General features: G+C 46.1%; 4 protein-coding genes and 1 non-coding gene across 7 annotated transcripts in view; 1 reads left to right on the top strand and 4 right to left on the bottom strand.

The window, feature by feature from the left end:
- Window positions 1–8,400, top strand: part of Lep (leptin) — a 12,892-nt gene extending 4,492 nt beyond the window's left edge. The window contains exons 2-3 of the mRNA XM_059257460.1: window positions 4,098–4,266; window positions 5,421–8,400. Coding sequence (XP_059113443.1) covers window positions 4,123–4,266; window positions 5,421–5,780 — 504 coding nt within the window. The 5' untranslated portion in view covers window positions 4,098–4,122 and the 3' untranslated portion in view covers window positions 5,781–8,400. The remainder of the gene's footprint in view (window positions 1–4,097; window positions 4,267–5,420) is intronic.
- Window positions 8,401–26,726: 18,326 nt separating this feature from the next.
- Window positions 26,727–27,475, bottom strand: LOC131905723 (high mobility group protein B1-like). The gene has a single exon (XM_059256540.1). The coding sequence runs from the start codon at window positions 27,466–27,468 to the stop codon at window positions 26,821–26,823; it is 648 nt and encodes a 215-aa protein (XP_059112523.1). The 5' UTR covers window positions 27,469–27,475; the 3' UTR covers window positions 26,727–26,820.
- Window positions 27,476–45,774: 18,299 nt separating this feature from the next.
- LOC131907579 (U1 spliceosomal RNA) lies at window positions 45,775–45,937 on the bottom strand. Its single transcript, XR_009378480.1, has one exon. It is a non-coding gene; the product is annotated as a U1 spliceosomal RNA (small nuclear RNA).
- A 9,252-nt stretch (window positions 45,938–55,189) lies between these two features.
- Window positions 55,190–91,420, bottom strand: Rbm28 (RNA binding motif protein 28). Its single transcript, XM_059257461.1, has 19 exons — window positions 90,876–91,420; window positions 85,046–85,204; window positions 84,694–84,788; window positions 83,426–83,501; window positions 82,928–83,020; window positions 81,168–81,239; window positions 79,364–79,571; window positions 79,060–79,202; window positions 76,516–76,588; window positions 74,338–74,447; window positions 69,524–69,597; window positions 68,708–68,843; window positions 67,734–67,798; window positions 65,588–65,746; window positions 62,852–63,001; window positions 62,504–62,578; window positions 58,766–59,019; window positions 57,887–57,989; window positions 55,190–55,603 (listed from the first exon to the last, which is right to left on the bottom strand). The coding sequence occupies exons 1-19, from the start codon at window positions 90,991–90,993 to the stop codon at window positions 55,469–55,471; spliced, it is 2,298 nt and encodes a 765-aa protein (XP_059113444.1). The 5' UTR covers window positions 90,994–91,420; the 3' UTR covers window positions 55,190–55,468.
- A 4,497-nt stretch (window positions 91,421–95,917) lies between these two features.
- Window positions 95,918–104,726, bottom strand: Prrt4 (proline rich transmembrane protein 4). Of its 3 annotated transcripts, XM_059256544.1 has the most exons (5): window positions 104,075–104,726; window positions 103,865–103,969; window positions 103,389–103,514; window positions 97,520–97,746; window positions 96,315–96,482 (listed from the first exon to the last, which is right to left on the bottom strand). In XM_059256544.1, the coding sequence occupies exons 1-5, from the start codon at window positions 104,724–104,726 to the stop codon at window positions 96,411–96,413; spliced, it is 1,182 nt and encodes a 393-aa protein (XP_059112527.1). In that variant the 3' UTR covers window positions 96,315–96,410. The 3 variants fall into 3 exon arrangements, with proteins under 3 accessions (XP_059112524.1, XP_059112526.1, XP_059112527.1); XM_059256541.1 differs by having other exon boundaries at window positions 95,918–97,746; XM_059256543.1 differs by lacking the exon at window positions 97,520–97,746 and having other exon boundaries at window positions 95,947–96,485.
- Between the last annotated feature and the right edge of the window lie 21,569 nt (window positions 104,727–126,295).

Raw genomic sequence — 126,295 nt, forward strand, 5'->3', positions numbered from 1 at the left:
CGGGGGAAGCTAGACTGAGGCCAAGGACGGCAGCCTTGGTCAGCAGATGCCTCTGTCACCCAGTGCTCCCCCAATTGCCATTTCCCCCATTGCTGCATAACTGACCTGGGCTTTTGCACCTTCCAGTCTGGATCTGAAGAAGCAGCATCAGTTGTGTCCATCCCTACCCATCTTGTCCTGAAGGGTTAGCCCTGTCCCCTGGACGGAAGGAAGGAGAGGATGTTCATATCCAAGGCTACCATTATCTTGGGGTAATTAGGACGCTCTTGTTTGCAGGGAAGGGCGAGGTGGACGGTGGGAGCATAGAATTGCCCTGTAGGGATGTTGTTGAAGAATCACCCAACTGGGGAGGGGGAGTCTATCCAGGACCCAGGTGAGATCAGAAAGGGGAAACTGGTGGGCCAATGGTGCAGCCCACTGTTTTCTGAAGACATGTGTCACTGCCTGGAGCTGCCTCTGGGCCTTCCCCCCTCTGTTCTTTTACCTTTCCTGTGTGCCCCACCGGGGAGTCACAATGGAGAAGGCATGGCCTAGATGGCAGGGGAAGGCAGGCAGCCCGCAGAAGAGCTGGCAAGTGAGATATCCTGCGTGTAAAACAGAAGTAGGCGGGAAGGTAGCCCAGCAGTGCCCATCCTGTCCTTCTGCACGGTCCCTCTTCTTTCCAGGCTCTGCTGCAACAGTCCCCAGAAGTGAGGGACACAGTGTACTGCACCAGCATCTCAGCAATTTCTCTGGCAGATCTTAGACTATAACAACTCTTAAGTATTTAACCCACTTAAGAAACTTCTAGAAAGAAAAGCCTTTGTGGCCTCAGCTCCCTGGAACTACATCCATGGCCCCTTTCCCCTGAGCTCCAACCAACCCCCAGATCTAACTGATCACCAGATAGTGTCCCCACTGTCCTTAGAGTTAATCGAGGCATTGGCTCTGTTTAAATTGCCCCTTTCGTCGCAATTAATGATGTGCATTCTTACAACAGAGGGGCATTTTTGCTCTTTATTTTTATTAGCACTATTTACTTATTTTGGGTTATTGTTTTTCTGAGACCAGGTCTTGCTCTGAGCCCAGGCTGGCCAGGGGTTTACAAGAAACTCTCCTGCCTCAGCCTCACAAATGCTAAAGTCACAGGTATGCATGCCACCATAAACAATGCCAAGAGCTGCCACATAGCATTTCTGCTTCTATTTAATTGGTCACATTTGGCTGCATGACTGCACCTAATGGTAGAAGCTGGCAAGTATCCAGTTGTTTTTCATGGCCGCATACTTCCCTTAGGACTCTGGAGTGTCTTCAACTGGGAAAGAAAGAAAAATAAGACACTGGGAGCAACTAACAGTCTCCACAACATGGCTATGTATGTTGATTTTGTGTGTGTGTGTGTGTGTGTGTGTGTGTGTGTGTGTGTGTGTGTGTTGCACAAGCATGTTATGTGCTGTCGGGGCAATCGGTTCTCACCATGGCTTTGATCTCAGATGGACCTGTGACCACTTCTCTCTGCAACACCCCCCACCCCCCCACATGCGTGTCCTAGAAGCCTGGCCTCTCATCTTAGGCATACTTACTCAGCAACAGCATCTCAATTCCATGTTTTCAAAGCACTGCAATTTATTGCCAGAATCCACTGGGGCATATTATCCATGCCGAGAGAGGGCTTGTAAACCTGTTTGTCCATTCCAATAGTTCGGGGTGGCCATTATGTGAAAATAGCTATGATATGACCATAGTTAATCTGGTAGTAAATTTTGTAAGGAAGGAGGGTGTCGTCAACACATAAATCTTAGAAATGAATGCCACACACTCTTGTGCTGCAGGGGGGAACCCATAAGCACCAGGTACCCCACTGGGATGCTTGTGGGAGGCAGCGGGCCAAGTGTGTGGCTCGGTCAGCTGCAGGTGCTGTTGCCCAGAGCGTTTCAAGCTCTGCCCGGTAATTACAATAATTTTTAAGTGGCTGGCATTTACTCCCTCAACCCTGAGCCAGACACAAGCCAAGATAGGCAGGGATATCAAAAATTCATCTCATTTTTACCCTTTAGTGGCTCCATTGTACAGGTAGGACCAGATACTTTGGGAAGTTATCTCTCCTGCCCAGAGACACATAGAAACAAACAACAAAAACAGAGCCTGCAGTTAAACCCTGGGGCTGAACTATTACACTTGGCTCCCCCATTGGAGTTTCAAGGGACTGAAGGGGGATATCAGCTAGCAACCCTGCTGATCTGTGGAGAATACATTCCATGACTTCCAGTGGACACCTGAAACTTGTGAGGGGACTAAGCCGCTTATATCCATGTATTCTTCATATGCCTTGGAGCACAGACCCATAGAACTCGAATTCCTCACTCCTTGAATGTGTATGCCTCCTTTAAACACAGTTCTTGCTTTAGGACCATCATTAAATTAAATAAAGGTTAACAGGAACACACAGTGATTCCATGACAATTGATCTGATAACCAAGCTGCTAACCAACTAAGTAGCTCACAGATGGGTAATGTATACAGTGTGGATACCCTGGATGAGGGATGATTCACATCCCAAGAGGGGCAGGATGAGACAGTACAAGACTTCACAATACTACTCAGCATGGCACAATTGAGAATTGATGAAGTATTCATTTCTGGAATTTTCCATTTAATATTTTTGGATCACAAATGACCAAGGATAACTAAAACCTTGGAAAGTTGTGGATGGGGGTCGGGACTGCTGTATTTCAATCTGTCCTTCACACATCCCAGCCTGCTGTTTATCTTGTTGACTTTGGAAAAGTTGGCTCATCTTTCTGAGGCTCATTTGTTTTCTCTTCTGTAAAACTCAGATTAAAAAGAGCGTACCTTTAAGCAAGCACTATAAATAATAGATAAGCAGTGTGCTCATTTTTGCTGTACTGCCACAAGGTGAGTTATACTAATATTACCACCAATGGATGGCAATGCATCACCTGTTCCCACCACGACCCAGATGAGGAAGAACGCAAAAAGGAAAAGTCAGTTTTTCTACCATCTCCACACTCTTCATCCTAATACTTATGAATATCTTTATTATTCAAGCTCATATATACACCCTTAGCATGGATCACTGGCTACAGACTTGCATACATTTAACTTTATTACCTTTTTGCCTCATGCATCTCATCAAACTTGTGTTTTCTTAATCAAGCATCCGCATAGTGTTAATTTAAAAACCCAGGGTTCCATGACTGAAATTTCCAGCATTCTAAGTGAATGTGCTGTGTTCACTCCTGCCTCCACACCTTTGCACTTCTGACGTCTTGGCCACATGTGGCGACCGTGTTCTGCTCTCCCAGCCCCTTCTTGGTCTTCAACACCAGCCACGGCAATCTCCTCTGGGCTTCTGCGATGTCTCACACTTGTCTTCTTGTGAAGCTCCATCTTCCTGCATTGAAACAGCCTTCTTGCTTGTCTGCCCCTCCTGTTACACTGAGGTGCTGGAGGGTAGGAAGTATCTTCCATCCTTGGTGCACCGCGTCTAATGGGGGAAACGCTGCTTGCATTCAGGTTCCCCCTGAGAGAGGAAGGAAGTTATAAATCAGAAATGAAGGTGGTAGCATAGAGTAACAGGAAGGGCCGGGCAGCACTGGGTCCCTAGTAATAGAGTAGCGAGAGGAACACTTCCAACTCCTCCAACTCTCTCACGTGCATTGGCTAATTTCATCTTCATAAAAGCCCAGAGATAGGTAGATTGTAGGGAGAAAGGTAAAGTTTTGAGTGGTTATGTGATACACCTAAAGTTAGGCAGTGAGTAAACAACTATGTTCAACTAGACCTTAAGAGTTGGTTCTCTTTCCCTTGAAGTATGCAATAAAGCCCCCATCATCATCACACCCATCAGACAAATACTGCCCTATGATCGACAGGACACATCACTGTGGCTTTATTGACCTGCTAAAAATCTTTCTAAGGGGATGCATTTCATTAACCCAGGTTCCGTAACAAATTGTCTTTGACTTTGAGAGGATGGTAGCTAGCTAGGGAGGAAAGCAAATCTTATCTATCCACATCTGATGGCAAGTTGGCAGCAGGGCCGACAGGTGGATTTATACTGGGCTCTTGAAAAGTGTTGTTCCTTCTGTTTGCAGGCCCAAGAAGATCCCAGGAAGGAAAATGTGCTGGAGACCGCTGTGCCGCTTCCTGTGGCTTTGGTCCTATCTGTCCTATGTTCAAGCTGTGCCTATCCAGAAAGTCCAGGATGACACCAAAACCCTCATCAAGACCATTGTCACCAGGATCAATGACATTTCGCACACGGTAGGGAGACTCTGAGAGACAAAGGAAAAGTGGGGCTGGAATCGGAGTCGGAATGCCAGGCACGACCTGGAGGCTGGGGATTTATAAGCCTAGGGTATCCATTCTCTCTGGTTATGGCTCTTGACGCCTCCACCTGCTGGAATCCAGAGCTGAGTGGTTCCAGTTCTAAACCCAGCACCGACTGCTCAACTGTGGTTCTAATTCTAAGCCATTTTAAGGAATTTGACTTTGTCATACTCTCCCGTTAAGAAACCATAGATTCTGTGATAAGGCCACTTGTGTTCACTTTCCCTCTGCCACAGGAAACCCTGCCCTCATGGAAGCTGAGCGTGTAAGGCACACATCAGGGAGAACTGTGGTCCCTCCCTGCTCTGCAGCCGATCTCCCCTTCTCCTCAGTCCTTTGTTTCTGTCTCTCTCATTCTCCTTCCCACCAGAATCTACTTCCTTGACTCCTAGTTTCCAGGACCACAGGAACCTCTAAAGGTTATGGTGTCCCATTGACAGGTGGCCAGACTCCCAACAGTGTCTCCACTTGTCAGTCTACACAGGAGGATCCTTAGGCTTCTAACCGGTTTAGCTACAGCTTTTCCTGCCTGTGGCTCACCCTCCTTTCAAACTCACAAAGAAGAGCAATCGTCATCATCTTTTAAAAGTAGTCACCAGGGCTGTACATGGGAGACCCAACTACCCAAATATGGGTAGCAATGAGAGAATGTCACCCAGGAGGGAAGAGCTCTTCCTGGAAACCAGATTCACTAGAGTGGGGAGGGGCCCGACTTTGACCCTAATGAGGGAGAACCATGTAAGGATAGGACTGGGAGGGAGAGATCTGAAAAGGGAGGGAGGCTAGAGTGAGTATAAGGAACAGAGAGCCATGGCCAGTCCCTCACAGATGTCATTTGGAGAAAGGAATTACCCAAGAAGATTAGTTAGAAGTTAAGGGGGGGGGGGGGCTCAGAACGATAGCCGTCTGGGAGACCAGCTCAGTGGCTCAGCCATCAGCTGAGCACAGGAGATCAGGGCCTGGACCAGGAAGGTGAGAAAGGGAGGAGGCAGCCCAGGCTGGCAGATGTGCTGGAGGGCTTTGGAGACTGATTCCCCCCCCCGCCATTTGCTGAGTGTCTGCTGCTCCTCTTCCTCCTTCCTGTACAGCAGTCGGTATCCGCCAAGCAGAGGGTCACCGGTTTGGACTTCATTCCCGGGCTCCACCCCATCCTGAGTTTGTCTCAGATGGAGCAGACTCTGGCAGTCTACCAACAGATCCTCTCCAGCCTGCCTTCCCGAAATGTGGTGCAAATATCCAACGACCTGGAGAACCTCCGAGACCTTCTCCATCTGCTGGCCTCCTCCAAGAGCTGTTCCCTGCCCCAGACCAGTGACCTGCAGAAGCCAGAGAGCCTGGACGGCGTCCTGGAAGCCTCGCTCTACTCCACAGAGGTGGTGGCTCTGAGCAGGCTGCAGGGCTCTCTGCAGGACATTCTGCGACAATTGGACCTCAGCCCCGAATGCTGAGGTTTCAAGGACCACCAGTCTCCCAAGGATTGTGTTGAGGGAAGAAGCCTTGGCTTCCAGGGGTCTCTGGGAGAGGAGAGCCGTGTGTGCACACCCCTCATCCAGGACTCTGCCCATTTCTCTCACTCCTCTAGGCCACTCTTCCGAAGGCATGACTCCACAACGCTTGACCAAAGATAGACACACGATTCCACGAGCACTAGGAGGGGGGCCAGTCTGCAGAGCTGATTCTCACCCAGTTCTTCAGCAAGTATAGTTAAGAGCCATCCTGTCCCCTCCCTGTTCCACCCGCCTGTCAGTACATGCTTTACTGTGACCCAGGGGATATGAAGAAGGGGTGGGTAGAGCCTTTGGATTGTCTCAGAGTCTCCGGGGAGCACCATGAAGGCTGCAGCCACACACAGCTGGAAACTCCCAAGCAGCGCATGTTGGAAGCGCTTATTTATTTATTCTGCATTTTACTTTGGGTGGATTTGAAGCAAAGTATTGTTTTTTTTTTTTTTTTCAGGCTTTGGGGTCAGTCAGGGCTAGGGAGGCTCCTAGGGTGCTGTTTTCAATCCCATTGACGGTCAGCCTGAGGCAAACCTGTTTTGAGTGACTGGAAGGTTGGGCTCTCTTGAGCAAGAGGCAGCCGAGGTGGCTCTCAAGTCTGTCCTCTGGTGACGGGCTTTGTTTCTATTGTGACTGATTTCATGCAAACACTTTTGCAGTGGCATTGCCTGGAGCATAGGCTAGGTTATTATCAAAAGAAGATGAATTTTGTCAAGTGTAATATGTGTCTCTGTGCACCTGGGGATAGGGGATGTGTTAGGGGGAGGGAGGAGGATTCACAATGTGTTTTTTGAATAACACATATGTGTTGGGCTTTTCTGAAAGGGGGAGGCAACTCCCTCAGCTTCTGCAACCACCTAGTGTGGTTTTGGTGAAAAGAACAGTTTAGAGTGTACCAGGCACCCTTGGAGGGGGCTAAAGCTACAGGCCGTTTTATTGGCATATTGCTGAGCTCAGGGAGTGAGGGTACCACAGTTGAGACAGTGATCCCCAAGCAAAGGGTGCCTGGTGTGGCCCTCCAAGTTGTCCAGGGTTGATCCCCACAATGGGTTTCTTAACCTGGCGGCGACCCTAGTAGGTATTTGCACGTCAATCTGATTGGTTCATCCAAAGTAAAACCACGTTTCCCACCCACCCATTCTGTGGGGAGTTTTGTTCCAGTGGGAATGAGAAATCATTCAGCTGATGGTCCTGAGGCCTGGGCCAGCACTGCTGAGGAAGTGCCAGGGCCCCAGGCCAGGCTGCCAGAAGTGCCCTTCAGGCTGGAGGTCATGTTCAAGAGGATGGACAAAGGGGCTTGGGTTTTTCCACCACCCTGCACCCTAATGTCGCCATCACACTGTGGGTGGCAGATCAATGCAAGAAGACTCGATGGAAAGCAATACACTTCAAGACTGAGCACCGCTGCGTGCTCAGCCCTGACTGGTGCTGTGGGCTAGAGAAGCTCACCAAAGAAACACAAAAATCGGGGCCTCACGTCCCTGCGGTAAAACCCTAGTCACCGGTGGATACTTCACCATGGCAGCACCGCACAGCTGAGAGCACAGTGCTGTCCTCCAAGGGTGGGAAGCAGCCTGAGCTGTGGCAGTGCCCAGGGTAAGCCCGCTTGCACTCTATAGCATTTGCATACTTTTCAGGGCACACTAGCATGCACCGCTGTTGTAGCGCACCCGTTGACACAGGAGGACTGGGGTCGTAAGCATAAGCAAACACAGGTTGAGGATCCCTTATCCAAAGTGCTTGGAACTAGAAAGTTTTGGATTTTAGTCTTTTCAGGCTTAGGTATCTTTGAGTACATATAATGAGGTATCTTGGGGGTGGGACCCAAGTATAAACCTGAAATTTATTTCTATTTCATAATACCGTATGTACACAGCTTGAAGGTAATTTTCTACAGTGTTCTTAAATAATGTTATGTGCACGAAATGAGATTTCACGGTGTGGGATTTTCTACTCGTGGCAACATATCATCACTCAGAAACCACTGGGTTCCGAAGCAGTTTGGATCTTGGATTTTCTGTTAAGAGTTACTTAGACTATACTTAAAACTATAACGGCAAACAGGTGACAGGCCCAGACTAGGGACCAGTTCCTCAGCCCTGAAGGGTGTTCCTCCAGCCAGCTAGTGCACTCTGGAGGTGAACTGGATCAGGTTTTGGGGTGCTGGCTAGAAGAGAGGAACTTGAGGTAGGTTTTGGAGGAGGTGAGGGATGTGTTTCCTACTAGGAGGATGTTGTCTTATTGGAAGTCGGTATGTGGAGGGGTTAATGGATGACCAGGAAGTGAAGGGGAAGTGACAGGGGAGGACGGAATAGGAAGGGACATGGTGGAAGGACTTTATGGGCCACAAAAGTGAACATTGAAAGAGTCCCAAGTGCCACAGTCTGGAGCAGAGGCCTGTGGTGGCTGGTGTCAAACTGCTCTGGGGTCTATGATATGTCACCTTGGCCACCTCAGCCAGCTGAAACGTCCTGAGCCTTTTGCTCAGAAAACCCGGCACTATGGTTCACTCCCAGATTGTGAAACTTCCCATATGCAAAAATGCTTGGTTTTTTTTTTTTTTTTGGTTTTGTTTTTTGTTTGTTTTTTTATATGATAACAAACTTCTGTTTTATTTTGTATAAACTTAAATAAATTAATTATGCTTCCCTGCTTTGTTTTCTGTCTCCTTCTGTGGAGGGCTTCAGGAGAGCTGTTTATGTGTGACAGAGCAAGGCCTGGCTGGCGTCCAGCCATCACCCGGGTCAGCTCCACCCGGGCTTGGCCACAGCCAGCCGCCAGTTATTCAGGCGAAAGGATTCCCCTAAAGCCCAGGGCTGGTCAAGGAGCACATTCTACACCAGAGGCTGTGAAGTTCTACAAACCAGCCTTGAGAAGCACCAGGTTATTTTAAAAACCAAAGTCAGAAGTATCAACAACAAAAGCCCAAGCAAACAATCAAACAAAAACCACCCAAACTAGCAACAGACCAGCCAAGCTCACAGGGCAGAAGAGATGAACCTGGCTCATGGTAGCCACAGAAGAGTCATCCCTTCAGCCCATGCAGGACCTGACCTCCTCAACTCCTGTCCAGAGGGACTGGGGGCTGGCTATTAAAGCCACATCATTTCCATGGCAACTAAAAAGACCATTTCCCCAAAAAGGTCACCGGTGTCTCTGGAGAGAAAATGCTAGGAAGGATCCCACAAAATCTCAGGTTAAGCAAACTTTCCTCCCTCACCATCGAAATTAGCAACAGGCTTGGTTTCCAGTCTCTGCTGGGGAGCACGGGGGTGCTGCTTACCTACCAGCTGCTACAACAGAAGACCATGGGCTGGGAGGTGTGAACAGCAGATATTTTCATTCTATAATTCTGGGCACTGGATGCCAAAGATCCAACACGGCCAGGTCAAGTGAGGTCTATCTTACAAACTGTGGCTGTTATCTTTTGTTGTTGTGTTCTTCGAGACAGGCTTTCTCTGTGTAGAGCTCTGGCTGCCTCGGACCTGTTACTCTGTAGACCAGGCTGGCCTCGAACTCACAGAGATCCACGTACCTCTGCCTCCCGAGTGCTGGGATTAAAGGTGTGGGCCACCACTGCCTGGCTGCGGCTGCCATCTTAATGTGGTACCCTCACACGGTAGAGAGGAGAGGGCCTCTAAGGAAGGTCCTTTTATAACAGTGCTAGTCCCCACTCACAGAGCTCTCATGAACTAATCACTCTCTCAGACCTCACCTTCTAATGCCATCAGCTTGAGGGTTAGGATTTCAATATATGAATTTGGGGAGACACACCATTCAGTCCATGCACTTGTATACAACTTAAGGGAGCGGATGGGATCCCAATCTCCTGAATGAAGACAGACCACAGAGGGTGGCACAGATGTGACTTAAGCCTCTTAGGGTTGCTTGAGAGTTCAGGGGCGTGGCTACCAATTTGGAATCCTTTATCTACCGGTGTCAAAAACCCAAGATAAACCACCCTAATGAAAGAGACACCGCATCTCGGCCCACAAAGATAAGAACTCCAGGCCCAAGTCTGTCTCAACGTTTCCCCCTGCACTTCTGTCTTCCTCCGGTAGCCTTACTCTCCTCCAGGGAGTAGCGAAGATGGCCTGCAACATCTCCAGGCTCGTGGGGTCCTTGGTGCTCATCATGGCAGGAAATGGACATCTTTCTCATTCAGTGGTGCCAGTGAACAGTCTAAGAAGGGCTCTTTAGCCAGGCTTGAGTCACATGGTCACCTTGTTACTAAGGACAGGGAAGCCCCATGTGAACAGCAACTTCTGAGAATGAGCGAGCATAGGTCCCAGGATGTAATTCACAGAAAAACAGATGAATGGATAAATGAAACAACCCGGTTAAAAAGAAAGACAAAGCAGAAAACATACCTGCCATAGCATTTCAAACTCTTTAGAGTTCCATTGTGCGTATGACTTGGCTAGGGGAGTCCTGGATCCAAGCCGGTCACCCCTGGGAGCTCCTACTACATCCACCCGTCATTTTATACCCCAGGACCCACACCTGGTAGCTTGGATTCAGCAACCAGACCTAAAGCCATCGCCGCACACCAACTCTCTTGGAAGAAAAGGCGATTGAAGACTCTAGTTCTCCATCCTGTGGATCCTGGAGGTGACATCTCAGGAGGGAGAGAGTCTGGAGGACAGAACGACAAAGTTCAGTGGCATTGCCTGAGGGGGTAAAGCTAAGCTAGTATTCCCAGAAGCCTAGAAAGGTTCGGGTATCCCCTGCCAGCCTGGGGTAGGTACAGGGACATGGAGTTGATACATTGGGTCCTTGGTGACTATGACAGGTTAAGGCCATCTTGTTTCTGTGCAGCCATGAGCCTAAAAGGCCCAACTGAGGGGGATTAGGAAAACTATTTACACTAAAGGATCTGGAGGTGTTCTGCCCCACGTGATTGCACTGCCCATTCCCGGGAGGCCAGGTTACCCTTTGAATTCTCCTCTCTGATTCTTTTCTACCCGTGGGCATTGTGGTTGAATGAGAAGTTGAGAAGTGCCCCACACAATCTCAGGCATTCGAACACTTCATCCCCAGCTGGTGGTACTGCTTGGGGAGATTTATGTGGTGCAGCCCTGTTGGAGAAAATATGTCGGTGGAGGCAGGATTTGAAAGCATAAAGCTTTACCATTTCCAGCTGGGGCAGTTCCAGCTGTAAGCCCTCAGCTTTTTCCTATGCCGTGTCCATTGTTGCTGCCATGCCTCCACACTTCCATCGTGAACTCTTATCCCCTTAAAAATACTCTTAAAGGATAAGCCAGAATAAACTCCCTTCCTTAAATTGTCTTTGGTTGTGGTATTTTTTTTTTAATTGTAGCAACAGAAAAGTAAGAAACACAGGCATTCTTGAGTCTCCCCCAAGGCAATAGCTCACATCTGCCAAACATGTGGCAGAGACTGCACACAACACTGGCCACAAAGAACCTCCAGAGTTAGGCCTTTGCCCTTGCCACGTCTAGTGAGAAAAGGCCGTACTGACTGATCAGCACCTTGCAGAAGATCCTATGCTGAAAGTTCTCCAGTTTTTCTGCATAGAAGAAAGCAACCACCTTCCAAAAGAAGTTTAGGACAATTCACTTCAAGCTTTTTGTTTGTTTGGTTTGGCTTTATGATATGGAGTCTCTCTATATAGCCCTGGTTGTCCTAGAACTGGTCTGTAGACCAGGTTGGCCTGGAACTCACAGAGCTCTACCTGCCTCTGCCTCCTGAGTGCTGAGATTTGAGGCGTGCACCACCACACCCAGCTTGACTCCAGACTTGTTACCATCTGCATCCAAGTCTACTGGTGTCCATTTATACAAATCCACTGGGGTTGCCAACATTGTCGTTCTCAGCCCCACAGGGTCTCTTCCCTGGGAAATGGCCCTCTCAGACTAGGGAGGGCAGAAGCAGCTGAAAAGACAGAGGAAATAGGACCTCTGGTGCAGTCCTCGCTTCCCCCGCTCTCCAGCTCTCACCAGAGATACTCATGCTTGGGCCAGTTGTCATCTGCACAAGAAGACCAGTCTTCAGGTGATGAGATGCCCGGGAAGCCACAGGTCAGTGGCTGAGTATAGGAAGTGACCAATATCTCACGTTGTCATTAGTGTTAACAAGTCAGAGCTACAAGAGGAGTGAAATTGCTGTCAGGCGGTGGCACATGCCTTTAATCCCAATACTTGGGAGGCAGAGGCAGGCAGATCTCTGAGTTCGAGGACAGTCTGGTCTATAGAGCGAGATCCAGGACAGCCAGGGCTACATGGAGAAACCCTGTCTCAAAACAAACAAAAAACCAAAAAATCAAAACAAAACAAAAACCACACACACACACACACAGAGAGAGAGAGAGAGAGAGAGAGAGAGAGAGAGAGAGAGAGAGAGAGAGATTGCTGCTGCAGCAGATGCTCTCAGAGCCCTGGTGCAGCTGTGTTGCCACAGCTGGGGTCAGCAGCTCCTCTGTACAGTGCTCTCCACAGCATAGCAACACTGCCCTACCCCGAGGAGCCCTCTCAGGCCCCACAGCCTGAAATCCAGAGTATGTCTCCATGTATGGGAAATGGGGGTCTGTGGGTAAACACTCAGCTTTATTCTCTCCCCAGAACAACCATGGGGTACTGTCTGCATAGAACTGAGCTACCCAATTAATAATAAAAGTCACCAGATTAATAAATAAGGTATTGACTTCCTGGCCCCACTTAGGGACACTTGCGTAATCCACTTCCTATATCAGAATTTTCTCTGACTCTGTCTCTGTGTGTGTTTGTGTATGTCTCTCTCTCTCTCTCTCTCTCTCTCTCTCTCTCTCTCTCTCTCTCTCTCTCACACACACACACACACACACACACACACACACACACACTGCCTCCAGCTCTGTTACTGAGTAACCCAAAGTCAGAGAACTGCGAGGAAAGTGGGGTGGGGGTGCAGACAGAACTAGGAAGCCAAGAGTCCAGAGTGGTGCAAGGAGCACACCCCAGCACTAAGGGAAAGGCCTTTCTTAACCCTGAAGGAAGGGGCTAAGAGAAAAGGAGGGTCCTGGGGAAGGAGGGAGCCTACCACGGCAAAAAAGTGCCCAGGACACGGAAAAGATCAAAGAGAAGACAGAGCGGCCGCAGAGAAGGGCAGGAAGTCGTGTTTATAAGGAAAAGGGAAGAAGAAAGGAGAAAAGGGGAGAGACACCTGCAGAAAGTCACACCACAGAGTCACGGCAGCCGATTGTGTACTTAGTCCATCACAGCACAAGCCCTCTATCCTCACGGTGGCCTAGAGAACTGAGGTTCACCTAAGAAGCCGACAAGCACGTTCCGCAAGGCGCCTGAGTGCAAAGGCTCAGCTTTGTATCAAATTCTACTCCTCCTTTTCTTAGCAACCTCCGAGTTCCCAGATACTAGTCAAGCCAGCTGTAGAAGGCAGTTTTGAGAGGAGGGGCATCTGAATATGGATTCCATTTTGTACGGTGATCAGGTGTGAGGATAGCACGGTGGCCAGCGATCGTCAGGTGATGCCTTAGGCGTTAGTGACCCCAACTGAAGTAGTTCAGGTTGAACTGGCATGAAGTCTAGGGCTGTGGTGGTTTGGACGAGAATGGCCCCCATAGGCTAATATATTTTAAAGTTTGGTTTCCAGAGAGTGGACTTCTTAGGAAGAATTAGGAGGTGTGTCCTTCTTGGAGGAGGTGTGTCACTGGGAGCGGGCTTTGGAGTTTCAAAATCCCATGCTAGGCTCAGTCTCCCCCACCACCCCTTCTCTGCCTCCACCTTGCAGATCAGACATAAGCACTCAGCTACGGCTCCAGCACCATGGCTGCCTGCTGCCATGCTCCTCACCGTGACGATCATGGACTCAACTTCTGAAACTGTGAGCAAGCCCCACAATTAAATGCCTTAGTTCATAAGTTGCCTTGGTTACTGTGCTTTCTCACAGCAATAGAACAGTGACCAAGACAAGGGCTTACCTCAGAAAAATACATACTCGGGTTCAGATAAATAAGATCAGCACAATGCTGGCCACTGTTAGAGCTCAGCTGCAGATCCAAGACTGTACTTTGGGGTAGGATTCCCAGATAAACATTTTCTAGAGAGGTTCCTGGCTGCCTGAGCATCCTGCGTTTCTGAGGAGGCTAGAGCAGCCGGGAGAGGGCAGAGACAATGGGAATATGATGAGGATCTGAGTTGTGTTTAACTGCACATCTGATTTCACTGTCTGGCAGCTGTCCCAGGGCCTTGAGGGGGGCAGCAGGCTGTCAGAGTGGGTGTGAAACAGTGAACCAAAACAGAGACTTAGCAAAGCAAACAGGAGGGAGCGGTAAGAGCCAGCTGCCAGAGGCTGCCGAAGGGAGGCCTGAAGCCGTAGGAAGAGTCTAAGGAGCAGCCCACAGGGCCTCAAGCTCTGCCCCTGAGCCCACTGTGCCCTGGGTGCCAACAGAAGCCAGCTCCCCCTGCCCAAGAGGGGTCGTGATGACCACTTGGCAGCAGCCACCCCATCATATTAAAACTGTACAGGAAGAAAAGCCCTCAGACCTGTCCCACTTAGATCATCTGTGGAACGAGGCATTTCACCCTCTTTTCAGACCTTACCCATAGTGATGTGGCTGAAGTCTGGGACAAGCTCCTCCCCACCCCCATCTCGTATGCTTTGGCCTTTCTCAGTGCCAGAGCAGGCCATTACTCACCCTACCCTAGAGGGAATTCTCTGGAACTTGGGAGCTGTGCAGACTGTGGGACAGGGCAGCCAAAGACCTGATGAGGAGGTGCATGAGGCATCCATCTTTGGGCTTCCCCTTGGTCCTGACAGCTGCTAAACCGCAGATAGAACTCCCCTTACAAAGGCCAGTGTGCCTCATCAGTTTCACAGCTCCAGGAAATATTACAGATCAGATAACCTCCCCTCTCCTCATCACCTCACCACCACACAGACACACAGACACACAGACACACACACACACACACACACAGACACACCATGACATATACACATACTCCAAACATATACCACCCATATACATACCACACACACACATAACACACACACACACCACATATACCACACACACACACCATGACACATACACATACTCCAAACATATACCACCCATATACATACCACACACACACACATAACACACACACACACACACACCATGACACATACACATACTCCAAACATATATATACCACACATAACACACACACATACACACACACACACACACACACCATGACACATACACATACTCCAAACATATATATACCACACATAACACACACACACACATACACACACACACACACACACACACACCATGACACATACACATACTCCAAACATATATATACCACACATAACACACACACACACACATACACACACACACACACACACCTACACCATACATACACTTACCACACACACACTCAGGGATTGCTGAGGAGACACTTGCCCCCAGAGCCTCACTTTTCCGTGTATAAAATGTATGCATTTCTCTGAGGAAAACAAGCCATAGGCACAGGAAGCATAGCCTTCCCACATAGGCCTGTGGTAGTCAAGCCCCCGGCTCCCTTCCTCTTATAGGATTAGACTGTGACATAAAATATTTGAAATGGATCTGCACACTAGGTCCTCCCCTCCATACTTCAGGAAGGCAGGGTTTGTGATCCTTGCCACCCTTGGCAGAGCATGGCAGGGTGTCTTAGCGTTCATCCCAGTTATTGGATAATAGAAGCCTAGAGGCCTCACAAGGCTTGCTCCATAATTCACATCTGAGGATTTGAACGTGAGCCCTCTGTCCTATGTTCAAGCCAAAATGGATCCATGTACATCTGACCTAAACCCACACCATTCCCGCCCCAAACACACATCCACATTTCCATTAGTTTTCCATTGGCCAGCTGCTGGGGATGCTGTGAATGTGTTGCTCTGATTGATCGATAAATAAAACACTGAGTGTCCAGTAACCAGGCAGGAAGTATAGTACAGGCAGGATAAGGAGAGAAGAAAATTCTGGGAACAGGAAGACTGAGTCAGGAGATACTGCCAGCCTCCCCTGCCATGAGAAGCAAGTTGTAAGGATACCGGTAAGCCACGAGCCACGTGGCAAGGTATAGATTTATAGAAATGGGTTAATTTAAGATGTAAGAACTAGATAGTAAGAAGCCTGCCACAGCCATACAGTTTATAAGTAATATAAGTCTCTGTGGGTTTACTTGGGTCTGAGTGGCTGCGGGGCCCCATGGGACTGGAAAAAACTCCAACTACAGCCAGCCATCCTCTGCTCCCATCAGGAAAAGCATGTGCTGGCCACATCATCATCCTCAGGTTAAGGTCTAGGGTACATACTCACAGTGGGTCTATGCTTGTACTGTGGTCTCCAGGTTCATGCCTAGGGATATCAACTAAGCATCATCATCATCCTCAGGTTAAGGTCTAGGGTACATACTCACAGTAGGTCAATGCTTGTACTGTGGTCTCCAGGTGCATGCCTAGGGATATCACCTTCCCCGTTGGCCTCAGAGTCCCTCTAGCTGTCCCTGCCCAAGGCTGCAGCCCTTGGGTGAAGAGCTCTTTAATTATTCTTTAATTTTTTTATTTATTACCATGTATGTTTATCATTTGTTTGGGGGGCAGTGCACATGACACAGCATGCATATGGAGGTCAGAGGACCAGGCGATTCTCTCCTCCCACCTGTTGTCAGGCTCACACTGGAAGTCCTTCACCTGCTGGACCGTCTTGCCAGCCCTGAAGAGCTCTTTAAACTTGGCAACTGATCCCCTCCTTCCCTGTCCATTCTCTGCCACATTCATATATTTTGTTAATTGATCATCCTTCATAAACATGTAGGCTCCCAGAAGTCAGGGTTGTCTTTTTGACCTGTTTTTTTCTTTTTTTTCTTTTTTTCCCCTTTCATAACCCCAGCATCTTGGACAGGTCTTGGCACACAGTAGGTACAAAACAAATATTTGTGGTTGAAATGGGTGTCTGGCTTCAAGAACTGAACTCCCATGTACCCCTTTGCATGCAGGCTGTTAAGCTTAGAAGCAAAGAAAAAGGCATGGGAGGAGGCAGAATTTTGGACAGTTTGTCCACTTAGACGATCCCAAGGCAGATGTGGTTTCCAAATCCCTGTCATGTGGACAAAATTGGGGGAATTCTAGCAACAGGAGAATTCAGCAGGAGGCAAACTTTGCTTCATCTCACACTTGGAGCAGCCCCGAGATGGAAAGCTGTGGGTACAAGGCAGGGCAGAAAGACAGAGAAAATGAAGGTGGCCTGGGAAGAGAGAGGAGTCCTTGCCCCAGACTCTCAATTCCACTTCTCCCTGGCTGAGAGTCAAGCGTATCAGCACAACTGACCAATCACAGAAGAGGGCCTGCAGGGATAAAGCCTTTCTCTGAGAAAGATGTCAAACAAGAATTTATAAAGAGCCACACTTGCTTAAGGCCAGACTGTGTGCGAGCGCCGATTTTACTTTATCAGCACTTGTCTGCCACCTTCTAAACCGGAACCAAGCACTATATAAAACACCCCGCAATGTTTAAAGATGAGAGAAATCAATGCACCCACATTTTGAGACAGGGTTTCATATGTCTCAGGCTGGCCTCAAAGTTGCTCCATAGACAAGAATGATCTTGAACTTCTGATCCTCCTGCCTCTATCTGTGGAGGGCTGAGGTTACAGACGTGTGTTATCACCTGGTTTGTACAGTGCTGGTGGTAGAATCCCGGGCTTCAAATCCTGGGCTTCATGCACATTAAACAAGCACCCCACTAATTGACCTACATCTCCAGCCCTTCTTTTTTTTTTTCTTTTCTTTTTATTAAGAGATTTTCTATTTGTTTTACATATCAACCACGGATTCCCCTGTCCTCCCTCCTCCTACCCCCAGCCTTCCCCCACAACCCACCTTTTTAAAAAAATTTTTTTAAACTTTTCTTTATCTTTAAACCTAGTTTAAAATCTTGTTCTTTATTCTATCTTCGAAATCCATACAATCATATATAGAGATGTTGGTTAGCCATTCAGAGTCACTCAAGAAAGCAGAATCTTTGGGTGTATAGTATCATGCTTTTTTTTAAATTTTGTTTACTTATTTAGAGACAGGATCTTGCTATATAGCCTAGGCTGACCTTGAATTTATAATTTTCCTGCCTCGATTTCACAAATGCTGGGATCATAGACAGGTGTCACAATGTCTGACTATTATCTGCATTTGCTCACCCTCCTTGACTCCATTTAAATCTAATTTTTTACTCTCTTTCATACTCATCTTTATTTAATAAACACAACTCTGCTTCATACTGATCCATCCTGAAATTCTTTTCTGCACTGTAGTCAAGGTCACAGAGTGGAAGTCCCTAAGTGGAGAGACAGATGTCCTCAGGCTGCAGCCAGCACCAGGGACTGCACCTCTCCAATGGGCTAACAGGTGGGTTTCTGCAGTGAGGGGTTCCAGGCAAAGGACCTTGGAGTTAGACTCCAGTCCCCACTGTGTAGTCCCTTCCCACCCTGACTTTGTACTTGGACATGTGACCTGCTTTGTCCCACAGGACATTGGCCAACAATACACAACAGAAGCCAGGAAAATTTTTATACCCAGAGGCTTGTCCTCTCTTGCAGCTGGGAATCTCCACTGCTACCCTGTGAACAAGCCCACACTGGCCTCCAAGAGGATGAGCAGCCGTCCTGGATGCGTTAAACATGATTTTTATTTTCTGAGGCTTTGACACCTTGAACAACTGATTCTCTTAGAGAGCAAACAGCTCAAACAAAAACCAACCGATCCAGAACACACTCCTCTAACCACCTCCTCTATTGGGTTCTTCCCCAAATGCCCAGGGCTTCACACACGCTGATCAAATTCTGCCACACTGAGCTACATCTCCAGCTCTCTTTTGACTTTTTATTTTGAGTCAGAGTCTCATTAAATTCCCTAGGTTAATCTTAAATTCACTCTGTAACCCCAAGAAGTCCTTAAACTTGGAATCTTCCTATCTCAGCTACCTGGGTAGGTGGGATTTTAAGCCTGAGCCACCAGGTTGTGCTTCCCTGCAGGGCCCTTACCCTCAGGGCCACCTTCCTGCCATAATCTCAGGGCTCAGTACCAGATAACCAGCTAGGTAATTCTGGTGCACTATGGCCCACTGAAATGACTCAAGCTAGCCAATCCTAAACCTGATTATTCTATATGATGATTAATATTGTCAACCTGGGAGACAGACCCTGGGCATTTGGGGGAGGGCTTATCTAGATAAGGTTAGCCTCTTGGGAATTATCTAGATCACGTCAATGGAGGTAAGAAGACCCACCCATCATAACAGTAGGTGGCACCAAGCCATGGGTAGCGGTCTGGGACTAAACAGAAAGGGGGCTGAGGACCAGCATTCATCCCTCTCTGCTTCCTGAGTGCAGATGCAACATCACCAGATACCATGAGCTCCTGCTGCTGTGATGGATCACACCCTCGAACTGTGAGGCCAAATAAACCATTTCTTCCTAAGACAGCAAAGTAACTAAGACACCTGGCTTGCCTCAACTTTTCTCCCCTGGCTCTCACGCCTCATCAGTGGGAGTCACTCCCTCTCTCAGCCTTGCTTCTTTCAACTTTAGTTACACTTTTAGGAAGTGTCAAAAAAAAAAAATCTCTAAACATTTACTGTCCGCCTTGACAACTTTCCAGAAGAGAGAGAACTTGTCATTCCTAACTGTGCTGGCCAAATCCATCGGATTGGCTCTCATTGGTCTGTCTGGACTTCCTTTCCACTGCTGGAACCAATCACCCTGCCCAGAAGAGTGTGACACTCTGATTGGTCAAACCAGAGTCAATCCCAATTGAAATGAAAAAGAAACAGAAGATTCTTGTTCCGAAGCTTGAGGGGGAGATGGTCCCTTCCTGAGTGTCTTCCTGAGATTGTGGAGGGAGGAGACTCACTCTGACCCATTACTTTCACACCGACTCGGAAAACAACTCTCCAGCTAGACCGTATCAAATAAGTGATGTTTGAAGCTGGGCGTGGTCACGCAAGCTACAGGCTCAGCGCTTGAGAGTGGGGAGACAGGAAGATCAGGGACCTGGGCGCCAGGAGACCCTTTCTCAGAAAATAAAATCATGTTTGATCCTAGAGTTAAGAAAGGGTGGAACAATTGTTCTTGATTCTGACAACTATTTCTAATAAGAATGAAGAGCAATTGAAAATTTCCGTCACGTGTGCATGCGCACGCGCGCCATGTGCTCGCTCGCGCATTCTGTGTGTGTGTGTGTGTGTGTGTGTGTGTGTGCGCGCGCGCGTGCGCGCTCCAGCACATTCACATGTGGAGATGAGAGGAGAACTTGAGGAAGTCAGTCCCTTCCTTCCAGCATGGTTGGGCTCGGTAGCAAGCGCCCTTACCCACTGAGCCATTTTGCTGTCCCTGAAGAGCATTTTTGTTATTGACTGTACCTGAGTGGGCCTAAATATTAAATCATTCACATTGTTCTCATTTGGGGTTATTTATTGATCTTCCTGTTTTGTCTGGGGTCGCTCTTCCACTGGGAAGATGGGCTCTTCATTCATCACAATAGAGTTCATGTTGCTACAGTCTTACTAAGAAATAGCTATTCATGTCCTTCTACAATAGACAGGATGATTATAATGATTCCCTTACAGCAGAACAGCACCTTGTTATCTATGAAGGACTTTAATACACATCATTAGTTTTGATCCCCTACAATAACCTGGGTGGAGGAAAGCAACTTGTATTATATTCATTTTCTATAGCTATGAGCACAGATTCAGAGAGGCTAAGCACCTGACTAAAGGTCACAGAGCTGTGTAGCCTTGGGCAGTGGGAAAGTATTGGCAAGGAGTAAGTTATTCAAGGCTTTATTTGTTTAACAAGATTAGATTTTAGTGCCACAAAGCTGGTCAGGGCCAACTCCCCATCTCTAGTTCTTAATGCAGTTCACAGACTCACTATAGCTCAGAAGGATAAAAACCCAAACACTGAACCAACCAGAGCCATGAGAAGGGGTCAGCACTTGAGCTCAGCCACGGCACGTGCAGGAGCTTCGACGCCAGACCCCTGGACTGGAGTAGGCACCAGGAACACCACTGGTTCAGCCTGCTGTGGAACTCTTCTCCTATCCCCAACTCCAACTCCCGCTATCTTCTAAAGGTAGGATAGCCAGGAGCCATAGCTAGGACTAGGATTTTGTCACCATCCAAAAAGGACAAGCCAGAAAAGTCCTAGAGGGAGGGGAGAGCTCTGGTTTGGAGTAGAAACCCCAGGAGGACACACAGGAGCCACCCTTGTTGAGGACTATCCTCTAGTCCCTCTCTTCTCACCCTCTGTATCCAACCTGGACCCCACTGTTACCTTCCAGCATTGTCCTGGGCACACAGGACAGCCCCACCTCCCTGGACCTAGGAGAAGAGCTCAGTGGATGGTCAGATGTGTACTGCTTGGAGGCTTCTACTCTGCAAGGCCCTCCAGGCAGTGGAGAGAAACAGGAACGACAAAAACTCATCTATCTGTTAATTCTGTTTTCCCACCCCGAGGAGAAAAGCCCAACCATGCCTCTCCCAGCTGGAGTCACTGCAATTACTCCCTCATACCCTGAAGTGGGAAAAGACTGTCACGGCCAATCAGATGACATCAGCCTGGGAACCCAGTGCATCCCAGCACCAATCTTTTCATAAAACCCCGTATGGGAAGCTACAAATTCAATTTGTCTTGTCTAGGGGGGAAAATGAGGTTTAAATATGTTGAATCAAGAATGATATCTCATGTACCAGACATTAGTGATCTGGAACAAATGCCTTGGGAGAAAAAATTACCCTGAAAATGTCAAGTATTTAGGTTACCAAAGAACTGGACATTTCGGCAGTGACCCAAGCACACAGAGTCCACACCGGACACTGCATGTTCCTCACTTGGCCCTGGAGGCCTGGGTGCCTCTGACAGAGCCCTGGTTTCTGAGGTTTCTGGCCTCAGCAGCTTCCCTTAGGGATGCTGCCTGCCTGACTCCTGGGGAACTTCAGCCTTGATGCCTTCCTGCTGGGTTGGGCTGCCACGGTCAGCAGGAAGGCACTCAAGTGTGCCCAACATAGCCAGCCTTACCATGTGAGTGTAGGGCTTCTGAGCAAGAGCAGAGGTCCAGCTCTCGCCTAAGCCAGCGGAAATCAGCTTCCTGGAGGGATGAGCATCCGAGGCTGGACATCAGGAGGTGTGGGTTCTAGCCCTCGCCTCTGATGCTCTCATTGAACTGGTGCCAAGGGTCTTCTCGCTAGACCTTAGTTGACAAAAACTGGGAATAGGATTTGAGTGATGTCCACTAAGCATTTCAGTTTTATGACTTACAAGTTGTTCTTTTTGCTCTCTCTTTCGAGAGCCTACAGAGCACAGTGAACAGGAATAGAGTCATTTAAGTCACCCTGCCTGGGTTTGAATCCACTTCAGACTCTGATGTTGAGCCGTCCTGTACCTTCTTCATGTTTTAACTTTCTCTTTTTCAGCATGGAGATCACAATATTCCTCCTCTAGCCTGTGAAAGAATAAGGACCAGAATAACATAATAATAGTGCCTGGCTATTCTTTGAGCAAGTATTGCACCAAGCTCTATACTAGACACCATGGATACAGAGGTGATCTAGTCTCAGAGACTTGAGAGGCCAGGGTGGGAAGATATCTCTCGTACAAGAATTCAAGGCCAGCCTAAGCAACACAGCAAATGTTCGTCAACTGGCGGTAACAACCAGATGGAGGGCTGGGGAGAGTTCCAGCTGGTAAACCAAGCCTGACATCATTAACTCAATCCCTATAACCTAGGGGATGGAGGGAAACAGAAAACCAATGGCTTTAAGATGACCTCTGACCTCTACAAGTGTGCTGTCCCACAGCCCCCGCCTCCCCCATACAAACAAAACAAACAGAAATGGTCTGTAGAGCATGTCCCTGCCCTGCAGAATGTTGTTGTCTCTTAGTAAGATGTTGTCCAGAAAGTCCCTCCCTGACAGTCATGAGCTTGCATCCCCCAGGGTGTAGCGATCCTGGCACCCAGTCTCTGGCATGGAGTTGGGCATGGTGCCTCTGATGTTTTTTCTCTCCTGCTTTCCCCCTCTGGATACCACTTGAAGTCTAACTTCAAAGAGAATTAGGAAAAAACAAAATCTCTCCAAGAAATGTTCTCCTCCAGAACCCTCCTCCCTCTAAATTTCATCTATCACTGTTTATTCACATTGCATCACTCAGTCTCACAGCCCCACCCCAACTGCCCAGTTTAGGGAGCTGTGAGATCCCTCAGTGCCTCCCTGCTCGCCTAAGAATACATTCTGGCCTCGCTCTTCCTAGAACCAGACCCAGCCATGATCTCCTTGGCCAGGAAGGACTCTGGCTGCAGGAACATTCAATTATATTCCCCCGGGGCTGGCTGGGGAAATAGCTCAGTTCCTGTACAGTCAGCAGGGAAGGCAATCAGGAATTATCTGGCCGCTGCCACAAGCAGATGTGTCCCCAACCCAGAAGGGAGAACAAGCAGCTGCTGCCTCTGGAGTCAGCTGCGGCTGTAGAGGAGGCCTAGGTAGAGGAATGAGGCCCTGGCACAAAACAGGCAGCCACAAAGGGTTACAGACAACATTCTGGAGGTGTGGGGCTGCTCCATCCAGGCTGGCCAGGAGGCCAACTGGTGGATGCTTTTTACAGACATAGTAGAGAGCTGGTCAACCAAGTGTTTCACCCAAATCCACACTAGCTGTTTAAGGAATTTCCAGATCCTTCCCTTGAGCCCAGATTATGAAAATCAAACAAAACAAAATAAACACCTCTAGAGGAATCCTGAGGCCTTCCTTGCCACTGTGCACATCCCAGAGGATAAGGGAGAGAGAGAGAGAGAGAGAGAGAGAGAGAGAGAGAGAGAGAGAGAGAGAGAGAGAGAGAGAGAGAGTGAGAGAGAGAGGAGGGGGGAGAGAAGGGAGAGGAAGGACACCCATGTCAGTCAGCTCACAACCACCTGTAAACTACGGTTCCAAGGGATCTGAAGCCCTCTTCTGGACTCCATGGGTAGCTGCACTCACATGCACATGCCTATGCATAAACGTACATGTATACACCACACAAATTTTAAGAAATAATAACATAAGTTAAAAAATAATTACTTTTCTCCAGGTGGTGGTGGCGCACACCTTTAATCCCAGCACTCAGGAGGCAGAGCCAGGCGGATCTCTGAGTTCGGGGACAGCCTGGTCTACAGAGCGAGATCCAGGACAGCCACCAAAACAACACAGAGAAACCCTGTCTCCAAAAAACCAAAAGAACAAAAAAAGTTACTTTTTGTGTTTTATGAGGAAATTCACAAAACCCTTAAATCTTCACTTAGCAAAATTTAAGGTGGTCAGTAAAATACCTGTTGTACTGAAACCAAGATGCTAAGAGCTGGGGCAAGTAGTAGGTTCTCCAGTGCTCCAAGCGTGGTGTTTCAGTACCAATATGGCATGAAAGAGCTGAGGGGAGCCAGGACAAGTAGACATGGTGGGACCTAGTTACTTCTATCCTGCCCACTCATGGGACTGTGCCCCCCCCATCCTCCTCCTCATATACCTAAAAAAAATGCTTGCTACATAGTTTGATATGGTCCCTCTTCACATTCATTAACATGTTAAAATAAGTCTAAGTCAATGTTTCATGAGACTAAACAAAAGACATACTTGTGTATTGTGAATAGTGGTGGGTGGGGGTCTTTGTAGCTCCCATATTTCTTGATTATGTCCCCCATGGGGCCAAGAAACTGCAAAAGCAGATTCAGGGTCATCCAAAGTCAGCAAATCAAAAACTAAGTGTCCTCGGAACCCAACAGGAGAGGCCATGACATGAGGCAGCAAATCCTTGAGGCTGATCTCATCTCGGTTTGGGCTCAGTGTCTGGTGGCTTCCCAAACAACTGGGACCCATCTTTCTCTCCAGGGGCTGAGGAGGCATATAACGCAGGACCAAAGCACTGCCTCTGCCTTCTTCCTCTTTCAGGCAGTGCCCAGCAAAGAAACCTACCCCGTAAGATCAACAAAACCTGACAACAAACACTGGCTAAGTTATGGAGAAATAGAAATCCTCACCCACAGATGGTGGAAACCAGTACATCCTCAAAACAACTAAAATTAAATGTACCAAGTGACCCAGCTTACCATTACCTGGATCCCACTCCACAGATACTTGCTCACAATGCTATCGACACCTTATTCAAAATATCCAGGAAATGAAAACAAATTAAATGCCCTTCAACAGATGAATAGACAATGAAAACGTGGTACATATACTTCATGAAATATGATTCAGCTATAAAGAAAATCATGGGATTTGCGGGTAAATGAATAGGCCTAGAAAAGATTACATTGAGTGAGCTGGAAAGACAAACATCACGTGTCCTCTCTCGTCTGGAGTTCCTCTCTCCATGTCCTCAGAATTAAGTGTAGCTACCATTCCTCATCACGGAAGCCTTTTTGTAGCAAATTGAGACCGTCACAGAAAACCACAACTGGACAGAATGCAAGTATCAACATATCAACAGATGATGGAGGCCCAGCCTCAAGGGATGCATCAACATCAGAGCTCCTGAAAAGGGTGTGAAAAGATCCTAAGACTCTATCAGTTCGAGGGGGCATGGGAGGGGTTCGAGGGATGATATCTGGGAGGGGCTGGAGCAAGAGGGAACGGGACGTAATTCTATTTCGATTAAAAACATTTAAGAAAGAAACAAACAAAGGAGGGAGGGAGGGAGAGAGAGGGGGAATGAACGCGCGCATCTCCCTCCCATCTGATTCCAACCTACTGACGCAGAACGTTGGCGCAGCCGCGCGGTGTTTCAGAAGCAATTCCATCGCTCAACAAACATATACTTTTTAGTTTCTAGTGTTGATGTTCTGAGGCTTTCTTTTCCTTCTTCCACTTAGCCGGCAATATGAGCCGAGAGAAGCAGAGAAGGCAAAGAGAGTTAATTCATGCCTGAAGCCACTTTGCACTGTGGTTCAGTCCTCAGTGACCCAGCCACTGTCCTGCCCAAGCATTACACTCTGGTCCCGGGGCAACTGAGGCTATGTACCCACTGGGTGGCGCGCTTGATGACATTTGAGGCCATGTCTCTTTGCCAATGGTGCCTTTTTGCTTCTAAAATCCCAGCGCAGACAAAGGATAACTTTGTCCCTTTCAAGAGGGACAATGGTGTTTTGTTTTATTTTGTTTTCCATTTCATTTTTTAAATTTATTTCATGTTTACTTCTTTTCGGCGAGCTGGTCCTGCCATGAACTCAATGTTATTATCAGTAGCCAGACCAAACAATATAAATAAAAGTATAACAAAGAAGGGATGGTTCAGAGCCCTGTAGCTCTTCCAGAAGACTCTGGTTCGATTCCCAGCACCTTCAATGGACACAACTCACAACCCACGTTAATTCCAGCTCCAAGAGATCAAACAGTGGAGCCTTGCTGGGTACACACGTGCACATACACATGCATAATTATTTTTTAAAAGTATAGCAAATTCAGCTGTTTTTTTAAATAAAAAAATTGTATTTACTTAGAAGCATTCAGAATGTCAACAAAACAGCTGCAATTTTTTTTTTTTTTTGCAATTACAGAGTGGTATTCAGTTAACAGAACAACAATTATCTTCGTAATAAGCTGCATCAGAGACAACTGAAGATGAAAAAAATAAAACAAAAATAAAAACAAAAACAAAACCCTACCGTCCCCATATATAACTAATTTGTGCTGTGCACCAACAAGAAGCTGCTTTAAATTTCCATGCCAATTTACAACCCCCAGACTGTACCAGGCAAGGTTAGTGGCTATTGAGAATACCACCAGGACAGGGCTATCTAAAGACACATTCGGTAGTGTGGTAACTATACAAAAAAAGACACTGTACAGTTTAAAAACAAATCTTACATAGCCTTACATTTCAATTTTTTTCTTTAAAAGGAGTGAGTTGTGTACAGGGGGGTTAAATGCTTTATAGACAAGAAAAAAAAACTGCGCTAGAACCAACTTATTCATCATCATCATCTTCTTCTTCATCTTCATCTTCCTCTTCTTCCTCCTCTTCCTCATCCTCTTCATCCTCCTCCTCATCTTCCTCTTCCTTCTTTTTCTTGCTCTTTTCAGCCTTGACGACCCCCTTCTTCGCCGCATCGGGTTTTCCTTTAGCTCTGAAGGCAGCGATATCCTTCTCGTACTTCTCCTTCAGCTCAGCAGCCTTCCTCTCGCAGGGCTGCTCGTCGTCCCCAGCGGTGGTGTTCCACATCTCCCCCAGCTTCTTCGCCACGTCCCCGATGGACAAGCCGGGGTGCTCTCCTTTGATTTTGGGGCGATACTCAGAACAGAACAAGAAAAAGGCTGAAGGAGGCTTCTTGGGCGCATTGGGGTCCTTGAACTTCTCTTTGGTCTCCCCTTTGGGGGGGATGTAGGTTTTCATTTCTCTCTCATAACGAGCCTTGTCAGCCTTTGCCATGTCTTCAAATTTCCCCTTTTCTTTAGCAGACATGGTCTTCCACCTTTCTGAGCACCTCTTCGAGAACTCTGAGACGTTGACAGCAGCATCCGGGTGCTTCTTCTTGTGTTGCTCCCAGCAAGTTTGCACAAAGAATGCGTATGAGGACATTTTGCGTCTCGGCTTCTTAGGATCTCCTTTGCCCATGTTTAGTTGATTTTCCTCCACGAGGCACAGAGTTGCCCAGTGCCCATCCGGCTCGCGCTTGCCCCGGTGCTGTCTCTATGGAGCTCAACGTACTGCAAAGGCTGTCTCCAGCTGGTTTTTTTTTTTTTTTTTTTTTTAAGAGCATTGAGATTTGAAGAGGAAATTTGGAAGGCTTTTGACCACAAAAATATTACCCAAAAATAAACACCGACTAAACACCGACTGTTTGATTCCTAAGTTTGAATTCATTGCTATCCTTCCTGTTGGGCTTGGGAAACAAGCCCAACTGCCTGGAGATTATATCAGTGGAAATATATCCCATGCAACATTAGGGATATACTTAAATTGAGAGAACCCAATGTTTATCTGACTGCTGGATGATCATTAACACACTATTCCCAGCACTGGGAAGGCAGAGAGACAGGCAGACCTCTGAGTCTGAGGCTAGCCTAGTCTACAGAGTGAGTTCTAGGACTGACAGGACTAGACAGAAAAAAGGGGGGAAAAAGATTATGTTTAAGACAGCCTGAAAGCCTGGGACTATATTCTGTTGGGGCAGAATCCGGGTTTCTCGACTTCTTGTCCTTTTCACTGCATGTCAAGTCACCCCCATCCCCTGTTGGCTAGGAGGTGAATGCTGAACTTTTGACCCTTGTCTCCTGGGGAAGCAGGAGTGTCAGGCATACTCTGTTTCTTTGTAAAGTAACCCCAGCCTGCCTCATTATAGTGAGAGTCAGGTAAAAGAGCAGAAATGTTCCGAGTGCATTATGGGTAACACATACAGATCTTTCACATGTCTGCTTCTGTCATCCCCTGTGGCTAGTTGAGGGACTTCATAAGCAGTTTTTTCACTTCGTGAGAGACATTCCTCAGAAATCACTTGATAGAGGCTTACATGACAGCACTTGATGTCCAAGTGCCCCCCCCCCCCCCCACACACACACGGAACTCTCTAGGAAGAAGGCCACCACCTTGCTTTCTGACTCACTGCTAACCGAGAGAGTAGACATCTCACCTTCTAGGAGAGTTATGGGGTTTGTTTACATCCTCAAGATGACAGCCGTCTTTCTGATAGAGGGCTTGGGGGGTTCTTAGCCAAGCCTCTAGTGTGCCCATGTCTGTCCTTGTGCCCCAGCTCCTCCTGGATACAACCACAAGGCCCCTCACCGCTAGCCCAGAGCAGAGGGGAAATCATGTGCTCCCAGATGAAAATCCCAGTGCTAAGGCTGACCTGTCTGCACTGAGTTCTTCACCAGGCCCATAGGACGCTTCCTTCTCCACCAGTGCCAGGGACGGAGTGACTAGGGCCAGGTGGCCTTCAGGAACTCAGGGCTCAGCCTGTATTTCCTGAACCTCTTTCCATAAAAACCCTGCAACCCCAGCTGTTCAGAAACTCTGAAACACAAAATTGTGTTCAAATCCCTTTGCTACCCATTGCTAAGTGCAACCTAATGTCACAGAAGGCAAAGAACAACTGGTCACACAGCAAGACTTCAAGGTGTCACACAGCAAGACTTCAAGGTACTAGTGCTGAATTAGCAGAGGACTCTGCCCACAAGCCAGTGACCCAATGTAATTTTTGTTGTTTTGGTTTGTTAGTCTGTTAAGCTAAACTGTCTCTGTGTAGCTCAGTGTATACCTCCAACTCTTGATCCTCCTGCCTCTGCCTTCCTGAAGCCGAGATTATGGCCATGTGTTACCACATCTCATAAACCAATAAATATTAATGTGGTTTTTTTTCCACATAGCATGTATTTACTGAGGGGCTTTTTCACACCAGACATGGAGAAGGCTCCAGGAAGTAGAAGTGAATAGAATGGCAAATTCTTTTCCTGCTGGGAAGCAAGCTAAGTGAGAAACAGTGATATAATTTGATGAGACTTATGCTGGGGAAAGTGGGGCTGCCGTGGCCTAAGTCAGGGTCCCATTCCGGTATAGGAGGCAGAGATCTGGGTCAGAAAAAGGCTCTTTTAAAAATGGGTAAGACCTGAGAGCTGAGACTCTCTTGAGCAGAGAGGGTCATGGGTGATACCGAGGGGCGGAGGCAATGAGGTTTTTGAAACTTGCATAGGAAAGGCAAGAAGCATGCTGAGAAAAAGAAACCAGATCAAAGAGCCACATGCAATATGACTCCATATATCCAGAGTCCAGAATCTGTGGGAAGAGAAAAAGAGATGAATGGTTACCCGCGCTGAACAGGAGGATGTGCAGGGACTGTTAGGAGCCCAGGTGTCTTTTGAGGGGCAATAGCAGTGTTGTGGAATTAGGTGCTACAGATGGCCGCAAGTCTAGTGATGATACTAGAGTAGAAAAAACCAACCCGATGACACTGAGATTTTCAAAGGGTGAGCTGGGGGCTAGAGAGATGGCTCAGCGGGTAAGAACACCTACTGTGTAAGGGTGAGGACCCGTCTGAGTTTGCTTCTCTGCTGCTGTGATAAAACTCTAACCAAAACCAAGTTGGAGAGTCAAGGGCTTGTTTGGCTTACACTCCTGGGCGACAGTCCATCACTGAGTGGAGGAAGGGCAGGAACTCAGGCAGGAATGTGGAGGCAGGAACAGAATCACAGAGGAACGCTGCTGACTGGCTTATTCTCCGTGGCTCACTCAACTTGCTTGCTTACACCACTGAGGACCATTTGCCAGGGATGGCACCACCCGCAGTGGGCTGGGCCCTCCCACACCAATCGTTAATCAAGACAATTCCACACAGATATGCCCACAGGCCAATCTGATGGAAGCAAATCCTCAATTGAGGGTCTCTCTTTCCAGGTGACGCTACTTGATGTCAAGTCGACAGAAACTAAGCAGCCTAGGACTGGAGCTTGAATCTCCAACACTAACATAAAAATCCACGCATGGCCACATATGCCTGTAACCCCTGACTAGGGAGGTAGAAACAGCGGGATCCCAGGAGCTTGCTGGCTAGCCAAGCCTAGCTAAAATGACAAGCTTCAGGTTCAGAGAGGGATCCTATCTCAAGGGAATAAGGTAGAGAGTGATTGAGGAAGACGTCCAATACCCTCCTCTGGCTCTCACATATACTTGCACATACAGGTACACATGCCACACACACAAAGTGGTGAATTACATGCAGGTTCATCGTTCATATAGTTCAGTGTTGTAAAAGAGAGTGTGGCTCTGAGGTCCACCAAACAACTGAATTGCCTTCACTTGGCATGGAAGGGCAGGTTGCCTTCTGACAGGCCTGATCCCGAGAGCCATGAAAACCAGTGGGTGTTAATTCAGAGCGACAGGATCCGACTTTCCCTCTAGGAAGCTGACATGGCTGTCACCAGGAGGCTACATTACAGGGGGAACCAGTGGGAAGGCTGATGCTGTTCCCCAGATGAGAACCAGGGTCAACAGTGAGGACAAAGCAGGATTCAGAGAGAGCTCAGAGCTCAGGGACTGTAGGGAGGGGGGAGGGAGAAGAGGGAGGAGCCTAGGCTGGTTGAGGTGAGTGGGGCTGGGGTGAGGATGATTGAGATGAATGGGGCTGGGGCAAGGGTGCCAGAAGAAATGGGATGAGGAGCCACTTACCAGGATGGAGAGCTTGGGGTGAGGGGGCCACCTGAGTTTGAGTCACCTACATAAAAAACAAGGAACCCATATCTAGGAGAAACCACTGGACTTATGATCACCAGTGCTTTGGGAGCGGGCAAGCTGCCCTGAGTGTGGAAGGCAAGAAGAGAGAGCCAGGTTGTGGCCTGAAAACCTCCAGCACATGAGAGACAAGAAGCCAGGAGCCAACCTGAAGAAAAGAAGGGACACGCGGATTCTCAGGAGGGAATGTCTTAAGAGCATGGTGGAGTGAGCTGGGTGATCAAGGAAGCTGAGAAAGGACTTAGGGAGAGATCAGGTGCTGGAGAATCTTTGGGATGGGGGTCCCCAGTGCAGTGCTAAAGGGAGATGGGACAGACTGAGGAAAGAGCCAGGGGTGGAAGAGAGAGATTCTTGGAACGAGTCTGTGCAGGAAAGAAGGGAGGTGGAGGGCAGGGTCCAGGCAGGAGGGAAACAAACTGGTTTGAATTCTGAGGGCCTGGAGAGAAGGGCCACCAGCTGAGTGGAAGTTTCTAAAGAAATGGGTAAAGTCAGAATTCACAGTACCGAGTACCCTGGCCTTAGATGCCAGGTGAGGAGGCCTTCCTCTGTAGATGAAGGACAAAAGACGGGGCAGGACTGAGATGTGTTGGGGTGGGGGTTTAATAAACCAAGAGATGAGGAAAAGGCATTTTCCTACGCCTTGTAGTTTGATACGGAGGCAGGAGACAAGACCAAATGCCGAGGCTGAAGGCACAGGGATTTGACAAAGCGTATGTCAAAAGCTGCTCCGAGAGGCAGCTGTTACATTTCCAAGAGTCTGAAGATCAAGTTGTTAAACACAGCTACTGAAAATCAAATTAGAATAGCTCCACACCAACATCCCCAACTCCTTTGTGAAGATGGCGATACCGGGGCTGCAGCTCTTAAGGCTCGGACATGGTCAAAATGAGAGCAAGTCACACATGACAGACAGGCTGAGCAAGACTCCTCTGCCCGGGCTTCAGGCTGAGCTAGCCAACTGAAGCTCCGGGCAAAGGAATTCAGCAGCAGTGGAGAGGGATCAGGGCTGCTGTGTTCAACACAATAGACCAGCCAGCTCTTATTGATTGTCCGGGCCAGGCTAAAGTCTAGTAATTGTCCCTTGGTCATGGGCATGGTTTCAAAAGATGTTTTTCCTTCTTGTGGGTAAACATTCTGACCTTGAGGTTTGTGGGCTAATGGACAGTGGCTTAACCCCATAACTGCTGAATTGCTCCTGTGGCTGGGAATCACTGTCTCTTATGAAAGTTCCATCTTAGGTGGGGTAGAAGAAACACACTCCAGCTCCAGCAGGCAACAGGCCAAGTTAATCCTTTATTGTTATGGTTTTGCATCAACCATTTCTCAAATATTCAACATGTCCCCCTGCAGAGCTCAGTGGAACCGGATCCTGAGGGTGGGGACATCAGAGGGGACAGACACAATATGAAGGCAGAGATGTCAGACACTTTAGTCTCCTATCAGATGTCTGTGGGTTTAAGCAAAGAGTCGGTGCTTTTAGAGAAAGCACGCTTCAAGTTGCTGCAGAGTAACCAAGGCGACTGTTATCAGAACCCACACATCGGAGGTGAGGTTTTATCTCTGGCAAGCTCGTGGGAGGCTAATGATGCATTGCTCAGCTGTGACCTCCAAAATTAGTGATCTTTAAGTCAACCAAGAGTGAATGCTGTGCTTTGGCTCTGATAGATGAGCTGACATCTGAGCTGACTTCGGGGCTTACCAAGGGCTTTTGGTGGGATAAGATTTGTCCTCAGTCACACATCCCCTTTGTCACTTGGATGTCCATCTCAAAGGCCACTGGTTTTAGCTTAGTCTAGTCACAAAGGCTCCTTGTCTGTAAACATCTTAGCCTTGAGACCATTTAATCTGGACTTTTATGACAAAGCGATTTAAGGCACACCTTTAATAGATAACAGGTCAAGAGCCCAGAGTCTACCTGCTTTTGGGGCCCTGTCAATTCCTCTCAATGGTTCAAAATGGCTGGATGAAAGGACAGTCTTTTTGCAAATGGTGTAGCGCTTGGACCTCACCCAAACTGAAAACTTCCGTTCTCAAAAGACTTGGTGAGAATGAGAACATATTTATTATACGTTTAACAAAGGACTAGTTTACCAGTGTTTATGAGGAACCCATAAAATCTAACAGTGAGGAAACAAACCAATTAGAAAAAGGACAAAAGATGTGAACTGATATAGATGGCATGTAGCACATGGAAAATACTCAGCATCATGAGTCTACAGGGAAATACACAATGACACATCACCGCACATGCACTGGTCAAACTGAAGCAAAACATAGTGTAAACACCAAATGCCAGGGAGGGTTCAGAAAAACTGCCTCACTCATATACATGGCCATTAAAAACGCAAACTGGCAAGTCACTTTGCATGAGAGTGTCAGTGACCCAGCACCTGCACTCTGAGACATTAGTCCAAAAGAACGAAAATGAATGCTCATGCAAAACCCCACACTTCCGTGTTCGGGGGCTCTTTACTTGTAAGTCAGAAAGTAGAAATGACTCAATGTCCTTAACAAGTTAACCGTTAAGTGACCTGTGATCTTAACCTCATCCACACCTTAGAACACTGCTCAACAAGAACAGGTTGGTAGAGGCACCAACTTGATGATCAAAAAGCCAATCCCAAAAGATTATATTCATCTAATATTACGGAACCAGCATGACTAAAGAAATGGAGAACAAGCCGGGCAGTGGTGGTGCACACCTTTAATCCCAGCACCCTGGAGGCAGAGGCAAGTGGACCCCTGAATTTGAGGCCAGCCTGGTCTACAGAGTGAGTTCCAGGACAGCCAGAGCCATTATACAGAAAAACCCTGTCTCAAAAAAAAAAAAAAAAAAAAAAGGAAGAGAAAATGGAGGAGAGATTCATGGTTGCCAGGTATTAGGGATGAAAGGAGAAAAGAAGGGGGGGGGGTGTCTCTGAAGGCACAACCGGAGGAATCCCAATGGTGACAAGTTCTGTGTCCTCCCTGTGTTGGACGGAGTCAATGTCCTGATTGTTGTCAGAGTTCCACCTGACGTCACTGTAGAGGAAAAGCTGTGTAAAGGCATAAGGTCTCTCTTTGCTTATTATTATATCTTTTCAGAGATGGTCTCACACTGTACTCTAGGATTGCCTGCAACTCACTCTATCTAACCCAGGCTGACTTCAAACTCATGGCAACCTCCTAACTCCAGCTTCCTCCGAGAGGCATAGAGGCAGCAAGGATGAAGGCTGAGAAAAGCGTGGTGGTGACCTCAGGCTGGAGGCCCCAAGGAGCCTGGGCACCATGGGTGCTAAGCTAGAAAGAAAAGGGCAGGGATGGTGGTCCAATGCATATTCTCTAGGAAATTGCCAGCATGGCCCTGGGAATGTGCAGAAGCAGAGGTGAGGATGAATTGTAGAAGATGATCCCTAAGCGTGAGGTTAGTGACATCAATCAGGATCCAGGACCCACTCGGTTTATTTCCAGGGAGCCTGATGCCTCCGCTGGTTGAGGCAGGATTTGGGATAGAAGAGACACTGGAAAAGGGAAATGGAGAGTAGAAGAGGCAAAAGAGAGAACGAGAAAGAAAAAAAACTAAGAAAAAAACATTCATTCTGAGCACAGGCAAGAAAGGAAATTAATGTAGAAAGCTAAAGGGAGTTTGGGACACCCTGGTGATATTAAATGTCTCTATTTTAATCAAAAAGGCTAAAGGTCTTAACTGAGAGTCTAAATCACCCCAGAGGCCAGACTAAATTGCAGCCTTTGTAATTCTTAAATTGTCATAAGAGTCTGAAATTATCAAACTTTTCAGAACATGTCCCAAGTTACAAGACAAAGGTCACTGACAAAAATGAAGAGCGGCCAGGATGCTCTTCTCAATTCATGGGGAGCAGCCCCGGTGACATCCCTCCAGAGCTCCCTGTCCTCAGTGGCTGGGTCAGAGCAGTGGGGGCAGGGCTGGGGACACAGCTCCATGTTGCTACCTGTAGCATCTGAGTTCCTTTCGGAGACTTCTGTTCAGGTGAAGCCAGGGTCGTGGAAAGAGTTGCCGGATGAGCCAGAAAGAGGCAGAGCTGGAATGAATTAGAGGAGATCTGGGCTGAGCATGGCGGGCTTCCCAAGACAGTCACATTTAAGTGTCCCTACAGTAGCCGTATATATGATTTGGGTGGCTTCTGAAATCACATCTAAAAGGGTTCTTGAGAAACTTTTTCTATCTTTTTCTTGTTAAAGAAACTATAAAATGCTTCTTGGGGTGCACTGAATGGGATTGTAACTGATAGCGTAAAACCCTGGCTCACAAGGGATGCATGGAAGTGAAAGTGTTTCTACTTTGAACAAAATTTAATAGTCATATTTGTGGAGAGTTCCAGAAAAATAACTGGGAAGAGAGTAAAGCCATCATACTAAGATTGATAGCTACTTTAACATTCTTATTTGAAATTCTCTCTCTATAAAATGAATACTGTCTCTCTGTAGGCAATATTTACAGCGCAATTTGGTAATTATGCTGAAATTCTGATTCTCAGCAAGCCAGAAGCTTCAACCAGACTCCAGAGTGAGGGGGCTCCCTTCCTCTCCCATGTGCCTTTAACGTCCCATTTTTCAGTTGCTCCTGGACAGACTAGTGGGGAGGAGGAAGCTTCCCAGGCGAAGGGGGTTTGAACTAGAAGGCAGGAGGCTGAATTGAATCTCAGAGAAGTCTGACTCCTGGGGAGACGCAAATATGGACCCAAGAATTGGATTGACTTGTACCTAAGGAGTGAAAGAATCATGGCAGTCCCTTCAAGGCACGGAAGCTGTGCCTTTCTTCCTCAAATAAGGATTGTGCATTGTCTCACATCGTCAGTGCTTAGTCGATGTTTCCAGACTAAAATGCTTAGGGAATGTTTATAGAATTAAATGGAATATAAAGAGGAGGAAAAGGGGATGGAGGGATTTAACCAATCCATCAGGACTGTGGTGGGTACCCCATGAGGCAGAGACTAAACTCAAGATGGAGAAAGGAGGATCCTCTTGGGGGAGCACAGGTGAGGACAGCTTTCCTCTCCTCAGGGACCCCAGCACTGCCACCCCACCCTGCCTGGCAGGTCACAGCAGCCAGCCATGCAGATGGCCATCACTAGTTACCACATGAGCACCAGGACCACTCAAGTATGTTCCCACTAGATGGCCGCCTCCCTTGGAGGAGAGACTTCTGTTATGTCCAGTGTAAAAGTCAGCACTTTGGAGTTCAGAGAGGCCCTTAGGGTGCACTACGGCTTTGGCCCATCACCTTCCGGCTGTCTACCACATACATACCCTAGCTGAAGTCACAAAGAGTCACTCCCCTCCTCGCGCGCACTTACTCGGTGTTTGTGCCCACTGATCCTTTTAGACAAACACTGCCCTATCTGCTCACAAAGCTTGTCCCAAATCACTGTCTTGTTCTGTAGGTAGAGATGGAGCATGGAAAATTCCACAGTTCCCATTGTGAAAAGCGCTCCATTTTGGGAACGAAGGAGGGGCGGAGGGAAGAGATGTGGAGAGGAGATGATTCAGAAACAGCTGAACTTTGAAAAAACGGAAGAAAAATCTCTCGCGCACTGCAGAAAAGCGCCTTTTTAAATGAAGCTGTGCCAGGGGACTGAAAAATTGCTTATGAACAGAGGACATCAGCTGAGGGAGCAGCACACTGACAGGCAGACTGAAGAACTGCTGGGAGCATGCTTTCTTCAGAGACAGCAAAGGAGACGCAGAACACGTGAGCGATCACCGACTTGCGAGGGGCCACCGAGTCCTGTAGCCTCTGGATAATGTGGCCACTAAAGAGGAATATTACAGACGCTAAGTGCCATGGCCACTGAATGCTTAGAGACTAAATATTGTGTCTCCGAAATACTAAGATAGCAAATGTTAGGGGCCCTGTTTAACACTGATGCTAAATAGTATAGGCAATAAAGAACACTGAAATTAAGCACTTCTGATAATAAATATTGTAAGCTCTACATAACACTGGAGCTAAAGACTCCAGGTATGGAATACTATGTAATACTCTAAATACTACAGCCACTAACACCGTAGCAATGGAACCTACATAACAGACATCAATACTAGTGTTAGTTAGTACTTTAGTATGCCAGGCCTATGGAAAATCAAGAATATTTGTGAACAGAATAACAGACTTAAGCCCCTGAATTCTCTTCTTAGGCCCATTGTCTGAATTCAAAGTACAAAGTCAGAAGCTGGTGAGCACTTGGTGCTGGAGGAGAGTGGGAAGAAAAGGGCAAAATTGACTTTCTTGAGAGGGGGCCCTTATGTGGAGATTAAGGTTTCCTTCCAGTATGAGTGCTATGAACTGGCAATCAGTTCATAATCCCCCAGACCTAAGGCTGGGACTGTGCCAAGCAAAGACTCTCTAGGTAGGGATGGTGGCACATCCCAGCACTTAGGGGACTGAGACCGGAGGATCACAAGTTCAAGGACAGCATAGGACTACATAATGAGACTCTGTCAAAAAGCCAAGGACTGGGATACTGCTTAGTGGTACAGTGCTTGCCTATCATTCAAGGGGTGTGGAGAAACCCTAGATGAAATATGACTTCCAATTATTCATTTCTTCTGATTGTACAGATCAAGAAACGACAGGGTTCTTGTCTATACAGCTTTGCTAAGGGCTCATTTGCTTAGCTGCATTCAGCCATTGGCCAGGCTAAAAGGCTTTCTTCCCATGCCTGCTGCCTTGTTACTTTCCCACGTGGTCCTCTCCATGTGGCTACCTCAGGCTGGTCTGAGGATAGCTAACCCTCTTTCTTAGACTGGACTCCAAGAATGTTGGCCAAAGAGTCAAAGGCAGATAACACTGTCCAACGGCGAAGATCCATCCTCAGAAATTATACAAAGGCACTTCTGCCACATTCTGTTGGCTAAAGGAAGTCACAGAACTCTCACCATTTTAACAAAAGGAGGGCTGGATATGGTGGCACAGGCCTTGAATCCCAGCACTCAGGAGGCAGAGGCAAGTGGATCTCTGAGTTTAAGGTCAGTCTAATTTACATACGGAGTTCCAAGACAGCTAAAGCTACATCCTGCCAAAAAAGAAGAAAAAAAAGAAATAAAATGAAAGTTAGGCTCCATTTTTTACTTGAAAGAAGGGGTGGCAAAAATCTGTGGCCGTCTTTAATCCAAGGCGTAGGTACAGTGAGTGCTGGGGCAACTCACCCAGTATTCTCTTCAGGATGGAAGCATTTGCTTCTCTGAGGGAGTATTGGCCGCTTACCGCTGGATCTTTGCCCAGTAATGGTTTCCCTTTTAAGGGAGGACATTTCCTGAGAGAGCAGAGCCCAGCTCCCTTAAGTCAATTTATGACCATTTATAATAACTCTAAAATGTCATGCCACCTCTGGAGTCCCCTAGATCAGTCACATTTGATAGGTGCATTGCAGCTCAAACTTCTGCTTCTTCAACTTCCCCTAGAATGTGTTCCCAAGGATCTTCCACAGCCACTTCCCACACTTTGGATCTCTGCCCCTAAGTGTTTCCCAGGTGCCGGACCTCAGCCATAGGCCCGAGCCGTAGTAGAACACAGAGTGGGTAGGACAGCATACAAAATAGGACTGGACCTCCAGCAGGCAACAGAACATAAAAAGATAGAGCTCAACCAAGAGGAGTGGACCTTGATGGATGGGTAGAGTGAGAGGCAGCTGAGGTTCCATCCAGACAAACACTTACTCACCCAACCTGCTACAGTCTGCAACTGGCATCATTATAAATACAAAGCATTGCAATGCATGTCTTGAGACTTTCTTTTACTCACAGCTCTGGTTGCTTATTTCAGGATGGATTTCGAGCAGCAAAATGATGAATTAAAGAATGTGACCATACTTACGGCTATGGGAATACTCCAAGCTCCCCTCCCCCTGCTCCCAGTTTACACCGCATTTACATGGTATTCTCCATCAGCCAAATTCCTTCCATTTATGAGAGACCTGATTTAGGTGAGGTCATTGATTCAGCTGGAGAGTTAATTATTCATTTGAATTGGTTTGTGCAAAAGGCTCCAGAGAGCCCACAAGAATAAATTGAAAAGCTATTAGAACTAACAGGAGAATTTAATAAAGTAGCTGGATGCAAAATTCAATAGCTTCCTCATCAACCAGCAACAACCAATTAGAAAACACAATGGGAGTGAGCAGGCAGAGGGACAGAGATAACAACAACAACAAAAACACCTGGGATTCACTGCCCCAACAGGTTGGGATCAGGAAATCCACATCTTCAGATTTTTTAACTTTGAAATCTCATGACGTAATTAGATGGAAAACCATGTCATGTTCGAACATGAGGAGGAGATAGAATGAACAACCTGAAGAGCTAATATGCTCCAATTAAAGAACAGGAGAGTTTTTTAGGTAGTCTGGAATGATGGTGATGCAAGCCTTCAATCTCAGCATTCGGGAGGCAGAGGCAGGTGGATCTCTAGGAGTTAGAGGCCAGTCTGGTCCAGGCCAGCCGGTGCTATGTAGTGAGACCCTGTCTTAAAAACAAATGTAGATGGAAATAATTAAGAAAAAAAATTGAAGGTGGACAAGAAGGAACTTCACCTTATCAGATTAAATATACAATGAAGCAGAAATTATGAAAATAGCATGATGCAAGAATTGGCAAATACATTGGTGGATGATACCTACCAGTGGATGCCAGAGTGCAAGAAGGTCCTGTCCAGTGCAGATGAAATCATAGTTCTGTGAGCCATTATTTGATTATATGGTTAATGACAGTTTGTTAGTGACTGGGAGGGAACATATCCTCTCACATTGTCTTGTTAGGGTTTCTATTGCTGTGAAGAGACACTATGACCATGGCAATTCTTTTTTTTTTTTCTTTTCTTCCAAGACAAGGTTTCTCTGTATAGCCCAGGCTGGCCTTGAACTCAGAGAGCTGCCTGTCTCTACCTCCCGAGTGCTGGCATTAAAGGTGTGTACCACCACTGCCTGGCTCCATGGCAACTCTCATAAAGGAAAACATTTAATTGGGGCTGGCTTACAGCTCAGAGGTTTAGTCCAGTTGTCATCATGGCGGGAAGTATGGCAGCTTGCAGGCAGACAAGGTGCTAGAGGAGTAGCCTAGAGTTCTACATCTAGATCAGCAGGAAGAGAATGTCACACTGGGCCTGGCTTGAGCTTCTGAAACCTCAAAGCCCACCCCCAGGGACACACTTCCTCCAACAAGGCCACACCTACTTCAACAAGGCCACACCTCCTAAGAGTGTCACTCCCTGTGAGCCTATGGGGGCCATTTTTATTCAAACCACCACCACACACTATAAGCCCAAACAAATAAGTCCTGAGTGGATTGTGTCATTCCCCCAATGTTGAAGAGCTAACCCAGCTCTTGTGGATGTGACTTTACTTGAAACAAGGTTGTTGCAGATGTAGTAAGTGAAACTAAGATGAGACCATCCCATATTAAAATAATGGGAGTCTATTTAAGAAGAGGGCATGGGGGCTGGAGAGATGGCTCAGAGGTCAAGAGCACTGGCTGCTCTTCCAAAGGTCCTGAGTTCAATTCCCAGCAACCACATGGTGGCTGACAACCATCTGTAATGAGATCTGGCGCCCTCTTCTGGCCTGCAGGGATACATGCAGGCAGAATACTATATACATAATAAATTAAAAAAGAAGAGGGCATATGGGGCATATGGGCTAGAGAGATGGCTCAGTGAGTAAGAGCACTGGCTGCTCTTCCAGAAGTCCCGTGTTCAATTCCTAGCACCCACATGACAGCTCACAACTGTCTGTAACTCCAGTTCTAGGGTATCTAGCAAAATGTGAGCAAAATAAAGTTATAAAAAAAAGAGGGCATATTAGGTTGATATGTAGCTCAGTTGGTAGAGTGCTTGCTTAGCATGTGTGTTAGTCAGTGTTCTATTGCTGTGAAGAGACACCATGACTTCAGCAACTCTTATAAGCATTTAATTGAGGCTTGAACATATATGACATTTTATAACCAGAAAAAAAATAAACATCTTTTTTTTTCAAATGCCTTTTTTTTTTCTGCCTGTTTTTGCAGACTGGAGGAGGACACAGGATGTCCTGCTCTATTACTTGAAACAGGGCCTCTCACTGAACCTGGAAGGAGGTTGGTAGCCAGCAAGCCCAGAAGCACTAGAATTACAGGCCTACGCACACCCACGTCCTGCTTTCTATGGGGATGCTGTGGATTTGAACTCAGGGCCCCACACTTGTGAAACAGGCACTGTCACCCACTGGCCATCTCCCTAGCTCCTCCCATCTCATCCTTGCTTGCTTTCTTTCTTTTCCTTCTTTCCTTCTCTCTCTCTCTCTCTCTCTCTCTCTCTCTCTCTCTCTCTCTCTCCCTTAGAGATTCATGGTGTAACCCAGGCTGGAAGAGCTCCTGCCTGAGCGCCCTGAGTGCTGGAACAACAGGGATGAGCCAACACAGACGGCATGCCTCCCACTGCTTTCCTTTAGTCTTTCTATGTATCCTAAGACAAGGTTCCCGCGGAGCCAAGCAACAGGCCACTCATTCTGTCGTTCAGTTTGGGGATTTTGTTTGTTTGGGAAGGTCTTCCTCAGAAGCCCTGGTTGGCTCAGAACTCACTACATAGACCACCAGGCTATCCTTGAACTCACAATAATACTCTTGCCTCTGCCTCCCGAGTGTAAAGATTACAGACAGACATCATCATGATTGGCAAAATGACCGTGTTGGCATGCACCCAGGATTTGTTTTGATTAGCTAAGATGACAAAGGACGACTCTGTCCTTTTGAAGAGGAAAAAAAACCCTGTCTTTTATTTTTAATTATGTGGCTATGTGCATGTGAGTACAGGTGCCTGAGGAGGCCAGAAGAAGAACAGATCCTCTGGATCTGGAGTCAGAAGTGGTTGTACGTCACCCGACGTGGGTGCTCAAAACCAAATTGGGTCCTCTGCAAACGCAGTATACACTCTCAACTGTAGAGCTGTCTCTCTAGGCCCACGGCTGTGCCTTTGAAATGAAGACTCTATTATTTACAATTTCCAAGAAAAGGGACAGTGCAGGGCCATATGGGGACACATGGGGACACGGGAAGCAGATAGAATAAGAGAAGGCATAAACCAGAGCCTTTATTGCAGTTTCCATGAGCAAGTAGACACACACACCTCAGAATGACTAGTCGGAATAATTTCAACTAGCTCTAGAACTCTATCCTCTAGAGCAGGAGAGCCTCTAGAAGTTCCTACCTGGCCTTGGGCAGGGAGAGTTAGGGCCAGGAGAATATTGGCTTAATGTGTGAGAGTTAAAGAAAGCGACTGAGGATCTGACCTCAGAATTGATTTTTGTATATGAAAGGCAAACTCACAGGCAAGTCATTTAATCTCTCAAGGTCAGCAGGTTCTCTACATGTGGGTCATGATGCCTTTGGTGTTGAAAGACCCCTTCATAAGGGTCACCTAAGATCATCAGAAAATACAGATATTTACACTACAATTCATAACAGTAGCAAAATTATAGTTATGATGTAGCAACAAAAATGATTGTATGGTTTGGGCTCACCACAACATGAACTGTATTAAAGGGTTGCAGCATTAGGAAGGTTGAGAACCACCATTCTTGGTGTTAGCTAGCCATGCAGGGGTTGTCTCCCCAGGATCAAGAAGTTACCAGATGTCAAAGCACAGTAAACAAAAACATGTGGTTAATATAAAGATACATGTTCAAGGTCATTTTTCACAGAATTTCTAATACCAAAAGCCCAAAAGTGTGATGGTTGGTGTTGTTAGTTGGACAAAACCTAGAGTCAGCCAAGATGCTCTCTGTGCACGCCTGTGAGGAGTTTTCTTAACAGGGTTAATTGAGATGGGGAGACCCATCCTAATCCGCAACTCTGTTTCATGGACTGGGTCCAAGACCGAATGAAAAGGAGAAAGTGAGCTGAGCATCGGCGTGCATACATTGCTCTGTGTAACAGCCTTGGCTGTCCTGGAACTCACTCTGTAGACTGGGCTAGTCTCAAATTCTCAGAGATCTGCCTGCCTCTGCTTCCCAAGTACTGGGATCAAAGGTGTGAGCCACCATGCCTGACTTTGTTGGAGTATTTTATCACAACAGGAAAAGAAACGGAGACAGAGACCAAGGAAACGTCTAGCACATACAGAACTGGCTAAGTAAATATTGTTGGTTGTTTTTTCTCTTTTGGGGAGCTTGCTACCCAGCTCCCAAATAATCACACAGGGAGACTAATTCTTCATTATAAATGCCCAGCCTTAGCTTGGCTTATTTCTTGACAGCTTTTCTTAACTTAAATTAACCAGTCTACATTTTGCCTCCAGGCTTTTTCCTTTTCTTACCTCTGTATATCTTACTTTTACTCTTGCCCTGTGGTGGCTGTGTGGCTGTGTGGCTGGCCCCTAATGTCCTCTTCTCTTGTTCTCTTGCTCTTTTTTCTTTTCCTCCCATATTTCTCCTTCTATTTGTTCTCTCTGCCTGGCAACCTTGCCTATCCTTTCTCCTGCCTTGCTATTGGCTGTTCAGTTCTTTATTAGACCAATCAGGTGTTTTAGACAGGTAAAGTAACACAGCTTCACAGAGTTAAACGAATGCAACATAAAAGAATGCAACACATCTTTGCATCATTAAACAAATGTTCCACAGTACAAAAAAACACATCTTAAAATAATATTCTACAACAAGTAATTGATGATATATCAAAGCCATCTAGTGTTATATAGCCATGGAAAACAACCTATTTTTAAGTACCTTTATTTACAGCTTTTTTTTTTCATTCTGAAAAACTGTTACCACATTAGAACACAGTATTTGGAGTAACCAACATCTATGTGCCCAAGGAACTATTACTCATATTTTGCTCCAGAATAAACTGTCTTGAGATGAGAGCTATATTTTTGCACTGACAGTTTTTGGCACCCAATATGGGGCCTCAAGCAGATCCACTTTCATCAGAAGAGTCACCTAAATTATCATCAGGTACTCACGTGGGCCACTGTGCCCAATGGTTCAGCATTGCCTCCTTGAGTGGATGCTGATGAGTTCTTTCTAAGGTCAGACCACCCTTGGTTTAGCCCATGGTCCATTGGTTTATTCTGGATGGTTATTTGAATTTTATTTGATTTTGATGTATTATTGTTTTTTTTTCAGAGCAGTTGGTTTATTTTGTTTTCAAAAAGTTCATTTATTTGCTAGCATTCAATCTTTCTTCTGCCACTCCTCCAACATACAATTCTGCATTTTAAAAAAAGATTTGTTTTAAAAAAGTGCATGTTTCTATGTGTAGGTATATTGCTAGTGAGTAAAAAACACCACAGAGGCCAGGAGAGGGAGTCAAATCCCCTGGAGCTGAAGTTCAGGCAGTTGTGAGCTGCCCAATATAGCTACTGGGAACTGAACTCAGATATTCTGGAAGAACAGCTAGTGTTTTTAACCACTGAGCCGTCTCTCCAGCCCCACAAGTTTGCATTTTTCTATAGCTTTTCATGCTTATTACAACCTTGATGCCTTTAGTTTAGTAATTCTGTGATCACCTGATCATAAAGCCCAACAACGTGGACATGTCAAAACACCCTATGTTTTACCTCATAGAGAAGAAGCCCAACAGAACCTGTCTTTTCAGGACTGGAAAGAACTTCATTGGCCCAGTTGGAAAAAGACACACAGGGTTGATCACCCAGTGTCTTGAACCCTCTCATGTTTTAGGAAATGTGCAGGACAAGTCTGAGACACAGTGGGAGGAACTGACCTCTGGATGAAAGCTGAGGAAATGACTCCTAATGGTAGCATATAAACCAGACCCCCTGGCAGCATAGAAATATAGAGATTCAAGGAAAGAATGCTTGGAGGAGAACCACCATTTCTTATTTTAACTGTTTTTTTTTTGCTTGATAATTGTGTTATTTCAAAGCTCAAGTATTTGGAAAATGGGGAAATGTAACTAAATTAAACCTGTTTTACACTTGCCTCAGTAGGAAACATATGACACCCCTAAATCGAGTTTTTGCATGCTCCATTAAAATCTTGGGCCAGGTGTGGTGGTGCATGCATTTAATCCCAGTAGTTGGGAGGCAGAAGTAAGCAGATCTCTGTGAGTTCAACCAGCCTGGTCTACAAAGAGAGTTCCAGGACAGCCAGGGCTATTACACAAAGAAACCCTGTCTTGAAAAACAAACAAACAACAAAAAGCAAACAAAAAACTTAGGTAATAGAATTTTTTTATTTTTATTTTTGTTTTTATTTTTGGTTTGTTTGGTTTTTGAGGCAGGGTTTCTCTACATAGTCCTGGCTGTCCTGGAACGCACTGTGTAGACCAGACTAGCCTCAAACTCACAGAGATGCTTTTGTCTCTGCCTTCCAAGTGCTAGAATCAAAGGCATGTGCCACCATACCCAGCAGGTAATAGAATTTAAAGACTGTGGATGGGCATTTTACAACACAATGAGAGATTTATAAACTGTATCTAAGTTAAAAAGCCATGTTAAAAATAAAAATAAAGAGATGGCTCAGCAGATAAGCCTGCTGCCAAGCTCAATGACAAGTTCAATGCCCGGGACCCATGCTATAGACCAGAACAACCGAACCAACTCTAACTGGTCCTTTGACCTGCACATGGCACACACACACACACACACACACACACACACACACACACACACACACTTTTTAAAGTAAATAAATAGGAAATTATTTTAAAATGTAGATGTGTCAGCACTATAAACTGAGAAAATTAATTTTTTTAAAGAGAAAAGCTCAAATGCTGTCCCCTACTACCACAAATCATGCAGTTGAATCTCCTGTATTTGGGGAAATCACAGGAGCTGGCATACCCAGAGTGCAATGGGAGAGCCTCACCCTGGGAAAACCACCTTCTTGATCATGGTATCCTCCCTGCTGGTAATTATAAAAAAACAACTTTTCTAAGCCCCTCTCTCCACCTCATCTATATTCTCTGACCTTGCCTCTTCTTCCTTGTCTCCAAGAACAAAATTCGATTTCAGAGGAAAAGACTGCTTTAGGATACAGCCTAGACGGGGAAGAGATCCCCACTACATTAACAGGTTCAGCTGCGAGTGGTGGCAGATGCCTTGAGTCCCAGCATTCGAGAGGCAGAGACAGGTGGATTTCTGCGAGTTGAAGGCCAGCAACCTGGTTTACATAGTAAGATTCAGGCCAGCTAGGGTGACATAATGAGATACCACCAAAAGAGAGAGAGAGAGAGAGAGAGGGGGGGGGGGGGGAGAGAGAGAGAGAGAGAAGGAGGGAGGGAGGGAGGGAGGGAGGGAGGGAGGAAGGAAGGAAGGAAGGAAGGAAGGAAGAAAGAAAGAAAGAAAGAAAGAAAGAAAGAAAGAAAGAAAGAAAGAAAGAAAGAAAGAAAGCCAGCCTGAAAGGGCATCTTGCTCTCTGCTGCTTTTAAACAGAGGAAACAAAAACGGTTTAGGTTGAGAGTGTGGCTCAGTAGTAAAGCGTTTGCCTCGCGCACACGAGCCCCTGGATGACAGCACACAGCTTTAATCCCAGCACCCAGGAGGCAGAGGCAGGCAGATCCCTGTGAGTTCTGGTTTACATAGCATTCCAGGCCAGCCAGGGCTATATAGTGAGACCCTGTCTCAAAAAACTACTGGTAACAATAAAACAAGTCTCAACTCTGGATCTTTTTTTTCTTCCTGTGATGCTTTTTTGAATCTCAAATATAGATGAAAGTTTTCTACCTCACTTTTACTAAGAAATGTGCTCTGACTCATTGTTTCCATGTCATTGTTTTTACATGTCATTTTGAGTCTAAAACAGTAAGGGGGCTCAATCTCCCCAAAAAACAAGATCTCTGGCTTGTGTGTGTGTGTGTGTGTGTGTGTGTGTGTGTGTGTGTGTGGTTTTTTGACACAGGGTTTCTCTATGTAGCCCTGGTTGCCCTGGAACTTGCTCTGTAGATCAGGCTGGCTTCAAACTCACAGAGATCTGCCCACCTCTGCCTCCACCTCCTGAGTGCTGGGGTTAAGGGCATGTGCCACCACTGCCCAGCTTACATTTGTTAACTTTACGTGTGCAACAAATTATTCTTGTTGGCATGAATAACTTAAATGAGTATTGTGTGAATGCAAAATCTTTAGAATGATTTTTGCCTGCTACTACCTCTTTTGAAAAGCAGGTTATTCTCTCCCATTTCTGGTGAATTCACTCAGAGTACTGGGGGCAAAGAGCAACAGAAACCCTTCTCCCAAGCCTCTCACATCCTCTTGTCTCCAGTGATCTTCAAGATCTTTGCCTCAGACATTTTACTAAGCGTTTGCTAACAACTGATTTGGGCTTTCTCACTCCCTAGGTCATACACAAAAAGACTGGGGTCCAACACCCTGGCCCTTGGAGACCCTGTGGTCTCCACCACAGCTTCTGGGGGGAGGTGGGCTACGAAGGTGGGCAGAGGTTGTCGGTCCCAGGAGTTGGAGGACCGGCAGCTCTGCCCCACCTGTCCAGGGAAGGACACAGATCCTCGTTAAGACCCAGTATCACAAAGAGGCTCAAAATCCAAGAAGTTCTACGGCAGGTTCCTGGGAACACTTATGGGCCCTGTCCTGATCTGAGATGCAACACTCCAACCTGTGTTGAACCTGAAATGTCTGGGTGCCCCGTGCTGGGGCCTCCCGTGGAGACCTAGATCACTGCACTAATTTTAAGTGCCTGCTGTTTCCAAGTATACTAAGTTGAACAAGGACGGAAAGATCTTTTGCAGGAAGAGCCGGAGACTACAAATGGCTCTGTAGAGGGTCTTTAACCTCTGCTAATCAGTTGAGTTCCCGGAGTGCGGGGAAAATGTATGTATGAGGTACCTGCACAGGGCTGCAGTGAGTTCCTGCCACAGGTCTGCAGAGGGAAGGGGAAGGAGGGCTTGCCTTTCCAGACGTTGCCTTCTGTTCTCTTCTCTTGGCCTCTGGACATGGGGGGAGAGGGGCAAGCAATTTACTCAATGAGCTAGGCCTAGCACGAGTCACACACAGTAAGCAGGGTAATTGCTGCTGTTGTTACTGACTGTGGAGTTCGCAGTGCCTATCTTCTTGTGAAGAGGGAGGAAGCAGACGCAAACAGTTCTTCCGAGAGCTTGTCTCCTTCCACGGGACTCGCTCCAGTGGCTGGGTGCCAGCAGCACCTCCACACAGCTGGGGCTGGAGAGCCAGACTCCCAACTGGCCAGTGTTGGCAGCTGTCCTACAGATCTTGCAGTAGGGTTCAAAGATATGTGATTCCCTGTGTTGGGACTTCAAGCCTGATGTCCCTTTAACAGCCCTTGTCAACTTGCCATGGCTCTCCCTGTAGATTTTCATGACTATGGACAACAGTCACTGTCTGACCTCCAGGGGAATGGAGATGTCTTCGGATTCTGGATTCTGGGAAAGAGAGTTATAAAAGTGAGTGGAACCGATCCACACCAGCTGGGTATGAGCAACTCCGTGGTGAGCCAAAGTACAGAGCCTGGCCGTGCTGAGGAAAACCTTAAAACAAATGTGTCCTGGGTTCAAAGACTTTTTATACACTCACGCATATGCATGCACACACACAGAGAGAGAGAGAGAGAGAGAGAGAGAGAGAGAGAGAGAGAGAGAGAGAGAGAGAGATTGGCTTCTGAAAGCATAAAAGAATGAGGCAAAAAATGTAAAAATATCTATAAGTAGTTCCTTTTGACTTAAGGATGGGAAGGGGAAAAGAAGCTGACCAAGCAGGGGGCTTAATTTTCAAGGTGAGAATTGTAATAAAAACTTTAAATTAATTACACATGGGAAGTTTTCAAAGACTTTACCAGCCAAAGAACATGACATTGAAAATTCCCTTCCTGAGGCTGAGGGTGTAGTGCAGTGGGTAGTGTTTGCTTGGCATGCATGAAGACCTGGGCTCCATCCCCAGCACCAAATAAGTCAGATGTGTTGGAGCATGCATATGATCGCAGCACTTGGAGGATCAGAAGTTCACAGAGTTCAAGAAGTCATTCTTAGCTTTGTGGCTAGTTCAATGCCAATCTAGGATATAAGAGACTTTGTCTCAAAAGAGAAGTGTCTTCCTTTTCTTACTACCTAATTTCAAAGAAAAGGCACTTTAATCCTAAAAGCATTTGGGACCTACTAAGACAGTCCTAAGAGAGACAGCAGCCCTAGAGACAGTGGGCCCATTCTAGCCCGGGTGGTGCAGACAGCTTTGGGATTGTGGGCTCCACCCTCTTCTCTCCTTGCTCTATGACAGGGAGGGAAGGCTTGCCCCCTCAATGTCCTTTGCCAGACTTGAGGCAAAGGGCTCCGGAGATGAGCAATGAAGGGCTTTAAGCCAGGCAGCCCTACTCAGCCAGGTTTTGTATATTGGAAGCACTGCTCAGCTCAGCAAACATCTCAGGGACCCTGTCTTTCATGCCAGGGTAAGACTACAGCAAGCCCCACCACTGCCCCTGGGTGTGATCTGAAAAGGGGAAACCCTTCCTGACTGAAGGTTTCTTTTGACATCAAGGCATCTCACTTGAACTTCCTGTAACACTCAGCGCATTAAGAAAAACCTGTAAGGAAAAGGGTTGAGTCTCCACAGGTTTTACCTGGCAGGGTCAACTCCCTCTAAACACCCATGCTCATGACAGGAGCTGACCTCAGAAAGCCAGGGCCCAATCTGAAGCCCACAGCTGGCAAATATTTCAGCAGAACAAAACACTCTTTCCCCCTAAAGAGCTGCAGATTGAAGCCAGGGGCTCCATACAAACTAGGGATGCCCAATACCACCGAGCCACACCCCAACCTAATAGAGTAGTCTTGAAGAAAGGATTAAAAACATCCAGAGGGCTAGGCAGAACACTACTTGTGTAACTAAAGAATGGACATGTGACACCCCAAAGCAGTGGGCTGGCCAGCCAGATCCAGTGTGAGCGAGACAAAAGGGTCTACGGGCCAGCCGTGGTGGCATGAGCCTGGAGTTCCAGCACGTAGGAGGCTGATGCAGGAGAATCATATGCTCAAAGCCAGCCTGTCCTACATAAGTTCCTAAATAAAATAGGTGGTGTTTCAATGTTTAAAAAGAGAATCTCTGGGATTAAAATGTATGCACATAAATTTATTGTAATTTTAAACATATTTTCATAAAACTTTAATTTTTAAAAGAATATGCTGCATACAATTTACAGATAATATACAATGTTTTTAAGTTCTGTATAATTTGTCATTTTTTACAGGATGCCTTTGTAATTTGCCACTCTTGTGTCTGTAGGGAACTGTGGATGAAATTCACCCATGACCTAACACAATCAGACAATTAATGTTTGGTCACTTGAGTCCCTGAATGGATGTGGGCTCTCGGTCAGCAGAGAACATGTGAAATAGTTCAGAACTAATTTGCCTTCTGGAAGAAAACCCCAGGAGTTTCCTTCCCATTGATAAGTTCAGAATCAGAAGTACCATCCAGGGGGTGCAGCTGGCATGGATATGTCACCTCTCAGCTGCTGTCCCGTGAGGGGCAGGACATGTGCCTCCAGGGGCACTTGCCAGCTCTCGACTTTCTCCTCTTGCTGATTTGGTGAGTTGTTCATTTTCTGGGTAGTAACGGCCACCTTTGAAATAACTCAAGCCTCCATGTCCCCCAGGGCCCTGGTGCTAAGACGCAACAGTTGGAGGACTAATTAGGAGGGAACACTCTAATGCCATCTTTTGAAAAACTCACAGTCCAGCTGAGGTGTCACAGGCTATGACAGCATCTTCGCCACTCGGACCAGAACACAAAGACAGAGTGCTTCCTGTGGCAGCATCGGAAGCATGGCTTTTGAGTCTCTCCGGGCTGAAGTATATGATACATGTGTTAACCAGCTCAGGGAAGAAGAAAAGGAAAAGGAAGACCTGGGGAGACTGAGACAGACAGTCAGTGACTTGGCACTGAGGTGCCTGCATTCAGCCCTCGCCACCCAGCTCTGTACTTAAGGGCTGGCGTTCCTCTGGGTGGCAGGGAGATAGAAATAGGATGAGCATTTCAGACGAATTAAGCAACATCTGAAGGAGTTGCTGGTAGACTGGGGCCCAGACAACGGTGCAGGAGAGGGAGAAAGGGAATGATGTTTTAAAAGTACCTAATACGAGGGGAATGAGGCTGAGTAAGAAAAGAGAAAATACACACATTAGTGTGTGTGTGTGTATAGGCACACCCTATATGTATGGGTATGTGTGTGTGTAAACGGTGACTGCACCTCAGTAACCATCCTTAGTGATCTATCACAAAGGACCGCGATGTGCTAGGTGAGTTTTCATGACACAACAAACAAAAGACAAGCAAGCCACAGTAGCACATGCTGCTGAGTGACAGGCCATCCAGAAGTATGCCAGGACTTAGAGCGACCGATCTTTATGCCCCGGGACAGTGAACTGAACTAGAACAATGCGTGGTATTTGAGAGGAAGCTTGCTACTACTGACAATTCATAGCAGAAAGGATACGGGTAGCCTATTCAAACTGTGAGCAGTAAACCACTATCAGTCACGTTATTCGGGGCTCTAGGAAATAATCCCACTGACCTTCACAAGTCCAGCTATGCCTTGGAACGATCGACCTCTAGAGAGCTCACAGGATACACAGCTCCTACTATGGCTAAGTCAACGTTGAGTGTGAGTGTCTGTAGGAAAGTATACAATACAACCCTTGCCTTAGGACAGAAATGATGCCCCTATCAATAGCCAGTGAGTTTTCAGGATGGTTCTGCACCACTGAGAAAAGGTGGTGAGCTCTGGGCAGCACAGACACGTCTTAAGGACTACCATATTGGATGTTTATCGAGACACTACATTTGGGATGGACTAAAAGGTCTTTTTGCCATCTCAGCCTTTTCCTCAGAACTGGTTCCCAGAGAGTGTCCAACAGCCTTCCCAGCATATTCCTTCATCAGTTTGGAAGCATCATCAGTCTGTAGCCAATCACCAGTTCAGAATCAGAAGTCAAAGGAACTGTAGACTATGTCTTTTTTTGTTGCTTTTGTTTTGTTTTGTTTTTTCGAGACAGGGTTTCTCTGTGTAGCTTTGTCCTGTCCTGGAACTCGCTCTGTAGACCAGGCTGGCCTGGAACTCACAGAGATCCATCCACCTGCCTCTACCCCCCGAGTGCTGGAATTAAAGGCATGAGCCACCACTGCCTGGTGACTATGTCTTAATAGCATCCAAAGTGGACTGCCGTGTCACACCCCATCCAATAAGCCATCTATCTCAGGCTCTGCAGAGGACTGTGGAAACAAGTGGAACCGGGTCAAAGTGCAAACAAAATCAAGGTAATCTGTGTGCCCGGCCTCCTACCCGTAGATGAGAAACCCAAAAATCTCCATTTGGCCCGAAAGAAATCCCACCCTGGCTCTTAACAAGCCAGTTAGAGATGAGTGGAAAGCAGGAACTCAGACAAACTGGAATCCAAACTTGTCTCAGCAGCCTGCAGTCCTGTGACAATGTGGATTCAGCCATGAAAGAGCAATCTATGAAGAGGTGAAGGAACGTCCCCCGCTGTATAGGCAGACTGGCTCCCGGTATAACAGAACTGACAGGTGCCTGTCACTCATGTCACAGTGAGTCAAGAGAATATTAAGGAGCAAACTGGTTAACTAGGGCAGCTGGAGAGCTGAGATCGCAGATTTGCATTTCCTAAGGTGACACAGTGTCAGTATTCACTATGGCACATTTGGCCATCAGCCTCCTCAGACAAGTGAAAGCCAAATGGATGAGAAGACGCTCTTTGGAGGCTTGAGGTTCTGGGCTCTGAATTATAGTTAGAAAAACTTATTTTCAAGACAAAAACAGCTGGGTGGTAGTGGCACACACCTTTAATTCCAGCACTCAGGAGGCAGAGGCTGGCAGATCTCTGAGTATGAGGCCAGCCTGGTCTACAGAGTGAGTTCCAGGACAGTCAGGGCCAGAGAAACCTGTCCCAAAAAACCAAAAGACAAAAACATCCAAGGATGTTTAGAAATATAGCTGTGTGTCAATGCAGGACCACCCACGGCACCGGTCCCCAAAGACTGTATTACCTAGGATCGTCATGGCCATCCCGGTTTGTCTAAGCATGTTCTGTGATGTACATTCAAGTGACAACATGGACTGAAGAAGCACGTGTCAGGAGCCCCTTTGTTGGGAGACATGTGACTGTCTTTCAAGGAATTCTAACAGAGGGAACCAGGGTTCTTGTTTCTACAAGAACTGAAGCACATTCTCTGACTGACTGACTCCAGAGAAACAACCTCAAGACCCCCATCTAACCAAGAAAAAACAAGGCACAAAAAAGGCTGCACCCACTTAAGATTCTCTACTTAGAGGTCTTCCTCTGAGCCAGCCTAGTGCCTAATCCAACAAGAAGAGTTAGTGGGACTTGGTCATTCTCAGTATGACCCTTAACAAAAATGCTTACCCTTATTAACCAAGCATTAATTGAGAAACCCCACGTCCTGAAACAGCCATCTAGAAAGCGACACAGAAGCACAGTCCCCTGCGTTGGCACTCACATGGCAAGGGGGTCAAGTTGCTGACTGAGCCCACAGGAAGGTGTCTCAAAGGAAGGCACCATATATGGAGTGTGGTCATTGAGAAACAGGATAATTCGTCCTCATACCACTCATTAAAGAACTGTGCAATAACTTTCCAAGCAACTGTCTGATGTTTTAACACACAGGGTTGCTAAAGATGTTAGAGAAATCTCTGGATCTAGGAGAATCTGGCAACACTCTCTGAAAGAACGGCAATTTTTTGTAATCTTAAATGCTAGTATACATTTTCAAATATTAAGGATATATGTGTACTGGAGGAAAAGTGTCTGGCAAGCCGATGGTCAGCCAAGGGAAAACAGACCAACCGAGTCCAGGCTGTGGCCATTCGGACCCTCTCCATAAGGCTCTTTCTACTCTGTTTCTTGGACAGATGTATTGAAAGATTGTTCAAGACTCCCATAACTCTGTCTCAAACTGACCTTAAAGACAGCACCTATCCTTGGATACTTCTAAAGGGTCTAAACATTTTCAGGATTTCTCCTTCACTACCTCCAAACCCACCAAGTGCATTCCAGAGCACTAACTGGTTTTCCCAAGATACTGCCATGAAACAGTGCTAGGCCTGGCTCGGCGGGGGGTCTGGGAAGCGTCCTTTAAAGCATTGCATTAGGCCAGGCAACCAGCAAGCTGAGCTGCGTCCCCAGCCATGTTCCTGGAGACAGCTCTATTGTTCCTTGTCCTTTCTTATTCTTTCCCTCAATAGTTACTCCACACCCACTGTGGACCAGAGTCAGGAGAAGGTGCTATCTGAGTCGGGGGAACAAGAGGAAGTCATTTTAAGGGGGATAATTGCAGACCAGGATCAGTGCCAGCAGAAAACCAACAGGGAAGGAGAACTCAGCTGGGGGTCAGATGGGGGAGGGAAGAAAAGCCCTACTGCAGACACCCAAGAGCTGACTGCTCAGCGGAGAGCTGGGACAACAGATCCTAAGGGACTGCTCTCCAGGCCAAGGGGACAGACACGAGGCTCCGAGGTGACAGAACTGATCTGACACAACTTGTATCAGAAGTTGTGCAGCACAGGGATTTGTTTGCCTGCACTTCATCTTTTACAACAGCCCACTCGTCACCACCAGGACCCGTGTGGACCTTGACTCTAACATTCACACCCTCCACCCCTAGCCTTCTTTAGAAAAGCGAAAGAAAGTATGGTAAAAAGAATGCTTTTTACCATAGAAGTATGTAGGGCAGGGAACAACCAGGAGAACATTTAGTTCAATTCCTTATTTAGGATGACTAAACAAGACTCCCCCACCTCCTTGGCACTTGGGGTAGAGCCCCATGCTCACTGCTCTTCCCACATCATCTACAGGCTCTCAGTCCCTGGGACCAGGTGCTCGTGGGATACACTTGGGCCATCCTTGGTCAGGTAGTGTCTAGCCACTGAATCTGATTTCTAACCAGCCATTACCCCTCCAGGGGCAGACACTTATCAGGTGCTGCTTGGTATCAGGCCCGGGGCCTCCAGTTGTTTGCAAGTGTCCCCCACATTCAGAGACTACGTTAGTAAACATTTTTTCTCTGTTCTTACCTCTTGCATACTATGTAACTGAATTAAAAATGTTAAAAATGTTCACTTAGGAAAAAAACCTCATAAATAATGTATTTGTGTATATAAAAATGAGACACATCCAAATGTCACAATTCCTCATTTACAGACTCCATAACAAAATAAGCATCGTAAAAATTCAGTACTCCAAAACACTTCTTTACAATAGTTTCCATCGAAGAAGAAAATAGCAATGAATCACAAGTCCACGCACAGCTCCAGCAATAATATGGGGAAGATGTAAAAACTCCATGGTGTTTTCAGATGCTGTTCTCCTCCCATACACGGCCTCCAGAGTCCCCGAGAAAGGGGGTGTCGTCTGGGTGCTCTTTCCCTCAGAGACACGCTCTCTGCAGGCAGCCTCAGGTATCAAACCATTTGCTTCTCTTCAGCAGGGGCGATCCTTTGGAAGGGCCTAACAGTTTCTGCTTATATTGCTCGACCAGTCGGTTGAAGTGAGCTTCCGCCTTGTTTTCCTTAGCTTTTTTCTTAGGTGCCTGTGAAAGAAAGGAGACATAAAGCAGTCATGTTTCTTTCTTTCTTTCTCTCCCCTCCCTCTCTCTTCTCCTCCCTCCCTCTCTCCCTCCCTCTTTGCTTTCTTGCCTTCTTCCTTGCCTACCTGCCTGCATTCTTTTCTGTACACCTGAAACTCACTATGTACTTGAGGATGACCTTGAACTTCTGACCCTTATCTCTCCTCCTTCCAGGTGCCACCACCATGCCTAGTTAATTTCAAACACTAAATATCACCTTACATACTGTCAAGACACCCAAAACAGAAAATGAGTAGGTGCACTAGGAAGACGATTTCCAGAAGAACCCTAGTTTGGACATCCTTGTTTGCTCCTGCCCTCACAAGAGTTCCATTTATGAAATTTCAGAGACTAGATCTCTACAATATAATATGCTACAGTCGGAAATTTCCCACAGACAGACTTGAGTAGAACAGGATGCTGGTGACTCTTCTGCTCTTCAAAGGAAGGGAGATAAAAGTTTGACCTCAAATGCACAAGAACCCAAGACTAGAGCTGGAGAGAGGACTCAGGGGTTAAAGGCACTGGCTGCTCTTCCAGAGGATCCAGGCTCTATTTCCAGTACCCACACTGCATCACAAAACCATCTCTAACTCCAGACCTAGGGGATTCAATGCCCTCTTCTGGTCTCTGTGGACCCCACCCATGTCTTTGGTACAGAGACATACATGCAGATAAGAGACCCATACACATAAGAGAATGTTTTTAATTATTTAAGAAGAAAGAGCACAAGACCATTATTTTCTATTAAAAAGAACTAGAGCTCCTTGGGAAAATGGCTCTGGCCAGAAACTGGGAAAGAACATCTTGCACAAGAAAGCAACACTACCAAAGACAGTCAAGGTCATTTCAGAAGAATGGTAGCCGACCCAAAGATGCTTCTGTTGTCTTGGACAGGACAAATATAATGACTACATTTGATTGAAACACAGAGCAGTATATGAAAATTTGGAATTTCATAACACACACACACACACACACACACACACACACGTCAGCCTCACAGGCCACATAGCAGGCTGGTAATAGTTCACTACTCTGAAACTGATACAGCAAGAAGGGGGGGGGGGGGGAACCAACCATCTAACCTTGTCTTTCCTATCTGTAAGATTCTCATTTCTAGAATTCTTAGAACTCTATTTTTAAGTGCAAAAGGGTTGTCTGAATTGGAAAATCAGCATTCTGTAACCCATAATGAAATAACAGGTCTACATGACAATCCACTGTTTTTAAAAACCAAAGATAAGCAGCTAGGGGTATAGCTCAATAGCAGAGTACTTTCTAAGCACGAGAAAGGCCTTGGGTTAGATCCTAGCACTGCAAAGCAGAAAACTAAAAACTAATTGAAAGCTGCTAGGGGATTTTCTAAATAGAACAGGAAGTGGACAACTCCGACACCTACTGACTGATCTTGGCATCACTAACAGTGAACAACCAAAATGCAGTCACTAGCAAGGAAACTCTCACCACCTATGAAGTGTTCTTTCCAAGAAATCTAAATCTGTTTACACCTCTAGACCGTTACACCAGCTGACAGTCAATACAAGGTGCCACGGGGACAAGTTACACGATACTGTAAGGAAGTAAGGGGCTGAACACAACATAAAATACATCCTCAAGGACAAATGCCCTGTTTCTCCAATAAATGAACAACACGGGGAACAAGAATGTGGTAAGAAAGAACAAATGCCATAGGATGAAGAAAGGGAGGGACGAATAATGCAAATGTAGTGTGTGTGGACTTTGCTAGCATCCTAACTGGTACTAACTAAAAATAAAAACATTTTTGAGGCAATTAGGACAATTTTAATGGGGCTATACATTAGAGAGTATAAAGAGCTTCTGACTAATCTCAGTAGATATGATAATGACATTGTGTGTGTGTGTGTGTGTGTGTGTGTGTGTGTGTGTGTGTGTGCATGCGTGTGTGAAGACTTGGTCATTAGAGATGTAGTCTGAGGTTTTTCTGAGCACTCTCGAGAGAGAGATATTTACATGTAAAGCAGGATTTGCCTGCAGACATGCAGTGGGGAAAGCAGGTGCAGGAACAGGAAGACAGTAACTGCTCAAGGAGACTGACAAGTCATAGGCTTACTTTCCTCTGAACTTCCCCACTGTACCTCCCCCCCTGAAGAGCTGCAGCCCTGCATGGAGAAGCCTACTATCCACGCAGCTATCCACCTGCTTTGTCACTGCTCAGCCCCACAGAGCCACAGCACCCCAACCCACAGGCCCTCTGGGACTCACTTGCAGAGAAGAAGGTAACTGCTGCTTCTTCTGCTTGCGCTGGCCTGTCTGAGGCTTTGGCTTCTTAGGAGGAATGGACTTCACCTTGCCTTTGTCCCGCAACCTGAAATAAGACGCCAGGTAGATGCTGCGTTAAATTCTTTCTCTGGTTAATATCTTTGGCATCCTTTTCTTTTTTTACTTTTTATTTAATTTATTTTATTTTATGTGCATTGGTATTGGGTCCCCCAGAACTGGAGTTACAGACAGTTGTGAGTGGCCATGTGCGTGCTGGGAATTGAACCCTGATCCTCTGGAAGAGCAGTCAGTGCTCTTAACCACTGAGCCATCTCTCCAGCCCCATCCTTGGCATCTCTCTTTTTTTTTTTTTTTTTTTTTTTTTTGGTTTTTCGAGACAGGGTTTCTCTGTGTAGCTTTGCGCCTTTCCTGGAACTCACTTGGTAGTCCAGGCTGGCCTCGAACTCACAGAGATCTGCCTGGCTCTGCCTCCCGAGTAATGGGATTAAAGGCGTGCGCCACCACCGCCCGGCCACCTTGGCATCTCTTAAAGAGTTTGAGAGACAAATTTCTTTTCTATATAGTTGTTTCTTTTGTTTGTTTGTTTTTTTCAAGACAGGTTTCTCTGTGTAGCCCTGGTTGTCCTGGAACTGACTCTGTAGACCAGGCTGTCCTCAAACTCAGAGATCCACCTGCCCCTACTTCCCAAGTGCTGGGATTAAAGGTGTGCACCACCACCACCCAGCTTACATAGTTGTTTCTAAGCCTAGAAGTAGTCACTCTTAAATGGAGTACACAACAGCAATCTTAAGTCGCAATAGTTATCTATTCATTTGTTTGTCTCTGTACTTATTGATTTTTGCAAAGCCTCCTGCATCTCACCTAATTTTGGGGCCTCGGTGTGAGGGAAGCGCCAGGACCTTTCTTCTCTTCTTTCCATCAGGCAACTCCACCTGCTCCACTTCAGCCTTGGTCTGAAACCCTGTCCACGAGGTGGGCCGGGCCTTCCCGTTCTGCTCTGCAGAAGCCTGACTTTGGTCCTGGGTAGGGCTCACTGCTTGCTGTTGCTTCTCTTTTCCAGGTTTCTTCTGCTCCTTTTGGGGCTTACTGGTTACAGGTTGAGATGCCATTTTTTGCTGCAGAAAACAAGAAATTGCCACCTGATTTCCAGACGAGGTTTCCTTGCTAAAATACTCATGAGCCTGCTATGAGTGTGCTGAAAGAGGAACTCTTCCCCTACATAGTTGGAAACTTCAGCAAAGTAAATACAAGCAGGTCACAGGCGCTGCCTAGTAACAGATAGCTACTAGGCAGGACACACACACACACACACACACACACACACACACACACACGCGCGCAAGCGCACACGCGCACACACACACACACGTACACGTACACACACACCAAAACAAAACAACACAACCCAGAAACAGTGATCAGTAGCCCAAGATTCAAAAGCCAGTAGGAAGGGACAGTTGTCAAAGGTGAAACCTGGGCCAGGCATGACAACACACACCTAGCATCCTAGTCACTGGGAAGGAAGGAATGGGTCCGGGCTACTTGAGAGATCCTGTTTAAAACAAACCTACCCCGCCCCCAAGTGTAACACACAAAAAGGGGGATGCCAGCAGCAGAAACAAAGCAACTGAGAACTACTTCACATAATACAGCTAGGAATTTTCAAGACAGTGATAGACATTAAGCTAGAGATCTAAGGCTGAGAGAAAAACCAACAAAATAAGTACTCCAAGCTCTACAACTAGATCTATCAGTCACTTGCAGTAAATCATGTAGGGAAGAGGAAGATAACATGAGGTAGTTGAAGTCCAAAAGACAAAATTACCAGTCTACCCAATAAAACTGCCTTTCACAAAAGTGAGAGACTTTCTCCATTAAAAAAAGAACAGTTGCCAGGAAATCTGCTTCACAAGAAATGCTAAACAAATTCCTCCAGAGAAGGGAAATGGCGTGGATTGAAAACCTTGGTCCACATGAAGACGGAAAAGTGTCAGAGAAGGAGTCAGTGAAGAAAGGAAGGTAAAGGGATGCTGGAACTTCAAATGCAAGAATAAGGATGTTGAAAGTTTACTAGCACTGGGAAAAAAGATTCTAGTAAAATTGATGTAAAAATAAACATCTGTCATTTTCTAATTTAATCTAAATAGACATATTGATACAATATTTATTAAATGCCAACTATGCACCAGTCTGTAAGTGGTAAGATACAGTTAACAAACAATAGCCTGGTGGGAATAAAATGTGTGAATGAAAATGTCCCCCCCCCCGACTCGTGTGTTTGAATGCTTGGTCCCCAGTTGGTAGTGCTGTTTGGTGTTGAAGAGTATCATTTTGACTTTAGGCAAAGCTGTGTTACATTTGTTTATGCTGCATCTGTTTTACTATGTAAAGATGTGTTGCATTTGTCTCACCTGGCCTGCCTAAGGCACCTGATTGGTCTAATAAAAAGCTGGATGGCCAACAGCCAGGTAGGAGAAAGGACAGGTGAGGCTGGTGGGCAAAGGGACTAAATAGGAGGAGAAATCTAGGCTTGAGAGGAGGAAGGAGAGGAGAGGACAGGGGACATGCCTGGGGCAAGTCAGTCTCCGCCAGCCAGACATAGAGAAGCAGTGAGAGTAAGATACACAGAAGTAAGAAAGGTAAACCCCAAGGCAAAAGGTAGATAAAGAGAAACAGGTTAATTTAAGTCAAAAGAGCTAGTCAGAAACAAGCCTAAGCTAGGCCGAGCATTCAAAACTAGTAAGTCTCTGTGTCATGATTTGGGAGCTGGTTGGTGGCCTAAAAGAAAAAGCTGCTACAGTTTGGGGAGGTTCAAGAGGTACAGCTTGAAGGAAGCACATTAGTGAGGGCAGGCTTTGAGAGTACATAGCCTTGCCGTGACTCGTTTGCTCTCTTTGAGGATGTGAGCTCTCAGCTTCCTCCTCTGGCCATGCCCGCTGTTTGCTGCTCTGCCTCCCTGCCATGATGGGCCCTTACCCTCTGGAAGCATGGGCCCAAATAACTTCCTTTCCTAAGATGCTTCTGGTCATGGTGTTTTATCACATGTGTTTAAAACAACACACACATAAGTAAAACAAAATAAAAAACAGTCAAGGAAGTTGATGAACACCCATGTAATGAGGGCTTATCTTACAGTGGGAAGAGCCAGTTGCTGTGCATAAGCCAAGTCAAAAATGTCCATATGAATCAGGAGAAAAGACCACTTTTATAATGAAAGTGCACTATGAACATAAACACAGGCAACAAAGAATTCAAAGAAAATGCAGGCAGCTTCAGAAACACCCCTGAAACAATGGCTAAAGGCATTATCTGGGGTAAAAAGTTGGCATGTACAAGAATAACACCCCAGATTCTCCATAAAGGCCAGTTTTAGCCACTGCTATCATTTATCTGTTTGTCATGCTTTCAGTATACATCAAATACTATGAATGCTCTCCCCACATGCAAACTGTCATGTAGTATTGATGAGCACTATAAGAATTATGGACCTCAGGGCGGTGGTGGCGCACGCCTTTAATCCCAGCACTGGGAGGCAGAGCCAGGCGGATCTCTGTGAGTTCGAGGCCAGCCTGGTCTCCAAAGTGAGTTCCAGGAAAGGCACAAAGCTACACAGAGAAACCCTGTCTCGAAAAGCCAAAAAAAAAAAAAAAAAAAAAAATTATGGACCTCAAAATAATCTAGCCCTGTATGTTCTAGGGGAATATGGGTAAGAGGGTACTGACTACAAGCTGGGCAATGGTACATCTGCTCACTGAATCTCCTAAGATGAGGAATGAAGACACTGTGATTAACCCATTTTACAAACTGAGGTTAGACAAGTGGCCAGGGAACATGGAGCTAAGAAAGGAGCAGAGCACACAGCTCTGCTCTTCCTCCTCCGCACTAACTGAAAACGGTCTCAAGCCACCGGGAGCATGCTGAGACTGGAGGACTTTGAGTTCAAGGCAAGCCTGGACAACCAAGGGAGACCCTGTCTCAGATGATGATTCTGAAACTGAACCTGAGCCACTAGTTTTGACACGGCCCCCCAGACCCTACAGGAACTCATGATGGACAAGAACACTGGTCTGCGTTTCCCCCCTTCCCCTTCCCTATGCAGCTCTCAGCAGAGGGACAGCAAAGGAGAAAACACCGGGGGTCTGAGGAAACTGAGTAAAACCCTCCGTGGCTGCAGCACAGATTAAAAAAGGAATTTAATTAAGATCCTTAAACAAAAGGCTGGACCTGACAGCGCACACCTCTGAGCAGAGGCAGCTCTGAGTTCTGGGTCAGCCAGAGCTACACAGTGAGATTTTGTCAGAAACAACCAAAACCAAACAAACAAGGGCCAGCCAGTAAGAACGCCCAGCGTGTAAAGGCACTTGCCACCAACCCTGATGGCCCGAGTTCAACCCCCAGGACACACATGGTAGAAAGAGTACCAACTTCCCCAAGTTGTCTTCTGATCTCCAGAAGCAATGGCCCGGGCATACAGGTGCACACGTGTGTGTACACACACACACACACACACACACACACACACACACACACAGGCACACGCACACGCACACACGCGCGCACAAAAGCAACCAGATCCAATCAATCAGTCAGGCTCAGTACCAGGCTGCGCTGGATCCTCAGCTCCTTTACTTTGAGTTTCCTTCGATCTTCTAGAGAGAACTCCACTATTGGTCTCTGTCAGGGAGACAATTTCATTGGTAAGACTCTGTAATCTGGGAGTGTGACAAGCCTAGCTGTTCCTTCCACTACTCCTCTTGGTAAGCCTCGAGGCTGCTTCCCAGGTCGTCTTTAAATGCCTGTCTGCACGAAGTCCATCCAGTCTACATGCTTTATAAGCACCTTCTTGCCTAGAGTCACCATCTATTTTCCCCACCTCCACCCAGTCCGCTTCTCTTTCCCACCATTCAACTCTCCGAAAATGGGGTCTCCCTGGAGAATGAGGCTCACCTTCTGAGACCCAAAGATTTCTGGGTTGTTGTTGATATGGCGGAGGGCTCTGAGGGCATGCTCGTGCTTCTGGAACTCTGCAAAGGCATAGCCCAGGGACTGACCCTTCATTTTTCCATGAGCTGCTTTGAGGTCCCGCATCACTCTGCACTGTGAGTAGAAAAAGAAAAAATAAGCAGGAGTTATAAATAATAAAAACTTCCAAAGAAAAATTCATTTATTTCTTAAAGCTTGCATATGTGTGTGGCCATGTGTACACATATACACATGAATACAGTGCCCATGGAGTCCAGAAGAGGGCAATGGAGTCCCTGGAGCTGGACTTGGAAGTAGCTGTGGGCTGCCAGATAGGAATGTTGGGAACCAAAATCAGGTCCTCTGCCAGAGCAATAAGTGCTCATAACCACTAAGCCATCTCTCCAACAGGAGGAAACTTCTAGTTAACTGCTCAGAACACATATAACTGAGAGGCACATGATTCTCTAGAACGTCATCAAGTTACTGCTGAGAATGGAGACCTCTCCAAAGAGTCTAGCACTGAAGAAAGCCCCTAGAAGGAAAGAAGACCTGATGGTTCAGATGAGCAAGACACACTCAACACAGAAAGACCATCACTTTCCCTCAATGAGCCTCAGAACACAGCGAGTTTCAGCTCTCCCGGCCTGAGTCAGAAACTCTTTCGTGCATGTTTTCTCTAACTCCCTAGACAGGATACAGGAAGTACCCTAGCGTCATGAGGAACATAGAAGACAGTTGGAGAAAATTCACCATGGCTACACTATTTCTCCCCAGAGCTGTTGTTCTTCTGTAGTGGAAGAGTATGAAAGACATCTGTGTCTGGATACTCCTCTTTCCACAGCAGAGGATGAAGAGAAGAATGAATTCCTTACTTCAAGATACTCACTTAAAATGTCCTTCAAGACATCTTACAGAGACAGTACTTACACAAATATAAGAATTAAGAACAAAAATCAATACAATGCTGCTGTGAGACATGATTTCTGGGGAGACATGAACAAAAATCTACTCACCAAAGATAGGGAACCGAAGACAGACCAAGGTAAGGATCCCCCAAAGTCCAGCTGGTGAACCATGAGTTTACTGGGTGACTTACAGAAACAGAAATGACCCAAAGACAGCTGTCTCTAAAAGCCCACCCCAGCATGGGGGACAGCTCACAAGCTGGACCCCTGTAGTACACTATACAACCTGCACACAGCTCCACAGCTTAGAGTGTCTTTCCCAGGTAGCCTCTTCCAGGCAGCTCATCAGGTCTCTGCCTCTACCAAGTAGTTTGGCTGGTCAGAGCCTCTCTGAGGTACCTCAGCCTGTCTGAGAGTATCTCTCAGCAGTCCTTACTTCTTATATATGTTTGAGGAGCGAGAGGCCTAGTGTATCTGGTCAATTTCAGAGACTTCCTGAGCCTTTGAGTTGTTTCCTTCCTAAGCTCACCCACCAACCTTCCCTCCAAAATTGGAGGAAACGGTTACACAACCAATGCACATATGTACAACGCACAGAAGTGCACTAAACCGTAATGGGTTTGAAATGGACGCACACGAAATATTGTAGGTACGCATAACTAACAGTGCTGTCAGACACGTTCTGACCGGTTAACATTCTCAAGTCATTTCCTCAACACCAAGGAACACATTTTAAAGAGGCTTGTGGGTATTAGGCACACAGTTTATGGCTATGAAACAGCAAAGCACACCTAAAATATTGGCAATGGCATTTTTAAATATAAAGATTAGTAGACTACTCTATGCCAAGTGCTACATCCAGGATTGGGGATAATGAGATAATATTTATCCTCAAAGAGCTCAGTCTGTCCAGAGAAACAACCAAGTTTCAGGTCAGTATAAACAGTAAGGGCTTCAAAAGAGACTGAGTTGAACCAAGTACTGGAGTGAACCCAGTTTTCTAATTCAACCGGAGACATGCATGGTTGTCTGTGCTTACCAAGGGGTATTAAGTAAGAGTCTCACATAGTTAAATGCTGTTGGAGGGGCAGGGAGGTGGCAGAATAGGTAAGTGCTTGCCATGGGAACATGAGAACTGAGTTCAGATGTCCAGAACCCAGGTAAGAGCCAGGCATGGTGGTGTCTGTAATCTCAGAGCTCCTATGGTGGGGTGGGAAGACACACTAGAATCTGTGGAAACAGAGGCTCTAGGAACAGTAAGCGTGGGTTCGCAGTGAACAAGAGAGCCTGTCTCAGAGAAGGTGGAGGGTGAGGACCGACGGAGATGCAGCTGTCCTCTACATCTACACGTGTGCCCTGGCGTGCACTCTCATGTTCTCTCTCCTCCCCCTCCTCCCTCTTCTCTTCTCTTCTCTTCTCTTCCCTTTTCTCCTCTCCTCCCTTCTCCCCTCCTCCTTTCCCTCCTTCTCCCTCTCTCTCTCTCACTCATGTGTGCGTGCCCACACACACGCACAACATTCTTTTAGGAAACAAACCACATAAATTGTATTCTCTGCAACAAAATTCACATTACAACACCTATATAATGCTGAGCACACAGCAGGTATTGAATAAATGCTTGCTAAATTAATTCATGACAGAGATTTCCTCACATTTTGCTATAATTCAATCAGACATGAAAGACGTTCTCCAAAGGAAAAAATAAAACCAAGAAAACTGGCAAACTCAACTTTGCATGCTGAGGCATTCAAAAGCAGGCTGGCAGCATGGCCTGAAGTGAATGCTCATGGCTGCATGGCAAGGCATCTCTCACCTCCTTAATGCATACGCCCTTCTCCCCTCTAGTGGCATTCAGCAGCAGCCTCCTGAGTTGTTTATCATCCACGGCCTTCGGCAGATTGTGCAGGCAAAGCCTGGTCTGGGAGACAAAGATGTTCTGGTTCTTGAGTTTCTGATGTTTCAGTAGCTCAAACTGGGAGAGAAGAGAGACAAACTCTTAACATACAATACACCCATAAGGCAGGCTCCTAATTCCCTAAAGAATCCTAACCCCACCCACCCCACAGCCACAGATGCACCTGCTGCCTTACAATGTCAGCAGAGAGAAAGGCTCAGGGAGGCAAGACGACCATGAGCTCAAGTCAGATCTGAACCAATGTCATCCAACTAGAGAAATCAAACGACATTCTAAGATTCAAATTTTCATCTACAAAAAACGAAACTGCAGATTAATATTTAAGTCTTAGCACTGACATGAGGCCAAATTAGATTTCTTTTTTTAAAAAAATGCATAGCTCAAAATGTGGCCCAGCACAAATATTCTTTATTTTAAAACGTTTATTTTTATTTTTATTGGTTTTTCAAGACAGGGTTTCTCTGTGCAGTCCTGGCTGTCCTGGAATTCACCCTGTAACCAGGTTGGCCTCGAACTCAGAGATCTATCTGCCTCTGCCTCCCGAGTGCTGGGATTAAAAGCCTGCACCACCACCACCCAGCTTAGACCAAGTATTCCTATAATACTGAAGTCAGCATCTGTGCTTAGTCCTCACCCACCCAACAACTAAGTCTAAGTACTTCCTCCCTAAAGAAAATAAACTTACTTTTTATAATTCACATAAATAACTTAGCAAGCTTTGGCTAGCAAAATTAATTCTAAAATTCAGTACATTTTATTGCACTACTTCCCCAAAAACTATAATATCCAGATGTTCACTACTAAAAAAAAATTGAGAACACTACTATAAAATCTATGCTAGAAAGACATATTGCTTTGGTAGAGGCAGTAGAGTATAGTACATTTACTGCTATATCATTATAGTATATACTACATAATATATATATATTTATAATGATATATAAATAGACTATATCAGTATAGTACATTTGCTGCTATATCATTATATATAGTGTATACTACATAACATATAAATATATATCTATAATGACACATAAATAGACTGTATCAGTATAGTATATTTGCTGCTCACCATCTCCAGAACTTTACGGTTCCACAGCTGCTCTGTATCTTTACCTTTATTCTAAGCTGGCTTTTGATCCTTTAATTTGTAACTTTATTATAGGTGTGTCTGTGTGTAATGTGTACACACTTGTGCATGAGGTAGGGTCAAAGGACAACTCTGAGGGATACGCGGTCATCAGGCTTGTTCAGTAGCACTTTACCCACGGAGCAGCCGTGCTGGCTCTAGGCTGCCTTTTTAAAAGTGAGCTGCATGAGCTGGATACAGCCCCTCTGGTGAAGAGCCTGCACAGCACAGACAGCATCTGAAGTTCAACCCTCAGCACATGTAACTGGGCATGATGGAGCCCGCCTGTAACCCCAGTACTCAGGAGGTAGAGAGCATCAGAAATCGAGAAATATTCGGCTACACAATGAGGTCAGCCCGAGCTACATGAGACCATCTCAGAACAACAAAAGTAAGCTATATGTACAAAAGTAACACCTGCCGAGAACATCACTAAGCAGCAACGGGGTCAGTGAACAGTAGAAACACCTACAATATGAAGTTGTTCTAAAATAACTGCATAATTTGGAGATATTAACCCCTCCCAATGACATCTTGGCTACTCTTTCCAAACCCCACATGTCCTCCTTTTCCTAGTAAGCCCTGCCCACAGAGCTTCCTTCCTGTTGTTCTACATTTACTCTAACAATCACACATAGCCCCTCCTCTCCACCTCCTGCCCAATCCAGCAGCATGCTATTCACCACACACGAGTACTATAGAAAGAAAGAAAAGACTGAGTTCTTACACCGGAACAGAATGCTGACACATTAGCAGTAACGTCCAGTGACTTCTCCTTCCCCTGTGCACTCCTAACAGGGTAAAATATGGTCTTTATACACAGCTCTTCACGAGCAAATGTAGCAGCAACAGTTGCTTCGGATTCATTTACAAAACCCTGGAGGGAACCTTCAGGCTGGTGCCTGGTCTACCCACCCGCTCTCGTTTGGCCATATCTGCAGCACTCACACCCTCGGCAGCCTTCGTCCCAGCACGGATCACTGCAGAAAGAAGGAAAAAGGCCAAGATGTCACCAAGGGAATGTTCACTGAGCAACAGGAAGAATGTGATTTGAATGATGCAAACTCTTTGAATAGGGCCCTGAGGACTGTGTTGGCCAGTTAGTTAGGTCCAAAAATAGCTACAGGGCTAAGTTCTAGACTTAGACTTGCTCAGAAGACGAACTCTGGACATTTTGTGATTTTGTTCCTTTCTGCCTGCAAAACAGCATCATATCTGTGCTGCAAGTAAGACAGAAAGGTATGGAAGAAGTTCTGAAAGCAGCTACAATCCAGGGATCCACCAACAATCTGCCCCGAAACTTAGCTGCTCCCTGTGCACCTGAGGGCCACCACTAACACTCAGATGAGCCACCACAGAGGAGAGCTGTGGTTTCACAGGCCTTAGCGCCAAAGGCTGACGGCCTAACATTAGTTGTTATTATGCATCTACATGGGAGTAGGCTGATAAATATCAGAAACTCTAGAAATTCTTTGTTAACTTAAAACTAATTTCTCATTCTTTTTTGACATTAAGAGAAAGGTACTAAGTAAACATTTAACGTCTATCAATAATCCAAAAAAGTAATTTCAGTTGTATTTTTCAACATCTTAAAAAAAACACCTCATAAGAAATGAAGACAAAAGGGAGGTAATCTGAGTTTTTCTCCTTTGTACTTCTAATCCTATAACGGAAATATCTAAGGCACCAGACAGAAGAACGGGACTGACTGGTCTGCAAAATGAATGGGTAACGGGTCCTAACCTCTACTGGAGTGGAACAGCAATAGAACACTGTAAAGGAGGAAATGTGGGGTTTCACTGGAAATACATCTCATAATTGCTGGCTCACTCGCATGTCCCAGGGCCAGCTACTTAGACGCCTGGTTCCTATCTTCGTCCACTACTCACAGCCTTCTCGGGCCAGATAGAGGTTCCGGGTTCCAGTTGGCTTCTTCACCTTCCTTGTCTGGAGCTTTGCTGCCTCATCCCGGGTCACAGCCAAGTCAATCTTGAGCAGCCGGCCATCCAGTTTAAGCCCACCACCCTGAAACATATTGCAACCTTCTACCCAAATACTTAGCAAGCAGAAAGTACATAACAAGGAATATCAAGAAAAGGGAATCGGTATACTGTAATTAAGCTGTGAAAGCCAGGCCACAGGATGCATCTGCCTGGCTGGCCACATGTGGACCCTTGAGATTCACTCTAGTTTTTACAAGTGTATAAAAGGTCACATGTGTATGTACTTAAGACAATCAGCAGTAAGGAGTTTACAGTAGTTCTAAAGCAGGCCTAAACTGAGGAAAATGTTCTGTAAACAAATGTTTAGTATTCTAAAGCTAGTGAAGGGTAAGAGTATTTAAGAGACAATGACGATACAGGATAATATCTCAAAAATTGCATACGTCATTTAAAAAGCACAGAAAAATTCTCAGTATCTACACTTTGTCAAATGTGCATCTAGTTTCCCAGATGGTACTAATACCTTCTATCAGTCTTTAATGTTATTAGCCTAGAATAGAGGCTGATAGACAGACAACAATGAATACTACAAATATCAAAACTGTTTCCTCACTTAAGAAATATGAGTAACTGCATTCATCTCAATGGATAAATAATTAAGGCAGTGCATGCAAAGCTCAGTGCTTAAATACAGGCTAAGTGCTCAGGTCTTCACTTTAGCTACTATGTCCTAGGCACAGGGGAAGGACACACTTTCCTTACCTCAGCCTCTGCAGAGGCAGCTGCAAGGCATTTCTGAGCTGCTTCCTGAGTCATGAACTGCGCAAATGCACATCCTGCACCAAAACACAAACCTTAGTGAGACACTCCTCACTTTCACAGTAAGCAAAGACTACTTGAATAAGGACTTGAGATAAACCCTGAACTTTGGCATTATACACAGACTGGATAATGAAGGATATAGTTACCTTTCCTAGAACTTGACAATTAACCTAAAATTTTTCTTTCAGGATAAAGATAACTTCGCCCATACCCAGCAGGAAGCAATTTTAAAAATACGACACCCACATTCCCAAAGAGGTGGTGTGGGGCGGGTGGTTTCTTGGTCTTTTTAATGGGTTTTGGGTCTGGGATAATTTTCATTGTTTAGGGGGGTTGGTTACAAGTTGTTGTCAAGGGTTAGGAAAAAGACTAAGCAGATTAGATTTAAGGTTCTTATTTTAAAAAAAAAAAGAGAGAAAGAAAGAAGAAGAAAAAGACAATTACTAGTTTTAAATACTTTACATTGGATTGGATTGTTTTATATTGTATACAAATTATATATATTGAAATTGATATTGTTAGAAAATGCTATATGTATATTTCTAATTGTACTTATATCGTTCATTTAATAATGCAATTTTCTGATCCTTGAATGTTATTATTACCAACTATTAGGATATAAAGAAATGATAGTTAGTAGTTAGACATTACAATAGAACTTGTAGTCATATTAGATATGTTTTAAAAATTGAGCAGATATATTTTAGATAGGTCATCTTCAAACCCTTCAGAAAACTACAGAATATGGCATTTAAAATGTTTTAATAACTTAGAAAATTTTTCTTTTTTGTTATGACTATGAGACATGTCGGCTCCTGGCAGTACCAATCTACTTCAGAGAAAATATGGGCATTGAAGAAACTGCGTATGGAGTTAGCTTTCATTGTGGCAAAAGTTAGCCACTGGACAACAAAGTATCCTCGAATCAACTGCTGACAAAATGGACAGACAGGACATGAAACAAAGGACTACTGATTCTTGCCTAAACAAGCGTGGTTATGGCTTTATCAAAAGGCATCTTCACAGCCTGGCACAAATGGAAGGACTAAGCAGCATCGACGGGACAGATACTACGTTGAGTGGTGCAGGATTATAGGCAGATACCATAGTACACACAACTGTCCTCAGCATTTGGTCTCATCAATTATCTCCTTAATAATACCCACATGAAATGACAGAGAAACCCACCTAACCACTTAATTAAACATCACGGAAGATGAGGCAGAACTACTGAACCCTAAAATTACATCTCATGGTCTTAGAGTCACCTGGGGGGGGGGGGGCATCAAATAACACCCAGATATGCCTCTTGGGGTTATAGAGGCTTCTATTATATGAATATCACAGGAAAACAGCCATGAGATCAACTGTTGGTGTCTTCTCTAGACTCTTTATAAAGCATGTCTTTCACTGGTTAGATGTAGGGCTAATTATCTAAATGATTTTCTACTATGGATTAAAAGCAACTTTGTACAAGTTCACCTCACAGTAAATTTCAAAAAAGTATGTTTCATAATATTCTGTTGGTATACTTTAAAACTCAAAAAGAACTCTCTCATTGAAAACACTACCATGTCTCCCAGAGCTAGGGCATTATCTTCTGCCCTGTACCGAGATGAATCTAGGCAGATTAATCTGAAGTATACATACAACAGGCTAACCCAAGGGTCACCATCTAAAGACCAAACATCTAGAGTCAAAACTTTAGACAGGGTCAAGTGTTCTGTGTTCCCAACCCCTCCCACACTCTATTCACATCTCTTTAAACATCGATCAGGTAGCATCTTCCCAAAAACAAGAAGTACTTCAGGAATCTGGACTACACTCTACAGCACAGAGCACTAACAGAGATAGAAGAAAAACAGTTCTACCTCAGAACCCATGGGCTATGCATTAGTGGAGTCAACCACACACAGAACAAAAATACTTGGGGAAACAAACTGACTAAACCGAACATGTATGGACTTGCCATTTTCTAAAAACAATGTAACGACAACTTATCTTGTTTCTCAGGGGTGTGTGTATATTGACACATTTTTATGAAAGCATCTCTTGACTCCAAGGAGAATGGACTTTTCCCAGGCCTTGCCATCAAGTCAGTAATGTGCCTTGAGGTCATCTCAGACTGCGTACTTACCCCTCTCTCCTACTGTGTACTTCTTTAAGCTTAACCGACATGAAGGACACATGCAACAGACCTTACTGGGCCTTGGATTTCCCACACAGCTTTTACAACCTAAGCTAAATGCATAGCTTTAATCTTAAGTTATATGCTCTTCCATGTCCTTGACCCAAATAGTGTGTGTGTGTGTGTGTGTGTGTGTGTGTGTGTGTGTGTGTGTGTGAGCACTGTACTAATCATTTGCTGAAATAAGCAAACAGACTGAAAGCAACCTTAAACATTATGTTATAAATGTTGAGAGCAACATGTAGATGCAGGCTGATAACATCCGCTGCAGTTTTGTTGCTATACTACGTCGGCTGGAAGGCATAAAGTTACTTCTTCCCCTGTCAAAGATTTCTATAAAAATCCCCCATTACTTCCCCCATGCCATGTTTTCTGTGCTGTTCAAAAAATACGAGGCAAAGCCCTTCATTAGGGACAGACAGCAGATACAGGAGAAGTGGAGAATTCATATTGGGCTTATTCTTGGTCAAACTAATCCAAAAGGAAGTTGTTTTATTTTCATTCCTTAATGCACATTGATCTAGAGATTAAAGTATATGGGAAGAACCAGGTGGTGGTAACACACACCTTTAATCACAGCACTTGGGAGGCAGAGGCAGGTGGATCTCCAAATTCAAGTGCTGTGGGATGGTCTTTCTTTACACTGTGAATTGTTGCTACCAATGGTTAATAAAGAAGCTGCTATGGCCTATGGCGAGACAGAACAGAGCCAGATGGGGAATCCAAGGAGAGAGACAAGGAGAAGAAAGGAGGGGTCAGAGGAGAATCTGCGAGTTGCCCAAGGAGGAACAGGATGCCAGCAGACTGTTAACGCCATGGCCAAGTGGCAAAATATAGATGAACCGAAATGGCTTAAATTAAGATGAAAGAACTAGCTAGCAAGAAGCCTGAGCCATAGACCAAACAGTATTTAACTGACATAGCCTCTATGTGTTTATCTGGGACCAAGCAGCTATGGGACCGGGGAGAAACAGAGAAAAGTGTCCATCTACACTCAAGGCCAGCCTGGTCTACAAAGTGAGTTCCAGGACAACCAGTGCTACTCAGAAAAACGCTATCTGGGAGGTGGGGGAATACTTACATTATGCTTTTAAAATTAGTAACAATTAAGATTAATAGACCAAGAAAGAAATCTAGCACATCACTGCAGACTACATTGTAAAAGTATTAAATACCCTGCTACACTCAAAAGGAGACAGATGTAAAACAGTATCATGCCTGCACTATGAGCAGTCTAAGAAAAGTCTGATTGGACATTCTAGAAAAACCAACCAGAAATGAAAAAGGTCCAAGAAGTGTGACTATTAGAGCTGAAGACATTTATTACTCTAGCCATTTTTCAGGTAAAAAACCTAAGCTCACAGTGATTAAGTAACTTTCCAAATTGGTATGTGACTAAGGAGGGTTCATCCCTAATCTCTAAGAAGCTGTTCAGTACTGCTTAGATTATCTTAACTGAGTAAAAGTAAGAATTGATCAAATCTTATGTGATCAGTTCTTCTCAGCTGAAGCTTAGAATGGAAGTTCTTAACCATGGATAAACTCTTGAGAGCCCTCAAACCCTCAGAAACAGCATTCTTCTCAGGAGTGGGCTTACAGCACTTGCTAGAGCACAGAGGAGCCAAGAGTCCAAACACACGAACGCAATGCTTCTGATGGTTTATCTTTCACCATCAACCGGACTGGATATAGAACCACCTAGGAGACCGAAGCCACACCCTTTGATATTTGTGAGGGTGTTTCCACAAGGATTGAGGGGAAGATCCTCCCTGAAGGTGGGTGGTATTCATGGTCTAGGGGCCTTGTAAACTCAAAGAAACAGGGGAGAGTGAGCAGACCTCTAGCTTCACCCTTTCTCTGCTTCCAGCCCCACTATGAAAGAGCTAAGCTGCTCTGCCATGTCCTCACCATAACAGATGAATCCTCTGAACCAAAGCAAAATAAATCCTGCTTTCTTTAGGTCAAGTATTTTGGACACAATAATGGGAAAGTTAAGTAAAACGCAGCTCGAGCAGAATGAATGCAGTCCACGAAGTCAAAGATTACAAACGGACTGATGCTATGTATGTGTCTATATTCACATTCTAATACCCAGCAGTGTGCTAGAGTGAACGCTGAACCCTTCAGACTACAGAATAAACAGCACTAGAGGAAAACATCTCAGGCACCACTCTGCTGCAGTTGTCCTTCCGACTGTTGCCATGCAACGAAGTTTCTGTCAGTTTTCATCTCTAACAAAAGCATCAGAGAAAAAACAAGTTCCCCATTAATTTTGAGCAATGTAGAATATTAATACCCATGAGATGCTATCACATTTGAAATGCAAAGGAGAACAACAAACGGAATTCATTATCTTAAAGTAAATAAGCAAGAGCTTTAAAGGCTGAAGCAAAATTAAAGCTGGCAAAGCCATTAAACTGCTGACTTTCACATCATGGAAGACAATTTCAGAGTGTCCTTGGGCTTTTCCGGAAGCCAAGAAACACTGGACAGACTGTGTAACACCCAGAACGGCGGAACTGATGCTCTTTCCTAATGCTGGGCTTGGTCAGCTGAGGGCAAATACCTTTAGAATGCTCCGTGTCTGGATGCAAGACAATTCGGACATACTTAAGATCACCAAATTGCTGGAGGACCTCCCCAAGATCTTCTTCTTCTGAGTCAAATGAAAGGTTTCTATGGAACAAAAGCAGGCCACAAAAATTTTAATGACGAAGACCTTGAATTGCAATATGAGGTACAGGAATTAGACAATCAACTTTGATGGCTCCCTGTTCATAACCATTCTCCCTTGTTCAAAAATAGCACCAGTACACAAGAGTGGCCCCTAGTGGCTAAGCCTCTGCTGTATGATTCTGTCCCTTTGTCCTAACTTATTAACCTTCCAATATCAGATTCTCTCACCTGGGAATTTAAAACTTAATAGACAATAGAAAGACTAAAAGTTGCAGATACAGATTCCCTTCCAACGAGGAGCATCACAGCTGAGAAACCCTGGGATGATACAGATATGCTGTATCGTGACCTGGTAGTTATGTAAATACACACACAAAAGCTCTGCTTAGCTGTACCCTTTGAGTCATATACGAAATACTTTGTACCTTTCCTTTTTTAAAGATGGTATCATAGAGAAAAGACCCACAACCTCCCGACTGCCCAGGTCTTCACCCCACTTGAGACCTGCACCTTGACAGCACTGACTCTGGGAGCAGAGTTCACCCAGCCCGTCCTCTTCTCACAGAATGTGGTGAAAACTAGTGTCTCTTTACAACCAGAAATTTTCACAGCAGGCTAGTAAGAAACATGTCTTTCTTCTATTGAATTAGACATAGTTCCCTCCGTGTTCATTATGAAATCTAGATTTCAGTTCAAATTTTCCAAGAAAATATAAAATATTTCCTTCAAAACAATATAAAAGAAAAACATGGTAAAGATGACTAGGCAAATAGAAGGGAAAAGGGGGGAGAGAGAAGGGCAGAGAGAGAAAGGGAGGGAGGAACAGGAACTATACAGGAATAGCTTTAATCTAAAGCTAAAGCTTTTTTTACATATTTAAAAATTTTAGTGTGTATGTACACATGCACCACAAAACACAATTGACAATTAGAGGACAACTTGCAAGAATCCAGTTCTCTAATTCTGCCATGTAGGTCCTGAATATCAAACTCAGGTTGTTGTGGGAGCCCATTTTCAGGTTCCTAGTGGCTTTATCCAGCAGGTCTGTATATAGAGGATGATTAGGACCACGGGCCTGAGTGCAGGTGTCTGAGATGGTCTGCACTTGGCTGTGGTGGGGGGAGGTCTTTTGCTCCACCCCTTGGCATTTCTATAAATACCCTGGGGCAGAGACAGTCAAGGCTTGTGGGAATAGGTTCCAGGCCCTCGAGGCTATCCTGTATTTTCTATCTTTTTCTCTCCATACTCTAAACCCTTCTGTCTAATATTTCCTGCTGCTCCCACTCAAGCAGCAGGTTGTCAGACTTGGTGGCAAGCACCTTTTCCCACTGAGCCACCTCACTCACCAGCCTGCTTGCAATGTGGTAAGACCAACCCGACCTATGAAGATGCCTGTATTAGTCAGTAGGGCTGAAATAACAACAACGGGCCATAAAAACCTATCTCCACCCCGTATATTCCCCTGGAAAGAGAAAGCATGACTTTCTGTATTTTGGACATTACTTTAAAAGAGAAGTTAGGGCCTAGGAATGTAGCTCAGTTGGTAGAGTGCTTGCCTAGTGTCCTGGTTTGCTTTCTATTACTGTGATAAAGACCATGACCAAAAGCAACTTAGGGAGAAAAAGGTTCATTTCTGTGAGTTCGAGGCCAGCCTGGTCTCCAAAGTGAGTTCCAGGAAAGGCACAAAGCTACACAGAGAAACACTGTCTCGAGAAAAAAAAAAAAGAAAAGAACAGAACCAGCTAAGAGCTAAAATGTTTCAAAAGTTGCCACCCCAATTACAAAACATGAAATCTAGAAAGGATAAGGACTCTATCTACTAGTTACCTCCTGTTTTAAGTTCTTGCTCTTAAATTTCTCACTGGTATGTCCCTCAGACCAGATGTGCTAAACAGTCTCATAGCATCTAACTTTAGTGCTAAAGAAAGGAGAGAGGAAAAGAGAAAGGGGGAACCAGAGATGAAGAGGAGAGGGAGGAAAGGAGAACCAGGGGTGTAAGGGAAAGGCAAGGTAAGCGATGAGACCTGGGAAGGGGATGCACAGCTCTGCATAAGGAAGGCGTGCGTACCTGATGAAAACAGTTCTCCCTTGGCTCACATCGGAGGATAACTTCCTCTTCTTTTTCTTTGAGACTGGGACATCTAAAGTAAAAGACAACAACAACAACAAAACAAAACACAAAAAAACAAAAAAACTCAAAAAGACAATGCAAGTCATATGACAAAGGACTAACTTCTTAAATATTTTATAGAAACTAATTCTTAAAATTTTAAATGGACAAAGGATATAACAACTAAACATATTAAAAGTTGCTCAAACTCAAAGCAAAGCAAAGCAGAGGAACTGAGGGTGTAGCTCAGTGGTAGAATGTGTGTTTACCATAAACAAGGACATAGGTTCAATCCCCAGCTGAAAGAGAGAGAAAGGGGGAGGAGGGCACAGTTCAAGAAAAAAGATACTACTTTTTACCTAAACTGGCAAAACAAAAGTGACCAATAGAATCCAGTACGGTAAAAGTGTGGGAGGAAAAATCCCCATCTATTGCTGTGGCCATATAAATTAGAACATCTGAGGAGAAAGCATGTACACATTCACTACATACTATATTGCATGTATATGCACATGTTTCTGCTTATAAATGTGTTAAAATATTCTCCAAGTACACAAGAAACAGAATATTGATTCTCTCTGGGAATATGGTTTAAGAGGTTGATGATCTGGGTAAAAAGCAAACTCATTGCTTGAAGAATAAACATTAAGGTAAGTGTGATGGCTCATGCTTAGAACCCTAGCACTTGAGAGGCTGAGGTATGAAGATCTCAAGTTCAAAGACAGCATGAACTTCACTATGAGACCCTATCAAGAAAAAAAAAAAAGAAACAAAAATGTAAAAAACACTTACATGCTATGTGCAAACAAACAAATTTCTGGGAAAAATGATTACTTTGGAGAATTGTTGGAATGGTGAAAAACTTTTGATTTCTACATTAAGCTCCTTTGTGCTATATCCTTTAACTTCTTATTTGAGCCCCCCTAGGTTTTCAGATTCAAAAAAGAAAATGACAGGAGACACATGAATCCAAACTGCAGGTCTCATTACGCTCTCAATATAAAAGCCTTGACTCTATCCTCATGAATAAAAAATGTTTATTTCCTCTCTCTTCTGTGGCCAAACGAAAACACCAGACAACAGAAGGGAGAAAAACACCCACTCCAACAAGCAGTTATTGGCCATTTCTGTCTAATAACCCCCAATAAAGGGAGCAACATAGATTGGTAATAGTTCTACAAAATGCTCCCTGAAGTCCTTGTTAAGAATCAAACTGTGTCTCTCCAAAGCTCATATAAAAAGCCTTAACGCCTCATGCCATTATACTTGGAGATGGAGACTTCGGAGAGGTGATTACGGCTAAGTGGGGTCACGCGGGTTGGAGGACTAGTTTCCTTATCAGAGAAGAAGAAAGACCAGAGTCCTGGGGTGTTTTGCTTTATTCTCCTTGGCCCAACACGTGGGGGAAAACTATGTGAAGACACTGAGCAGGGAAAGTCTGTAAGGCAGAAACAGGGCGCCTTGGTCTGGGGACATCTAACCCCCAGAACTATAAGGAAACAAATCCGTCTTATTTGAGCCACAAGTCTGTATAATTTTGGTATGGAAGCCCAAATTGAATTTATAGCTCTTTATCTCATCTCAAACTCAAAATTGTTTGTTTTTAACTCATTTACATCTCAAGTCAAAAGGTTTTTCTCAATCTCTTTGTATTTAATCTGTTTATCCAGTTATTCATTCAACTTAGACAATTAGAAGTGGTAGCGCTCTCAATATTAAGGCTAGGTTTTAAATTTCCTAATAAAAACTCTAAATTCTCAAATATCATTCCAAACTTATCTTTAAAACAAATAGGGGTTGGGGATTTAGCTTAGTGGTAGAGCACTTGCCTAGCAAGTGCAAGGCCCTGGGTTCAGTCCTCAGCTGGGGGGGGGGGGAGTAAATGAAATAAAAAGACTCAGAATGTAGCTCAGTTGGTAAATGCTGGCCCAGCATGCATGAAGCCCTGGGTTCAAACCCCAACATGGTATAAACCAGATACAGTGGTGCACACCTGTAATCCTTAAATTCATGAGGATGGGTTCAAGATCATTCTCATCTACATACTGGGTTTGAGGCCAGCCTAGGTTATAGGAGATCTGGATCAAAGAAGGGGCAGAGGGGGCAGGGATACAGCACAGTTAGAGTGCTTGCCTTGCATACACAAGGTCCTGTGTTTGATCTCTAGCACCACATAAACTAGGAGTGGTGGTGCATGCTCATCACTCAGGAGGTAAAGGCAAGAGGATCACAAGTTCAAGCTCATCATCTCCTATACAGCATCATCAAAGTCAGCCTGGGCTACATGAGATCTTGTCTCAAAAGAGAGGAGCGTGGGAAGGGAAAGGGGGATACAGGGATGGGGAGAAAAGCATTGGAAAAAAGGAAAATAAAGGTTGCCTTTTTAGTAGTTAACAAAAATTTGATAGAAAAACTACTTGAAAAGAGGCCTGGGCAGAACTGGTATACATTTCTCAGTAATTTATTCAAGGCTGAAAGGCATTTGTGAAGATCCCAGCAAACCTTCATCCTCTTGTTCTTCAGCACTGCTACCACTCTGCACCGTTCCTCCACCGTCAACGCTACCTCCTCCTCCCTCCCGGTCACTGTGCTCATCAGAACCGTCTTCCTCGAGGCTTTCTTCAGGAGCTGCTCTCTTGACTGCTCTGCAACAGCACAGTTCAGAGCTCATCATCTGGGCTGACACATAGCTACTGAGCTTTACTACCTACACCAAGTTTGCAGTGGAGTGGGAGCAGGAAAGGCAAGCGTACTTCCTCTCAGGAAAAACGCTAGGTCTTCCCCTAGTGTCTCAGAATAGACCTACCTCTTCTGCATTTCCACACGAGTGGTCACTGCTGACTTTCTACTTTCCTCTTCTTCATCATCTTCTTCATCATCATCATCATCATCACCATCATCTTCATCACCATCATCATCTTCTTCTTCATCATCATCATCTTCTTCTTGCTCTTCCACCCTGCCATTCTTTTTACCTGATTCCTTACGCTTGTGTTCACTGCTCTGCTTTTCATCTGTGGAGGAAGGTAAAGGAGTTCACTGACTATCTAAAACAAGGTCACTGTAACAGGAATAACTAGTAACTCAAGTTCCTAGTCCTCTTCAGGATTTCCTCTTGTTTTTCTTACCATACAGTCAGGCTTCCATTTCTGTCAGTTCCTCATCCTCAGATCCAATCAACCACAGACCAACAAAGACTGTTTAAAACCCTGTATCTGTACTGAATATCTATTTTTGGTCAATATTCCCTGGACAATGCAGTACGACAACTATTACATAGTTTTGTATTATATTAGGTTTACAACTAATCTAGAGAGGATCTAAAGTGTACGGAAGGATTGCATTAATTCTATAAGAGATTTGAGCACCCAAGGATTCGGGTAACTGAGCATAGTCTGTGAATCAATTCCTCAGAGACCCCAAAAGACGACAACATACAATATCAGCAAATATGAGAGAAAACAAAAAAGCAAGGCAGTCACCACCTACATTAGATTCCTCTTTTTCTAAGTTAAGCCTGAAGGTTAACCTGCTCCAGAAAGAGAGAAACAGCAACCAAACTCTTCAGACAAGCCACCATTTACACACCACAGCAAAAACATTTGCTCACTCTGGCCCTCCATGAACTTTCATTTCAATGTTTAATACTCTGACACTCTGGTGACTTAAAAGCATTGTAAGTTTTCTCTCTCATTTTTAAATTTTTTTAATTAAAAAAATACTATTTTATGCATATGAGAATGTTCTGACTGCTTATGTAGCTATGCATGAGCATGCAATGCCCTCAGAGGACAGAAGAAGCTATCAGATCCCCTGGACCTGGAGTTAAAGACAGTTGTGAGCTACCATGTGGTGCTCAGATCCCCTAGAAGAGAAAGCAGTGCTCTTAACCAATGAGCCCTCCAGCCCTGCTCTCTCTTCTTAATGACTCATTAATATGGGATGGTGAGAAAAGAATAAGTAAAGGGAAGAATGAACAAACTCAGGCCCCTCCTCACTCACATCCACACCTCAGAAGTGACTTTAGACTCAAAACATAGATCCGGGCCGGGCGGTGGTGGCGCATGCCTTTAATCCCAGCACTCGGGAGGCAGAGCCAGGCGGATCTCTGTGAGTTTGAGGCCAGCCTGGGCTACCAAGTGAGTCCCAGGAAAGGCGCAAAGCTACACAGAGAAACCCTGTCTCAAAAACAAACAAACAAACAAACAAACAAACAAAAAACTCAAAACATAGATCCTAGGTTTGAGGATCAGCTCACCAGACAGGCCAATGCAAATCAATAAGCAGACCTGAGCCCACAGGGATTTGGAGATTTTCCAGGATACTTTTTTTTTCTTTGGCTAATATTATGCTTTGGGGATCTCCAGCTCAATATTCCCACTATCCAGAAAAGCTCCAATATGTGTCAGGCACGCCCCCCACACATACACACACACTCTTAATCCAGCACTTGGGAGGCAGAGGTAGGCAGATTTCCGTGAGTTTGAGGGCAGACTGGTCTACATCACAAGTCCTAGGACTACACAGAGAAACCCTGTCTCAAAAACAAAAAACCCACAAGAATTGTTTCCACCCTCGCAACCCTCCTACCTCATACTAACACAGCTTACCTGGGGCAGAAGCAGGCTGGGTGTCTTTGTATTTGTCCTTTGCCACGGCCCAATCTACAGCCACAGTCCGCCCTGTCAGACAGAGAGGTGGGATCAAAGAGACTTCCTTCTCTTTAATATCCCTACTTCCCACCCATCAAAAGACAGTCACAGTATTAGTGGAGACAAAGAAATGCCAATTCTGAGACTATTGGTGTTTCTGTGAGCCTAGCCTTCGGCTCTGAGCCATCTCTCTAGCCTGAATACTGGTTCTTAAAGATAGAGGCAAGAAGATCTTGAGTTCCAGACCAGCCCAGACTACCTTGTAAGATACTGTTTCAAAACAAAAACAAAACTAAAAATGCTCTCAATAGCTTGCTGTGGAACAATCTTTTTGTACACTATGAATATTTTTGCTCTCATTGGTCTAATAAAGTGCTAAATGGCCAATAGCTAGGCAGGTAGAGGGCAGGCACAACAAAAGAGAGGTGGAAAGGACAGCAGAGTCACCAGGCAGACACAGAGGGAGCAGGATGTATAGAAAATGAGATCACAAGCCATGAGCCACATAGCAACACATAAATTAATAGAAATGGGTTAATTTAAGTTGTAAGAGCTAGTTAGTAACAAGCCTAAGCTGTCAGCCAAGCTCTCATAATTAAGTCTCTGTGTGGTTATTTGGGAGCTGGTGGTCCTGACCAAAAACTCCGCCTACAGTAGCTCCTTTTAATCTTAACCCTTTAACAACAGAAATTCAGCTTTTTTTACACAGCCACTACACTTTGATAATACAAGGTAAACAAAGAATTGTGTTTCCAGTTACATTGCCAAGAAGCAAAACAGACATTCTGGGAAAATGGAAATCCTGCTCAGAAGTTAAGTAGGAACTAAGCTGATCCCTTCCATCAGCCTGGTACCTGATGATACCAAGAACAGACTGTCAGGCTAATAATCCATGGGTATTGATAAAGAGTGGTCCAACTTGGCCGGGTGATGGTGGCACACACCCTTAATCCCAGCACTCAGGAACTCAGGAGGCAGAGCCAGGCAGATCTCTGTGAGTTTGAGGCCAGCCTGGTCTACAGAGTAAATTCCAGGACAGGCTCCAAAGCTACACAGAGAAACCCTATCTCAGGGGAAAAAAAAAAAAAAAAAGAGTGATCCAACCAAAACAGAGGAATGTAGGCACTAATGTGCATTTATCAGCAGTTCTGTCTGGGATAGTCATTAGGAACTTCCAAAAGACACTCAAACCAAATGAAGGGAAGGCTCCTGGCATGAGTTCTTTCAAGTTTAACCTAAGATCATATACTAAAAAATTTTCACCAGGGCTGGAGAGATGGCTCAGAGGTTAAAAGCACTGACTGCTCTTCCAGAGGTCCTGAGTTCAATTCCCAGGAACCACACGGTGGCTCACAACCATCTGTAGTGAGATCTGGTGCCCTCTTCTGGCCTGAAGTCATATATGCTGTATACATAATAAATAAACAAAACTTAAAAAAAAAAATCTTTTTTTTCACCAAATATTTTAAGTGTGGTGACACACGCTTGTAATCCTAGAACCAGGAGGTGGAGGCAGAAAGGTCAGATGTTCCCTGGCGACTTAGGGAACTCATGGCTACCCTGGGCTACACGAGCTACCATTTTAGCAATGAGTTCCTAAGCGGTAGAAACAGCTTTTGAACATTAAAAAAAAAAAAAAAAAAAAAAAGGCGGTTACTGTGCTAATTCACTCAAGTACCAGAAATAACTAGGTCATGGTATGAGTGTAGAAGACTCACCTTTTATCTCTTTCATATTCATGCCTTTGAGAGCTTTTCCTGCTTCAAGGAGGTTTTTGAACTGAATAAAAGCAAAACCACGCATCTTTCCATCTGTGAGCAAATGTATAAAAAGTTAGAGGCAGCAGCGGGGTAGCCCAGAACAGAACAGGAAGATCACAGTCATCAGACTGACAAAACAGTCCATAGCCTGCCAATCAGCCAAGAGGTCTCTGCCCCCAAACAACAGTTTTATATCCTCCTGAACTCTGGCTTTAGGAAAGCAATAATCAAGACCAGCGGTACTGACAATGAGCAACCTAAAGACATCTTCAGGGCCATGACACTAGGACCTGAGCCTCACGACCTGTCCAGTACTACGACAGGTACTGTGCAAATATCGTAGTGTCTAGGGCCACAGAGGACACGACAAAAGGTTTATTTTCCATTCAATAATATGGAAAAACTCACATTAAACTGTCTTCATCAAATCCGCACCAAACGAAGGTGTACACATACCTGGCTTCCTTGGGATATTCACCTCCAGAACAGTTCCATAGGGAGTAAATACCGTTTTCAAGTCATCTTCTGAACACTAAAGCCAAAAGGAAAATGAGAAATATTATCACAGCAAATAAATATGAAACATCTACTAAGTTCATTGTCTAGAAAGAGTCTGAATATTTTTATTCCTTTCTTTGAAACCTTTAAGACTAGAAGAGTGAACATCTGTGAAGAGATGACAGCTGACTTTGTATCTAAGCAGCCAAAAAGAAAAAGAAAAAGGGCCAGACATGGTGTCCCACACCTGTAATCCCAGCACTCATGAACTGGAGTCAGGAGGATCAGGAGCTAACGGCTAGCCTTGGCTAGAACATCTGAGGTGCACATGAGCTGCAAGAGACCCTATCTCAAAAGGGGAGGAAGAGAAGTTGGACACACAAACCTCTGTCTCAGTGGTAGTCTCCTCTAAAGGAAAGCATCTTCACATTTAGTGGACTTAATAAGTTCTTTAAAAATTATATTTATTTATTTAATTTGGGAAGAGAGCAATGCATGCTCATGTGTGTGGGAGACCAACTCCCACCTTTTTTTTGGTTTTTCAAGACAGGGTTTCTCTGTGTAGCTTTGGTGCCTGTCCTGGAACTCGCTTTGTAGACCAGGCTGGCCTCGAACTCACAGAGATCCACCTGGCTCTGCTTCCCGAGTGCTGGGATTAAAGGTGTGCGCCCCTGCTGCTGCTGCTGCTGCTGCTGCCGCCGCCGCCGCCACCACCACCACCACCACCACCACCACCACCGCCGCCCGGCTCAAAAGGGCTTTTTATAACAATGCCAAGGGAGAGGCAAAAGACTTCCCCTTGCCAGATCAAAGCACACCGTACAGCCATGTGTAGACCCTTCCAAACACCTGGTAAACACGCCCATGGTCAAATCATCCCCTTATGCAGCCCTGCTGGGTGAAGCAAGCTCAGATTCTCGGACCCTGAGTAAGTTCTAACTAGGAAGCCTCTGTGGGTCTCTACATAAGTGTGTAGAAATCAGAGGACAACTTCCAAGAATTGGTTTTCTTCTTCCACCATGTGGGACCCAGGGATCAAACTTGGGTCATAAGGCTTGGCAGCAAGAACCATTTTGCTTGCCCCTTGACAAAGAGGCCCATTTTCCCAATTCAACAGGCTAAGGTTTATTTTCCAGTAATAAATACCATTTTGGTGGGGAGTTCCACTAATGAGCACGCCTTGGTTCAAGCATCCTTCAAAACATGCACTTAGTTCAATTGCTTACCTTAAAGCTGAGGTTCCGGATAATTAATCTGGCTTTCTTATCTGCCACTTTGGCTTTTTTGGGCTTTGGCTCCTTCTTTGGGGACTCTGAATTTTCTAAAAGGTAAGAGACATGGGATAAGTCTGCAAACCCACTTCTAGGCTAGATATAAGTGAAAAAGGTACCAATACAGACGGCCTCTGCCATGGGGTCACGTGTGCAATACCCAGGAATACCTGAGATGCAAACGAATGACTGTCAGATCACAGCACAAAGAAACTAGGGAGCCCTGCTTCCAGAAGTACCGCCCGGCTCTCGCCCACCTCTCATCTTCACAGTCCCCCTTCCTCTTGGAAAATTACTAGAAACTCACCATGTTTCCTCTTTTCCTTGGACTTGTTCCTCAGTTTTTTCTTGGCAACAGTCACACTGATCTTGCAACCTTCAAAGGTAGTGATCTCCTTGAGTGCCCTCTGAACATCCTCCAGCATGGAGAACGTGACATAGCCAAAGCCTCGGCACGCCTTACTCCCTAGAACAAGGCAAGATGGAAGGGGCTGAGAGCAAAGGCCTGTGAGCAATCTATCAAAGACACAAGTCTCAGAAGGAAAAGAAACAAAGCTAGCACTTTACTCGGGACTATGAGGCTTTCCTCTCCCTTCCAATTTGATATCTTTATGTTATTGCCTCTTTTCGAGACAGGGTTTCTCTGTGTAGCTTTGCACCTTTCCTGGAACTCACTTGGTAGACCACGCTGGCCTCGAACTCACAGAGATCCACCTGCCTCTGCCTCCTGAGTGCTGGGATTAAAGGCGTGCGCCACCACCACCCGGCGCCTTGATAATCTTAAGAATATGAAGGACTCATGACACGCATTAGACCCTTGAAGAATTCGATATCAAACAATGAAAGATCGATCAACAGAAGGGTAGGAAAATACATATGGTAGATTTGAGAAATCAGATTATAATAATGCAGTCTTAGAAGATATTAGCAATAAATGAGTAAGGCCCTAAAAAAACCATTAAGTCATCAAGACCTTGGCATTTCAGTATCAAATTAAATATTTCCAAAGAAGGTATAAATCCCTGGCCTCACTTTAGCTTCAGAACACTCCAAGCTAGGTAACATGAATACCACTCCTTTCCAAAGAGTAATTTGAGAAAGAGAGAAGTAAGTGAATGTCAAAACAATAAGAACTAGCCGGGCGGTGGTGGCGCACGCCTTTAATCCCAGCACTCGAGAGGCAGAGCCAGGCGGATCTCTGTGAGTTCGAGGCCAGCCTGGGCTACCAAGTGAGTTCCAGGAAAGGCGCAAAGCTACACAGAGAAAACAAAAAACAAAAAAAACAAAAACAAAAACAATAAGAACTAAGCTAAGGGGCTGGAGAGATGGTTCAGTGGTTAAGAGCACTGACTGCTCTTCCACAGGACTGGGGTTCAATTCCCAGCACCCAAATGGTGGCCTACAACCATCTGTAACTCTAGTCCCAGGGGATGTAACAACCTCTTCTGGCCTCCAAGGGCACCAGGCACACACTTGGTGCACAAAAACCCAGGCACATAAAATTAAGAAATCATCTTTAAAAGAACTATGTTAATGCCTCCTTGCCAGCCTCACAGTCTTTCATGAGACTCCACACAGAAGAGTATCAGGACCAAAAAGATGGATAACTCACAATTACTCACCACGGCCCTTTGGGGGGGGAGGTTAACAGTAAAACTGTAATTAATTTCTTGAACAAAAAAGGGGGGGAAAACAAACAAAACAAAACCAATGGTGATGTCTGCCCACAACCTGCAGCAGAAACAACTCTTGTGTGCTGCTTCCCTTTAAATACTCTTAAATCTCCTCCAGAGTACATACAATATAGCACAGGATAGTAATCTACATACACTGGTTGCAGAGCTGACATGTGGCACCAGAAAAAAGCAAACTATGACAAGGAGACTGATTTCTTTTCTCTTGGAACATGCTCTCACTAAAGTCTAGCACTCATCTTTCAGAAAATAAAAAAAAAAAAGAAGACCCTCCTCTCAATCAGCACAACCAAAAACAAAGCTGCTCAAACGTGAAGTTCAGCTGAGTCAGTGCGGCACATGCCTTTAATCCCAACACTTGGAAGGCAGAGGCAGGCAGATCTCTTTGAGTTCAAGGCTAGCTTGGTCTATACAGCAAGTTCCAGGACAGTCAGAGCTACACAAAGAAACCGTGTCTCAAAAAACAAACAAACAAACAAAAACAAAACGAAACAAAAAAGGGGGGTTAATGCCCTAATAAAGGCATATACAATAATTATGCCTCCACAAAGAACTGCCACACACACACACACACACACACACACACACACACACACACACTCAGAATCTTCACAATCATAAGAAATGCCATGCCAATATCTCTAGGGAAAATCCCACCTCATCTCCATGCCCACCCCTCCTCCACCACTGGAGTACAACACTTGTTTCTAGCACACCTCACTTGTCTGGATAGGAAAGTCCACAATTTTTCTTAAAAGGGGTAAGAGAGACTGTTAAAGATTTAGACCAAGAGCACCAGGTTTGAGGTAAGGGTACACGAAACTAACATTCCACAAAGATGGGCGTGGCACTCCTCTAAAGGCTTTGGCAACTTCTCAAGTTCAACGTGCTAGGCCATGGTGGATGATGGTGGTCTTTGGCACCACTTGTAAAGCAGTATTAATGTCCATTACACCTCCAGCAGCAATGCCTTCCTCGGCTCTGGTGGTGGGTTAGGGTGAAGCAGGATCTTGAATGCACCTGAACTTTGTTTCCCTGAAACTGGGCAATGGCAGCAGGAAAACAGACATTAATTTTTCTTTCTTTTCCTTGTTTTATTTTTTTGGGACAGGGTCTTAAATAACCCAAGTTGGCCTCCACTCCTTGATCCTCCTGCCTCCGCATACCAAGTGCTGGAATTACATCACATACCACCACTACTCCTGCCTCAACATTAGTGTTTCTTTAAAAAAAAATAATAATAATAAATTAAATTTTTAAAAATTAGGTAACATATTTATTTACTTATGTGCATCATGCGTGTGCGAAGGGAAGGGAAGAGAAGGGAAGAACTTGGCAGGAGCTGGTTCTTTCTGGTCCTGGTGCTCAAAGTCAGGTTGTTAGACTTGGTGGCAAGTGCTTTTAACCTGCTAAGCCATCCTGCCAAGCCTCAACAGGAAAGTCTCTTTATTTTTATTTCATGTGCATTGGTGTTTTAACTGCATGTATGTCTGTGTGAGGATGTCGGATCATCTGGGACTGGAATTACAGACAGTTGTGAGCCGCATGCCATGTGGGTGTAGGGAATTTAACTCAGATCCCCGGAAGAGCAGCCAGTGCTCTTAACTGCTGAGCCATCTCTCCATCCCAGATGTTTCTTAAACTGTGGATTATTACCCAGTAGTGACTGACTAGAATTTAATAAAATAAAAGTACATCCATATATGGTAAAGGATAAGTATTTGTAAGAATTTTATTTGTTTTATTTGCTTTCCTTTTTTTAAAGACAGGCAGGGTCTTGCTATACGGCCCAAACTTAACATTTTTGTGTGCTTGTATCCAATTGTGATGAGCCTCTGTATATCAAGTTAGTGGAGGCCCTTTGCACCAAGCACCAACTCAACCTAATCAAGATTAATGACAAATAGAAACTAGGAGAGTGGGTAGGCTTCTGTAAAACTGATTTAGGGGGAACCTGTAAAGCAGTGGGTTACAGTGGTTAAGGACTATGGCAATGAATCTTAGGCCAAGATGTCATTGAAGAGTACTTACATGCAAGAAATGAACAAATAAGAACTCGGGCTCATTCTTTAAAAAAATACATTAATATACAGCACTCTCATTCACCCCTTCAGCTGTATCTATACTTAAAATGACAAAGAATCAGGCAGATGCCATGGCTTACACAGCAGGCAGAGCCATGTTTACAACCTTAACTATAACTTGTTCTGGAACTAGAAGCTAAAGATGGGATGATTATTAGCACATATCAGGCTCCCAAGTCACATACTCAGAAACCATGGAGGGGAAAGGAGAGTCCACCAGATGCGGGTTCTCACCAGTTCCTCTGTTGAAAGGCAGAGATAGCTACCTCCACAATGCCTGCTGAGTTAAAGGAGAGCTAAATAGATGTTCTGGGTAACAAAGTATCTATCCAGGGGTCCCAGGAAAGGCTTGTTGAGAAAGAAATGCTTCTGCATGAAAATCATTAAAATTATTTCATTCTAATCCATGCCAATTCTCCAAACTAGGTAATCTAATGCATGCCAAGCAGAATGAGAAGCATACTGCAAGCCGGTCAATCTCTCCAGTAACTCAGGCCAAAATCCTTGGAACCAGACCTGACCCCCACAACTCCTCTTTGGTTCATACTCCATATCTAATGCTTCAGCAGATCCTATTTTACCTTAACAAATGTCCACATACAAAACAACTTTGCCCACTTCTATTGCTATTATCTTGGTCCAACACCACAATTTCTCCCCAAATTATTTTTAGAGCCTACCAGCTGGCCCCCTCTCCTCTATTCACTAAACGTCTATTCACCACACAGCACCCAGAAAGTCTTTCAAAACGTAAGTCTAAAACATCAGTCATTGCTCTCTGCTTAAAACCAATGACTTCTCCACAAGAGAATAAAAATCTGTAATGGAGCCGGGCGGTGGTGGCACACGCCTTTAATCCCAGCACTTGGGAGGCAGAGCCAGGCGGATCTCTGTGAGTTCGAGGCCAGTCTGGGCTACCAAGTGAGTTCCAGGAAAGGCGCAAAGCTACACAGAGAAATCCTGTCTTGGAAAAAAAAAAAAAAAAATCTGTAATGGTCGGGAAGGTCCTATCTGACCTGGTACTCGGGTCCTCATTTTCTAATTCTTGTATCCACTTCCCTTGTCTCCCTGGCTACCCTGCTCTCTTCTCATACAAGGACACATCTGCTTTAATGTCAACGTTGCTGCTTCCTGAATTCAGACTCTTCTATCCCTTAGGAATTCTAAGTTCACTCTCTCCTCAGACAGGTCTTCCCTAGCCACCGTACATACACACACACACCTCCCTAACCCCCTCTTTTTACTTTATTTTTCTCCTTAGCATTTATCACCATTATCCACATATAATTTGGTTATTTATTGGCTGTCTTTCCAACCATAAATACGTAAGAACAGGATTTCTGATTTAGTGTCACACGTTTGCTGTACCCCAAGGACGACCAACAATGTTGTGGAACATAGCTGGCATTCAAGAAGTATTTGCCAGCCGGGCGGTGGTGGCGCACGCCTTTAATCCCAGCACTCGGGAGGCAGAGCCAGGTGGATCTCTGTGAGTTCGAGGCCAGCCTGGTCTCCAAAGCGAGTTCCAGGAAAGGCGCAAAGCTACACAGAGAAACCCTGTCTCAAAAAAAAAAAAAAAAAAAAAAACCAAAAAAAAAAAAAGTATTTGCCAAACAAACAGATAAATACTAAGCATACTAAGAGCTCCACATATGCTGGTCAAACTGAGCCCTCTATTTACCATACAAACTTCAAATCATTAAATGTCCTTAAAGCTTATATTCCTGTATTTAAAAAATGGGATTAAGACTCTCTGCCATGTAAGATTGTTGAGAACATTAAATAAGTTAACCTATGTCAAGCTAAACACCCTCCCTGCCTGGCAATCATCTGACTCAACAGGCCATACTGGTGCTTTATTAAATGTTAGTTTGGGTTGTTCGTTTGAGACAGGGTCTCACTGTGTAATCCAAGCTGGCCTGACGAGGCTATTATAGACGAGGCTGTCCTCGAATTCCCAGCAATCCTCCTGCCACAGCCTCCCAAATGCGGCGATTACGCCAGGCTAATAGGTTAGCCTTTGAACATTTGAACACGTGTAACAAAGGGGAAAACGCAACAGAAACGTTAAGTGGATGTTTTGCCTTTCATAAATTGACTCTATTGGCCAACCTACAGCAGAGTCAGTTTAGAAAAGAAACTTAGTTCCCGGTCCCGTACCTTCGGAAAGGGGGAAGAACTGGATGCTTGTAGCCGGGATGGCTCACGTCATTTAATCAGAGGATTCAGAAGGCTGAGGCAGGAGGGCTACAGAGTGAGATCCTTGTCTCAAAACAAACTATAACTACACAGCTCCCTGAAATTCGGGGTGTTCTGGCTCCCAGGGGCACCCAGCCCTCTCCGCCATCCCACTCCTTACCTTTCTCAGTCACCACGAAGCACTGCTTCACCGGACCCACCTGACTAAACAGCTCTTCCAGCTGCTCACTGCGAGCCGAGGGCGGGAGACGGCCCACAAATAGAGTCAGACCCGCCATGAGACCGGGAAACAAGCCTGTGAGGCCACGAGTGGACCTCACGGGCGCCAGCGAGTCCAGGGATGAGTTCGGGCAGGAAGACCACGCCAAGTTGCCGGGAGACTCCGGAAGTACCCGTTGCTCAAGAGTCCGGGGAGGAAGCTCAGTGGGGAAGGGAAGAAAAGTTCCGGAATGAAAAAGAAAAATGACGTCCTGGGGGCGGAGCTTCCTGAGCGACAGTCTACGTGCTGTCCTAGCACTACCCCTGCCACTAAGTGAAACTTGACATCAACAATTTACCCTCTCTTAAAATCTTTCATTCAGGAGATCGATCCCAAATTCATCAAAACAGGCAGAAGTCATTTTTCCTCTAAGCCTTGCCCACATCTGACAGAGTGGGTGTTCAATAAATTTTCTGAAGGGTCTCCACACATTCCCAAATTACGCGCAAAAACCTCGGCCAAAACGTCATAGACACAAGAATGTGACATACGTTATTTGAACAATTTTCATATCCTCAGAAAACATGAGACAAAGTGTCACCTGGCCTCGGAGACAAATTGTATCTACTAAAATTCGCATAGAACAAATACTACAAAGTTATATTTTCAATAAGTACTTATTGAACTCCTACTATATGCCAGGCATTAGGGATAAAACTGGTTGCCTGAAAAAAGGCAGGAACCCTGCCTTCATATAAAATAGTATGGAGCGAGAGACAATTTTTTTAATCTTATAAAAAATGTCTGCAAGATCACATCAGAGCACCCCCAAGCCAAACATAACACCCAGCTATATGCACAGACCTAGAACACACTGCTGCACAGAGAAAGAACATCTTCCTTCGTGTCTATTCATCAGACAGACTCTGGGCTAACCACGGTATTTGACACTCAGTGGGATCACTGTCTGTCCTACATGGAAACTGCTGCACTTGGAAATGCCTAGCTGCAAAAAGTACCTGAGACACTTTTAAAATCGTTACTTTTCAATTACAGCCACATAGTGGGTAGAAAACACCACAAAGGATGAAAGGTCCAGTGAAAATTCCCAAGAGCCATCCACTTCCAGCATATTTGGGGTAGATGAATGGATGACTTTTGGTAGTGATGGGGGTGGGGACCGCTAAGCATGAAATTTATGAAGCCCTAGCTAACTTCAAATAAATAGTATGTGCTTTTGGAAAAAAAGAGCCCATACCACAGTTATATTTAAATAGATAAATCAGGAGAAAGAGCACTGAAATAGAAAAATAGATTGTCAAGGCTACCATTAAGTCAACCCTATCCAGCATAAAGAGTAAAATGGGCAAAAGGAGTTAAGTAGAATCTTTTAAATAAAGTTGGTTTGTGGTTCCATATTCTTTCCTCCACCCCACAACCACCTTAAGAGTCAAAATGCTGCCAGGTGGTGGTGGCGCACACCTTTAATCCCAGCACTCGGGAGGCAGAGCCAGGCAGATCTCTGTGAGTTCAAGGCCAGCCTGGTGTACAGAGCGAGTTCCAGGACAGGCACCAAAGCTACACAAAGAAACCCTGTCTCAAAAAAAAAAAAAAAAAAAAAAAAAAAAAATCAAAATTCTATCCTCAAATACTAAGTTGTAAGTTTGGGGAGCCTAGTCATAGCTGTAGTAGATATAGGGGAGTTCAATATACATTTGTAAACCTCCCCCCGCCCACCCCACCCCACCCCAAAAAAAGTTCTAAATACCCTAAATTCAATTTTTCATTAAAGGACAAAAGACTAAACTCCCTGTGTCCATCAGGGGGCAGCAAATACCCATAGTGCAGGGTTCTCTGTCCCTAGTCGAATACACAGTAAAACTGACCCTTTCTATCTTCCCCTTTATTCAAATGTAGATTCCCCCATCTGTTTCCTGCCCCCATCCCCTTCTATCCATTCATATTAGTTAGGGCGCATGGTTCTTCAGTCAAGAATATTTGCTCATCCATCTACTCAGGACACATGCAGTGTTCTTTATTAAATAGTGGGAGCCACGGGACCCTGTGAGGTGGCTTCCAAGGGAAATAAACTGCCGGCCTATCCCTCATCCATCAATGTGCTGAAGCCTGGAAAGGAAGGAGGAGAAGCCTGGGTTGTTCTTAGCCAGCCTTTCTCGGGCCCCATCCCTATGGCTCCACTCCTCACTCTCCCCATAAGCCAAGCCTTCTATAAGATTAGGTAGTTCTTATTCTTTCCACTTCTCACAACTGTAATAATTGCTTGTATTATTAATGACTCTTTCTGTAACTAGTGATTGCATTTCCTCCACAAGACCTGAAGTATCACATATTCATGGCTTATGCCCTTTTATCCTCATCACCTGACATATTATGAGCATTTGATAAATATTTTTAATAGAGTGGATGAATTCATGAATGAATGAAAGTTGTCTCTCGGTCCCTCCCAGTACAAAGGTTTGGAACTGCAGGATGTATTCCTTCTAAGAAGTCTGCTTTGGGTTAAGGGATAAGGCCCGAGATGAAAAGGTGGAGCTAACTGAACACTTGGCTTCTTTGTAAGTGAAAGGGGTAAGGGTAATCTTTTTAGGATTTATTTTTATTTGATTTATGTGAGTGAGTGTAGGGGTGTGTGTGCATGACATGTGATGGCGAGGTGCCCATGAAGGACAGAAGAGAGCATCAGATCGCCTAGAGCTGAAGTCACTTTCAATTGTGAGCAGCCCAATGTGAGTTCTGGGAACTGAACTCAGGTCCTCTGAAATAAAGGAAGTTTCTCCTAATTCCTGAGCCATCTCTCCAGCCCTAGAAGCAATTCTTATGAAGGAAAATCAACCAAGTGTTGGATCTGGTGAGTAATGAGAACTATTCCTTTTGGCCTCTTTTCTCATCAGCTGCATTCAGAGCTCTCAGACAGAAAACAAGTGTCTGTGAGAGATAAACAGAGACAGACTGAACCGGGAAGCTCCAGATTTGGGCTGCTGTGCTCAGGGGAGGGGAGCACATGAAGCCAATCGGTTCATTGAGGAGAATGAGCATGAGAGCAGCTGGGAGAGGATGAGCATGAGGAAGAGAGGACAGAGGACTGGGTGCAAGCAGATGCAGATGAGCAGCAGCTGGAAGGGAAACCGGGGCTAAGAAAAAGAGCAGTTTCGCAGAGCAGCGAGCATTCCTTGCATGATACAATGCGGTGCCAGTGCTGAGCACACTGCAGCCGCTATGACACCAGTGAGAAATGCCTGTAATTAGGAAGCTGGCAGTTCTCTGGGCCTTCGCCCAGAGTGGGGATGCAGCAAGAATTTCTGAGGCACGCTGAGCCAGGTGATGGAGGAGGCATGGTCAGGACCACTCCAGGTCCATCCCTCAGCCTCGCCTGCACCACTGCCTCCCATTTCTCTTCTCCACTGGGACTCTTATTCTCCCTCAGACGTCCCCGTCTTCCTTCCTCCCTCTGAGGTCTGAGACCCTGGATGCTCTCCTCAATTAAGGCAGATCTTCATTTTCAGGGGACAAGGGCCTCGGCCCCTCCTCACCTCCTTTTCTGCTTCTCTCTTGGCTCCTTGCCTCCTTTCTCCAACCCCCATTAGCTGATGATCCAAGTTTGGAAGGGGGCATGCACACGAGTGTCCGCGCGTGTGGAATCACTAAAATTCCTGGATTTTTCCATGTGGAGCCTAATGTGTATGCCTCTGCAGGTCCCTCTGTGATATGCAGGACATCTGCCAAACACGGCCAGCTTTTCATTTTCAAACCTGTTCCAAGACCCTGCTTTTATGTCGCTATGAACCACTACATCTTGGGCAAATGACAAAGACAGAGTATATATAACTGGAGGCTAAATGCTCTGGGGAGGGGAAGGCGACTCCCTTCTGGTGGCTGGATGTGCTCATGGATATCTGCCTTGAGCTCTACTTTGACAGCTAAGCTGTGCCTGTGGCAAGAGGTGGGCAGTGGAGACAGACTTTCACCATTGAGGAGCTGAGATGGGAGCCCTGTGGAAAAGGCAGCTGGGGTCCTTGAGGGCCCAGCTCAAAGAGACCCCGTGGATGAGAAAAGGCAGTTTCTTCTTTGTAAATTCCCATGGGAACTTGGCAGGCAGGTCGTGGATTGCCCAACCTGAGGCGATCAGGCCCTTTAACATGTGTGTCCATCTTTCAGTAAAGATCTTTATTATTAACTAGCTCCCAGGAAGCTGTCTCCCAAGACCTGATGCCAGGTTCTGAGGAACAAAGGCATTTCACCAAGGGCTAAAGTGTCCTGCCCCCACCTCTCTGGACTGTGTCCCCTCTAGGAAAAGACACTTGCCAGGCAGTCAGATGGGCCGCTTCCAGGGGTGGCCCTCAAGACTCACTCACCACAAGAATCCTCACTTTTGTGTGAAGGTCCTCGGGAGTCTGAGGCAGACCCGCTCCACTTCCGCCTCTGGTGGGGCTGCTCAAGTTGTAGCCCCCTTTAAGCTTTTCCAAGAAGGTCGGAACATTCTCCTCTGAAAATATTTTATTGGTACATTGAGTCTGAAAACGCCCATTTCCCAACCAGCTGCTGTAGTCTCTTGGATAGGGCCACAGGTCCATCTTCAGGGAAGGGTTCGGTGAAGGAGATGGCGGAAGTGGGTACGGAGCCCAGACAGGGCCCTAGGTCTTCTGAAGATAGCTGTCTCACTCAGCACCAGGGTAAGGGTGGGGGTGGTCTGGAGTGGAGCACCTTGGAGCCTTATTGCTGGTGAAAGCCAAGGAAAGTGAGCCCCTGCCAGCCTAAAATTGCAGCTGGGGGCATCGGCACCCGCGGCTCCAGAGAAGTTGGCACTGATTCCCAATCCACAGAGCCTGGTTGCTGACCCACCCACCCAGGGGCCCCTGGATGAGGAGGAATCAAAAAGAGGTATCTGGACCAGGCAGAATTGGGAATGATTACAGTGTGCAGGTCTTGGGCAGATTAGAAGCCAGAAAAGGGGCAAGCGGTTTGGCTGTGAGATAGCCGCCTCTTCACAGGTCTATGGTGTCGCTGCCCACGCTCAGCTCGTCAATCTGTCGGCAGGCATCCAGGAATTGCTCTTGCAGCAATGCCTCCTCAGCCTGCAGCTCAGAAGAATGTTCAGGGGAGTCGCGGGAGGGTGGGGATAGGGCCTGGTAGGATCCTGAGGCTGGGAGGTTGGGGCTGCTCCCTGAGGACCGCGGGGGACTGAGGACGCAGACAAGCGGACAGCGCGGGGGCCTGTCGGGGCTGGAACACAGAAGCATGGACGAGCTGTCGCGTGAGAGTCCGCACAGAGAGCCAGATGAGGCGCTGCTGCCTGCGGGCCAGGCCCCAGGAGAAGGGAGCTCAGCAGGCGCTGGAGATCCAGGGACCTTCTCCGACCTCTCACTGGATCCTGCCCCTGTCTTGTTCCCCAGTGAGATGGTGCGGTAGAGGCCGAGCCCAGGAAGGGCTTCCCCAAATGCAGTGCCCTGAAAGAGGCCAGGAGCCAGCAGCGCCTCGCTACAGAGGGCCTCCTCGATGCTGCGCCGCAAGTTGATGGGTGAAGGCGGGCGGAAGTCCACCGTGCAATCGCTGCTAGGGGAGGAAGCTGGTGACCGCGTTGGGTTGGCCCCGGCACCTTCGAAGCCCCGGCAGCCGCCACCCTGGAGTAGGAGGTCGGGACCTGGGCCCGCTAGGGCGCACAGCTGCAGCAGCTCCGCGTCCCCACGCGAGATCGCGCTACCCAGGGGCTCCTTGTCCCGGGTTCCAGGGACCCAGCCTCCTGGCAGCAGCGGGGCAGCGTGTCCCGGCGACAATCGGAAGAGCTTGGCCCAGCAGCGCCTCGGCACACGAGGGCTGCAGAGCGCCGGGTAGAGACCCAGCAGCGCCAAGGGGAGCGCGACACCCACCTCGCCCAGACGCAGCCCTAGCTGGAAGGCCCACCAGGGCCAGGGCCCCTCCAAGCCGGCTTGGGCGCCGTAGCCCAGGGCGTGAAGCACCTCGTAGCCCTGCAGGGCTCCGCTCAGCAGCCCAAAGGTACCGGCCACCGGGGCTGTGCGCGCCGCGCGCCTCCAGGACTCCCGCGGGGCGAAGGGGCTGCGCACTTGCGGGACAGGCGTAGAGCCCTTGAAGCCAGACCCTCCCAAGGGTGCTCCGGCTCGCCGCCGCCGGCCACCCCAGCAAGAGAGCGCCAGAAGGAGCGCCGACAGGAAGGCAGCGAGGAAGGCGTGCAGCCCACGGGAGGCGAGCCGCAGCGGCCGCAGCGGGCGGTGCACCGCACTCCCCAGGGTGGCCGCGGCCGCCAGCCCCAGCCCCAGCAGCAGCAGCAGCGCAGCCAAGCTGGCGGGGCACCGCGGCGTGCGCGGCCGGGCCAGCAGCAGGCAAGCCAGCCCCAAGCCTGCGGCTAGGCAGGGCTGCGGAAGGTCCTGCAGCAGCAGCCAGGCGAGGGTGGGCAGCCGGTCGCGGTGCCCGTAGGCGTCGTAGAAGAGCGGGAAGGCCCGAGTGGTCCCCGCCAAGAGCAGCAGCAGATCCAGTAACGCCAGGCAGGGGGCGCCGGGAGGGCAACGCCAGGGCAAGAGGGCCAGAGCCAACAGAGCCAGCAGGGCCACCAGGCCAAAGAGCGCTCCTGCCCCATAGACATGGGCTTCCCAGGCCAGGCCCCAGCGAGCCTTGGCCTCTGCCCAGTCGGCCTCCAGGGTCAAGAAGAAGAGAGGCAGCGGGGAGGCAGGAGGCTGCCCCAAGTCGTCGGGCAACAGGGACTCACTACACGAATCTGGATCGCATTCAGGCTGTACTGAAGGGTTCCCGAAACTGGCAGGAAAGGGTTCATATGGACCAGAAGTGGAGACAGTGGGGTCTGTGGACAGAAAACATTTGGCTGAAGCGGTTAGCAGCCTGCCCCCGCCGCCACCCTCCCCCACACACACACACACGCACACTGCCAGCCCTCAGCTAGAAATCTGAGTGCATCTATAAGGAGCCTGTTTTTCATCTCTCCTCCCAGAACCCCACCCTCCAGGCTGAAGCTTTCAGCGATCACTCTGCTCCCATCTATCCACTGTTGACCACCCCACCCCCTCACCCCACCCCCCATCGCTCCTTGATTTTACTGGGTTGGGGGAGGGGTTTTCTTAAGAAGTTACTGAACTTTGCAACTGGAAGGAACTGTGTGGCTGTCCCCTCCAGACCAATCCCCACACCAGAGAAGAAGTTTTATGAGAACAAAATTTTCGTTTCCTTTGCACACATATGAATCTCCGTGCTTAAATGGTTTGTGGCATGTGTGAGGCACTGGATAGTTTTCACTGAATAAATGAACCCTCTTATTTACCAGAAGAAGAAACTGAGGTTCTTCAAAAGGACTTTCACAAGGTCACAAATAGTCATAGTACTAGGACCCAGATCTGAGCACCAATCTGCATCCCTTTCCCACAATAAACTGTCCCACAGTACCATTTCTACACACACACACACACACACACACACACACACACACACACCACACACATGCGCACAAACACACACACCTGACTGTTGTGGAATATTACTTGTGTTGCATTTATTTATGCTGTGGAATATTTGTTTAATGATGCAAGGATGTGTTGCATTCTTTTATGTTACATTTGTTTAACTCTGTGGAGCTGTATTACTGAGCCTGTCTAAAATACCTGATGGTCTAATAAAGAGCTGAATGGCCAACAGCAAGGGAGGAGAAAGGATAGGTGGGGCTGGCAGGCAGAGAGGATAAATAGAAGGAAAAATCTGGAAGGAAAGGATCAAGGAAGAAGCAAGAAGAGGAGAGGAAGATGTCAGGGGCCAGCTACCCAGCCACACAGCTCCACAGCAAGTCACAGAATAAGAGGGAAAGTAAGATATACAGAAGTAAGAAAAGGAAAAAGCCCAGAGACAAAAGGTAGATGGGATAATTTAAGTTAAGAAAAGCTGGCTAGCAACAAGCCAAGCTAAGGCCGGGCATTTATAAGGAAGAATAAACCTCCATGTGTATTTATTTGAGAGCTGGGTGGTGGGCACCCAAAAGAGCAAAGAACAAAGAGGCAAAGAGCCAAAAGAGTAAAAAAAAAAAAAAACCCACAACCCCTGACTCCTAGCCATGTCTAGGACTAGAATAGTCCTTCACCTGTCCCTTTGCAACACTCTCTTGTTCCTAGTCACAGAGCATGCGTGAACACATGCATGTGAATACATGCATGCACATGAAGAGTAGGGAAAGAGATAAGATTCCCCTGCACTAGCATTCTAAGAACACGCTTTCTTATTAAGTGTTCTTCCTACAGGCTACACCCCAATGCTTAGCCAATGAATGGCAGTAACCTCCATCCTGATTCATCCACAAAGCTGTTAGTCTAGGGCTTTTCATTGTTTGTTTTGTTATGTTTATGAGATAGGGTCTCACTTTGTAGACCAGGCTGCCCTCTTAACTCAAAACCATCATTGTGCCTCAGTGACCTAGGTGCTAGGGCTACAGCATCGGCTACTAGACGAGGCTCACACTAAATACTCTCTCCCTTGACCCCCGTGCTCTACCACACAGCCACATCTACACCCTCTAGTACAACTGTTACTATAGGTGTCTCTACTCCCACTTTATACAAAATAGTATTAGGATGGGCTCCCCTGAGTCTCAGAGGGTGGCCTTGAGCTCCCTCAAAGGAACAATCAGGGAGATCATAGTGGGATAACATGCTATCTAAATAAGTGAGCCCCTCACGTCTGCTAGGGTCTGCTAACTCGGGCTCTAGCCTCATCCTATGCTCCCAACATCTCCCACATCTCTTAGGAGAAGGGAAGTCAGTGAAGAGTGGGAAGGATTGAGACCCTTGGTTCTGCTCTCCTGGAGCATGAGGAGTTCAAAAAAGCTAGACTCAGAGATCCTCCCATGGCAAACAGAATGGGAGGTGATAGAAGTGGATGTCTTCCTGCACCTTGAAGGTTCAGCGGGCAGCGGCAGGCAAGAACGGAGGGAGAAAAGGTGGTAGTAAAGGCTAGAGACAGCCAGGTGGGGGTGGAGGGACAGGAGACAGGTGTGTGCTGAAGAGTAAGGGGTTTCTGGTGGTTACACTCTTACCCTGGTTGTGTGCCCATGCCCCAGCCATGCCCAGTCATGCCCCAGACATGCCCCAGCTGGATGATGAAGAAAAACCCAGGAACACCCACCCTAGACAGTTCTCCCTCATGTTAGGAACTGCAAAACCCCAACAGAAGGAAAAAGAGTGAAGTCCCGGGCAGCTCAATAGAGAGGAGGGAAGAAGAATTGGACAACTAGGACAGGCACGGAGGTAGCAACCAGAAAATTAAGCACACAGCTCCCTGCCAGCTACAAGTGGCAGCATGCACTCTGGTTCCCATTCCATCCTATTCCTCAAATCTGAACTGGGTAAGACTATTACACAGAACAGTCGTGGAAGATAAATGAGACGTGTATGTGCCTAGTATGGAAAAAGATCATTCAATATATAATTCTGGACAGTATCATGACTAGTTAATGTTCACCTCTGATCGATCATCAGTTTATGTTTGTGTGTGATCAGTTCTGGCCTCGAATTAGTTCTTTTTGGAGATCTATTTTATTTGTAATTATGTGTGTTGGGGGTGGGTATTGACAGGTGAGTACAGGTACCCACAAAAGCCGGAAGAGGGTGTTGCATCCCCTGGAGCTAGAGTGATGGATGGTCTCCAGCCTTGACAACTTAAGGCTATGATCTGTGTGGAAAGCCCTCACACATCCTAAACTTGTTTAGGAAGACCAGTGAGTGAATATCAATCTACTATCTCAGTTTGAGTTGTTTGAAGGACACTAGGTTGAGGACCTAAACTCTCCCCAATACCCATTCAGTTACAAACAGGTAGCCTGCTGGTCAGAGGAGGCATCAGCCTTATGTCAGCACATCAAACTAATACACCCTTCTCCTCATTTTCTGATGCCCTGGTCTAACCTACTGCTACTACGTTACTGGATTACCTTGGTTTCATTTGTCCTTTTCCTGCCCAGGATCCTATAGTCTGCCCCAGCCTGTCATTTCTCAGCCTCTCCTCTGCTTACCATACAGACAAGTGCTCCCAGAGACCACATCCACTTCTCACTTATGGGCCATTCGAAACCCCGTTTCTCAACTCTGTCCCCAAGCATGATGGTCAATAGAGCGAATTTCAACATTTATAAAAATCCAGCACAGAAAATGGGCAGAGCACAAGAGACACCTCAAGTATCAAACACAGACTTCGCAGTTTGGAACCATGTTCCTGAGGACCATCGTTTGTCCAGAGAGCCCCACTGAGCCAAGCGTGGATGGAGGCAAATAGGAGACTGTAGATGAGCAGGCTTATTAAAGCTTCTGCCTGTGAAGGGTCCACTTGCCCTCATCTCTCGTCCTTTCATGTGTAGCTTCCTCAGAAACAAACTGCCTTGAGTTTTCCCTAGAAGACAGTGGTCCTATACTCCCTATATTCCCAGGAGATGGATCCTGAGCAGGCCACCCCTTCAGGGAGGTTCCACCCTGTCCTTGCGGCCCCTTGACCTCAGGGGTGAATGAAAAGAAAAGATGGGATGTCAACATGAGTAATTGGTGAGGCAGGGCTGGCTGAGGAGGGGGATGGGAAAGGATAATCTAGGTCCAGGAAAAGCCAGGTCTGATTATCCACCAGCCGCCAAGATCAAAGGGCTGAGGAATCCACTCTGGATGCTGGAAGCTGCAGCCCATTTAATGGTTTGGCTGCATCCTTCTCCCTACCCCCAACTCCAGCATTGTGGAGACCGATACTCTGTAACAGTGACACTGGAAATATTTAACAACTAGATGGCCCAGGTATTGGGCATTCATAGCCCAGGCCTGCTAGTATGGTCAGGAACAGCAGTGAGGACTTATCAATGGGCCTGAAATCCTTGGATATGGTAGAACCCGTTATAAATTGTCAATGTGTAAATGGGTTGGACACAAGCTATGGTCCAAGAAAAGGGGACCCAGTGCACAGCAGACCTATGTTGTGGCACAATGTAAATGACACTTCAGTTAGAAAGATCCTAGGATACTCGGTATGGTAGGACACACACAATACCAGCACTTGTGAGGCAGGGGCAGGAGGATCAGGAGTTCAAAGCAAGCCTCAGCTACAAAGTCAGTTTGAGGCCAGCCTGGGCTACATGAGACCCTATCTTAAAACAAACAAAAAAATGAAAAAAAATATATTTGTTATTACCCCCCCTCCCTTTGAGTAAGGATTGACCCAGGCTTCCCGGTTTATGTAAGAGAAGCAGCAAGAAGAGTCTGGGTTCCTGCAGCCACCAGTGAGGCTGGAGTGGAGAGAGGGGGGTTGTGAGGCTGGGCTGCCTCTGATACTGTCCAGACTCATTAAACCTGCCTGGCCAGCACTGTCACCCAGGCTGACAGAATGCCAGCCAGCATCTATCCCCTGAGGCACACAACTGCCCCCCACCCACAGCAGATCCTGCTGCCGCTGCACACAACTGGACAAGGCAGTGGCCATTCCTTATACACATAGAGGGACCACTATGATGACAGCTGAAGAAAGCCCTAAAATACAGAGCATTGTCAGGCTGGGGGCTGGAAGAAGCCAGGGTATCCACCACTGAGCACAGTAGAGGGGGCTTAGATGCTTCACAAGCACAGGAAGTCTTTAGCAGAGCAAAGCTGGGCTGGGAGTCTCTCCCCATGGTGCTCATGGCCTCATCTAGCAAAGCCTCTCTTTGGGCACCTGTACCCCCTGCCCTGGCAACTCTGTCATCCCATCACCAGGTGGGGCCAAGGCCAGGGTGTCTGAAAGGCTGAGTCTGAATGTGTATTTGGGGTACAGTGCAAGCAAGAAACAAGGTTAAGAAGCTACTGGTTAACGAATTTCTACTTGGTATCTAGCAAGGGTTCACACAACCTGGAGACATTAGGGATTCTATCATTACCAGACCCTAGGTAAGGGAGAAGACTTCAACGCAAAGAGGTCAAATGTTTCCTCTGCACCATCCACCTGTCTAGGGGCATGTTCTGAAAGGCTCCCTAAACACAGGTGCCATCTGTCTGTTCATGGTCTCCTCTTTAATGTTTTCTCTGTGAAGGGCTCGACCTTGCCCAGGTCTGACATCATGCCATGGCAGATCAAATGGCAGAGGAGAAAACCCCAAGGCTGGGTGGAGTGATGGTAGGAAGGAAGGCCAGGCACCCGGTGTGGAGGATGGGATGAGTGGAAATGTTGTAGAAATCATGAAGTAGGTCTTGCACTAGCTGGCTCTGGCTTATCTCTTTCTGTCCTACTCTGTCTATGGCAGCAAACATCTCAGAGAACCCTTACCTAACACCACGTGGCACCTTCCCAGGCAATACTTGTTAGATCATTAATGTATAATTTCTCCATAGTGATGGGTGAGGTAACAGGTGGTATGGTTATGAGGACAATGACATAGAAAGGTCCCAGGACACTGCTGAATGTGTGACATGTAGTGTGTCTGTTTCAAATGACGTGTATGCTTACCATGTTGTGCTAGCGTTGTCTTGATTGAGGCAGAGCTTGGGGAAGCTGCTAAGTCCGACAGGCCTGAGCTTGAGAACTCTCTTTCCAGGAGAGGTGGCGGTAGGGACCGAGTGGTACCGAAGAGCCCTGTAACAGGAGCATATAGGCCTCAAATGTCATCCTACCCACTGGCAGTGGCTTGGGAGGGTTTGAAGAAAATTCTATCCTTCCCCAGAGCTTGTCCCAAGGAAGCCACTGCCCCAGCAACTGTAGCCACATGTACACCATGAATTAAACCACAGGCACCACATCAGAGTCAACAGAGCAAACAGATTGCTTCCCCAAGGAGCACTAGACCGAGTCCTATAGCGGTGGTTCTCAACCTGTGAGTCTCGACCCCTCTGGGGATTTGATCGACCCTTTCACTGGGGTCACCTAAGACCATCGGAAAACACAGGTATGTACATTACAATTCATAACAGTAACACAATTCTCACCGGGAGAATCTGACACTTCAGAAGCAGAGCTTGGATGTGCTGTGGTGCCTGATGAACTCTGGCCTGAGAAGTTCCGGAGTGGAGATAGGGTAGTGCCAAAGAACCCTGCAAAATAAGCCTGGCTGAAGCTGCCTCCTGTCTACTAGTGGACAGGGAGACTTATCAACTGCTGCCCAGTAGGGATTCATCTCAAATGGGGTGGCTACTTACCAAAGGGTCCCAGGCGCCCAGCAATCTCCGCCAGGCTGGCCCGCAGGCTGGGCAGCAGCGGCAGGGACCGATGGCCGAGAGTCGGGGCTGCACCTGCTCTCAAAGCCACACCAAACTTCAGCTCAAGCTCACTCTGATGAGGCCTGGGAGCACTGGTTGTAGGTGCTGTAGCTGTCAGAGCAGTAGCCCAGGTCACAGTGCCCATCCTAGGCTGAGAGGGAGCGGTGGGCTGCTTGGTGGGCCCAGAGACGGGGGGTGTGGACTCGGGAGGCAGGGAGGAGGCCCGGGGTGTAGAGCTGCCCTCCGCAGAGCCCCACTCTGAGAGGTAATTCCCAGGGGAACCCACCAGTAGTTCCCAAAGAGGATCAGTCCTCAGATCACCTTCTACCTCCTCCTCAGACTCCTGGCCTAGCCCAGGAGAGAGAGGATGGGTCTCTGTGACGGGGCTCCCCCAGACAGCAGCAGGTCCCCGAAGATGGAATTTGAAGTTTAGTCCCAGGTTGAGAGACAGCATGGAGGCCTCACTCTGAGGTGCTGGGGTCAGAGTGGTAAGAGGGGCACCGGGGGCAGAGGAAGCTGGCTGGGGACCCACAGGAACAGCGAGCAGCACCCAGCAGAACAGCCCCAGTTCCAGGCAGCCGAGGCCCGCCATGGCCCCTGCTGGCTCAGCAGCCTGAGTGGGCAGGAGGCTCACTTCTTCAGCACCTTGTGAGCTCAAGGGTCCTAGAGGGAGGAGAAGTCCTGTGAGTTCGGGCCTCTACCACCCTCTTCTCTTTCCCAACATCGCAGGCCCGAGGCAGAAGCTCTAGTCACAGAGAAGCAGAGGCAAGAGCAAGAGGCAAAATGTTCTGCCCGAGAAAGGCACAACTCTTCTTGCCCGCCCCTTCCACTACCTGCAGCCTCCAGGCCAAATCTCTTCGCTTCACCCCCACCCCCACACGCACCTAACCTTCCCACAAGGGGGACTGAGGTCTGACTACAAGCAGTAGCCTCATCCTTAACCAGAGAATCGACTTGGCCTCCCAGATGCAGATTCTACACACACACACACACACACACACACACACACACACACACACGCCCCTGCCCAGCTTCCTTCCTCCCTCAAACATCCACAGAGGCCCACTGTGTACCAAGCACTGTTGCAATAATACAGCAGCAAAAAAGCAAACCCTCCGGGTTGAATCCCCCACTTCCAGTCCCAGAGAGAGAAACCACTGGAGCCCAAGGCCCTCAGGAAGGGTAGAGACACAAGCCTGAGTGATCTGAGCTGGAGGGCTACCCAGGCTATGCCGGAGAAGCAGGGTCGCTGGCCTGGCCCGGCTCTGTGGAGCCTTTTCCCTCTTTCTGGGGGCTTGGCCTGCTGCTACCCTTCCCCTGACCCTAAGAGCGTTTGAGGGAGGGACCAGTTAACGCTTTCTGGCTTCCCGGGAGAGGAGGTCAGGCAGGCAAGCTGGGCAAGGGGCAGCTGCAGAAGGCTATCACCCCCTCCCCAGAACACATCTGGTGGGGGGAAGGGAGGGTGAACCAGGGACACACGTGCACCCAGTACCCTTACATCACACACACAGCCGCACCTAGCACCCGTGACACACTCACCCACGCACCCTTCACACACTCCTGCACACACACGCGCGTGCACACACACACACACACACACACAATCCACCCTGCTGAGCCCCTCTCCCTCCTACGTGGGCTCGCTCTCTCTCTCTCTCTCTCTCTCTCTCTCTCTCTCTCTCTCTCTCTCTCTCTCTCTCTCTCCTGTCAGAAGCACAAACAACCTCAACACACTGTACAGACACACCACACACCATCATCTCCATCATCCCCCCCCACGCCCCTTACACACCCACCCCTTGCAGGCACACATGCACACGCGCGTGCGCACACCACATTCCCGCTCCCCCAGTCCGGACTGACGGACCTGCTCCTCTCGCTCCGGCTGGTCCCGGGGGCAACTGCCGGGAGAAGGGGAGCCCTGTCTCAGCGGGCCCCCAGCTGGGCAAGGCTTTGCAAGTCTAGCCTGATCTCCGCTACGCCCACTGCGGGGACGCAAGCTCAGAGCCCCCACTCCGCTCGGCTGGCAGGGTGATCACAGCTTAGGCGACCCGAAGCTCGGGGTCTGCCCCCGGCCGGGTCTACGACCCGCAGCGCTCTCAGCAGGCGGTGGACGGCCGGGCTCCGCTCGCGCTCCGCACTCCGCTCCTCCCCACGGCGCCGCCTCCTGGCTATGAGCCCGGCGCCCCGGCCCAGCACCCGCGCCGGGGCCCCGCGGCAGCCGGGCTTGCACAGCTCTCCCCGCCGCCTCCCGCGCCCGCCCTCCTCTCCCTCCTCCCAGCTCTCCCGCCGCCCGCTGCCCCGCGGTCCGCCCCTACCCCGGTCGGCAGGCGGGCGCACACAGCAGCGCGGAGCCACCGCCACCTTGCTGCCCGGGCCCCACGCGCACTCATTCACCCAGCGCTGCCAATCAGCGGCGCGAAAGCGGGCGCCTCGTTCTCAGCCTGGCGCTGGCAACCACACGCTCCGAGGGCCGCCCAGCGCACACACCCACAAGCACGCCATTCCCGGGAAACACCCTCTGGCGAGGGCACTGGGCGCGCTCGCGTGCGCGCACTCACACACACACACCACATGCACACGCACAGACATACACACATGCACACGTGTGCATGCACACATGCAACGGTAGCCTTGCGTAGATAGCATCCCAGGCAGTCAAATCCACTCCGTTAAGCCTTTACGATGGGTAAAGACACTGCGTCACAACACTACGTTCCCATTTTAGAGACAGATAAAGTAAGTCCCCGGAACTTACCAAACTGCTCAAGATTGCTCAGCTCTGTGCTTGCCTTCTCCACCACCTGGTGGTTTGCAAACATAATACAACCACCGAGGAGGGCCTCCTACGCTTCGCAGACCAACTGCCAAATGTCAGTTCCCATTCATAACATCCCTTTTTGTTAAAATCTCTCCAAAATACTCAGCTTCAGAAATGTCTGTGGGAAAGAGTAGTGAGACAGGCTACTGTGCGAGGTGGATCACAACTTGTCTCCGGTAAGACATGAAAGGAGAATGGAAAATCAAAGAAAGAGCACCTAGCCACACAGGAATGCAGGAGAAGCTGCCAGGCAGAGGCTAGCTCAGCATGGGGACCAAGATCACTGAGCACTCACTACGGCTGCTGCTGCACTGTCTAAAGGCTGCACTGCTCACTGACTGACTGGATGATTGGGGCTTGTTCATTTGTCTGGAGTCTTTAAATCCCTTCATGTTTTCCTTCTTCCGGAATGCTGTATTTAATAGTTTCAGGAAACTGAGCACATGCCTGTAAGCTTAGCCTTTAGGAGGTAGAGGCAGAAGATTAGAGTTCAAGGATAGCCTCTGCTACATAGGAAGTTCAAGGCCAGTCTGTACTATATGTACTATCCAAAGCTTCTGCCAGAACGGCAGTCATCAGTCCTACTGTGTGCCAGGCACCACAGAGGACACTAAGTCTCTTCCCTTATTAGGAATGACAAGTGACAGAGGAAAGAATATTGTGGGGTTGCAGTCCTGAGTGTGACCCCTAAACCTCCCTTCCATTTGCCACTTACTCTGCTTTAGGTAGAGTAGGCTGGGCGAGGTGCCTAAGGAACTATCTAGGCAGCAAGGAGAACTTGCATGGACATTAAGTAATCTTAGCTTCTCAAGAGGGTAAAAGAAGGAGGACCCCAAGTTCAAGACCAAATCAGACAACAGACAACACACACACACACACACACACACACACACACACACACACACACACTGTGTGTGAGAGAGAGAGAGACAGACAGACAGACCTGATAGCAAATGCCTGTAATTCCATCACTTGGGAGGCAGAAAGATTCAAAGTTTGAGATCAGCCAGGTCTACAGATTGAGAATCTCTCAAAAAACCGAACCAGCCAACCAACCAGACAGACAGACAGACAAAACCACAAAAGAATTCCCCATCCTGCTGAGTATGATGATAAAAGCCAGTCACCCTGCCCTTTAGGAGGTAAAGGCAAGAGGATCCAAGTTCAAGGCTAGCCTTGGTTGGAGACATATGGATTTTGAGGCCAGCCCATGTTACATGAGAACCAGCCTCAATAAACAGACAGACAAGAAGTATCTAGTCCTGCCCCAGGAAGCGGAGAGCTAGCATAGTTATTTGGCCAGGGGTGGGGGGCGGGGTGGGGAGCAATGTGCTGCATTTCAGAAAAGCATCTGAGGCTCATTTCTGATCACAGAACTTACCCCACCAACTGATGTAAGATCAAAGCAGGCCTCCAAACACGCTCTCACAGTCAGTCAATGATGGAGTCTGGGATTTATTCTGAGTCCCCAAACAAAACACTATGAAAGACATGCCCTAGGTGTCCCTAAGGGAAGTCAGTCCCCCAGTCCACTAGAGGCAGCATACTAGGATTCTGTCTCTATGTTTTTATATGCTTAATAAAAGTTGTCCCACTGGAGACATTTCTTTAAATTTCCCTCATAGAAAGCCTCATTTCTTGCTAATCATGTTCACTTAACAACTTCTAAGTGAAAAGACAGAAATAAACATATCCCAGTACATTAAAATTGCAATCCTCCGTGACCAAGTAGGGTTAGTCTCAAGAACTATATTTTTACAAAGATATTGGAAAGGGAAGTTAGGGCTCTTGGTTACGATGGTGACTGAATTCATACCTCTAATTTCACTTCCTCCCAGAGCCCTATTAAAACTTCAATGAGAAGACTTTAAAGTCAAGAGTGGTAACGCTGCAGGGATGGAGAGAGCAAGAAAGAAGACAAAAGCCACAGAACTGTTGAGGCAGGATGGCGGACAGTCATGCCGTGACTGACTTAGCCGCCCTGAGCAAAAAGCTGTCTCTAACTGGCAGAAAGGAAACTTGGAGTCAAGTTGATTTACATCACATTGTCCTATGAAGATACAGAAAGTGGCAATCTGAAAGCCACAGGAACTGTGGAAGCCTAGGCTAAAGGAAACCACAATTAGATCCCTAGGTCTCTTCCCTAACTCTGAACCACCAGGGAACAGTCTGCCCTTCCTATAACCAGTAGGGCCTGTGGGATTTTCCTCTGAAAAGAAGTGCTGGACTGGCAGAGCCTTGGACATCCTCTGAACTAAGACACCATACTGAAAACAAAGGGATTTAGTGCCTAGGTACCATTAGAATGCTGAATGCAGAGATCCTGGACCTTCTCATACAACAGATCCTTTTTTGCTTTTTGGGCTACAGACTGGAAAACTCTGGGGCATTTCACTCTGGGGCCCAAGAAGAAAGACTCAATGAAGCTGACACAGGAGCTCTTCAAAGACAGCCCACCTGGAGTACCAAACTCAACCTGGGGGCTCAGAGGGCTTTTGTTTTGTTTTGTCTTTTAGAGACAAGGTATTTCTCTGTAGCCCTGGCTGTCCTGGAATTCACTCTGTAGACAAGGCTGGCCTCAAACTCACAGAGATCCACCTGCCTCTGCCTCCTAAGTGCTGGCCATATTTATGAATATGATGCAGGTCCTTAAAGAGGAAATGAATAAATCCCTTAAAGAAATCTATGAAACACAAACAATGGAAGGAAATGAATAAAAACAGATCAAGACCTGAAAGTGGAAACAGAATCAACCCAAACCAATGGAAATCTGGCAACGAAAATTTTAGGAACTAAAACAGGAATCTCAGAGGTAAGCTTTACAAATAGAATACAAGAGATAGAAGAAAGACCCTCAGGCATTGAAGACACAATAGAAGAAATAGATAATTCCATAAAAGAAAATGTTAAAACTTAAAAAATCCCAGCACAAAGCATCCAGAAAATATGAGACATTATGAAAAGATCAAATATAAGGATACTAGGAATAGAGGAAGGAGAAGAAACCCAGGTCAAAGGCCCAGAAAATAGTTTCAACAAAATCATAGAGGAAAATTTCCCTAACCTGAAGGAGGAGACGAGTATCAAGGTACAAGAATCATACAGTACACCAAATAGACTGGACCAGAAAAGAAAGTCCCCTCAGCACGAAGCAATCAACATACTAAACATACAGAACAAAGAAAGAATATTAAAAGCTGTAAGGGGAAAAAGACCAAGTAACATATAAAGACAGGCCTATTAGAATAACATCTGACTTCTCAATGGAGAGTCTAAAAGCCAGAAGGACCCTGACAGATATTCTACGGACTGTAAGAGACCACAGATGCCATCCCAGACTACTATGCCCAGCAAAACTTTCAATTACAATAGATGGAGAAAATAAGACATTCCATGATAAAAACTAAATGTAAGCAATATCTATCTACAAATCCAGCCCTACAGAAAGTATTAGAAGGAAAACTCCAACCTAAAGAGGTTAACCACATCTAAGAAAACACAGGGAATAAATAGTCCCAGACCAGTAAATCAATAGCGATAACACACACACACACACACACACACACACACACACACACACACACCAACCCCCACAACAACAATAACAAATACAAAATAACAGGAATCAACAAACACCGCTCATCGATATCTCTCAACATCAATGGTCTTAATTCCCCAATAAAAAGACACAGACTAACAGAATGGATTAGAAGACAGGATTCATCCTACTGCATCCAAGAATCATATCTTAACATCAAGGATAGACATCACCTCAGGGTAAAAGGACAGGAAAAAAATATTTCAAGCAAAGAACCTAAAAAGCAAGCTGGAGCCGGGCGGTGGTGGCGCACGCCTTTAATCCCAGCACTCGGGAGGCAGAGCCAGGCGGATCTATGTGAGTTCGAGGCCAGCCTGGGCTACCAAGTGAGTTCCAGGAAAAGGCGCAAAGCTACACAGAGAAACCCTGTCTCGAAAAACCAAAAAAAAAAAAAAAAAAGCAAGCTGGTATAGTCATTTTAATATCTGACAAAACAAACTTCAAACCAAAAATAATCATAAGAGATAGGAAAGGACACTACATACTCATCAAAGGACAAATCCACCAAGAGAGGATATTGCAATTCTTAACATCTATGCAACAAATGCAAGGGCACTCAAGTTTGTAAAAGAAACACTACTGTACCTTAAATCACATATTGACCTTCACACACTGATAGTGAGAGACTTCAATACCCCACTCTTGCCAGTAGACAGGGCATCCAGACAAAAACTAAACAGAGAAATTCTGGAGCTAATGGATGTTATAAACCAAATGGACCTGACAGACATTTATAGAACATTTCACCCAAACACAAAATACTATACGTTCTTCTCAGCACCTCTTAGAACTTTCTCCCAAATTGACACATACTCTGACACAAAGCAAATCTCAACAGATAGCAGAAAGGTGAAATTACACTGTGCATCCTATCTGACCACCATAGCTTACAGCTGGATCTCAACAGCAGAAAGCTTACAAACTCATGGAAACTGAACAACTCACTAACGAATGAAAAATGGCTATCTTTCTTTAATTTCTATTTTTCTTTTCTTTCTTTCAAGACAGGAATTAAGAAAGAAATTAAAGACTTTCTAGAATTGAATGAAAGTGAATACACAATATCTGTAAACTTATAGGACATAATAAGGGTGTTCTAAGAGGCAAGGTCATAGCCATAAGTGCCTACATTTTTTTAAAAAGTGGAGAGATTTCATACTAGTAACTTAATAGTACACCTGAAAGCTACTGAACAAAAAGAAGTCACACCCAAAAGGAGTAGATGGCAAGAAATAATCAAACTCAGGGCTGAAATCAATAAAATAGAAACAAACAAACAAGTGAAAACCAATACAGACAATCAATGAAACAAAGAGTTAGTTCTTTGAGAAAATCAATAAGAGTATCCACCCATTTCCACATTAACTAAAAGGAGAAGAGAGAAGACCCAAACTAACAAAATTAGAAATGAAAAGGGAGACATAATAACAGACACTGAGGAAATCCAGAGAATCATAAGGACATATTTTAAAAAAACTACAGTCCACTAAATTTGAAAATCAAAAAGAAATTGATAATTTTTTCTGTATATACCACTTATCAAAGTTAAATCAAGATTAGATAGAAAATTTAAACAGACCTATTTAAAATAATCCCTGTGAAATAGAAGTCATTAAAAGTCTCCCAACAACAAAAAAGCCAAGGCCAGATGGTTTTAATGCAGAATTCTACAAGAATTTCAAAGAATAATTAACATCAATGTTCCTTAAATTATTCCACAAAATACAAACAGAAGAAACATTGCCCAATTCATTTTATGAGGCTACAGTTACAGTTAATACCCAAACCCTATCGTAAAGACCCAACAAAGAAAAAGAATTAAAGACCAATTTCCCTTATGAGCACAGATGCAAAAATTCTCAATAAAATACTTAGAAACCAAATCCAAAAACACATCAAATAGTTCATCTACCATGATCAAGTAGACTTCATCCCAGAGATCCAGGCATGGTTCAACATACATAAATTGATATATGTAATCCATCATATAAACCAACTGAAAGACAAAAACCACACAATCATCCCACTAGATACAGAAAAGGCCTTTGACAAATCTTCATGATAAAGTCCTAGAGAGAGTAGGGATACAAGAGACATACCTCATCATAATAAAGGCAGTTTCCAGCAATCCTATAGCCAACATCAACTTAAATAGAAACTCAAAGAATTCCACTAAAATCAGGAGAAAGATAAGGTTGTCCATTCTTTCCATACCTATTCAATATAGCACTATGAGGCAACTGACGGAGATCAAGGGGGTACAAATTGGAAAGGAAGAAGTCAAAGTATCTTTATCTGTATATGATATGATAGTACACATAGGTGACCCTAGAAATCCCACTGGGAAACTCTTACAGCTGATAAACACTTTCAGCAAGGTAGCCGGATATAAAATTAACTCATAAAAATCAGAGCCTTCCTAGATACAAATGACAAACCGACTGAGAAAGAAACCAGAGAAGCAACACACTTCACCATAGCCTCAAATAACATAAAACACTTGGGGTAACTCTAACCAAGCAAGTGAACGACTTGTATAATAGAAACTTGAATATGCTGAAGAAAGAAATTGACGACGATATCAGAAGATGGAAAGATCTCCCATGTTCACAGACGGTAGGACTAACATAGTAAAAATGGCCGTCCCACCAAAAGAGATCTGCAGATTCAATGCAATCCCCATCAGAACTCCAATTCAATTCTTCACAGATCTTGAAAGGACAATTTTCAGCCTCATATGGAAACAGAAAAAGCCAGGATAGCTAAAACAATCCTGAATAATAAAGTAACTGCAGGAGGTATCATTGATTTCAAGTTGTACTACGGAGCAATAGTAATAAAAATAGCATGGTGTTGTCACAAAAACAGACATGTAGATCAATGGATTTGAATTGGAAACCAAGACATAAATCCACGTGCTTATGGACACCTAATTTGGTTTTTTTTTTGGCTTTTTTTGTTTGTTTGTCTTTTTGTTTTTTGAGACAGGGTTTCTCTGTGTAGTTTTGGTGCCTGTCCTGGATCTCGCTCTGTAGACCAGGCTGGCCTTGAACTCACAGAGATCTGTCTGGCTCTGCCTCCCAAGTGCTGGGATTAAAAGCATGCACCACCACCACCTGGCCCCTAATTTTTTGATAAAGAAGTCATACATACACAGTGGGAAAAAGACAGCATCTTCAACAAATGGTTTTGGTCAAACTAGATGGCTACATGTAGAAGAATCTAAGTAGATCTATACTTATCACCCTGAACAAAACTCAACTTCAAATGGATCAAAGACCTCAACATAAAACCAGATACAATGAACCTAATAGAAGAGAAAGTGGGGAATAGCCTTGAACTCATTGGCACAGAACACCATTGGCGCAGGCACTAAGATCAACAATTAATAAATGGCACCTCTTGAAACTGAGAAGCTTGTGCTTGGCAAAGGACATCATCATTTGAACAAAGCGGCAGCCTACACGATGGGAAAAGAATTTTACCAACTACACATCCAATAGAAGACTAATATCCAGAAGATATAAAGAACTCAAAAAAACTAGATATCAAGAAAACAAGTAACTCATTTTAAAAATGGAGTACGGATCCAAACAAAGACTTCTCAAATGAGGAAACTCAAAAGACTGAAAAACACTTAAAATGCTCAACATCCTTAGCCATCAGGGAAATGCAAATCAAAACTACTTTGAGATTTCATCTTACACCAGTCAGAATGACTAAGATCAAAAAAACAAGTGACAGCTCATGCTTGCGAGGATGTGGAGTGAGGAGAACACTCATTCTTTGCTGGTGGGAATGCAAACTTATATAGTCACTGTGGAAATCAGTGTGGTAGTTCCTTAGGAAGATGAGATTAGATCTACCTCAAGATTCAGCTATACCACTCTTGGGCATATTCCCAAAGGACACTTCGTCCTACCACAGAGACACTTGCTCAAACATGGTCATTGCTGCTCTATTCATAATAGCCAGAAATAGAAACAACCTAAATGTCTCTCAACAGAAGAATGGATAAAGAAAATATGGTACATATACAAAACAGAGTATTACTCAGCCATTAAAAAAATGAAATTGAGCCGGGCAGTGGCGCACGCCTTTAATCCCAGCACTCGGGAGGCAGAGGCAGGCAGATATCTGTGAGTTTGAGGGCAGCCTGGGATACAGAGTGAGTTCCAGAAAAGGTGCAAAGCTACACAGAGAAACCCTGTCTTGAAAAAAACAAAAAACAAACAAACAAACAAAAAAAAACCCTTCCTTCACCTGGCTCTGGACAGCACATCTCTGATTTGGGTTAGAGACTGTGGCTCTGCTAGCATTCCTAATAAATGTGGCTAATTATAGTATAAATTTAGTCTGGTGGTCTTTCCCAATGGTCTCAAACTCCATAACAGGATCCCAGACCCAGCAAGACAAATATGGCATGTATTCACTTGTATATGTTGATATTAGCTGTTAAGTCAATGATAACCAAGTTATAATTCATAGAACCACAGAGGTTAGATACAGAGTAAGAGACTAGATGAAACAGATAGATCCCAATAGAAAAGGGAAATAGAAAAGACAGTTATAGACTGATAGGGTGGGGACTGTAATGGGAAGACGTAGGGACAGAGACCGCTAACACTAAGGGCCATTGAAGGGTTGTTTTGGAAATCTAATACAGTAGAAGCTTCCTAACTATAAACATCTATGAAGGCGAGCTAAATGAAATTGGCAAATAATGGGGGATAAAGAGCCCCAGCTGGCCATCTCTTGTCAGCAAATGAAGCTTCTAGTACCTGGAGTGAGTTATATCTAATTGAGTTGTTAGACAAAAATCCCCAAACAACCCAGGCTTTTGTCAAAACTATTGGTTGCTCTCCACAGACTGACGGCGAAGTCCTATTGTTGGAGACAACACCTACACACCTCATTGAACATGGAGAAGTTGAGCTGGTGCCTACAGACAGCCTTCCCTGCTATGTGCTAGCGTGTTTAACACAGGAAGGTAGTCTGCATGCTACCAAAAGAGAAACATAAACGCCAACCCAACCAGTCTATGCTGAGGTAAAGACGGCACAAAGCTATGGGAGTAACCAACCAATGTATAATTTGACTTAAGGCCTACTCCACAAGATGGAACCCATACCCAAAACTGCTTGGGTGACCAAGAATCTGACACTCTATAGCCCAGGGACCTTGGCTAAAATCAAATACTGCTGTGCTGAAAAACAACAACAAAAAACATAGCAATAAAATGACTTCAAATGACAGTCTGCTGTACTCATAGATCAGTATCTTGCTCAGCCATCATCAGAGAAGCTTCCTCCTGCAGCAGATGGGAACAAACACAGAGACCCTCAGCCAGACATTATGCAGAGGGTGAGACACTTTGGAACACTCAGCACTAAATGTGATGTTTCTATCAAATCCCCTCCTCCCCTTAGGACTCAGGGAATCTTTCAGAAGAGGAGGCAGAAAATGTAAGAGCCAGAGAGGATGGAAGACACCAAGAAAACAAGGCCGTCTCAATCAACACGATCAAAGCTCATATGAACTCACAGAGACTGAGGCAGCATGCACAGGGCCTGCATGTGTGTGCACCAGATCCTCTGCATATATAATATGGCTTCCAGTTTTTATGTTTGTTTGTTTGGTTTTTCGAGACAGGGTTTCTCTGTGTAGCTTTGCGCCTTTCCTGGGACTCACTTGGTAGCCCAGGCTGGCCTCGAACTCACAGAGATCTGCCTGGCTCTGCCTCCCAAGTGCTGGGATTAAAGGTGTGCGCCACCACTGCCCAGCCTGGCTTCCACTTTAATGTTTTGGGTTTTTTGTTTGTTTGGTTGGTTGACTGGTTGCTTGGTTTTTCGAGACAGGGTTTCTCTGTGTAGTTTTGGTGCCTGTTCTGGAACTTACTCTGTAGATCAGGCTGGCCTCAAACTCACAGAGATCCACCTGCCTCTGCCTCCCAAGTGCTGGGATTAAAGGCATGCGCCACCACCGCCCAGCGAATTTTTTTTTTCTTACTCAAATCATTTGAAGTGGGAAGACCTACTTCTAATCTAGATTTTTGAGGTGGGAAGATCCACCTTTAATCTGGGCAGATCCACCTTTAATCTGGGCCACACCTTCTGCTGGCAGCCAGCCTGTATAAAGGACATGGAAGAAGGATGCTTGTTGTTTGCCTGCTTTGCTCAACAGCAAGTCCATTCCTTTACTGGCATTAGAGCCTACTTCTTCAGGATTCCAGCATATACAGAAGACCAGCTGTGGGCTGAACAACTACTGGATTCTTAGAACTTCTGTTGGTAGACAGCCATTGTTGGACCAGAGCCTGTAAAGCATTCTAATAAATCATATATATATATATATATATATATATATATATATTCATTCTATAAGTTCTGTTCCTCTAGAGAACCCTGACTAATACACCCTGTATCCCCAAAGAGAGAGAGGGAGAACTTGATAAATGGAGAAACAACTCTTGTTTCTGAATAGAGCACTTCAATATTTTATAAGGTCATTAATTCTTTCAAATTTGATTAATATTTTAATACTATCCTCATTAAAACATCAATATAATTTTATTTTATGCATATGACTATTTTGCCTGTGTGTTAGTTTGAATGAGAATGGCTTCTATAGGCTCATTCATATATTTGAATGCTTGGTCCCCAGTTGGTGGAACTGTCTGGGAAGGATCAGGAGGTGTGGCCTTGTTGGAGGAGATATGTCACTGGGGGTGGGCTTTGAGGTTTCAAAGGTCCATAGCTTTCCCAGTTAGCCCTCCCCCACTGGTTGTTGTCTCAGCATGTGAGCTCTCAGCTACTTCTCCAGCACCATGCCTGCTGCCACACTTCCCACCATGGCAGTCATGGACTCATCCCCTGAAATTGTACACAAGAGAAACCTAGTCTCAAAAATCCAAAAATAGAAATAAAAAGGCTTTATTTTATAAGCTGCCTTGATCGTGGCGCTTTGTCGCAGCATTGGGGAAAAAACTAAGGCAGTCTGCGTGTGTGTCTGTATACTATGTGCATTCATGGCTCGAGGAGGCCAGGAGAGGGCATTGGATCCCCTAGGACTGGAGTTACAGACTTCTGTGAACTGCCATATGGTGCTAGGAATCGAACCCAGGTCCTCTGGAAAAGCAGTCAGTGCTCTTAACTGCTAAGCCATCAATCCAGCCCTCCATATGATTTTTAAAGTTTTTGAAATAATTTTCTGAAACTCATATATAATATACACAGTGAGACTCTGTTTCAAAAAAGAGGGAGGGCTGGGGGCTGGAGAGATGGCTCAGTGGTTAAGAGAGCTTCTTATTGCAAAGGGCCCAAGTTCGATTCCCAGCACCCACATGATGGTTCTCAACTGTCAGTCACTTCAGGTCCAGTGAATCCAAGCCTTCTTCTGGCCTCTGCAGGCACCAGACCTGCACATGGTACACATCCATACATGCAAGCAAAACACACATATGTAAAATAAAGTAAATACATCTAAAAACAGTTTTAAAGGTCAATAGGAAAGGAGGTAGAGAGACGAGTGATTTAGCTGTTAAGAGGACTAGCTGCTCTTCCAGAGGACCCAGGTTTGGTTCCCAGCACCCAGATGTTACTCCAGTTCCAGGGATGACCCTCCTCTGGCCCCACAGACACTAGGCAGGAATGTACTACCCACAACATACATACATTGCAGGCAGAACACTCATATACATAAAATAAAAATAAATAAATCTTTTTTCAGTTAACAGGGAATTCCCAGGGATGAGGAGAAACACACAGTAAGCTTCCACGTATTTCTTTGGTCTTTGCACCACAGTGTTTCTAGAGACTTGTCTACACACATTGTTTCTACTTTCTTACATCCCACTGCCTAGTGGCCAATACATGAAAAGCTCTGATGTCCTGAATATGAAAAGATGGATGCCCCAGAATGAGAGCAGAGTCACCCTTCTTACACCTTTGCATTGTGTTGGTCCCCTCAAAGAATCAGACTGCCCACACCCATTAGTGAGGGCAATCTCTCCTCCCCCTCTCCTCCTCCTCCCCCTCTCCTCCTCCTCCTCCTCCTCCTCCTCCTCCTCCTCCTCCTCCTTCTACTACTACACGTGTTTTGCTTGAGGAGGTCAGAAGAGGGCATGGAGTTACAGATGGTTGCAGACAATTGTGAGCTGCCATGTGGGTTCTGGGAATCGAACCCAGGTCCTCTGGAAGAGCAGTAAGTGCTCTTAACTGCTGAGCCATCTCCCCAGCCTCAAGGGCAATCTTCTTGACTCAGTGTCTGAATTCAATGCAGGTCTCTGTTAGATTCAACCTTACAGAAGTTAATATGTTACCAGCTCTCATGCCCTAGCTTACTCAAGAAGACTTCAAATTAACCGTTGCAACCATTTATTCCTCCTGCATAAGTGAGACTGGCAGGCATCATAAACAACTAACTTCTATTTCAGTTGCGACAGGAAATCTTGGATAGGAATTATATGAGTTGGATAGGAATTATATAATATAGAATTATATGATTTATGGTTTGTTTGTTGTTGCTGTTGTTATTGTTTTAATCATTCTGAGGGCCCAGAAAAAATGGCTCAGCGGATAAAAATGCCTGCCATCAGGCCTGACAACCTGAATTCCATCTCTCATGGCAGAAGAAGAGAACCGCCCCCTGAAGGTGGTCCTCTGACTCTCATGTGTGAGCATAATCAGTCAGTAGGTAGATAGATAATTGATAGATAGATAGATAGATAGATAGATAGATAGATAGATAGATAGATAGGCAAATAGATGGATGGATGGATAGATAGATAGATAGATAGATAGATAGATAGATAGATAGATAGATAGATAGATAGATAAAGTTAAAAATCATTGTGCTAGACATGGTGGGACATACCTAAAATCCCAGCAATTGAGTGGTAGAGGCAGGAGTTTAAGGACAGGCAAACAACAATAACAAGCATTCTGGGGGCTGGAGAGATGGCTCAGCAGTTAAGAGAACTTACTGCTCTTGTAGAGGAGGTTCTGGGTTCAGTTCCCAGCACCCAGCTCAAATGACAATTGACTAACTTACTAACTCCAGTTCCAAGGGATCCTACACCCCTTCTGGCCTTAACAGGCTCCTGAACACACACAGCACACACACATCAAGCAAGCACACACATACACATAAAAGAAAAATCTTTCAAGAGAGACACATTCTGGCTTCTGGGCATGGAATGCTGGAAGGGTAACCAGAGGCTGAGTGTCTGTGGTAGTGATGTAGAGAGAAGGTAAGAAATGGAGACAAAGACAAAAATCAAAGGCTAGACACTAGACAGGGTTGTCCGCACTCGTTACAAGAATCTAGCTAGAGCCAACATTATGACCATGGTCCAGAGACAGAGGCAGGAGGATCATGAGTAGAAGCCAGTGTGCTCTCAAAAACAGCCAGTGAGGTGGCTCAGCAGGCAAAAAGTGTTTGCTGTGAAGCCTTCCCAACCGAGTTCAATCCCCAGAACCCACATAAATGTGGCAAGGGAAAACTGACTCCACAGACTTGCCCTCTGACCTACACACACACACACACACACACACACACACACACACACTCACACGCACACACTATAAAGTGAAAACGAATACTTTAAACAAATGACCCAAAGGAAGTAACATTAATCTAGGCATGGGGGTGCATGCCTGCGAGATACTAAGAGGAGCAGGAGTTCAAGGTCAGCCTCGGCTATATAGAGAATTCAAGGCTAGCCTGGGATACACAGTGAGACCCTGTTTAAAAGCAAACAAACAAAAGGCCCACACCATTTTTACCTGTTGAATTGGCAGATGGTTCCTACTCGCCCACAATCCCACCACCACCTTTCATTAGTAGTCAACAGTGTATGGTGAATTGAGTGTTTCTATCATGACTGGCCAGTTTTAAATGGTGCAATGTAAATTTACCATTTTACAACAGCCACCAGGAACTGCTTTAAGTTGCATGCTTTTAAAGATGGGAGGTCACTATGTAGCCCAGATTTGCTCCAAACTCATGACCTTCTTGCCTTCTCCAGAATCCTGGCATTACAGGCATGCATCAAAGTTCATACTCCATTAATCCTTTAGATGTTAACTGGATGCCAAAAAGCAGCTCTGCAGGAAAAAATATGTGTACAAGAATATTAATGACAGCACTGTCTCTTTTTTCTTTTTTCTTTTTTCTTTCTTTCTTTCTTCTTTTTTTTTGTTTTTTTTTTTTGGGGGGGGGTTGGTTTTTGGTTTTCAAGACAGGGTTTCTCTGTGTAGTTGTGGTGCCTGTCCTGGAGCTCTCTTTGTGGACCAAGCTGGCCACCAACTCACAGAGATCTGCCTACCTCTGCCTCTTGAGTGCTAGGATTAAAGGCGTGCGCCGCCACTGTCCAGCAACAGCACTGTTTCTAATAGCAGGACCCTGGATACTGTTTCAGGTCTAACAATAGGGAAATAACTAAGTAAATTAACGTATATCTCTGATACAATTGCTACTACAGACATCCTAAGGAAAAGATACAATTCTGTTACAGTGTTAACTTTTTAAGTAAGTTACATAGAAACAAAACAGAGAAAACATAAAAGTATATACAAAAGAATCACAATTTTGCTACATGTAAGCATATATGTGCCTAGAGATAGGGTAAGAAGGAAACATATCATAATCACAACAGTGATTATCTAAGCTTGTTAAGATCACGGGTAGTTTTTACCTCTTTACATTTTCTGTTTTACCAATTTTCTATCATACACATAATCTTTTTTCCCAACATAATATTCTCACTGTTATTTGGGGATTTCATAAAATGCACCCCAATCACTTCCCAGTCCTCCCAGGTCCGCACATAATCTTTTAAGAAAAGAAGGATTTATTTTTTTTTATTTATGTATATGTGTGTGAGCCTGCATGAGTTTATATGAACTACATGAGTGCAGGAGCCCACAGGGGCCAGAAGAAGGCATTTGATCTCCTGGAACAGGAGTTACAGAGCACTGTGAGCTGCCATATGGGTGCTGGGAACGAATTCTGGGTTCTCTGCAAGAGCAGCAAATGCTCTTAACCACTGAAGCCTCTCCAGTCCCAAGATTCTATTTTGTCTACTATGAAACACTATCATGTAACATGAATTTCTAATAGGTCTTTATTAAAAAAAAAAACTGGTACCAGATATTGGAGTAAATGCTGAAAGATCAGAGAGGCAAAAGAACAAACCACAGCCACCACCTCTTACCTCACCAACTACTCAACCTAAAAAAGCCTCTAGTTCCTGTCTCCTCATGTCTTATGTACCTTTCTCTGCCCAGCCATCACATCCTGGGATTAAAGGCATGTGCGCTTCCCAAGCAAAGACATGAGATCTCAAGTGCTGGGATTAAAGGTGTGTGACTTCCAAATACTGGGATTAAAGGTGTGTGCCACCACTCCCTGGCTCTGTTTCTCTCCTAGACTGAGTCAATCTTATGTAGTCCAGGGCGGCTTTGAACTCACAGAGATCCAGACAGATCTCTGCCTCCTGAGTGCTAGGATTAAAGACATGTGCCACCACGGCCTGGCCTCTATGTTTAATCTAGTGACTTGTTCTGTCCTCTGATCTTCAGGTAAATTTTATTAGGGTACACAATATAGCACCACATTACTATCATATTTGTGCATGTTTTTAATTTATATGAACAGTATTGGACAAGTGGCCTCATCTCCTTTCTCTTCCCTTCCACACAACTGTGTGTGTGTGAGTGTGTGTGTGTGTGTGTGTGTGTGTGTGTGTGTGTGCATACACAGAGGCCAGAGGTCAACATTAGGATTGTCTTAGGGTTGCTACTGATGTGATGAAACACTGTGACCAAAAACAACTTGAAGAGGAAAGTGTTTATTTCACTCACAGTTCCATATAACAGTTTATCATCAAAAGCAGTGTGGGCAGGAACTGAGCAGGGCAGGAACCTGGAGGCAGGAGCTAATGCAGAGGCCATGAAAGGGAGCTGCTCACTGGCTTGCTCCCCATGACTTGTTCAGTCTGCTTTCTTACAGAACCCAGGACCACCAGCCTAGGGGTGGCCCCACCCACAATGGGCTGGGCCCTCCCACATCAATCACTAATTAAGAAAAGGCCCTACAGGCTTGACCATAACCATCTTCTGAAGGCATTTTTCTCAGTTGAGACTCTCTCCTCCCTGATGACTACAGCTTGTGTCAAGTTGACATAAAACTAGCCAGCACAGGATTTCCACCCCTTAATGAGTAAGGCCACCTTCTAGGAATCTACTAGAGCTAAATTACTTCTGGGGAGTGACCTGTGGGACTCATGGCCATGTTATTAGCTGGGAGTGGAGTTTTGCTTGGTCCCTGGACGCTGAGGATGTGGGGACAGGTGAAGGAGCTCTTGGCAGGAGGATGGAGGACAGGCAGGTGCAGGACAGGGGCCGCCCCTCAGCCCAGCTCCAGGGTCTGCCTCCTCCCAGGCCCCCACACGCCAGTGCCCATTATCAAGACAGATGAAGAAAGCGGAGTGAACGACAGTGGAGTGGTACAGAGAAGGGCCTTGAAGACTAGAGGCTGGTCCCACTCATCTTCACCCCTCGCCCTTCTTCCAGTCTATGGGGCTCTGTGGTCCAGAGCTGGGGCAGTTGCTCAAGAGAATCCCGCTTTTCACGTCTCTGTCTCTATCTCTTGGGGATTAAGATTCGGACATGGCAAAAGAAGGAGGTCTACTGAACACATGTACTTGTGGTACACCAAAGATAGGTGTTTTGCTCTTTTGACAAGGACAGTTGCCTCCAGTTGCTTCCCTTGGGGGTCTCTAGTGCCTGCCTTCAGTCATTAAAGTGTGTAAGACTTCTCTTTTGCATAATAATAGTCCTCCCGCCAGGCGGCGGGCGGGCGGGGCGCACATGCCTTTAATCCCAGCACTCGGGAGGCAGAGCCAGGTAGATCTCTGTGAGTTCGAGGCCAGCCTGGTCTACAGAGCAAGATCCAGGACAGGCACCAAAGCTACACGGTGAAATCCTGTCTCAAAAAATAAAATAAATAATAGTCCTCCCACAAATCAACGTGGCCATGAAGTGAGTCAGGACATGGCAGCTGCTGAGACAGTCCTGGTACAGAAAAAGGCTGTCTACGAGCTGGGGCCAGTGTTCGAGCACACGCTTCGCATGTACATGTCCGAGGCTCTGTTTCAGTATCTGAGAGCAGGGGAGAGGAAGAGAGAGAGGGAGGAGGCACAAAGAGAGAGAGTACAAAAATCCTGGCCTTTGTGGGAACGAGGGATGGAGGGATTTGGGACCGTGAGCAGAAGAGGGAGGGGGTGCCAGGAGGACTATGACCAGGTAGGCGATGACCTGGTGAATCGAGAAGGCTCTCTATCAGAGGGGTCCAAGGTGCCCTCTCACCAGCAGCAGAGCTAAACAGGCTGCTAGGTGGCAGAGCTGCTTTCCTCTGCAAGGCTGATCTGTTTAAGGTTTTTAGGGCAGAGCAGGCCCCAGGGAAACTGGCCCTGCTTCGCAAGTCACTGGAAGAAAGGACATTGCCTTTCCACGGAGAGCAGAGCTACACTACCTGTCCCTAAGTGTGTACCCTGCCACAGACCCAGGAATACCCAAGCAGAGAAGAAAGGGGGACAGGACAGTAGGGAAAGATGGCTCTGGGGATTCTGATCAGAACCCCTCCTTCCATAGGAACTCTGACTGGGGAGTAAGCCTCCAGCATGTGTGAGCACCTGACAGCTTCCTACAAGTGCCTGAGACTCAGCTGCTTCCCGCTTCCCACAGCAGGGCAGGGCAGATCTGCTGCCCAGGACCTCCTCTCCCGGATGAGACCCCAACCCCTCCGATCCAGAGGTCAAAGACAGGAGCAGTTGGTCCTTGTCCCTGCAGAAAAGGGAGGGTGGGTGGGTGATAATGGAACCAACCAGGGCAGCGCCACAAGAAGCCTGGTCAGGATGTCCATGTCCCTCAATGTCATGAACTGGTGCCCTGCTTTGATACAAGCCTCCTTTTTCCTGATTACAGCGGGGGGGGGGGGGGGGGGGGGGGGCAGGGGCGGGGGCAGGGCATGAAAACTCTCTAGTTCTGACCTGATCCTCCTGCTCATCTCTCTTTCTATCCCAACTGGAGACCTTCATTATGATTGCTTGGCCCACCTCTTCCTTTTCTCCTCCTCCTCCTCCTCCTCCTCCTCCTCCTCCTCCTCCTCCTCCTCCTCCTTTTCCTCCTCCCTACCTTCTCCTTCTTCTCCTCCCCCTCCTCCTTCTAACTGGAAATTGAACCTAGACCTTCCTACAGGCTAGACCAAGTGCTCTGTCATTCAGCAATATCCCTATCCCTCTCTCAATTTTTGAGACACAGTCTCACTAAGTTTCCCAGGCAGGCCTTGAATTTGCCATCCTCCTGCCTCAGCCTCCTAGTAGCCGGGATTACAGGCCTGCAGCTACCAGGTCCAGTCCCTCTTTGTGTAACCAGCACATTTCCCTAGCAATGCTATGGATGATGGAGCACCTCTCTACCTCCCCAGAAGAGATGAGAGCCCACTGTGTTTTGTCCTTCTTCTCTCTGCTCTCTCTGCCCACCCCCACCCACCTCACAGTTGTAGCCTAAGTCAGGTGTCTACAAGGGATTCTGGGCAAGCCCTTTGTAAACCCTAGGCTCAGGGCTTAGGGAAAAGGGCAAGGCAGAATATAGAAGTGCCTCCCAATGTCTCCCAATGCCTCCCAACGTCTCGCGATGCCTCCCAATGTCTCCCAATGCCTCCCGATGCCTCCCAATGCCTCCCGATGCCTTCCAATGCCTCCTGATGTCTCCCGTTGCCTCCAGATGTCTCCCAATGCCTCCCAATGCCTCCCGATGTCTCAAAATACACCTCCTGTTCTACAAAACAAAATCAACCTTCCATCCAACTTCCAAATCCGAAATCCCAGCAATGTGTTTGACGCAGGCTTCTGTAGGAAGAGGAAGAGCTGGCTTCCGGTCCCACCCTGACAACGCTGTGGAGCACTCCACCAGTCTGTTAGGCTGGCTACAGCTGATCAGAGCATGAATGCCAGCAGCAGGAAAGGCGTGCAGGGTGGGACTACCACAGGGATCTGGGGCAGACAAGAACATAGAACCCCAGAAACAACGAGAGCCCATTTCTATGCCAAGGGACCAGACTACATCAGGAATGAGAACTTGACACGCTGCCACTCGGGCCCTGGCCACCAGCATCAGAAAGTGAAGGGGGGGGGCAGGGATTGTAGAGAGCCATAGCCTGTGCAGAAACACTGCATCACTGAGTAACTGCAGAGCAGGAAGATTAGGTGAAGATGGCCCGAGTCCTCCAGGTCTTAGTGTTCAAAGTGTGATCCATGGACCCCAGGATTCTCAGCATCACTGGAAAGTCAGTAGAGAGGTGGATATGGTGCATTCAGATCTGCATGCCAGGAAGTGATGCCCTGGATTATGTCACAGCCCTGTGTGAGCAGAGTTGGTTAGAGCCAAGTGGCACTGTTAGAACCATTGTTCTCCACCTTGGTGACCAACTCTATCTTCCATCAGTCCCAGAAAGTTCTGCCGCCCTATAGCCAATCAAAACCAGATGAATGCATAAGGACAGGAGCATAGAGTAGTAGGGACAGCCCAGGCTCTCTACTCCCTCCCCTATGCTGAGTGACCTAGGTGATGGGCTGGCTAACAGAAGGGTCTCCCTTCCCAGGAAAGGCCATCAGACCAGGGTCTCTTCTCTTCTCTCCTCTTCTTGTTCCTTTCCTCTCCCCCCTCTTTTTGAAGCA

Source organism: Peromyscus eremicus, chromosome 3 (genome assembly GCF_949786415.1).
Source record: "Peromyscus eremicus chromosome 3, PerEre_H2_v1, whole genome shotgun sequence".
Classification (NCBI taxonomy): domain Eukaryota; kingdom Metazoa; phylum Chordata; class Mammalia; order Rodentia; family Cricetidae; genus Peromyscus; species Peromyscus eremicus.

Coding starts and splice junctions, on each gene's coding strand:
- Prrt4 (XM_059256541.1), bottom strand. CDS start 104,726: ATGGCGGGCCTCGGCTGCCTGGAACTGGGGCTGTTCTGCTGGGTGCTG. Junction 103,970..104,074: donor TGGGCGCCTGGGACCCTTTG/GTAAGTAGCCAC, acceptor CTTATTTTGCAG/GGTTCTTTGGCACTACCCTA. Junction 103,515..103,864: donor TGAAGTGTCAGATTCTCCCG/GTGAGAATTGTG, acceptor CTCCTGTTACAG/GGCTCTTCGGTACCACTCGG.
- LOC131905723 (XM_059256540.1), bottom strand. CDS start 27,468: ATGGGCAAAGGAGATCCTAAGAAGCCGAGACGCAAAATGTCCTCATAC.
- Rbm28 (XM_059257461.1), bottom strand. CDS start 90,993: ATGGCGGGTCTGACTCTATTTGTGGGCCGTCTCCCGCCCTCGGCTCGC. Junction 85,205..90,875: donor CTTCGTGGTGACTGAGAAAG/GTAAGGAGTGGG, acceptor GCCTTGTTCTAG/GGAGTAAGGCGTGCCGAGGC. Junction 63,002..65,587: donor AGGGCGTATGCATTAAGGAG/GTGAGAGATGCC, acceptor TTCTACTCACAG/TGCAGAGTGATGCGGGACCT.